At 39.0% G+C, this 118846-nt stretch overlaps 1 protein-coding gene, 1 non-coding gene and 1 pseudogene across 4 annotated transcripts; 2 read left to right on the top strand and 1 right to left on the bottom strand.

Moving 5' to 3' along the window:
* Positions 1-25773: 25773 nt before the first annotated feature.
* Positions 25774-32235, bottom strand: LOC136792342 (E3 SUMO-protein ligase KIAA1586-like; annotated as a pseudogene).
* LIMA1 (LIM domain and actin binding 1) lies at positions 31431-116108 on the top strand. Of its 3 annotated transcripts, none has more exons than XM_059082769.2 (11): positions 31431-31608; positions 61524-61665; positions 73137-73182; positions 82423-82887; positions 94250-94334; positions 95802-95950; positions 98593-98700; positions 103034-103091; positions 104615-104724; positions 112110-112243; positions 113771-116108. In XM_059082769.2, the coding sequence occupies exons 2-11, from the start codon at positions 61547-61549 to the stop codon at positions 114774-114776; spliced, it is 2280 nt and encodes a 759-aa protein (XP_058938752.1). In that variant the 5' UTR covers positions 31431-31608; positions 61524-61546; the 3' UTR covers positions 114777-116108. The 3 variants fall into 3 exon arrangements, with proteins under 3 accessions (XP_058938752.1, XP_066865367.1, XP_066865369.1); XM_067009266.1 differs by having other exon boundaries at positions 31459-31608; positions 104612-104724; XM_067009268.1 differs by lacking the exons at positions 31431-31608; positions 61524-61665; positions 73137-73182 and adding an exon at positions 98159-98180 and having other exon boundaries at positions 82258-82887.
* TRNAG-GCC (transfer RNA glycine (anticodon GCC)) lies at positions 72677-72749 on the top strand. Its single transcript has one exon. It is a non-coding gene; the product is annotated as a tRNA-Gly (tRNA).
* Positions 116109-118846: the final 2738 nt, after the last annotated feature.

The raw sequence follows: 118846 nt of genomic DNA, 5'->3' as shown, positions 1-118846 counted from the left end.
GTTTAGAAATGCTTCCAGTTACTCTGAATTACTTTCATCTTGGGTTTACCAGAAGATCTATGATTCTTTTTTTTTTTAATTTGTTTTTTATTGAAGTAAAGTTGAAGAGAAGATCTATGATTCTTAAAGTGGTAGATGGCAGGTTTATGTACATTGTGTTGCCATGGTAGCCTTGCAGCTGGAGTGACCTGGTGAAAGATTCTAGTCCTGACTTTTTAAAATTGCAAATATCAGTCTGCCATTCTTGGCCTTTGTGTTTGAGGTTACCAACTTACTATTTGGGGGATTTAAAAAAAAGTTATTTTTTTATTGTAGAATTTTTTCCCCTTTTTTTAATAGTTGCTTTACGATATTGTGTTAGCTTACATGGAGAATTTTTTTAACCTAAAATTACAAGATGCCAAACTAAGACCTATGATAGAAAAAGCTATCATTAATTATAGGAACAATCTATGTCATTTATTCAACAAGTATTTATTGAATGTGTACAGGCCTTGTGGCAGGCCTTGTTCTAGGTGCCAGGGATACAGTAGTGAATAAAACAAAGTACACTGTTCTCATGAAATTTACATTTTTGAGGACTGAATTCATTTGAAAACTAAGCACTGGAACAACAAGGTGCAAAAGAAAGACATCCAGTATATAGGCAGAAATTTTCATTTCAAAGCTTATCTTAGAATTGTTGAAAAATATTCTGCTCTATAGCTGTCTTTACTTTTCTCTTTCCAGAATGAATATTCCTACCCCTTTAAATATGTTTTTACATGTAAACACTTTCATCCACTTGAGAACTTTAAATAACATGTTTCTGGTCATTCTCCAGTTCCCTTATGACTTTTTTCCTTTGTTATATTTAAATTAAAATAAATAAATTGCACATTCACCTGGTACAATATATTTTTCTTTTGATACAATATTTAAAAAATATAAATGGTAGAGTAAAAAGCCTCCTTAATAGTCCTATTCTTAGCCACTAGGCCCCTCCCCCAGGGCTACTAATGTATTCCACCCAGAAATATTTTCTGCATATGCAGAAAAGTATATATCCTCTTTTATCCCTCTCTTTACAAATTTTAAAGTTACAATGTTTGATTTTTTTTATAACTAGTTAGAATTTAGGTATTAATATATAGAGGCTACTCATCCATTTTATAGTTTCATAGTATTCCAAAGTCTAGATTTACCAGAATTTACTTAACCTCTGATGAACATTTATGTTGTTTTCAATATTTTGCATTATAAAAAATGTATTTCAATGAACAATCTTGTATATACATATGTATACATATATGTTCATTCCTAGAAGTAGAATTTCTAGATCAAGGGTAAGCATTTTGTAATTGTGATAGATTTTTGTCAAACTATTCTCCAAAGAGGTTGTAACAATTTATATATTGGTCAGCATTATAAAAGAGTACTTCCCCACATCAAGACTAACATGAAATATTATCAGTTTTGTGGTTCATTGCCACAAAGATGTCACAGAAAAAGAAAACTACAGGCCAATATCACTGATGAACAAAGATGCAAAAATCCTCAACAAAATACGAGCAAACAGAATCCAACAGCACCTTAAAAGGATCATACACCATGATCAAGTGGGATTTATCCCAGGAATGCAAGAATTCTTCAATATATGCAAATCAATCAATGTCATACACCACAGTAACAAACTGAAGGATAAAAACCATATGATAATCTCCATACATGCAGAAAAAGCTTTCGACAAAATTCAACAACCATTTATGATAAAAACTCTCCAGAAAGTAGGCATAGAGGGAACTTTCCACAACATAATAAAGGCCATATATGACTAACCTAGAGCCAACATCATTCTCAATGGTGAAAAACTGAAAGCATTTCCACTAAGATCAGGAAAAAGACAAGGCTGCCCACTTTCACCACTATTATTCAACATAGTTTTGAAAGTTTTAGCCACAGCAATCAGAGAAGAAAGAGAAACAAAAGGAATCCAAATTGGAAAAGAAGAAGTAGAACTGTCACTGTTTGCAGATGACATGATACTATACATACAGAATCCTAAAGATGCTACCAGAAAACTACGAGAGCTAATCAATGAATTTGGTAAAGTAGCAGGATACAAAATTAATGCACAGAAATCTCTTGCATTCCTATACACTAATGACGAAAAATCTGAAAGATAAATTAAGGAAACACTCCCATTTACCGTTGCAACAAAAAGAATAAAATACCTAGGAATAAGCTACCTAAGAAGACAAAAGACCTGTATGCAGAAAACTATAAGACACTGATCAAAGAAATTAAAGATGATACAAACAGATGGAGAGATATACCATGTTCTTGGACTGCAAGAATCAACATTGTGAAAATGACTATACTACCCAAAGCAATCTACAGATTTAAGGCAATCCCTATCAAACTACCACTGGCATTTTTCACAGAACTAGAACAAAAAATTTCACAATTTGTATGGAAACACAAAAGACCCCAAATAGCCAAAGCAATCTTGAGAAAGAAAAATGGACCTGGAGGAATCAGGCTCCTGGACTTCAGACTATACTACAAAGCTACAGTAATCAAGACAGTATGGTACTGGCACAAAAACAGAAATATAGATCAATGGAACAGGATAGAAAGCCCAGAGATAAACCCACGCACATATGGTAACCTTACTTTTGATAAAGGAGGCAAGAATATACAATGGAGAAAAGACAGCCTCTTCAATAAGTGGTGCTGGGAATATTGGAAAGCTACATGTAAAAGAATGAACTTAGAACACTCCCTAACACCATACACTAAGATAAACTCAAAATGGATTAAAGACCTCAATGTAAGGCCCGACACTATAAAACTCTTAGAGGAAAACATAGGCAGAACACTCTATGACATAAATCACAGCAAGATCCTTTTTGACCCACCTCCTAGAGAAATGGAAATAAAAACAAAAATGAACAAATGGGACCTAATGAAACTTAAAAGCTTTTGCACGGTAAAGGAAACCATAAACAAGTTGAAAAGACAACCCTCAGAATGGGAGAAAATATTTGCAAACAAAGCAACTTACAAAGGATTAATTTCCAAAATATACAAGCAGCTCATGCAGCTCAATATCAGAAAAACAAACAACCTAATCCAAAAATGCACAGAAGACCTAAATAGACATTTCTCCAAAGAAGATATACAGATGGCCAACAAACACATGAAAGGATGCTCAACATCACTAATTATTAGAGAAATGCAAATCAAAACTACAATGAGGTATCACCTCACACCAGTCAGAATGGCCATCATCAAAAAATCTACAAACAATAAAAGCTGGAGTGGGTGTGGAGAAAAGAGAACCCTCTTGCACTGTTGGTGGGAATGTAAATTGATACAGCCACTATGGAAAACAGTATGGAGGTTCCTTACAAAACTAAAAACAGAACTACCATATGACCCAACAATCCCACTACTGGGCACATACCCTGAGAAAACCATAATTCATAAAGAGTATGTACCACAATGTTCATTGCAGCACTATTTACAATAGCCAGGACATGGTAGCAACCTTAGTGTCCATCGACAGATGAATGGATAAAGAAGATGTGGCACATATATACAATGGAATATTACTCAGCCATAAAAAGAAATGAAATTGAGTTATGTGTAGTGAGGTAGATGGACCTAGAGTCTGTCATACGAGTGAAGTTAAGTCAGAAAGAGAAAAACAAATACTGTATGCTAACACATATATATGGAATCTGAAAAGAAAAAGAATGGTTCTGAAGAACCTAGCAGCAGGCCAGGAATAAAGATGCAGACATAGAGAATGGACTTGAGGACACGGGGAAGGGAAAGGGTAAGCTGGGACGAAGTGAGAGAGTGGCATTGACATATATACACTACCAAATGTAAAACAGATAGCTAGTGGGAAGCGGCTGCATAGCACAGGGAGATCAGCTCAGTGCTTTGCAACCACCTAGAGGGTTGGAATAGGGAGTGTGGGAAGAAGATGCAAGAGGGCGGGGATACGGGGATATATGTATACATATAGCTGCTTTACTTTGTTATACAGCAGAAACTAACACAACATTGTAAAGCAGTTATACTCTGATAAAGATGTTGAAAAAAAGAAAAAAAGAGAGAATGAGCCAGATAACAGATGGCAAGAGGAAAAGAAGACTGAATAATTCTGTGACAGGCAATAAGCAAGATTAGAAAATCACAGATGCCACAAAGAGATCAAGAAGTTCAGTGACATATAGGGCTATCTGATATACACTGTGAGGCTATTCTTGTGCTGTGCGTAAAATTTCCTTTGAAAGATATAAAAAATGATATCAGAAAGTTGTTCATTTTTTCTACAATATTTACAACAATTTCATCTACTTTTGAAAAATGATTGTAGGATATAAACTGTCTGCTAAGACTAAAATAAAAATTACAATATAGCAATATCATACTCTATGAATGTACTTAGGGAATTTTTTGTCTGCTTGCTTATTTGTTATTTGTTGTTTTTTAAAATTAAGATGAGCTATCAAAGAATGAAAGATGTAAAATTACTCCTAAATAAGTCTGCTTAGAAAATAACATCAACAACTGTTGCTTTGACTCAAAATTATGTTAGTGAATATTTCCTGGGAAAGAATTAATGGAGATGTAGGAATTACTGTTTGTTTTGTTTTGCTTTGCTTTAAGTAAGCATAATATAATTCAGTATCCCATTTTATATCAAATAATAATTGACAAAGATCATCAAAATAAATAAATAAAGTGAAACAAATTGGAGAAGTAATCATATTTTTAAAAATTCCCACAACTGATACTAAATACAGAAAGAAAGAAAAAAAAATCCTACAATCTCCAGTTTACATGCACGTTGGGAAAAATACAGTAGGGATCATCTGGAATCCCCACAAGTGTATCTGTGCTCACAGAATCTGTTTGAAAGAGTAAGGGAACATGGAGGGTCTTAGTGTTGATAGAACCCAGTAACATCAACGATTCACGTCCAGGAGGAAATCACCCAAACCTTAGTGGGAACAGCTGAGATGTGGCCTGAAAATTGGCAAAGCAGCACTGGCAAGAGAAGTAAAAACATAGGGCTCGAAAAATTCATAGGAACAAAGGTGGCAGTCTTGAGAAGTGCTGCTTTAAGGATAAAGAGGCACTTTGGAAAGAAAGTCATGCTCTTTGGAGACAGCAGTCTGTGGTAATTGGAAGAAAGAAAAATAGTTAGTGGTAATAAGTAATGCACTGAAAAAAAGAATAGGAGAGTCAGAAGTCTGACTACAAAAACAAAACAAAACAAAACAAAACAAAACACCAAAAAAAAAACCCCTCGCACACATAATTAAGAAAACTGCTCTTCACTATAGCAACAGAAGAGGGAGCACTTGAGCTGAAAAACCAGGAAAGGCACTCAAACCCCTCTCCATTCTCTCCGAAAGATCCATCTGTAAAAGCTGACCCAGAAAAATCCAACATATTCAAACATGAATAACAGTAACCAGAAAAAAAAAATCAGTATCCATACAAACTTACTGTAAGAAAAAAACAAAAACAGAAATGAGTCACAAGTTTTGACAGATGAAAGTATACCAGAAAAAAATGCTGTCCTAAAACAGAAACTAAGACTAAACTACAAGACACAAGTGTAGTGGATCCTGTGGTGTGCTCCCCAGATACTCACTTTAGGACTGACACCATAATACCCCCAAGTTGCTGGAATGCTGGAAGCTGAGTCCTTCTCTGAGTACTTCCTTTAGCCAAAGAAAACTCCCTCACCCCAGGTCTAACCCTCTCCCCAGGGTCCACCTGTCTCCAATGACAAGATGAACAGGCCCTTGCCTCAAGGAGGAACATGCTGAAGGGCCATTCCAACTTCAAAGCTCTTCATGATATGGGCTAAGACCTTTGTTGTGACTGGTCATCTTCAGTGATGTGCTGGAGCTGGCTCTTACTGGCTTGTGAGAGCCAATTAACATTTTTAGGAATTTTGCAAGCAGGTTGTTAACCATAGCCATTACTAAAACAAATTATATAAAACAAAATTAAATAAATTATATTCAAAACCAAGGTAATGAATACTCAATACTCATTACTTCCTAATTATTTTACTACATTTACTATTATCTATGCTCCTGTTATATCTATTGTATCTGTATGGGTGCTACTATGCAGATCCATGTTCAGTGACTCATGTTGGTAGCTTAAAATTGGCCATGATGGAAGTATTTACATTCTGGAAATGCTGCAGATCAGGGCTTCCCGCACCCCCCCCCCCCCCCCCCGCCTTCCCACTCACCTTGAGAACTGGTTGTTAAACCTTCACCAGCATACCACTAATTGCAGCTCAGCTCCTCCTACTGTCCAATACTCCTTCCTTAACATTGTCACAAGTGTTGATCCCAAAGGTACTCTCCAGTAAACTTCATGTATACAAATCTCTGTCTCAGAGTCTATGTCCCAGGAAATGCAACCTAAAACAACAAAAAAGAGTAACTAGGAATAAATATATCATTTAGGACACAGAGGATGGAAATAAGAATGGTGAAACAAAGAGATTATATATATAGCTATATATCTAAGACTAAAACAAAGGTGGGAATAAGAATAGTATATAAATTTTATATGCTCTGACAATATAGTCATAACCAAAAAAAAATGAGAGATGCCGGAGAGAGAAAAGAGTAGAATAATCTCACTGATTGTCTAAAAATTTAAAAGTGGGAGTTAAAGAATGTCATTTAAAGCCAACTACTGAATATTAGAAACCATAACATATTTAGGAGAACAAAAATAAACATTAAGTAACATTATTAACTAAAATTGGATGGTGGAGGGCACACAGGAAAGAGAAGGTGGTTTCAAGTTCGTTCGTTATTGTTCCAAGCAGGAAACTAACAGTCAATGTGTAAAGAAAAATAGGACCAAGGTATTATATGAGTACTGGTATAAAGGAAATCATTAGAACAAAAAATACAAATTTTCCTAAATATCAAGAGAAAAACATACAAATAAAGCAAAGAGCAAAGAAAACCAAACAGTTTTCTGGAAGACCATAAATTGTTTTGAATTTATAAAGATGACGTAATTGAGATCAAACATAGCAGTTGTGTGTGTGTGTGTGTATATACACACATATATACATATGGGCTTATACACACATATATATGGGCTTAAATCACTTATAAGAAGAAAAAGATTTTCAGATTGACTCACCAAATAGAACCTAATTCTGGGCTGATATAAGAGAGCCTAAAAGAATGAACAAAGAGGGACTTCCCTGGTGGTGAAGTGGTTAAGAATCCACGTGCCAATGCAGGGGACATGGGTTCGAGCCCTGGTTGGGGAGGATCCCACATGACATGGAGCAACTAAGACTGTGCTCCACAACTACTGAGCCTGTGCTCTAGATCCTGCGATCCACAACTACTGAGTCCATGTGCCGCAACTACTGAAGGCCGTGAGCCTAGAGCCCGTGCTCCACAAGAAGAGAAGCCACCGCAGTGAGAAGCCCGCGCACCACAATGAAGAGTAGCCCCTGCTCGCCACAATCAGAGAAAGCCCGCACGCAGCAACGAAGACCCAACACAGCCAAAAATAAATAAATAAATTTATAAAAGAAGAAAAAAAGAATAAACAAAGATGTACTGGGTAAAGGCAAATTTTAAAAAGCAAGGATTATAATCTTAATGCCAGACAAGGTAACATTCAAGCAAAAAAGCATCAAATGAGAAAAAGAAGGACACTTCATAGTGCTAAAAGCTACAATTCACTATGAAGATATAATAGTCACAAATATCTATGCAACAAATAATACAGCAACAATTTTTGTAAAGTAGCAACTACAGGAGATTTGGAGAAATAGACAGAAAAATGCTAATAATGCTAATGATGACTTTAATGCCTATCTCTCAGTCCAAGAAAGTCCAAAGAAATAATAACAAAAAAGTAAGAATTTAGGAGAACTAAAAACAATGTTGGTTGGCTTATCTATAAGACAGATAAAAGGTTTATCAAAACTTTTCCTACAAAATATTACATGATGGTATGTCAGTTCTCTATTGCTGAATAACAAAGTACCTCCAAAATTTAGTGGCTTAAAACAACACACATATGTTATCTCACAATTTTTGTGGGTCGGGAGTTCAGAAGCAGTATAGCTAGCTGGTTCTGGATCAAGGTCTCTCATGAGGTTGCAGTCAAGATGTTGCCTGGGGCTGCAGTCATCTGAAGGCCTGACTAGGGCTGGAGGACCTGCTTTCAAATTGCCTCACTCAGTAGCTGTTGGCTGAAGTCATATGGATCTCTCCACAGAGCCTCTTGGGGATACTTAGGACATGGTAGCTGGCTTCTCCCAGAACCAATGATCCAAGAGAGACAGAAAGGATGAAGCCACAATGCCATTTTATGACCTAGTCTCAAAAATACCACACTGTCATTTCTGCCACATTCTATTCATTAGAAGCAAGTCCCTAAGTACTATCCATGTTCAGGGGAGGAGCCCTACATTTTGAAGGGTGGAATATCAAAGAAATTGTGAATTATGTTTTAAAACCACCACAGATGGTATACCAAAAGTAAAAATTTGGATTGTTTTTCTATTAAAATAAAAAATTGTTCTTTGAATATATAGTCTGCTGTCAATGCCTAGATCATGGAAATGTCTTAAATCATGAAAATACTGTGCACAAGAACTTGCTAACTTTTGAGTCTTGCATTCACAGTAGTCATCCAATAGGCATAGGAAAGAAAGAAAGGAAAGATTAAAAGGTTATGCAAGAAAAACACAGAAACTATGTTTGGTCAGCATGACTCACTAATGGGAAGCTCCATTATCTGACTTGTTTGGAAGACAAATACCTTTTAAGGATAGTGCAATTTAATAGTTTGGACCTGGTCCTGTGTGAGTTTAAAGGGCTTTGCCTTGATCAAGAGCCTCAAGCAGAGGACAAAATGAGAGGATAAGTATAAAGTCTTTCTTGTATACAAGTTGTGATTATCTCCAGTATCTACAACTAGGATAAAAGCTACTTATGAAGGACCATATCCTTTTTTTTTTTTTAATCTTTATTTATTTGGTTGTGAAGGTGAAGCTCGCAGGCTCCTTATTTGTGGCAGGCATGTGGGATCTAGCTCCCTGACCAGGGATCATACCTGGGCCCACTGCATTGGGAGTGCTGAGTCTTATCCACTGTGCCACCAGAGAAGTTACTGAAGGACAATCTCTTTTCTCCCTTTCTTTTCTATCTAGTTTAGCTGTTCAACAAATGAGTAACCTAATAGAAATCAAGATAAAGAAATATGGTCAGTCTAAGTACTAATCTATAATTACAAGAGTGCTGAAACGAAAGCCCTGGCTTCCAATTCTGCTAGGTAAACAAGCTAATTGGAGTTCATAGCTCTAATTCATCTTCTACTTAAAAACTCTGGTTTACCAAAGATCCTGGCACTCATACTTAAAAAGCAAAATCAATCAAGTAACCCAAAACACAATTCTATACTTCTCTAATAAATCTAATGAAAATAATCTCCCAATGAAAGGAAATAAATTGAACACATCTGGGACTTCTTTTAGGGTAAAAAATCTGTAGATCACTATTTAGAACCAACTGCCAGAATTCAATTATCATGAACTTCATCACATTTAAGTGATTGGGATAAATAGTTTGCCTTCTAGATGAGGTCAGTTCCCATAAGGTTATGGCCTGGATGAGATTGCTGACCTTTTCTCACTCCTTGGGAAGGCATCATTACGTATTTATTCCAGCATGCTTTAATCATACAATATTCCTCAACACCCTCTTATCCAATGGACCAAGTTCTAGGGTGTTCCTTCAATGTTAGGATCTAGAAAATGTTAATAATATTTCTGACCATTACAATAACTAAAACTTTTAGTTCCTTTTATTCCACTTTTCCCAGTTTATTTACAAAGGTAGAATATTTTTAGGAGCAATTTAAGACACATATGATACAAGAGAATAACATGTTTGAGGTCTACTACACAGAGAGTATGATCTTAGGTAAGTCATCTAATCTCTTTGCTTCAATTTCCAATTTCTAAAGTGGCAACAGTAATATTCAATCTAAATCATCAGGTTACAATAAGCAATGAATGACAATTGGCTGAGTTAATTTTAACAAAATCTACAGAACTCAAATTGTATGTTTTAATGCAAGGGTTGGCAACCTATAACATGTGATCCAAATCTGGCCCATGGCCTATTTTGTATAGTTCACAAGCTAAAATAGTTTTTACATGTTTAAAGAACTTTAAAGGTAAAAGAAAAAGAGGAAGGAGGAGAAGTAACAGAGACTGTATTGGCCCACAGAGTCTAACATATTTACTAACTGGCCCTTTATAGAAATAGTTTGCTGACCCATGTGTTAGTGGATTCGGCTATCATGAAAACATTACTAGAAATAACATTTATTTTTATTTTTATTTTTATTTTTTGTTTTTTGGCCGCACTCTCTGCAGCATGCGGGATCTTAGTTCCAGACCAGGGATCGAACCTGTGCCCCCTGTAGTGGAAATGCAGAGTCCAAACCACTGGACCTCTAGGGAATTCCCTAGAAATAACATTTTTTGATAAATATAATAATCAAAATGTATATACTTCAAAGCCATATTATGGACAGGTAAGGGCAAAAGAAAAAGAATGCGGAAATTATATTTGAGATCATTCATTTAATAAATATTTGAATGCCTATACACCAATGTGCTAAGCACTGGTGATCAATTAGATAAATAATCCCTGCTTTCATGAATTGGAAGAAAGTAGTAAGGGAACAAATAAGCATTTACCATACGGTTTGATAAATGCAATAATAATGGGTAAATTTACAAGTTAATAAGGGATATTTTAGAAGGGATGCTTAATCTAAATTTGGTGTGTCAGAGGAAGTTTTCCAGAGGAATGACTCCTAGGATGGGACTGAAGGAGAAAGAAGATTTAATCAAGTGAAATAGGGTAAGAAAAAGTATTCCAAGTTCAAGAGAATGTCATGAGAAGATCCAGAGGCCAGATACAGTATTGAACTTAAAGAACTAAAGAAGGTCAGAAGAGCTGGGACCTACCCTGCAGGGAAGTGAGAGTGAAGGTAGAGAACTAAGAGATGAGGCTAAAGATATAAGCAGGCATCAGGCCATGTTGAGGGTTTTAGATTTTATACTGAGGATAATGAGGAGCCATGAATGGAATTTAAGCTGAGGAGGAACAATAAAATTTTCATTTTAGAGCACATACTCTATTGGTACAGAGAATGGACTGGGGAGGACAAGACAGAGGACAAGACATAGGGAAACTGGCTAATGAAGTTGTGCATGCCATGATCTAGGTGAGAGATGGAATGTACTGGTACCAATTGGTACCAGGTGGGATGTACGTACCAATTATTGAGTTACCGTCTTTCAGCTCCAAATCCTTCTAGTCTCTGCTTTGTAGTGCTGTTTATATTAGAACTTTACTGAACCTGGAATTTATTTTGATGTGAATACGATAGTATTTCCTATTTTTCCATATGAATAGTCAATTATCCCAACACTCTTTATTGACCACCTCATCAGCCAGTGATCTGAAATGTCATCTTTAATCATATATCAAATTAATCCTTATAGGTAGGAATCTGTTATTAGGCCCTATGTTCTGTTTCATTGATTTACCAATCTTACCAATAATACCATATTGTATATTAACTACTATAACTTTTAGAATCAGCTTATCAAGTTCCTAGAAAAATACTGTTGGGATTTTGATTGGATTGCATTGATTTATAGATAAATTTTGAAAAATGAGTATCTTTTAAAAAAATATTTATTTCTGGCTGCCCCGGGTCTTCGTTGCAGCACTCGGGATCTTCGTTGCTGCATTCGGGATCTTTAGTTGTGGCATGTGGGCTTCTTACTTGCAGCATGCATGCAGGATCTAGTTCCTTGACCAGGGATGGAACCCGGGTCCCCTGCATTGGGAGCATGGATTCTTACCCACTGGATCACCAGGGAAGTCCCAAAAATGAGTATCTTTTTGACATTGAGTCCTCCTACACATGAACATGGGATATTTCTCTATTCATTTATAGCTTCTTTAATGTTTTCAATAAAATTTAAAATTTCTCCTCATATCTAATATATATTTTGTTAGATTTATTCCTATCTCTTATTTCTTTTCCTTGACTTATGGGACTAAGGACAATCTAGGACTTTCTATAAACTACTCATTAGAGGTGGCATATAGTAGATATCCTTACCTTGTTCCTGGTTTTAGAGAGAATTATTGTAACATTTTAATGTTGGAAATGATTTTCAAGGCTAGATTCAATTTACTAATAATTTAGAATTTTTATAAGATTGGCCTTTTTCTTTCTCTCCTTGTCTTGTTTTGGTATCAAGGCTATCATGGTCTTATGGAAAGAGTTGGAGGGTATTTCTACTTTTTCTATTTCTTGAAATGTTTACATAAGATTTAAATGATCTAGTTTTTGAAAATCTGGAAGAATACCTATCTAGGTCAGATGCTTTAACTATAGACTGAATTTCTTCAATGATGCTTTCAGCAGCATATACCAGAATATCCATGTAGCAATAGCTTAAACATAAAGACCTTTACTTATTTCTTCTAACAAGAACTCTTTCCAGAAAAGAGTGTTTAATGACTGAGCGTCTGCGTGACATTGTAACAGAAAGTGTAAAAAAGTCTGTATATATATCTGAGCAGGCTCAAATCTATGCATGAAAAAAAGGAGCAGAGAAAAGAATGAGTTTTTGGAAATCAACCAATTAGTGAACTATTATTTGATAGGTGTTATAGTCTAAGTTAAATGTATGTACATATTTATGAATATATCTTATATATAGAATCAGAGGAAGAGCTCTGCATATTTTTATGCTTGAGATAAATCCAATGCACTATACAATAGAATTTCTGTACATGCCAGAAAACAGAATTAGGGCCTTTGAATTCTAATCTTAGCTTGCCTTCATTGTGACTTAAGTATGAAGTCCAAATCTTGTACTTTTTATATTCTCAAGGTCTAATACAGTGAGCAAACAATACAGAAAGTCTAATCTTCATTTAGTTCATTAGAATTGGAATAGTGATACAGACATAACAGTAAGTTAGTGTAATCAGTCTAACTGATTGAGAGTGTTTTGAGTTTGGGCAGATATTCTCAAAATAAAAATTGATAATTTTTCTGCAATATCCCCAAAAAAGTACATTAAGATATCTGCACACACAATTGAGGATCTGTTGTTTCCTAATAGGGATATGGAGGTCTTCACAATAAATAGCTGAGGCATTTTGAAAAGTTTTTTCCTGCCTTTAGAAATGAAATTAATTGTGAAAGGGCAGGTGTGTGGGGAAGCAGGGAAGAGGAACCAGAAGCAACTTAAATTAGGTAGTGCCACTGTCTCTTTCATAGGATAAAGGTGGGAGGAGATGACGAGGGCCAGAATCTGGTAATTTAAGGTAACAAACACTAATAATAAGTGTCTTTGAATTTAAAAGCTGAAGCAAGAGAGGACATAATTAAATTACATTAGGACAAAGAAGGATAGAGAAAGACTAAAAGGTGCTCTCAGGTCAGCTTTCCACTACAGCTGGGTACTGTTCTCGCAGAATTCCCTAGAGAGTCTTCTACCATCAAGTGACATTTGAGGTATTAAACATGTGAGATGGGATTGGACACCTTGAGCATATGATCCTTAAGGGGCTGACAGTGCACACTTCCTGCTGAACTAGTTTCTTATCCTAGAGTCTGATCCCTGAGCTCATCTGTTCTCCTGTTCCCCAGTAATTTTCAAACTTCTATCAGTCTGTTACCAAAAAAACAAGGAAGAATAAACAGATCAGCTTCTGATATGGGGTATACAATTTACCTCCAGAAAACTTCTCAACCTATATGAGGAAGGACTGGGAGAAGAGGGAAAGGGATTTGATATTTACTGAATGTGTAGTATATGCTAAGCAGAGTATTAGGTCATTTAATTTAATCCTCATGACAACAGTGTCAACCAAGTATTATTATTGCCAATGATGAAGCTGAGACTTAAAGAAGTTAGGAAACTTGCCCCCACCCCCAACTCATGTTAAGAAGTCAAAGAGATTAAATGCAAATGTATTCTGGTTCCAAAGCCTATGCTTATTTCACCAGACCAAGGGACCGTCCAAGTCAATTGTTAATGTTTGAGTGTTTCCTTCCCTCTTGGTAATGCATCATCTCCCTGGCTCTGGACTTTTCCACACAGAGTGACTTTTTTTTTTTAACAAAGTGACTTTTTACTGAAACAATTTACGACTCTTCAAACTAAGAATCTGACAAAAATCCAAAAGGTTTATGAAGTTCAGTAACATTAGTGTATATGTATTTAAAGTCCTAAAAGAGTGAAAGGAAGTACACTAATCCTGCCTACAATAAGTTTTTTTAAAAAGGAAAATAACTTCCTCCTTCATTTATTGGAACTGCTTGGAAGCAGAAGTCAGGAAATCCCCTTCCTTGATTTGTAGTATTTATGTTGCTACTACTCCCTAAGAACAGGTTTATTCTGCTTTATTCTTTGAAATTTTCAATATTTTTTCATTTTTTTCTTAACAGAACATAGTTTTGGTTATTTTAAAGATTTCCACATGACAAGAGTTTACTTTACTCTCTTTTATATATTCTGAGAAAATGAAGCTATAAGCAAACAAAAAATGCCTAATTACATCTATTACATAAAAAAATGTGTATTCCCTACAATAACTTACTATCCTAGGAATTACTTATGGGAAAATCCTTTAGTACACATATATATTTCCAGTTAGAGTAATAGGTGTTTGGGGAGAATGAAAAATTTTCACATGTATAGGATTCAGCCCTTTCTCATAATATCTAAGAATAACTTGAGAATACTTTCCACCAAAGTAAAATAAATTATTTTCATTACTAAAAGATTATCATAGACATACAGTTAAATGGAATATAATAGAATGTCCAAAAACAGACCAACACAAATATATTCATTTAATTTTCAACAAAAGGGCCAAAGTAATTGAATGGGGGAAAGGATAACCTTTTCAACAAATGGTGCTGGAACATCTAGATATCCATGTGGAAAAACCTTCACCCTTACCTCACACCATATACCAAAAAATTAACTTGAAATGAATCATAAAAGAATAGGTAAGAGATGAAACTATAAAATTTCTAAAACTACAAAACATAGACAAAAATCTTTGTGACCTTGGATTAGACAAAGATTTCTTAGATAGAATTCAAAAAGCATAAAGCCATAAAAGAAAAAAGCTGATAAACTGTACTTCATCAAAACTTAAAACTTCTGCTTTTTGTAGTATAGTCTGAAGTCAGAGACCATGATACCTCCAGCTCTGTGCTTGTCTGTCAAGATTGTTTTGAATTTTTCAGGTCTTTTGTGTTTCTATACAAATTTTTAAATTATTTTTTCTAGTTCTGTGAAAAATGCCATTGGTATTTTGACAGGGATTGTGCTGAATCTGTAGATTGCCTCAAGTAATATAGTCGTTTTAACAATATTAATTCTTCCAATCCAAGAACACAGTATATCTTTCCATCTGTTTGTGTCATCTGCAATTTCTTTCATCAGTGTCTTACAGTTTTCTTAGTCCAGGTCTTTTACCTCGTTAGGTAGGTTTATTCTAGCTATTTTATTCTTTTTGATGCAATTGTAAATGGAATTGTTTCCTTAATTTCTCCTTCTGATAGTTCGTTGTTACTGCATAGAAATGCAACAGATTTCTGTATATTAATTTTGTATTCTGCAGCTTTACCAAATTCGTTGGTGAACTCTAGTAGTTTTTTGGTGGCGTCTTTAGGATTTTCTATGTATAGTATCATGTTGTCTGCAAACAGTGACAGTTTTATTTCTTCCTTTCCAGTTTGAATTCCTTTTATTTCTTTTTGTCTGGGAATATACAATGGAAAAAAGACAGTCTCTTCAATAGGTGATGCTGGAAAAACTGGACAGGTACAAGTAAAAGAATGAAATTAGAACATTTTCTCAAACCATATACAAAAATAAATTAAAAATGGATTAAAGACCTAAACGTTAAGACCAGGAATTATAAAACTTCTGGAAGAAAACATAGGCAGAACACTCTTTGGCATAAATCACAACAATATTTTTTTGGATCTATCTCCTAAGGCAAAGGAAACAGGAGCAAAAATAAACAAATGGGACCTAATTAAACTTAAAAGCTTTTGCACAGCAAAGGAAACCATCAGCAAAACGAAAAGACAACCTACTGAATGGGAGAAACTATTTGTAAATGATATGACTGATAAGGGGATAATGTCTAAAATATATAAACAGCTTATACAATTCAACATCAAAAAAAGAAACCAACTTGATCCAAAAATGGGCAGGAGGCCTGAATACACATTTTTCCAAAGAAGACATACAGATGAACAATAGCACATGAAAAGATGCTCAACATCAATAATCATCAGAGAAATGCAAATCAAAGCCACAATGAGATATAACCTCACACCTGTCAGAATGGCTATTATCAAAAAGACCACAAATAACAAACGTTGGTGAGGATGTAGAGAAAAGGGAACCCTTTTGCACTGTTGGTGGGAATGTAAATTGGTACAGCCACTGTGGAAAACAGTATGGAGGTGCCTCAAAAAACTAAAAATAGAACTACCATATTATCCAGCAATTCCCCTTCTGTGTATACATCCAAAGAAAACAAAAACACTAATTTGAAAAGATACATGCACCCCAACATTCACAGCAGCATTATTTACAATAACTAAGATATGGAAGCAAACTAAGTGTCCTTTAACAGATGAACAGATAAAGAAGATGTAATGTGTGTGTGTGTGTGTGTGTGTGTGTATATATATATATATATATATATATATATATATAATAATGGAATACTACTCAGCCATAACAAAGAATGAAATTTCGTGATTTGCAACAACATGTATGGACTTGGAAGTTATTATGCTTAGTGAAATAAGCTCAGACCGAGAAAGACAAATACTTTATGTTACCGCTTATACGTGGAATCTAAAAAATAAAACAAACTAGAGAATATAACAAAAAAGAAACAGACTCAGAGAGAACAAACTAGCGGTTACCAGTGGGAAGAGGGAAGTGGAGAGGGGAAAGATAGGGGTAGGGGATTAAGAGCTAAAAACTACTATGTATAAAATAAATAAGCTACAAGGATATATTGTACAGCACAGGGAATATAGTCAATATTTTATAATAACTATAAATGGAGTATAACCTTTAAAAATCATGAATCACTATTTTATACACCTGCAACTTATATAATATTGTAAATCAACAATATTTCAATTAAAAAATAAAAGGTATGACAAGTAAAAAAAAAAAAGCCAAAAAGAAAAAAAATCTTCTGCTTTATGAAAGACACTTAAGAAAAATTAAGAAATAAGCCACAGTGGACTTCCCTGATGGTGCAGTGGTTAAGAATCCACCTGCCAGTGCAGGGGACACAGGTTCATTCCCTGGTCTGGGAAGATCCCACATGCCGCAGAGCAACTAAGTCCGTGCGCCACAACTACTGAGCCTGTGCTCTAGAGCCTGCGAGCCACAACTACTGAGCCCACGTGCCTAGAGCCTATGCTCTGCAACAAGAGAAACCACCGCAATGAGAAGCCCTCGCACTGCAATGAAGAGTGGCTCCTGCTCACAACAACTAGAGAAAGCACGCGGGCAGCAACGAAGACCTAACGCAGCCAAAAACAAATTAATTAATTAATTTTTTAAAAAAGAAAAAGAAATAAGCCACAGACTGGGAGAAAATACTTTCAAAACATGTATCTGATAAAAGACTGGTATCCAGAATATATAAATAATTTTTACAACTCAATAAGACAAATAATCCAATTAATAAATGGGCAAAAGATTTGAACAGATACTCCATCAACAAAGATATATGAAATGCAAATAAGCACATGAAAAGATTCACATCATTAGTTATTAGGGAAATGCAAATTAACCACGAGATTCCACTACACCCATTAGAATCACTATAATTAAAAAGACTAACAATACTAAGTGCAGCGGAGAATGGGGAGCAACTAGAACTCACACATTGCTGGTGGGAATGCAAAATATTACATTCACTTTGGAAAAGTCTGGCAGTTTTTTAAAAAGTTAAATGCACATTGCAATGCAACTCACTCCTAAGCAATCCTACTCCTGAGTATTTGCCCAAGAGAAATGAAAACAGATGTCAATATGAACTGGTATATAACTGGTATGTAAACATTCATAGCAGCTTTATTCATAATAGCCCCCAACTAGAAACAACTGAAATGTCCATCAACTGGTGAATCAATAAATTGTGATATATCCATACAATGGAATATACTACTTAGCAGTAAAAAGGAATGAACTACTGATACAACATGGATAATCTCAAAAGCATTGTGTTAAGTGAAAGAAGCCAGAGGTGGACACAAAAGACTATAAGCATTTATATGAAATTCTGGTGAAGTCAAAATTGCAATGACAGAAAACAGATTAGTGGTTGCCTGGGGCAGGGGTGAGAGACTGTGGGGGAGACTGATGGCAAAGGGGCACAGGGAACATTTGAGGGTGACAGAAATATTATATATCTGGATTGTCATGGTGGTTGCACTGCTGTACACATTTGTCAAAAACACAATGAAATGTACACTTAAAACTGATGAATTTTAATGTATGTAAAACATATCTCAATAAAGCTGATTTTTAAATAATGGTCCTCTTCCTGCATGAGAATCAGCGATTTAGATTAGACATAAGGGATTTCTGATCATGGGACATTACTGAAGATTTCCTTTCCTGGGACTTCCCTGGTGGCACAGTGGTTAAAAATCTGCCTGCCAATGCAGAGGACAGGGGTTCCATCCCTTGTCCAGGAAGATCCCACATGCCACAGAGCAACTAACTAAGCCCGTGCGTCACAACTACTGAGCCTGCGCTCTAGAGCCCCGGAGCCACAACTACTGAGCCTGCACGCCACAACTACTGAAGCCCGCGCACCTAGAGCCTGTGCTCCACGAGAAGCCACCTCAATGAGAAGCACATGCACCGCAACGAAGAGTAGCCCCCGCTCTCCACAACTAGAGAAAACCTGCGCGCAGCAACAAAGACCCAATGCAACCAAAAATAAATAAATTTATAAAGATTTCCTTTCCTTGACAATTTTTAAGAATGAAGATGAGAAGGCCATTGATTGAACTAGCATAGATTTTTTTTGAGGCAAGGAGTAAATGATACACTTATCTGTATACTGGGTTGGCAAAAAAGTGCCTTCAGTTTTCAAGTAAAAATGAAAGGCACATTTTTCATTTTCACCAAGAACTTTATTTTTTTTTTAATATTTATTTAGGCTGCACCGGGTCTTAGTTGCGGCACCTGGGATCTTTTAGTTGCGGCATGCGGGATCTTTAGTTGGGCATGCAAACTCTTAGTTGTGGCATGCATGCGGGATCTAGCTCCCCGACCAGGGATTGAACCCAGGCCCCCTACAGTGGAAGTGCAGAGTCTTAACCACTGGACCACCAGGGAAGTCCCTCACCAAGAACTTTGTTGAACAACGTATTCACCCTTTTGTTTCACTACCTTCTGCCATTTTTCAGGCAACTTCATAATTCCATCTTCCCAAAACTTTTTATCTTTTTGAGCAAAGAGAACTGTACCAGGTGTCGTTTACAGTCTTCCAGGGAATTGAAATTTTTTCCATTAAGAGAATTTTATAAAGACCGAAATAAATGGAATTCCGAAGGTGCAATGTCTGGTGAATAGGGTGGATGAATCAGAACTTCCCAGCCAAGCTGTAACCGTTTTTGCCTGGTAATCAAAGAAACACGCGGTTTTGCATTATCCTGATGGAATATTACGTGTTTTCTGTTGACTAATTCCAGACGCTTTTCGTCAAGGGCTGTTTTCAGTTGGTCTAATTGGGAGCAGCTCTTGTTGGAATTAATTGTTCAGTTTTCCAGAAGGAGCTCATAATAGAGGACTCCCTTCCAATCCCACCATATACACAACATCACCTTCTTTGAATAAAGACAGGCCTTTGGTGTAGTTGGTGGTGGTTCATTTCACTTGCCCCACGATCTCTTCCGTTCCACATTATTGTACAGTATCCACTTGTCATCGCCCGTCACAATTTGTTTTAAAAATGGAACATTTTCATTACATTTCAGTTGAGAATCGCATGCGGAAATACGGTCAAGAAGGTTTTTTTCGCTTATGTGGAACCCAAACATCAAAGCGATATCCAAGTTGGCGCAAATGATTTTCAATGCTTTGATTTGGATATTCTGAGTATGTCAGCTATCTTCAGCATGGTTTAAAGTTGACTGTTCTCAATTAATGTCTCGATTTGATCGCTATCAACTTAAACTGGTCCACTCGACCGTGGAGCATCATCTAGCGAGAAATCTCCAGCACAGAACTTTCAAACCACTTTTGACATGTTCGATCAGTCACAGCACCTTCTCCATACACTGCACAAACCTTTTTCTTGCATTTCAGTTGCATTTTTACCTTTCTTGAAATAATAAAGCATAATATGCCAAAAATATTGCTTTTTTCTTCCATCTTCAATGTTAAAATAGCTCCACAAAAATTCACCAATTTTGATACTTTTTTTTTAATGCACGCCGATATGACAGCTGTCATAATACAATCTAACAAAATTGTTTCGAATGAAGTTAAAGACAACTAAGTGCTACTAGAGCCATCTTATGGAAAAAATTGAATAAACTCTTTGGCGAAACCAATATTATATGTGATATATATATGATCTATTACACATTAAATTGTAGATATTTATCTGATTCTAAAAGTATTTAGATAAGAACCACTATATTTCTTAACTTAAATCTTCATCCTTCTTTTAAGATTTAGAAAAAAAAATACTCTTGAGAGTTTAATTTTTTCATTCAGTTATCAAAATGATTCCTTATGGGCCTACCCAAAAAGGCAAATTTATATAATACTTTAAATATATAAAGCTTTTAAGTTCAATTAAATCATAGTGTATCTTATGACTACAAACTCTTTTTACATTGTTTTTTAAGTTTTTTTCCCCTGATTTTTCTCTATACCTAATTTAAAATAATAGTTATTCCTGGAAAACAATGTGTAACATATTAAGATCTCTGTTGTTTCTTACTCTATACATTCTCCTAAGGCAATCTCATCTTCTCAGGGTACTTCATTACCATCTGTATACTGATAATTTTGACCTATATAGCTCAGAAACAGATCCAAGGTTTTCTGAGGCCTAAAGCTTACACAATTGGGAAATTAAAAAATTAAGTTCACACAACTTAAGAAAATTAATATAGCTCTTCAAATATAGAATTCTTAGCGCCTGTCTCAGAGCCTTGCTTGAAAGGAGACTTTACAAAAGAGACCTGGAGTAACTTCATCAGCTTCACAGCAAATCTGCCTCTGCTATAGCTGTATCTTACAGCCAGATATTTCTCTTAGCGACTATTGAGCTATCCTCTAGTTGCCTACTGGATATCTCTCCTTTTAAGTCCCCCATTAATTTTTTAAATTAATTTTTATTGGAGTATAGTTGCTTTACAATGTTGTGTTCCTCCGTTAAAATTAACAGGCCCACAGTTGAACTTGGTTTCTCCTTTCTACTCTTCCCCTACTACCATAAGGAACTTGACAGTTTTCCTGCATTCTCTCCAGATCAGGAAATAGCACCAGCATTCATGCAGTTGCATAAGTTACCTCCATATCCAAGCAAACCATCAAGTCTTGACAATTCATCTTCCAAATAATCTGACATTCACATCTCTCTCGTTCATTTACTTTTCTCCAACTCCAATCCCAATCTAGTTCAGGTCATCAACTTCTCTTACCTAGATTATTCCAACAGTCACCTAATGGGTCTCCTAGCCTCCAGTTTTGCCACCTTCTAAACTGTTCTTCATGTTGCAACCAATACGCATCTGATCATATCATTCCCTGGGCTCAAATACTTTACTGTACAAACTTCAATATGCCTAAGAAATTACTTGGCATTGTTGTTAAAAAAACCAAACAAATACAGATTTGGAAACTTTACCCTAGTGATTTTAAATTTTTATTATTTTTATGACTACTACTTCCTGTACCCTAGGGTTAAGTTATATTGAAAATTTCCCTTTTTAAAGAAAGCATACCCCAACTATGCTTTGTTCTCCCCGGTTGATCCCATCCAATCTATCCATCCTTCCAGTGAACCAATCAAACACACACAATCCTCTGCCTTGCTAATTCTTATTTACCATTCAGTTTAGATATAAATTCCACTAGGAAGACTTTTGAGTCCCAAACCTTTCTAAGGGCGATAACAGCCTCCTATATTTTTCCCAATCACATACTTATCTAAAGTATTCTATTAATTTATTTACTAACCCTAACCCACTGATTCACTGTCTTGTTCTCCAGTGAATTCCCCAGTGCTTGGCACTGTACCTAGCATATTATAGGCACTCAATAAATATTTATTGAATGAAAACATGAATGACTTTTACTCAGAAGAAATTGAATGAAGTTAAGGGAAACAAGATAAAGATTGTATTTATGCAATGGAAAATACGTACACCAATGCACAAGTGCCAGGGGGACCTATAGAAAAATAACCACATCAAATGAACTACGAGGAAAATGAACAAAGGATTTGAATAAGCAATTCACAGCAAAGAAATTCAAATGGCTAATAAGCATGAAAAAACATTAATTCTTGTTATCAATTAGACAAGTACAAATTAAACCAATGATACTGTCATTCCATACCCACCAAACTGGCAAAGATTTAAGTCTGATAATACCAACTTTTGGCAAGGATGTAAAGAAATGAGATCTCACACTATAGATGGAAGGATAAACTGGAGGCATATACCTAGCAATTCTAGCATATAAGTACAAGGATGTCCTTTTAACGTTGTTTATAAAGTGAAAAAATGGAAATAATGTAAATATCCAGCAGTGATATGTTTCAACGGAATACTTCAAAGCATTTAAAAATGAATTAGTTACACATATGAATATGGATAGTCCCTCACAATAAAGAATAAATAATTAATGTCAATGGTGCAAATGTTGAGAAATCAGGAGTGAAGAAACAAAGGACCCAATACAGGAGAAAAGCAAAGGCTCATGGTATAACCATCATTTGATGATCCCAAACTGCTAACTCTTTTCCCAATAAATTTCTTTTCACTAAATTTGATCCATGACCTGCTACTGAAATATCATTTATCACCTCATACAAATTCATTAAAATGAAGCTTTTTCAGCTTTAGCACTATTGATTGCAATAGTGGTTTTTTTTTTTTTTTTAGCTTTTTGAATAGTTGCAGGGATTGTAAAATTGTTTAATTCTACATTATTATCTACAAATCCCTGAAAACTTCATGTTTAAAATTTCACTTAAATAATACAATTTCCCCTCACCAGCGATCCATGGTGAAGTTAGTTCCTCACAAGGCCAAGGAGATGGTTCTAATAAATCAAAATAATTCAAAATGCTTTGTTTCTAATAAAAGACATAAATTCATTACTTTTTAGTAACACATTTCTAGGCAGAGCTTCAAATTTATTTTTATTAAATGGAATGTCTTGGGACTTCCCTGGCAGTCCAGTGGTTAAGGCTCTGTGCTTCCAGTGCAGGGGGTGTGGCTTCAATTCCTGCTGGGGGAACTAGGATCCCACAGGCCATGAAGCGCAGCAAAAAAAAAAAAAAAAAAGTTGAAAAAAACAAATGGAATGTCTTTAAACTTATCTGACTTAAATCTCTGACATGAGATTCATGCTTTTAATACCAATTTTAAATTTTCTAAAGCTTTTATGATGCATTTTTAAAAACTTTCTGAATAGCAGTTGATCTTCATTGTAATACAATTGAAAGTAATGAAAAATCTCAAAGAATATCAATCATTAAAACAAGGGCTTGGGCTTCCCTGGTGGTGCAGTGCTTAAGAATTCACCTGCTAATGCAGGGGACACAGGTTCAAGCCCTGGTCTGGGAAGATCCCACATGCCATGGAGCAACTAAGACCGTGCACTACAACTACTGAGCCTGTGCTCTAGAGCCTGCGAGCCACAACTATTGAGCTCACGTGCCACAACTACTGAAGCCTGTGCGCCTAGAGTCTGTGCTCCGCAACAAAAGCCACCACAATGAGAAGTCCACACGCTGGAACGAAGAGTAGCCCTGCTCGCCGCAACTAGAGAAAGCCCACACACAGCAACGAAGACCCAATGCAGCCAAAAATAAATTTTAAAAAAACAAGGTCTTGTCATTTCTCCAAAGAAGACATACAGATGGCCAAGAGGTGCATGAAAATCTGCTCAACATCACTAATTATTAGAGAAATGCAAATCAAAACTACAATGAGGTATCACCTCACACCAGTTAGAATGGGCATCATCAGAAAATCTACAAACAACAAATGTTGGAGAGAGTGTGGAGAAAAGGGAACCCTCTTGCACTGTTGGTGGGAATGTAAATTGATACAGCCACTATGAAGAACAGTATGGAGGTTCCTTAAAAAACTAAAAATAGAATCACCATATGATCCAGCAATCCCACTACTGGGCATATACCCAGAGAAAACCATAATTCAAAAAGACACATGCACCCCAATTTACAATAGCCAGATCATGGAAGCAACCTAAATGCCCATCGACAGATGAATGGATAAAGAAGATGTGGCACATATATACAATGGAATATTACTCAGCCATAAAAAGAAATGAAATTGAGTTATTTGTAGTGAGTTGGATGGACCTAGAGTCTGTCATACAGACTGAAGTAAGTCAGAAAGAGAAAAACTAATATCGTTTATTAATGCATATATGTGGAACCTAGAAAAATGGTACAGATGAACCGGCTTGCAGGGCAGAAATAGAGACACAGATGTAGAGAACAAACGTATGGACACCAAGGGGGGAAGTGGCAGGGGTGGTGGTGGTGGTGGTGGGATGAATTGGGAGATTGGGATTGACATGTATACAGTAATATGTATAAAACATAACTAATAAGAACCTGCTGTATAAAAATAAATAAAATAAAATTCAAAAAATAAAAATAAAAGACACATGCACCTCACTGTTCATTGCAACACTATTTACAATAGCCAGGTCATGGAAGCAACCTAAATGTCCATCAACAGGCAAATGGATAAAGAAGATGTGGTACATATATACAATGGAATATTACTCAGCCATAAAAAGGAACAAAATTGGGTCATTTGTAGAGACGTGGATGGACCTAGACTGTCATACAGAGTGAAGTCAGAAAGAGAAAAACAAATATCGTATATTAACACATATATGTGGAATCTAGAGAAATGGTACAGATGAACCAGTCTGCAAGGCAGAGAGAGAGAGACAGATGTAGAGAACAAACGTATAGACACCAATGGGGGAAAGTGGGGGGTGGTGGGGATGGTGGTGTGATGAACTGGGAAATTGGGATTGATATGTATACACTAATAAGTATAAAATAGATAACAAATAAGAACCTGCTGTATAAAAAAAATAATAAAATTCAAACAAAAATAAAACAAACAAGGTCTTGTAAGAAATTAATCTTAGCTAATCTCTTTGCCAAACCAGAATAAAAAGAATGAGAAAAATGCATATATGATGAAGTATATGCCTGACATAGAGCAGTGGCAGTTTGTAAACTACATGCCACCCATCTCAATCTCAGTACTAGATTTTTTAAAAATTGTAGCTGATTTACAATGTGGTGTTATAGACCAGCTTTAATAATCTCAATTTCAAGTTCTTTAGCTACAGTTTCCAATCAATTTTATTTTTGTTAGATTGGTGATAAATAGAATAAATTTTATCCAGAATATTTTTAAACGATTGACTTCTATTTCAGATACTGAATTGCAACTGATGACTTAGTGCCAAATAATGGCTTCAGGAAAATTTTCTAACAAATTTGCAGCTATTCCAGACTTCCTTTCCACTATTGTACAAGCACCATTAGAACAAAATGCAATTAAGTTTGCTTTCAAATATTATCAAGGCCACAATCATTTAGACAATAATGTATTAGAAATACACTCTGTTGTGGCTGACACAAGCAACAAATACCATTGCCAATACAGAAATTGATTCAACTGTGCACTGGAGATAAATCACTAGGTTCTTTTCTTCAAACATGTAGATGCCTGATCGATTATAGTACCTATCTGGCATTCTTTTCTATAATATTCTTAAATATCTTCGTATAATTTCTTTTGCAATATGGTCTGCTGTTCTTGTTGCATGTAAACAATTGTCTGTGTCTATTCCATTTTCTTCTTTCAACTTTATTGCTGCCCTCACTATCAGATAAAGGCCTACTATGTTTTACTAAACTGTGGAGAGTATTAAAAACATCTATGACAGTATCAATATTTTTATCATTTAGTTTATACACTAAATTGGAAATTGAGTCATTAGTTGATTCTTTTAACAAATCTTGAATTTTAGTACAGTCTTTAGGAAAATCATATTCCCTATTTTTTTTTTTTTCCAGAAAAGTGTGCCTAGTAGTTTTATTAGTACCATTTGGGGTTACTCCATATGCCCTCCATTCCTTGGACATATGAACATGCTTTTCTGCTCTCCCTCCCTAATGCTGAAATACCAAACAATCCTTACATACTAGTTTATATTCTTTAATTTCAAACAATTTGTACTGCTCTGAAAACATAAACACTTGTCTTTTCATTCCAACAATCTGGAAGCACAAGGTTATCTACTTCCTTTGCTAACCATGATGGTGTTTCTTCAATGACTAGTTGTTCAACAACTTTGAAATTTTTTTCCATTAGCTTAGGTATCCCACAATTTTCACTCCTATCATTTTCTGTGTCTGTTTTAAACTTCATCAGATTTAAAAAACTTAATAAGTCACTCTGTTACTCTGGCATTTTAGGGATCTGAATCTGAAAAATAATTTTAAGTTAGTAAAATTCACAATACTACTTGGGGGTTAACAAAATTTTTTAAAATAATTTTAATATGATTTTAGAAATAGCATAAATTTTATTTTTTAATTAAAAATTTTTTACTACATTATAATTAGCTAAACCAATATTTTGTACCCTGCTTATAAATGTAGAGCTGGGTAAAAATAAGTCACAGATGGTATTCTTACCTTTTGGTATTAATTTTTTTAATGCAAACTTCTAAGAATATGCTAATATTTGGTTTCATCTAAAAGATTTAGAGAGTGATATTTTGTTTCCACTATTTTAGAAATAATAGGTATGCATCTGTTTTTATATATATTATATACCTATGTCATATACATTAGTGTATATAAAAATGTGTATATATAAATTTGCATATATATGCCTGTTTTACATCAATTTTTTTTTTTAACCTTTTGACCCTCTTCACCCATTTGTTCCCCATTCCTTCCTCTGGCAACCATTAATCTGCTCTCTGTATCTATGAACTTGTTTTTTCGTTTTTTTTTTCTGAAAGGTCCACATGTAAGAGAGATCATACAGTATTTGTCTTTTTCTGTATTATTTCACTTAGCATAATGCCCTCAAGTTCAATCCATCTTTTCACAAATGGCAAGATGTCATTCTTTCTCATGGCTGCATAATATTCCATTGCATATATACCACATTTTCTTTATCCATCCATCCATTGATAGACACCTAGGCTGTTTCCGTATCTTGGTTTTTGTAAATAATGCTGCAATAAACATGGGGGTGCATACGTCTTTTTGAGTGTTTTCATTTTCTTTGGATAAATACTCCAAAGTAGAAGTGCTGTAATATACAGTAAGTCTATTTTTAATTTTTTGAGGAATCTTCATACTGTTTTCCACAGTGGCTGCATCAATTTACATTCCCACCAGCAGTGTACAAGGGTTCCCTTTTCTCCACATCCTCACCAACACGTTATTTCTTGTCTTTTTGATAACAGACATTCTGAAAGGTGTGAGCTTTTGATATCTCATTGTGGTTTTGATTTGCACTTCCCTGATGATTAACGCTGTTGAGCATATTTTCATGTACCTGTTTACCTTCTGTATGTCTTCTATTGAAAAATGTCTATTCAAATCTTCTACCATTTTTTAATTGGATTTTTTCTTTGCTATTGAGTTGTACGAGTTGTATCTTTATAGACTGGATATTACCTCCTTATCAGATATGCATTATCTCCCATTCAATAGGTTGCCTTTTCATTTTGTTGATGGTCTCCTTTGCTGTGAAGAAGCTTTTTAGGATGATATAGTCCCACTTATTTTTGCTTTTGGTGTCAGATTCAAAAAAATCATCACCAGACCTATGTCAAGGAGCTTACTGCCTGTATTTTTCCTTCTAGTAGTTTTATGGTTTCAGGTTTTACATTCCAGTCTTTAACCCCTTTGAGTTAATTTTTGTTTATGGTGTAAGACAGCTTCCCCAACACCATTTATTGAAGAGACTATCCTTTCCCCATTACATATTCTTGGTAACTTTGTCATATGTTAATTGACCATATATGCATGGGTTTATTTCTGGGCTTTCTATTCTGTTCCACTGATCTATGCATCTGTTTTTAGGCCAATGCCTACTGTTTTAATTACAATAGCTTTATAATATAAAGTCAGGGAGTGTGATGCCTTCAGCTTTGTTCTTCTTTCTCAAGACTGCTTTGGCCATTCAGGTTTTTGTTTTGTTTGATTCCATTCAAATTTTGGATTATTTCTATTCCTTTCAAAAATGCCATTGGGATTTTGATAACAATTGCACTGAATCTGTAGATTGTTTTGGGTTGTATGGACATTTTAACAATTGATTCTTCCAATCCATGAGCATGGAATATCTTTCCATTTATCTGTGTCTTCTTCCATTTCTTTCATTAATGTCTTATAGTTTTCAATATATAGGTTTTTCACCTTCCTCATTAAATTTATTCCTAAGTATTTTATTCTTTTTGATGCAGTTGTAAATGGGATTGTTTTCTTCGTTTCTCTTTCTGATAGTTCATTGCTACTGTATAGAAACACAACAGACTTTGTGTTTTAATGGAGTCTTTAGCATGAATTTTAAAGTAAAATACTAACTGTGCTTTTCGGTGTATACCTATACCTTCAGTGTGACTTGCTATTTCTTGAATACCTACTATCAGTTTTAATTCTTTTTCCAACAATATCTCACAAAATTAGACTATGAATAAATTCTTGATTATGTTCTACAGTAAGACCCTACTGTAATAGTATAACAATTAATCCTAAAAAGAAAAAATTCTTTTTTTTTTTTTTTTTTTTTTTTTTGTGGTATGCGGGCCTCACCGTTGTGGCCTCTCCCGTTCCGGAGCACAGGCTCCGGACGCTCAGGCTCAGCGGCCATGGCTCACGGGCCCAGCCGCTCCGCGGCATGTGGGATCCTCCCAGACCGGGGCACGAACCCGTGTCCCCTGCATCGGCAGGCAGACTCTCAACCACTGCGCCACCAGGGAAGCCCAAAAAATTCTTGATTATGATTTGATTCAGCAAAAAAAGATGCTCACATCACTGCCAAAGAAGTGTAGTTTGGACTTGGATGCTGACTGATATTTTTGTTTAATTAAGTAGTAAGAAAAAAGCAAAACAGTTAACTTCACTGTTGGAGCTTCATTCATATGTCAATGACGTGAGCAACTTCTTTACTGAATCGGATAACAGTTTTTGAATACTAGAACAATACTTTAACCTTTTGTACTACTCACAACGTCAAGGCCACAGATGTGCATTATTAATATTTTCTCCACTAGCCTACTGCCTGTTTTTATAAATACAGCTTTATTAGAACACAGCCATGCCCACTTTTAATGTAAGAGTTGAGCAGTTGTGACAAAGACCATATGTACTGGAAGGCCTTAAATATTTACTAATCGGCTGTTTACAGAAAAAATTGCAAACACTTGGTCTAGAAAATCAACAATACAATAAACCAAGCCCTGATTTGTATCATTTGCCAATTTCCACGGTGTAAATACTCCTACTGCAGCCAATTTCATGCTACATATGTGACAAACATACAAACATGAACAGAGTTGGGCAGAAACACATACAACATAATAAGTATTTCCATCCTACAGATACCATAGACAACCTAAGGGGTAATTAGTAAAATGAAGTTTAAAAAAGTGACATTTTGAGTATTTATTACCTGTTTTTAACATATTTGTTAATTTATATAATTTGATTTTAATAGTGGTTATGCTTAACAACTAGCTCATAAAATCCCCCCCCAAAACAGCAATCAGCCTTGCAAACTGGTAAAAGCCAACTGTGGTATACTACTAGCTCTATTTTCAAGAGGCCAGGAGAGCAAGAAGTAATTTGCCTGACAAATGGCTGAGTCAAGATTCAAATCTAGGTCCAAATTTCTGACCCCCGGTTCGGCTTCTTAATCTTCTTAGCAGAGAATAAGGGCTTTTATTGGCTTGTTTAAAAAAAAAAAATGGGGAGTGATATATACTAGGGGAACTCCACAGGTAACAGAATGCATTTTCTGCAGTACCATCCTATATATTTGCCAGGAGTCTCTAACAAAACTGGCAGGCAGCACGGGAATATGAGTCTTGACGCTTGATACCTATTCCGAATACCCAGTCTGGGCTGGGTATCTGAAGGTATAAGAAAACGACTGATTGGTCTATCCATCATCTGCTGTTGGAAATTTATTAGAAATCTTCGTTAACTGCTTTAGGAAGTGTAAATACAGGTGTTTACTACCACGAGCCCCGCATAGTGCTTATCGACCTACATGAATTCTGAAAAGCTTAAGAAAACTTGTGGTTTGAAACCTTACTACACGTGGGGCGCAGGAAAAGGAAAGGATATTCTCGAAGGGCCCTCATGCAGCCACACGTACCTGGGGCAAAATGTGCGGGCAGGATGGCAAGTGCTAGGCCTCTCGTACTCTAAACCTTTAGAGCACAGCTCTAAATGAAGGAATGATAATGCCTAGAGCTGCTGGAGAACTTGGAGATCTGCCCTTGTCCAACCCCTTCATTTACATGAAGAAACTGCTCTACTGAGGTGAGGCGACTTGAACTTCAAGCGGTGGAGCCAGGATGAATTTATAGCTCTTTCCACTACACCCCACAACCTCCTCTAGAACACCCTCCCTGCACAGAACTTACCCCAAAAGCACCAGGAACCTGGTTGGTGACTGGCCTACACTTGAACCTAGAACAAACCTCCTAGTCGCTCTTGAGTCGAACTGTGAAAGCTCTGAGTCAGCATGTTAAAGCCAAAGTACAGAAGCACACAACTCTAGGTCGTAAAACTGCGTGGAACCCTCAAAGAACAAAGACCGAGACACGGTCCCTAGAAAACGCAGCCACGCCCCTCACCACGCCGACGCGGCACCGCAGAGCAACGCGAGCAGCCGTGAGGAGGAGCACGCAGCCGGCGGCGCGCACGCTCACCCCGAGGCCGCGCGGGAGACGGTCTGACGTGCGCGCCCCCGCGCCGGTGGGCGGGGTCTGGGGCGGGGCTCTGAGCCGGACCGGGGCGGGGCCGCAGGGAGCTGTAGGTGTTGCAGCTGGGTCGCGACAGGTGCGCAAGGCAAAGCGCCAGGGACCCGTAGCAGGGCTGGTAGCAGCGCAGAGAAAAGACCGCTGTTAGCCAGGTAAGGGCCTTCTTTCTCCACATCCTCCACAGCCGGAGAGTGCGCGGAGACCTCGAATTCCCTCCACACCCTCTTTCTCCCGCGACTTTTGGGGGTGGGGGGAACACAAGGAGCGTGAACCCCTCCCCCTCGAGAAAGGGAGTGGAGGAGCTGCTGATCCTTTGCTCTTTCCTCACTTCTGGGTACTGCGCTGGGGTTGGAGTAATTATGTAGAGCGGAGCCTTTGCTGCCTGAGGGCGGGAACTGATAGGACGCCCTCCTCTTCCAACAGGAACACTCCTTTCTAACTATATATAACAATATATACTTTTTTGGTGTGGTGGAGGAAAGTGGCAGTTCATCAAAATTCAAAATAGTCTCCCAGGGAAATATTCTAATGATTCAACTGCTCTTTTCCATTCTCCATTTTTAGCCATTTTTTCCCTCTTCGATTTTTCTCCCCTTCCATTCAGCCTTTTGAGATATATTGATAATATAGCAGTTCTTACAGCTGGATGTGTCACCCCAGAATCGCTATCGTGTACATATCGCTGGCACCTGTCAATACGTGGGTGTTAATATAAGGTAACTGTACACCCCTGGCTACACCTACTAAGCCTGAAGCTGTAGGTGCTGGGAGCTAACCATCTGGCACCCTTCCTTACCTCCTTACTAGTGCTTGCAATCCTGGTGAGAGATATTTGAAATACTATTATCTTTCACCTAATTCCAGCTTTCAGAAGTCTGCCTAATCCAGATGGTTCTATTGACATGACTTTTCAAGTTAGTCAAAGATACTTAGGGAGTTATCAGCCTTTAAGACAGTGACCCTTTAAAATGGGAGGGGTCTTCTTTTGCATTAGGTGTTCTTTCTTTTGCTCTTGATTTAAGTGGTTAAATGGAATACTTTTCATTTTCATAGTTATTAATACTATTCACAAATAACTATTTTAGAAACCATGAAATAACACTTTCTTCTGAGGTCTGATGTAGGCACAAAAGAAGATGACCCTCAATGAGCATTTCCTAAGCTCCTGTGGAGTTATAGCCTGGATGAAGGATGATCATGTTTTAGGTAGACCTTCAAAAACGAGTGTGTGCATATGTATTTCTTTGTTTTGCATTGATAGAACAACACATAACGTGGTACTAGGTAATCACTTTAAGAACTCATTTCATTTTGGGGGGCAAAACATTTATTGAGTGCCTCTTGTATTATCAGTCCTGTGGATTCAAAGTTCTAAATATTCTTACTCTAAAATAGCTTAAAATCAAATGGGTTAGGCAGGTCAATAGATACAACTTAGAGTATTAGTGAGGCCAGTGCTATACTAGAGATCAACCCAGAGTGCTGTAGGAGCGTAGACAATGCAGTTTAAAAAAAATTCCCTCTTCTGCTTTTCCTTGAACACAAAACAAAATAAACAACAACAATAACAAAAACCTTTGAGCAATAGTGAGTGATCCTCTTCAGTCCATGTATTTGTGTCAGTCATATTCCTTACCTTATGTTCTGTCAACATTATGGCCTTTTGATAATGGGATTAGGACTTGTCATTAATTCTATGTAATTCAGTAAATAGTTTGTGGAGCTATTTTCACAGTTCTGAATTGGGCCTAGAAGTGTTGTTATCATGTAGTCCCTGAACTCTAGAGCCTCTGGAAAGAGAATAATATATTGGCAACATTAGCAAAGCAGTGCCATTTTGTAACTTTGTTTAGCTTGGTACATTCAAGTTTTGTTCCAGATTCTGGTTAAAGGTAGGCCAAATTTTAACCACCTAATAATTCTAAGAAAAGAAAGCTTCAGAAGTGAAAACAATTCAATTAACAGCACATCTTGATGACAGAGGATACTTTTTCTTGCTAAGGTACCCTCAAAATGTCTTTTTCTTTCTTTCTTTCTCTTTCTTTTTTTTTTTTTTTTTTTTGGAGCAGGGGACAGGGTGCAGGAGGAAAGGGTCAAAAATGTTTGAGGATTCTGTGCAGAGTTTTAATGATCTGAAGTCTGTGGTAGTCTGCAGTGTTCTTCATAAACTGCAGGCATGTAGTAACTGCCTACAGTGTGCCAGTGTTCTAGTATATAGAGGATGAACATGCCACAGTCCCTTCTATATGGTTATGTTTTTCATTTTTAAAATAGATATTAAAAAAAATAGTTCTGATGAACCTTGGGGCAGGACAGGAATAATGACGGAGACGTAGAGAATGGACTTGAGGACACGGGGAGTGGGAAGGGTAAGCTGGGACAAAGTGAGAGAGTGGCATGGACATATATACACTACCAAATGTAAAACAGACAGCTAGTGGGAAGCAGCTGCATAGCACAGGGAGATCAGCTTGGTGCTTTGTGACCACCTAGAGGGGTGGGATGGGGAGGGTTGGAGGGAGGCACAAGAAGGAGCGGATATGGGGATATATGTGTACATACAGCTGATTCACTTTGTTATACAGCAGAAACTAACACAACATTGTAAAGCAATTATACTCCAACAAAGATGTTAAAAAAAATAAAATAGAGATTTTGAGTTAATAATACAGATGATGGTTGTTTCATTTGGCAATGAGCCATGGTACTTGAACACATTTCTTACCTCCTTTGACATTGTTTCTCTCTGTTCACGCTCTAGGAAAGTGGTCCCACCAGGAATTTTTTGAAAGACAGTAGGTATTTGCATGTATTTTGTGTATCTACAATGATTTTGTTGTTTACTTACGTTTTCAAGTACAAATTTTAATTATTGTTCCTCTTAGAGTTTCAAATATCTGGATTTCCTCTGATATTTTTCTTTCTTTTTTTAAATATAAATTTATTTATTTATTTTATTTTTTTGGTTGCATTGGGTCTTCATTACTGCACACGGGCTTTCTCTAGTTGTGGCGAGCAAAGTCTACTCTTCATTGCGTTGCACGGACTTCTCATTGCAGTGGCTTCTCTTGTTGCAGAGCATGGGCTCTAGGCGCACGGGCTTCAGTAGTTGTGGCTTGAGGCTCTAGAGTGCAGGTTCAGTAGTTGTGGCTCACGGGCTTAATTGCTCTGTGACATGTGGGATCTTCCCGGACTAGGGCTCAAACCTGTGTCCCCTGCATTGGCAGGTGGATTCTTAACCACTGCGCCACCAGGGAAGTCCCTCCTCTGGTATTTTTCAACATTTAGAGCTTCTGTATCAGAAAGGTTCATCAAAGACATATATATAACACAGACACAAAAGAATGTTGAGAGTGTGGGAGATCATTAGACATCTTTGCCATAAAAGGCCACCTAACCACAAATTGGGAAAATTTGTCATTATTTATGTTGACAGCAAAACTAGTTTTCAGGCATTCTAAATTCCATACACTCATAAATAGGTGACTTTCACTGAGATTGGAATTGTACTCTTTCTGCAGATGGGAAAAAGTGTGCCTTGGTTCTTAAGTCAGGCATTTCCATAAGAAAAGACTTTTTTTTAAGGTTGGTATGGTCTTTCACTGTATGTTTTTTGATAGGAAGTTAAAGTACTTTATTTTGGATTGTGTACAGTAACCTCCAGGTGATGTTAAATTACTTAACACAGACTCTTCAAGGTTCTTTAGTAACAAATGAGTGGTTGTAAGTTGAGTAGTTTCTACTTAATCGTTGTGGAATTGAGATTCTATGGTAAATGGTACTCTTGGTGGGCCATACTGATTTGTTTTTTGTGTGGCTGGAGGGAAAGTCCTTGAGACTCAGTCAAGTTATTGTGCTAATGCAGACCTCTTTTCATAAACAGGACGAGGTTTGACCCAACAAGAAATCCATTATTTAGCATGTCAGATGATTTCTTTATATTTGAAAATGTTTCTAGAAACTTCACATGTCCAGTCATAAGAAGTTAACATGGGGAATTCCTTGGCTCCACACTCTCACTGCCGAGGGAGGGCTCAGGTTCAATCCCTGTTGGGGGAACTAAGATCCCACAAGCCGTGCAGCATGCCCCCCCCCCAAAAAAAAAGTTAACATTGATACTATGAAAATTTACATTATTTTTATTTTTAAAGAATTTCTTTAATACTGCTCTGAAACTAAGAACTTGCATGTTTAGGGGAAAATAGATAACAGCTTTTTTGTACTTCTGGTAAGTGTGGAGCTGTTTTTTTCCCTTATTTATCCTATAATGGAGCTCACTAAATGGAAAGTTTTTTTTTTTTTTTTTTGTGGTACGCGGGCCTCTCACTGTTGTGGCGTCTCCCATTGCGGAGCACAGGCTCCGGACACGCAGGCTCAGCGGCCATGGCTCACAGGCCCAGCCACTCCGCGGCATGTGGGATCTTCCCGGACCAGGGCACGAACCCGCGTCCCCTGCATCGGCAGGTGGATTCTCAACCACTGCGCCAGCAGGGAAGCCCCTACTAAATGGAAACTTTACAGTCAGTCCCTCAAACATGCTTTTTCTTGTACATCAAAGTATTGCCAATTTTTGTTTCATTACCCATAGATTAGTCATCCCGATATGCTTTTACTTGGTTTTAGATTTCCACAACCTTTTTCCCCCATAAACTGAAGCTTAAGCAAATAATTTAAGCACAGGACTTCTTTTCCTCACAGTCAATTTTATTGAACAGGTAATATTTGCTCAGATTTGGTTTCCACCACCAGCACTAGAGGAAACCGATCTGTCCATGCGTAGTACCCAGTGATTTCCCTCTAATGGCCCTGTCACTGTCCTCCTCCTCATCACTTGACAACATTTGACCAAGTGGACAACTTTTCTGTCCACTTTCATGTGGCTTTCTTGATGTGACTACCTGGTTCTCCATCTAACCATTTCCTTCCATGCTCCTTCACTAATTAACAGTCTTTTTGCCCCTTAAATGTGTGTGTTTGCCATGGTCCTGTCCAGCATCCTTTTCTCCTTATACTCTCTCCCCAAGCAATCTAATCTATTTCCATGACTTCAACTGACACCTGAATGTGAGTGATTTACAAATTAATCATCTTTAAAACCTCTTTTCATATTATATATATAATTCTTGTTTTATTTTCACATATACAAACATCCATACATATTTTGAAAATAAGAATTATATATGCTAGTTACAGAAAACCTGGGAAAAAAAATAAATTATGAAGGAGACAAAATAGTCCATAATCTGTTCTGCAGAGAAGTACTATTTGCTGTATTTCCTTTCAGTCTATTTTTTTTTTTTCCTTTGATACACACAAACACACTCACATAAACACACAGGTAATTGGGTTCATTTTATTACAGTAGATAGAGTTTTGTTTCTGCTTTTCCACTTTACATTATGCCATGATTTTCCATGGCATGAAAATTATTTGAAAACAATTTTAATGGATGTTTAATATCCTATTGTATTGATGTTGCAAAATTTAACTGTGTACTTGGGTGTTTTGATTTTTACACCATTATTAATAAGTGAAAAACCTGAGAACAAATTTATGCATAAATCTTTGTACAAATCACTCATTATTTCCTTAGGTTAGATTCCCAGAAGTTTAATTACTGGGTCAAGGGGCATGAAAATTAAAAAGTGCTGCTGTCAAATTGTGTTTTCATAATGACTAGACTAATATTCTCACCTATAGTGATTGTGAGGGCCTCTTAGTGCATCCTTCGTTAACACTGAATCTTATTTTTTTATCTTTACTAATTTGATAAGCAAAAGTGATTTAATTTGTATTTCTCTAATTACTAGTGAGAGTGAACATTTTTCATACCTTCATTTCCATTTCTGTGAATTGTCTTTTGGTTAATCTGTTCCCATTTTTAAATGTCTTAATATTTTAATTATATTTTTTATTTGTTTGTTTGGAGTTCTCTCATTTATTTGGGGCTTTGGGGGAGGGAAGGGTTTTATTAGGCCAAACTGAATGAGTGGGGTGATTAAAGTGGAAAGTGTATAGAAGTTGACATTATGGTGTTTTACATGTCCATTATTTTGAGAATCCAGAGCTTGTGATGGATGGAGCAGCACTGCAAAATGGAAAGGGTGCTGGCTTAAGAGTCAGGATTCCCAACTTAGCATTGGGAACCAACCACTTAGGTGATCTTGGGCAAGTCATTCATCTTCTCTAAGCCTCATTTGTAAAATGAGAGGGTTGGCCTATTGATCCCCAAATCCATACAACCTATGTATCAAAAGGATGACTTATGAACCACTGCTCGCTAGACATTGTGAAATTATTTTGTGTCCCATCCCTAACCCGGCACGCATTTTAAATAGATAGAGCCAAGGAAAGACTGGACGCAATAAAGGCAGTTTCCCTAGGGGTATCAAGGCTTAGTGGAGCTTGGGGGCAATTTAATGTATTTGTACCCTCAAGACAATAGAAGTTACAACAATCGGTATTTTTAGGCACTCCTGTAGATTGACACTTGATTACCTGGTAAAGTACATGGAAAGAGCCCTGCTAATCTATGCCACAAAGTCCGATCATCTCTAGTGCATATAAAGCAAGTCTCTTTATGACAAGATGTTTAAGCTACCAAGCCAAGTTATTTAATAACTTCCACTATTCCATACGGAAGCTATTCTTAGTGTTTTTTTCTTTGTGATTTGTATAAGCTCTTCGGTTTTTTGTTTGTTTGTCGTTAACTCTTAGTTCCGTAACCAGGGATTGAACCCGGCCCTGGCAGTGGAAGCGCTGAGTCCTAACCACTGGACCGCCAGGGAATTCCCATATAAGCTCTTCGTTTTAAGAATATTAATTCTTTGTTCTATGGTCAAATGTTTAGTTATTTTAATTTCATACGTGGTATATTATTTCTTATCTATAGATCTCCTTCTTTGGGATTTCTCTGTTGCTTTTATGTTCAGAAGTCTTTTGCCATCCAGAGATGGGTTAAGTATTCACTTCAATTTCCTTCTAAATTTTATGGTTTTACTTTTTTATATTCTTTAATTTGTCTTGGATTTACTTTGGAGTACCTAACCAGTATGTTTAGTGCCTTTGCATATCTTCTGAGCCCAGATCCATATTTCCAACACCTGGTAGACCATATGAACGGTCCCTCTGCACCAGGCACCTGCGTCCACCTAATTTCCCTCAGGACAAGGCTAGAAGTTGTGTTGAACACTTCCGTCCTTCTCTCCTCCCACATTTAATCACCAGCTTTGGTTGATATTATCCCAACAGTGATAATGGCTCTTTCGTCAGTCTTCTAATTCAGCTCCCCCTTTTTTGTTAGAGTCCTTGAGCAATCCTTAGAGTTGGCTTCAGTTTTTCCCTTTCAGTCCAGACTTGTCATAAAAAAATAGAACACTGATTTTCGAAGTATGGTTTCCTGATTATCTGTCTCAGAATCACCTGGGGTGTTTGTTTAAAAAGGAGATTCTTAGGTCCCACCTAGACTTACAAATCAATGTATCTGGAGGGATGGGGCATGGGAATCTGCAGTTTTAACAACTACCTGAAGAGATTCTTTTACATACTTAAGAGGAACCAAAGCCCAAGTAAATCAAGTCTAAATTTCTCTGCATGCCATTCAAGAACCCAACTCCCACACCCTGACAGCCTATTTTTCCAGGCTTATCTCTCACATCACTACCCACCCACCTGGCACTGTAGCCATACAATGATTCACGGTTTCCTGGACCCACCCTGTCCTTTCCTGCCTCTGTGCCTTTGCTCATGCAGTTCCCACAGCCTCAGACTCGCCCCTTCCCCCCCACTGCTTAAATCCTTTTTCCTTAAGAGCTCAAATAAAATGAAGCCTTTTCTAAAGTCTTCTATTTGAATCAGTGGCTCCCTCCCCAGCCTTCAGTTGGCACTTTATTTTTACTTCATTTTTTACCATAGTGCTGTCACTATTTATGAATTATTGCTTCCTTAATAGATTGTAAACCTTCTAAGTGTGAGAACCTTGCCTCTCCTTTTCATTTTGCAACCATTATACATGTAATAAGCAATTAAATACTCATAGAATATATTAAATATATCTCATCTTGCAAAAACTATTGTCTAACAATGTTTGACTTCACATCACACTGAGAATAAAATTAAAATCTTCTACCATTCCTTGTAAATCCTATTTAAACTGGCTCTGTCATCATTTCATACTTCTTACTCACTCCCTAGCCATATTATTCCTGCCTCAGGGCCTTTGCATTTGCTATTTCCTTTGCCAGGAAAACTCTCCCTTCTCTTCTCTTCACCTGGATGGCTGCCTGTCTCCTCCCCATCATTCAGGTTTCACCTCAAATGTCATTCACTCAAAGAGGCCTTCCCTGGCCAGTATCTAAAGTATCTGCCCCCTTTCCTACCACCACTCCAGTTACTCTCTTTGTATTTCCTTCACAGTACTAATCACAGTGTTTAATTGTCTAGCTTCCCCAGTGGAATGGAAGCTTCATGAGAGCAGAGACCTTGTCTGGCACTTTTAGTGTTATATCTTGAGCAAATAGAGCATTGCTTGACACATGGTAAGTGCTCAAATATTTGTTGAATGAATGAATGAGCCTTGAAGAGAGACTTCTCCTTTTAACAAGTCTTGTTTTGGTTTGCAATCCAAAGTTTTGTTGTGTTTTTTTTTTTTTTTTTTTAATGGACAACAGCTTGAGATAGTTCCATCAGGGTTCAAATCAGGTAGCAGTCTCTGAGGATTTCTGAAGGTAGCAGGACAAAGGTTTGGATACTGTGATAGGCAGGATTCAGTTCCACCTGAGTGCAGGTTTTCCAAGATGTTCCCAGGATCCAGGCCACTATTTTACTACCACTGTCAGCATCTGCTTTCAGAGTTATTACTGCTGGCCAATACTAACTAGTCTATTAGCTCTCATTACCTTTTTAAAAGCAAGTATAGCAAAACTAGAACCAACTGACTAGAATTTTCAAACAACCAGAAATTTTACTCTGCTTTCCTTCTCTAGGAGAAAAATAAGAAAGTTACCTAGAATCCTCAAGGAAAGATGAAATTATTTTCGTTATACTTACATGCCCTGAAACAGGACAGTGTATTGATTAGAGAAGTTTTTAGCAACAGTCTTAATTAACCAAGGGGTTAGCCAAACCAGACAATGTTAAGTAATCAGTTCTAATTTTTTTCCAATTTCTCCTCATTGGGTGGAATAATTTTTAATCCCGTTAATTTTTTTCCTTAAAACTAGCTTGAAATTTTATTAAAAATTATAATAGTTTTTATAGCAATTTATACTTTTCAAAGTAGTTATACTTTTATTTTCTCACTTAATCCTCATAACCATCCCTTGTGAATTATTATGTTTTTGAGATAAAGAAACTGAGACCTACACAAAGAAGCTGATTGACTTTCCCATGGCGAATAAAGGACCACTACTCAATAAATGCCTCTCAATGGCTTTTAAAAAGCAGCACCGTAATTTGATGTAATTTTAGAAGGTAAACATTAAAATGTAATTAAATCATTAACATTAATATGTATGTAACCAGTCCTTAAGAAATATGATGCATAGCATTGGTTCACATAAATAGCAAAATTTTATCATTTCTGTGACTGTGTGATTTGGTAATTCTTTATGTGACCAGCCTCGGCTGTGCTTGTCCTTGATTAAAGCATTGTTCTGGGTTAGCTTCTCAGATTTTTACAGAAAGGAAAGATTAGAGAACTTGCCTAGAGAAGAGTCACTTTTCAGTAAACCCGTTTTAATTCTCCTACTTGAAGGGATTGGTTAAATTGATCTGAACTGGCTTTTAAGATTGAGCAAGTCCTGAAAAAAATACATCATCTAAAATTTCAGATAAGAAGAATGGAAGCCAGGCTCTTCCTGGAAATGGCCAGGAGTGAAACTAAGAAGCCCTGTATTTGGAGAAAACTTGATTAATTATTAAGGACAAAGGACTGGTATAAGGAGGTTATATCTTTAACAGATGCAGCCTTCTTAAATAAGTGTATATATTTCTTCTGCTTTGACATTGCAAAGAAGACTCTTTAATTAGCCACTTTGTCTTAATTAGCATGTAATTTTCAAGACCTGGGAGTATGTAGTTCATAGGCAGACCCTCAATTATGCAGGTGGGCCTTTGTCAAGATATGTGGGAACTGAGAACTAGGATAATACTGTTTTTCATTCATATAACAGATATTTATTGAGCTCCTGCAGTGTACCAGGAACTGATATTTGATGCATCTGATGTTCAAGTATGAAATGGTACAAAGGTTAAAGAAGAAACAGGAATTCAGAGTAGATCCATGTTTTGTGTAATGGCCTCAGTCAACTCTAAATTTCTATATTCTTTTTCCAATTAACTGTACTTTTCTCTAATTTTCACTTTAAATTTGAAGTTATTGACATCATTATCTGTGGGGGCTTTATTTTTGTTTTGTGTTGGGGTTTTTTTGTTTGTTTTGGTTTTTTTTTTTTACTTACTTGGAGAGATTTTCCTTGCTATGTGTGAAAAAATATTGGAAAAAAACCTCACTGCATTGGACTATGTTTGTCCTTACAGTGAGTTAATTATCAACTGGGAGGAAGGGGGAAGAAGAACCTAGTGAATAAGTAACACATTAGATTTGAGACAAGAGATAGAATTAAAATTGGATTCGATCTGGTAATTCCTTAATTTAAAGAAAAAAAAGATTAGCAAGGTTCTTGGTTGGTTCTTCATGACCTAAAAATTTTAGACTGAAGTCAGTTTGTAAAGGCCATAATTGGGGGTTACTCTTTAAACTGTCTAAATAAGCTTTGTGAAGATTACCACAATTATGTAAAAAGCTAATGTGGGTTTCAAAAGTACAAGAAGACGGGCTTCCCTGGTGGCGCAGTGGTTGAGAATCCGCCTGCCGATGCAGGGGTCACGGGTTCGTGCCCTGGTCCGGGAAGATCCCACATGCCGCGGAGCAACTAAGCCCGTGAGCCATGGCCGCTAGGCCTGCGCGTCCGGAGCCTGTGCTCCGCAACGGGAGAGGCCACAACAGTGAGAGGCCCGCATACCACAAAAAAAAAAAAAAAAAAAAAAAAAAAAAAAAGTACAAGAAGATATTCAAGTGAATGAATAAAGTAATAGAAGCATGTAAGAAAATGATAATTAATAATTATATCATCTTCAACTTAGAGTTTTTACAGAGGTGTTGAGAACACCTAAAATTTGGCCCTTTCAAGGTATAATTTGACAGAGGTTTAGACTTTTTGGTGCAGAGAAATGGCGTCAGGGTTTTGAGCAGCTGTAGTTTTTCTGGTTGTAACTACCAGTTTCTCAGAGACAACATCAGAGATGCTCTTTTTTTAAAATTGCTGATTTAACAAAAATAAGTAGACCATGAAGTACAGTGTGCATTGGAACTATATCTCTGGTTTATCCTTTGTGCTTGAGATCATTTTGTTTCCATCCCAGCCTTCTAAAAAATGAGTAAGAGCTAGGATTTATTTAACCTCTCTGGGCCTCAGTTTCTTCATCTGTAAAGTGGGACAATACTATTCTGAGTGTGTTACTATGAGGATTAATAAATTTATATTTGCAAAATAATTAAAACAATATCTAGTACATGGTAAATGTTCAGTGAATGTTATTGTTATTACCACCACTACTGTCAATATTTATTAAGCAGTTATTATTATTATTATTATTATTATTTTTGCGGTATGTGGGCCTCTCACTGGTGTGGCCTCTCCCGTTGCAGAGCACAGGCTCCGGACGCGCAGGCTCAGCGGCCATGGCTCACGGGCCTAGCCGCTCCGCGGCATGTGGGATCTTCCCAGACCGGGGCACGAACCCGTGTCCCCTGCATCGGCAGGCGGACTCTCAATCACTGTGCTGCCAGGGAAGCCCTTTAAGCACTTATTTTAGCACTAAGCTAAAAGAACATCTTAGAGATGATGAAACTAAGGCTTAGAGTGATTTTCCTAATTTTACTTAATAGATAAGTGGTTGGGAATTCCTGGCAGTCCAGTGGTTAGGACTTGGTGCTTTCACTGCCAGTGGGCCCGGGTTCAATTCCTGGTTGGGGAACTAAGATCCCGCAAGCTGGGTGGTGTGGCCAAAAAATAAATAAATAAATAGATAAGCGGTAGACTCAAGATGTGGACCTGAGCTGAAAGAAACTGGGGCAGAATTGACTTACAGGTGGAACAGGCTGGGGTATGTGGCCCAGCCATTTCCGTTTCTAGTTTTGAGACACTTTGAGACTGGCCCAGACCACCCCCAGATACAGGGAGGATGTGATTTTCAGTAAATCATCAGAGCACGGACATTAGGGTCTGTCAGACTTTTTCAAATCCTGGCTCTGCCACTTACTAGCTGTGTTACTTTGAGCAAGTTATTTAACCTTTCTGAGCCTCTTCCTCTGAAAGACGAGAATAGTATTTATTTCATGGTATCATTAAGGATTAAGTGAATAAGATCAAATGGAATGAATGTCTTTGCATATAACTGATCCCTATGCTAAGGTGGCTCTAACTTTTACCTGATTCTGACACAGTCATCTAGGTGGTGGGTGATTAGGGTCTATGTCTGCCTCCCTGCTCTGGCCTAATGACCCCAGGATCAAGCCAAAACTGCACTCCCAAAGCTGTTTTTTCATTGGAATCATAGGGGACTCTTTTCAGAAAAATTAGACGTGTTTGGACTCCACATGAGAGATTCAGATTCCAAAGATGATCTTGATATTCAGAGCACCCTTCCCCACACAAGACTAAGCCTTAGACTGGCTAGTTGAGGGTAGCAGCTGAAGCATAACCACAGAGAGTGATCTTAATGCCTGGATTGTCACATAGTGTCAGTCAGGCTTCTCACAGGGTTATGCTGTGCTGGGAATATTGATGAGCAATCAAGGGGTGGGTGCCCTACAGAAGAGAACTCTACAGAAACGAAGATCTCATCTGTATAGTGAAGCAACATTTCTATTTGGAAAGAATATTAATGAGATCTGGATAGGAATCAGACACCAGGAAAGACAGCTGCTGTGAGAGGCAATTTGAATTGTACAAGGAGTTACACATGATATTCAGAAGGTCCTTGTGCAAATTTAAAAAGTAATTAAGTTGTAGAGATAATAAACAATTTATAAATGACCTTTTAAAAATAAATGTAGTTTCAAAAAGTAAGTGTATTAAGTGGCCAAAATACATTTAAAAATATGCTCAACCTTCCTTATGATTAAAGGAATAAAAACTAAAACAATAATGTACCATTTTTCACATATCTAGCAGATTGGAAAAAATAAAAGTGATTAATAATGCTCAGTATGGGACTTCCCTGGTGGTCCACTGGTTAAGACTTTGCCTTCCAGTGCAGGGGGTGGGCGTTCAATCCCTGGTGGGAGAGCCAAGATCCCACATGCCTTGCGGCTGAAAAGCCAAAACATAAAACAGAAACAATATTGTAACAAATTCAATAAAGACTTTAAAAAATGGTACACATAAAAAAAAAACTTAAAAAAAATAATGTTCAACATTGACAAGGATGTAGAGAATAAGCTTTCTCATATAGCTAATGGTTCAAATATACATTGATGCAAAATTATATATAAATTGATGCAACTTTTTTTGAGGAACATTTGGAAATGTCTATTAAAAATTTTAATACATAGGTCTTTTGAACCTATGAAATGCTGTTTTAGGAAGTTACACCGTAGATGAACACCTAAAAGTAGGCAATAGTAGAAGCATGTTCACTGCAGTCTTGTTCTTAAAAATGAAGAACCTAAAACAACATAAATGTTCATTGACACGGGCCTCATTAAATAAGTCATAAACTGTTGCAGAGTGAAATAGTATGTGGTACTGAAAGGTTGAGGTAGATCTGATGTGTACATCTTAATGTGGGAAGATGTCCAAGAAGAAATAATTACTGAAAAGCACATCAACATAAAACCATTACAGTTTTTAAAAATTTGTGTTTACGTGTGACGTGTGTTAACTTCTCTGTGCCTCAGTTTCTCATTTGTAAGATAGGCATAGTGATAATAGTTTCCTCATGAGCTGTTGTGAAGATAAAATGAGATAATGTGTACTGAATGCTTAGAACAGTGACTGACACATAGTACTATGTGTTTGCTGTTATTAACATGTATAGGCAATATCAGAAAATCTTTACTCCAAACTGTGACAGAGGTTACCTTTGGGAAGTAGAATTGGCTTGGGAGAAGGGGTGGACAAGAGCAGGTAGAGACTTCTGTTTTGTATATGGTATATTTCCACCTAATTGTTTATGATGAGCAGGCTCATCCCTTGACCAGTCACCCTGACCAAGGAAGCTAGACAGTGAAGAAAATGGTAGCTTGAAGTGTTTGTTGAGACCAGCGGAGGAGGCGTTCCCCAAAAGGAAGGAGGAGGGTGAAGGAGGGTGGCAGTGTGGGGAAATGGGAGGGACGCTGATGGATTACACCTTGGCTGCTGGAACTATTTTTGAAAAGTACTGACCTAATTAAAGAAAAAAAATTTGATTGCACGTTCCAACATTTATATATGGACTTATCCTTTTTGCAGTTTAGTTACGTTTATACTAAAAAAGTGAATAATGTTTAATTTGACTTTTTAAAAAATTTTATTTAGTTAGTTAGTTATTTTTATTTTTGGCTGCGTTGGCTCTTCGTTGCTGCGTGTGGGCTTTCTCTAGTTGCAGTGAGAGGGCTACTCTTCATCGCACTGCCTGAGCTTCTCATTGCGGTGGCTTCTCTTGCTGCAGAGCATGGGCTCTAGGCACTCGGGCTGAGTAGCTGTGGCTCACGTGCTCTAGAGCACGGGCTCAGTAGTTGTGGCGCACGGGCTTAGTTGCTCCGTGGCATGTGTGATCTTCCCAGACCAGGGCTCGAACCCGTGTCCCCTGCATTGGCAGGTGGAATCTTAACCACTTCGCCACCAGGGAAGCCCCTAATTTGACTTTTTAAACTTTTTATTTTATATTGGAGTATAGTTGATTAACAGTGTTATGTTAGTTTCAGGTGTACAGCAAAGTTAGTTTCAGGTGATACATATACATGTATCTGTTCTTTTTCAAATTCTTTTCCCATTTAGGTTGTTAAATAAAATCTGGTATGTATTTTACACTTATGGAACATCTCAATACAAACTAGTCACATTTCAAGTGCTCAATAGACTTTTTTTTGTTTTTTGGCCACGACATGAGGCTTGTGGCATCTTAGTTCCTGGACCAGGGATCAAACCCATGCCCCTTGCAGTGTAAGCACAGTCCTAACCACTGGACAGCCAGGGAATTCCCCGAATTTGACTTCTGAATAGAAACTACAAGAAGTAATTGCTCAAAGTGCCCAAAACAAACATTTGAGAAGAGATGGGTAGTAGCTTTTCTAATAATTATGAAATTAAAATTTCAGTGTTTTAAAGAGACCACTAATTTCTTTCCATTATACAATATTATAAAGAGAGTAATTTTTGCACTAAAAAAAGTCAAACAGCTGAAGCAAAAATTACATTTATGAATTATTTTTTATCAGAGTCTAATGACATAGGCCTTGTTAAGACAATGTGACACGTAAACTAAGCCCAAATATGTATCCTGTTAATGAAGCCTCTGGAATAATGTTTATTGAATGTGTCTTAGACACAGAGGCATAAGGAGACTGACAAGATCGGGCTGTGACCTCAAGCTGTGTGCTAGGCATGGTATACATTTATTATCTCCTTTTATGTTTAGAACAACCCTGTAGGGTAGGTTATCTTCCTCATTTTACATAGAAGAAAAGGGTAGTACAGAGGTCACCATGCATCTGGTTAGCACTGGAATCAGAATTGGAGTCAGTCGGTGTTTCCATGATAACTTACTGCCCTGCCTCCAAATAACTATTGTGGGAGGATGGGTGAAGTGAGCCCTGTATGGGGGTACACTGAGAATTCTCAGGGACCTCAGTGATATCTATCATCTACTCTAGTGACTTTCAAACTATAATTTTTTAAAATAACATTTTTATTGAAACATAATTCATGTAACATACAATTTACCTATTTAAAGTGTACAATTCAATGGTTTGTGGTATATTAACAGAGTTGTGCAGCTATCACCACAATCCATTTTACAACATTTTCATCACTTCCTGGAAAAACCCCATAACCATTAGCAGTCAGCCCTTCTCCCCCACCCCCAAGTGGTAGGCCACCACTACTCTACTTTCTGTAGATTTGCCTCTTCTAGACATCTTCTATAAATGGAATCATACAATATGTACTCTATTGTGACTGGTTTCTTTCACTTGGTATAATTTTTTCAAGGTTCATCCATGCTGTAGCATGTATCAGTACTTCCTTTTCATGGCTGAATAATATACCTTCATATGGATAAACCACATTTTGTTTATCTGTTCATCAGTTGACGAACATTGGGAATGTTTCCACTTTCAGAAACATTCGTGGACAAGTTTATATGTGGATATGTGTTTTCATTTCTCTTGGAGATACACACACATACATACATACATACATACATACATACATACTTAGGAGTGGAATTGTGGAATTGCTAGGTCATACAATAATTATGTATTTAACCTTTTGAGGAACTGCCAACTCTTTTCCAAAGCAACTGCACCATTTTAGATCCCCATCAGCAGTGTATGAGGGTTTCAGTTTGTCTACATCCTTGCTGACACTTGTCAAACTATAATTTTTTTTTAACCACGTGCCACAGTGAGAACTATTTTACATTCTTACTCAGTTTATACACATACAAACTGAAACAAAAGCTTTATAAAAGAATATTTACCTCTACTTTGTGTGATGCACTCTAAGATTTTCTGTTTCATTCCATTTTTCATTAACTTAAACAAACAATCATGCTGGTTCTGACCCACTAAAATTGATTTCATGACTCATTAATTGTGACCTGCAGTTAGAAAAACTAGGTTATTTTAACCCCTTCATTTTACACAAGAGGAAATTGAGGTCTTGAGAGATGACTTGTTAAGCAGATGATAGTGTTAATTAGTGGTAGATTAAATAAAGATTAGAGCTCAAGCCTGTTGGCTTCTTGCTTTAACTTTAACATCTCAATAAATTTTAGTTACCCTCATATTCAGCAGATAAAAATAAATTGGAATTTCTATTCAGATACCATATTTTTAGCCATGTATATTTTTCTCAAGCATTGTTTTAATTTCAGCAACAAACCAATCTAGAGAAAAAAGAGTAAAAAGAATTCAACTTTGGGAAGTCCCCAGTGGTCCAGTGATTAGGACTCAGTGCTTTCACTGCGGTGGGCCTGAGTTTGATCCCTGGTCGGGGAACTGAGATCCCACAAGCCTTGAGGCATGGCAAATAAATAAATAAATAAGCTGTTAAAAAAAATCTTCAGAAAAAAAAAAGAACTCAATTTTATTATCATGAGTTATTGGTCTGCACAATATTTACTTATTTATTTATTTATTTTGGCTGTGCCAGGTCCCAGTTGTAGCACGTGGGATCTTAGTTGCGGCATGCATGTGGGATCTAGTTCCCTGACCAAGGATGGAACCCGGGCCCCCAGGATGGATCCCGGGCCCCCTGCATTGGGAGCGCAGAGTCTTACCCACTGGACCACCAGGGGAGTCCCTGCACAGTAATTTTGTGCCATCTGGGCAGGGAAGTTCTAGATGAACCTAGATAATGGGCAACAAATTTATCAGTTCAGTGACCCAGGTTCATTTTGTCCAAACCTCAGTTAACCTTTGAAGGGCAGCCATTTTTCTTACACTGCCAAATTTGAATGACAATGTAAAATTTGAAATGAACAATATAAAAACATTTTATGCTGCTGTTTTTCCATTTTTCTTGGAATACGTATAGATCTTAGACCTTTTTATTTCAATGTTTCCAGCATATGATGGGGAGAGACTTCCAACACTAGAATCACCTCAAGGTTCTTGTTAATATGTGGTCTTCCTAGACCCTACTCCAGACCTAATGACAGAATTGTGGCATGGGACCTGGAAATCTGTATTATAAACAAGCTTCCTGGGTGCTTCTTATGAACATTTGAGTGTGTGACCTACTGAATTACATCTCCCCCCTCTTTATTTCTCATCTTAGATCTCTTTTAGTTTCTAGAATTACTATTTAGCTTTATTACCTGAAGAGCCAGTTATTTGTAAGAAATAGCATTTGTAAGAAAATACCTGAAATATTTCAACAGAGAGAGTGAACTAAAACAATCTGTATAAATAAGGTTACGTTGTATTCTGAGTTTAATGCTAGAGACCATTTTTTTCAGTGGCTATATCATCTGGTTTCCCATTATTTGGAATGATTTATCTCGGAATAAACAAACATAACCCACTGTTTTGTTTCACTTTCTTTCCCCCCAAAGTACTAGTTTATAAAAATAGGTGAATCCAACAAATGATTTCAGATACCTGGTAAACCTCCCTTCATTTAACAAATACTTGAGTACCCACCCATGTGCCAGGCACTATTCTGAGAGTGAAAATACAATGTGATCAAAAAAATACAATGTGGGGCTTCCCTGGTGGCGCAGTGGTTGAGAGTCCGCCTGCCGCTGCAGGGGACACGGGTTCGTGCCCCGGTCTGGGAAGATCCCACATGCCGCAGAGCGGCTGGGCCCGTGAGCCATGGCCACTGAGCCTGCACGTCTGGAGCCTGTGCTCCGCAATGGGAGAGGCCGCAACAGTGAGAGGCCCGCGTACCACAAAACAAAAACAAACAAACAAACAAAATACAATGTGATCAATGTTGGGGTAGGTATAGTCCTTTGGAAACTTAAGAGGAGCCTCTTAGCCCAGTCTTTGGGGTTAGGGAAAGCATCTGGAGGAAAGTGTCATCTAAGCTGGGACCTATATCATAAGGCCAGGGAGGGTCTGAAGTATTTTCAGACAGAGGGAGCAACATGTACAGAGGAAGGCCCAGGCTCTTAGCCCCTATGCCATTCTTTCTTCACTATGTGTCACATGTTAGGCATTTTTGATGAGCTAAGGTTAATGATGGTATACTCTTCAGAGAGGTGAATCAAGTGCCTGTGGTCAATGCAATTAGAAAGAGGCACAGTGAGACCCTGGAAGTCCTCTTTTTGACTTCAGACCTTGTACACATTTTTTTACCGTTATACTGTCTTTCATGCTGTGTTATTTATTTTATATAAGCAAAAATTCATATGCCAGCTGATCTTTGGAGAGAAATTATCTATGGTTAAGTAAACTTAATTTGAAGGGTAATGGTAAAAGGATGCTACATATGATTTAGGCTGTATTATGTTGTGTATTTATGTGACACATGAAGCTATCCATCATGCAGTGGAAAGTCAGGAAGGTTAGTGCTTATGATACAGCTTTGGGAATCATTTGGTGTAAGTGACCTTTGATGACTTCAGCATAGGTGAGCTTACCCAGAGAGAGGAGAGATACTAACCCTTGAGTAATGCCTAGGAACAGGGGTGAGTGGAGAGTGAGGCAGAGAGGATTCCATGAGAAAATTGTGAATGGTTTAAAAGATAGGAAAGGAAGCAGGAGAGTTCCATTTAAGAAAAAACAAGGGGAAATACAATTTCAAAAATGAGGGATTAATCAACAACTCAAATGTCAACAGAGAGTGATAAAAACTGAGACATGGTCCTTGGATTTGATAGTAAGAGGTCTTCAGCAGAATAATTTCAGCAGGATGGTGGGAGTAGAAGCTGCACCCAAGTGGGATGAATAGAAGATGAGGAAGTGGAAACAATGAGGACCCGGAAGCTAAGATTCTAAAGATGGGAGCAAGGTGAGATGGTAGTTTGAGGGGGGAAAGGGCTTAAGAGAAAAAAGGATTATTTCTTTAATCCATATATACAAATTTCCACCCCCCCCCCCCCCCCCCCCAGAAATGTGAGCATGTTTTTAGGGCAAAGTCAGAGGTGGAGGTAAAGTTAGGGCCTGGGGAAGATAGAAGAGTCAGTATTGTGACACATATTTTTCTCCTGACATAGGCCAGGTAGGGGGAATGATTATATCTGAGTGTACTTTCTTCTTTTATCTCTGGAATAGTAACATGTGAATTGCTTAGGGTGAATATTTGTAAGTGCCTAGTGAAGATTGCTCTGATTCTTTGGTGAGCAGTTTCCAGTGAAATTGCTTCTCAGTTTTACAACTTCTTTTTTCATTACTTTTGCCCTGGATCTTAGTGTTTTTCTGTTTTGTTTTGTTTCGGGTTTTTGTTTTGGCCACGCCATGCAGCTTGAGGGCCTACCAGGAGTTGAATCCCGGCCCTCAGCAGTGAGAGCGTGGACTCCTAACCACTGGACCGCCAGGGAATTCCCTCTTAGTGTTTTTTTTTTGTTTATAATACTTAAAAAAAAAATAATGTCTATTTATTTATTTATTGGCTGAGTTAGGTCTTCGTTGCTGCACGCAGGCTTTCTCTAGTTGCGGCGAGCAGGGGCTACTCTTCCTTGCGGTGCATGGGCTTCTCATTGCGGTGGCTCCTCTTGTTGTGGAGCGCCGGCGCGCAGGCTTCAGCAGTTGTGGCACGTGGGCCCAGTAGTTGTGGCGCGCGGGCTCAGTAGTTGTGGCACACGGGCTTAGTTGCTCCACGGCATGTGGGGTCTTCCCAGACCAGGGCTCAAACCCATGTCCCCTGCATTGGCAGGTGGATTCTTAACCATTGCATCACCAGGGAAGCCCTCCCTCTTAGTGTTTTTAAGAACAAAATATTCTTATAGAGGAGATAAGAAAGAGGCAAATGTTATTGAAGTGACTCTGTCCTGATGCAAATATCTATATCCTTGCTGACTGTGGGAATTTGGTCATTGTTATAATTTCCCTATTGTCTAGGATATATGTTTCTACAGAGACCTGGCTGAAGCTCTTCCAAGAACAGTAGCAATGATTATTCTAACATGCTATAGACTTGTATGTCACCATGTTGCTGAATAATAGAGTAGTGAGCCTTTTATGTATAGTATTTGAAGTTATTTAGTGGTTCCATTTTCTTTTTTCATATCATTTGAGTTTATCTCAGAGTTTGAATAAACTGAAATTACTGACTAATTCACAGTTCTGAAAAATGGTATTTACCATCTCAACTTGCCTTAGGACTATATAATGGCAGTCATTTTTTGTACTAATAGTGTTTTGGATAAAATTTAAACCTTCATGCAGTTTTATTCAAGACATATTTATAGAGTTCCTGCTATTTAAAAAAGCAATATACTAGATACTAGGAGGGCAAGAAGCAAAGTAGATCTGTCCTCTCACCTCAAGAATCTTTCTATCGAATATGATTTATATAATTATTATAAGGCAGAGGAAGTGACCTATGCTGATTGGGATAAGGCTAGGGCAGTTCAGGAAAGGGTTCTTTGAGGAGGTAGTCTTTTCACTTGAGTCTTGAAAGGTGAATATATTGAGGAAGGGATAACAGTCTAAGTGTAAAGAAAAAATATATGGTGTATCGAGGGAGTAGAAACTGGCAATGGCATCATTTTGGAGATTCTAGATCTCTCTCCACATTCTATGAAATTAGGCTTCTCACCCTCAGAGAAAGAAGTTACAAATAAATAAAAGGGAATACTAGAATGAATTTTGTGATGCTAGATTGGAGTCAGAAGTATCACTATGAATTTATAGTTTAAAAATATATATGTATATATTTATAAATTTATATATAAATATAAATATATATAGGTAGATATAGAGATAAATATAGAAATATAGATGCATATATATATATGGGTTAATATACATATATATATTCCTAGTTCTGTCCCCTGAGAGCCTAGAAGCAGTGACATCTCAGTAGCAATGAGTACACCTAATGTCCAGATCTTGGTTCTCCAATAAAAGGAACCAGACTTCCTTGGAGAAGTGGTTGATTCCAGAGCTGGGGCAGGGCAAGCACAAGATGAATCTGGAGCATCTTACAGAGTTAGAAAGTGAGGAAGTGCTTAAAAAAAAAAAAAAAATTTGTGGCATCTTGACACCAGAGCCAAGCTGAAACAGCTCCAAATGGCCAAGGTAGAATAATCTATGCAACAAAATAACATAACCCAGGGAATAAAATAATCCAGGAATTATCATAACCCAGAGAATAAAATAAATATCCATGAGTCTACACTAGTGTAAATAAATGATTGAATAAATAAATGAGGGAGAAAGGATAATTCCTCCTTATAGGATAATTCTTCCTTATATAATAATTCCAGTTGATAAATGTAGAAGGAATGAGGGCAATAGAAAATCACCATTGGAACACCACAGTATGGGACTTCCCTGGTGGTCTGGTAGTTAAGACTCCGTGCTTCCACTGAAGGGGGCGCAGGTTCGATCCCTGGTCGGGGAACTAAGGGATATAAAGGGAAGAAAATAGTCACTTTACAGTGGAGAAACATGGCAGGTACCACCTTAACCAAGTGATCAAGGTTAACATCATCAGTAATAAGATATCAAAATCATGTATCTTCTGATATGATGCACTGAGGAGGCACATCAGCTCTGTAGTATTCTTCCCCAGATTCTGTAACCTCAAACTGATCTGAGAAAACATCATATTTTTTTAAAAAACAAACTTTTTTTTGAGCATTGAGAGATGTTCCAGGCTTATCTTGTTCTGTTTCATCTCTTTTTAAAAATTTAATTAATTAATTTGTCTCTGTTGGGTCTTGGTTGCGGCATGCAGGATCTTTTGTTGTGGCATGCAGGATCTTTTGTTGTGGCGCACGGGCTTAGTTGCCCCCACCGGCGTGTGAGATCTTAGTTCCCCAAACAGGGATCGAACCTGAGTTCAACTGGAAGGCATACTCTTAACCTCTGGACCACCAGGGAAGTCCCCATCTCTTTCTTTTTTTTTTTTTTTTTTTCCTTTTTTTTTTTTTTGCGGTACGCGGGCCTCCCACTGTTGTGGCCTCTCCAGTTGCAGAGCACAGGCTCCGGATGCGCAGGCTCAGCGACCATGGCTCACGGGCCCAGCCGCGCCGCGGCATGTGGGATCTTCCCGGACCGGGGCACGAACCCGCGTCCCCTGCATCGGCAGGCGGCCTCTCAACCACTGCACTACCAGGGAAGCCCCATCTCTTTCTTTTTAATTGAAGTATAGTTGATTTATAATGTTGTGTTAGTTTCAGGTGTGCAGCAAAGTGATTCAGTTATACATTTACATATAATATCGATTCTTCTTCAGATTCTTTTCCCTTATAGATTATTATTAGATACTGAGGATAGTTCCCTGTCCAGGCTTATCTTGTATTTGCCCTTCCCCAGCTCTGTATCAACCACTTCTCCAAGGAACCCGGGTTCTTTTTATTGGAGAAACCAAGAAACCCAAATTAGGGGCAGTCTACATAATATCTGCCAGTACTCTTCAAAGTGTCAAGGCCATTCAAGGCAAGGAAAAACAGAAGAACTGTCAGAGATTGGAGGAGCCTTAAGGAGGCACGACAACTAAGTGCAGTATAGGGTCCTAGAATAGAAAAAGGACATTAATGAAAAAACTGGTAAAATTTGAATATAGTTTATAGTTTATTTGGTAGTACTGTACTAATGTTAATTTCTTAATTTTGATAATTGTACTGTGGTAATATAAGATAAAGCTAGGTGAAAATTATATGGAAACTTCTTACTATCTTTGCAACTCCTGTAACTCCCGTGTAAATCTAAAATTACTTCAACATCAGGACTTCCCTGGCAGTCCAGTGGTTAAAACTCTGCGCTTCTACTGCCAGGGACTAGGGCTCCATCCCTGGTCAGGGAACTAAGATCCCACATGCCTCACAGCCCGGGTGAATTTAGTCACTATTTTTTTGTACAAAAATATACCCTTAGAGATAAATGTAGTTTATATTCTAAAAAAACATTATGTGGGAACACATTTCATGTTGCTTTTGCTTACAATTTCCCTTTGCACCTTGAAGTTTTTTAGATTGTTTTTTTCTTTTAATTATGTCTACAATCTATTTCTAAAAGGTAACATTTTTTCTTAACAAGTAAGTTTGTACTTTGTTCTCTATTTTGAGGTTATATTCAAGCAACTATGCCTCTTGCACAAGCAACCATCTCAGGACCAAAAAAAAAAAAAAGAGAGAGAGCAAGAAAGATATGACTGAGATTGGATTTTTTTTTTAAATTGGGGTATCGTTGCTTTACAATGTTGTGTTAGTTTCTGCTGTACAACGAAGTTAATCAGCTATATGTATACATATATCCCCTCCCTCTTGGGCCTGCCTCCCACCCTACCCCCATCCCACCCATCTAAGTCACCACAGAGCACCGAGCTGAGCTCCCTGTGCTACTGTACAGCAGGTTGCCACTAGCTGTCTATTTTACACGTGGTAGTGTGTATATGTCTCTCCCATGAGATTGGATTTTTAAGAACAGGATTTTATTAGTGGCAGCTCATTTGCTTTTGTCCCACCCTTGTTTCTGGGAGACAATTCGTTTGGTTAGGTAAAGCTGTAGATGAATTTATTAGAGCTGGTTTCCCAAGCAGCTCCAGGCCTCACCCTAAGCAATCTCTTGAGGAAGCAGATACCTGGGGCCAAATTTCCCAGTGTGTCATTGCCCAACCCTTTATTTTCAAGGACCTTTGTTCAGAGATCTTTATATCCAGGCTATAGCTCACCCAAAGGGGTTTAGCTGATCCACCTCAAGCTACCTGGTGTGATAAAAGAACTTTGAACTGGGAATAGCTCTGGCTCTCATCCTGACTAGCTGGTGAGTTTGGGAGAGTTATTGGGTGTTTATGTGGTGTAATTCCCTTACTGTAAAAAGGGGGATTTGATTACTTGATTTCTAAGCTTCTCTCGATGTAAAAATCTGCCATATGTATCTGAAACTGAAGGCATCTTCCTCTTAGCAAATAGTTCCCCTTTCTATGTATCTCATTATTACTTGCTGTACCACTGTCCCAGTCTCTGAGGCTAGCTTAATCTTAGAGTTATTTTTGTTATATCTGTTTCCTTTAACTCTTGCACAAAGTTCCACCGATCCAGCAGTTCTTCCTTCACAGTTGAAGTTTGGGTTTTGGAGTCTGAACACTGGATTCTGCCTGGGCCATATGACCTTAGGCAAATTATTCAACTTCAATAAACCACAGTTGGCTTTTTTGTTTGTTTGTTTGTGTTTGTTTTTTAATGGAAATAGTCTATCTACAGGAGTGTTGTAAGAATTAGAGTTAATAAGTGACCGATAAGATAAGTGATAGCTGCCTTCATTGTTTGTATATGACAATGCAATGGATTGGATCTTAAAGTCCACTGGGCCTCTGGAAAAAATATTCAAGGATATTGTAGCCCAAACCGAATACATTCTTCTGGAAGAGTTTTTTTAGGTGTTGTACATGCCCTTTTCACTCTTAACAGGATTTCTAGGATTAAGGAGGTTGTCCTAAAGTCTGAGAATGGAACTGTCATCTGAGACAGAGTGGGTGAGCTGGGGGGAGATATCACACATTTAATGCAAGCCCAGAAAGCTGAGATATTCATGATGGGAGACTATTTCAAGCAGGCCCAAGGTAACTTTAAGTTTCTCTGAAATTCTTTTCAGAGAAACTTAAAGTTACTTCTGATGCTAAACTTAAAGTTACCTCTGATGCTAACCATTCTGGGAAGATACTTGCCACCACACTCTTACCGAAAGATCATTTGTGTGGGTTGCAGCTAGGTGAGTGCAGAGATTTTGCTGCCCGGTTTTCGACCTTGGCTAAAGGTGATGGTCTTAATCATTACTCATACTCGTAGTGGAAAGAAAATTGACTTTGGAATCAGACAGAATATGGATTTGAATTCCAGCTCTGCTACTTTATGGCTAAGTAATTATTGTGAAGTTATTTAATATCTCTGAACCTCAGTTTCTTCATCATAAATGTAAGCTAATAAAACCAATCTTTTAAAGTGGTTGTGAGGATTGAGATGTGTGCTTGCGTAACTAGATGTTTTTAGATGTTTTAAAATGTTCCTTTCCTTCTAAGAGTCTGATTTTTAACCTTTCAACTCCCTGCTGTGTATCACTAGGACTTTTCTTGCTGACATGTAGATCTCAACCATCTGTAAAGCACAGCTCCTCATTCCCCCTCTTCTTCCTCTATTTACTCTCTGTTAGTGGCATCAACAACCTTTTAATGGTTCAAGTTCTATGATGCCACCTTTGATTCCTTCTCTCACCCTAATTCCGTTTTATTCTAAGAACTCTCAATTCTTTCTTCCCACTTTTCCATTCCCACCTATGCTAATTTAAACCTTGATTACCTTTCACTTAAGACAGTTTTAGGATCTCCTTGGCTAGTAAATAAGACTCCAATCTTTTCCTGTCTTATCAGGTTACACACTGCTGCAGAATCAGCTTTTATTTTTTAAATATTTATTTTATTTATTTATTTTATTTATTTGGTTGTGCTGGGTCTTGGTTGGGGCAGGTGTGCTCCTTAGTTGTGGGAGCTATGCTCCTTAGTTGTGGCAGGTGTGCTCCTTAGTTGCAGCTCGCTGGCTCCTTAGTTGTGGCATGCATGTGGGATCTAGTTCCCTCACCAGGGATCGAACCCAGGCCCCCTACGTTGGGAGCACAGTCTTAACCACTGCACCACCAGGGAAGTCCCAGGATCAACTTTTAAAACATGGCTTTTGGGCTTCCCTGGTGGCACAGTGGTTGAGAGTCCGCCTGCCGCTGCAGGGGACACGGGTTCGTGCCCCGGTCCGGGAAGATCCCACATGCCGCCGAGCGTCTGGGCCCGTGAGCCATGGCCACTGAGCCTGCTCCGCTACAGGAGAGGCCACAACAATGAGAGGCCCGCGTATTGGAAAACAAACAAACAAACAAACAAAAAACATGGCTTTTATTATGTTACTTGCTTTTTCAGAAACTCCCAGTGTTCCACCATTGAGACTGGGTAATCCACTACAGAGCTCTTTTCTTACAGATGTGGATATTGAGGCTCAGGGAAATCTTTTTTTTCATTTGCCGTAAAGGTCACACTTGTGCTAGGGAATGACTCATGACAACTAGACCTCATCTCTGCTCACCCACAGGCTAGTTCTTTCTGCTATTGGAATATGGTCCAGATTCCTTAGCGTGGTTTTCTTTGTTGTTGTTTTGGCCGTGCTGCTTGGCTTGTGGAATCTTAGTTCCCCAACCAAGGATTGAACCCAGGCCCATGGCAGTGAAAGCACTGAGTCCTAACCACTGGACCACCGGGGAATCCTATTAGCATGGTTTTCAAGGCTGTTCCCAGTATGTCTTCATTCTGTCTTTCCCTAGTTTAACTTCTCTTGCATCTAGAGTCTAACTCCATTAAAGTATCTTTTGTTGTTTCAGCTCCCTAGCAGTGTAATGCTGTTTCCCCTATCTGAGATGCACTTTCTGCCTCCTGCCCTCACTTGATGAAATTCTGCCAGTTTTGTAAGTCCCAAGTCTTCCCTTCTCTCCCACCATGCCAGGAAATCAAGTCCTATACTCCAAGACTATGCATTGCCTCTAACTGCATTCTGTCTTGTGCTATCAGTAATTGTGTGCATTAGAAAGCCTGGCACATTATATACACAATTTGGAAGTAGTTACTCAGTAACCTGGTTACAGAGTCTATCAAAAATCATGTAGTGTGTCTCACCTTTGTATGTTTCACAGCGTGGCTAATCACATTGCTAAGAAATAACAGTATATGCTTCTATGAAGATGTGGTCAGGGTGTTGAGCCACCTCATTCCTTGAGTATAAAGTGTGGTTATCCTAGCCTTATACCAAGATAGTTGTTCTGACTGACCTTGGCTTTCTGGCGGAGAGTAATCAAAATCACAAAATTGGACTTGGGAATTAAAATTCTTTTTCTTTATCACATTCAGTCCCTCAAATAATTAATGCTTTTCCTTTTTTAATGAACAAGTATGAGAACATATATTCTGTATTTTTTTTTGATCCAGAATTGATCCCTTTAGAACTGACAACATTTATACCTGTACTTACATTGGAAGCATAATTGTACCAAATAATGTCTAAAAGTGTTGTTCAGTATTTCGTGGACTTGGCTTAAAGGGTCATTATTGTGGTTATACATAATTACGTTTAGCTGAATAAACAGCTGTGTTATTTTCTTGTTAGAGAAAGGCCTGTCAAGGTCTGGTAGGTCTGTCAGTTACAAACTGGAAAGCAGATATACAAATGTCATATATTATTTGATACACGCAGGTTTATTTCAAAGAACATGTATAGAATTAAGGTTATTTTATCCAGGGAGAAGGGATAATACAAAAAACTAACATTTATTGCTTACTTATTCTATGTCAGGGTCTTTTTTTCTTTATCTTATTTATTCCTCATGAAGATACCATGAAGTAAGTACTGTTGTTAGGCATGAAAAATCTAAGTTTTAGGGAAGGACACACAGCTTTTTTTTTTTTTTTTTTTTTTAATGGTTCACGGGCCTCTCACTGTTGTGGCCTCTCCCGTTGCGGAGCACAGGCTCCGGACGCGCAGGCCCAGCGGCCATGGCTCATGGGCCCAGCTGCTCCGCGGCATGTGGGATCTTCCTGGACGGGTCACGAACCCGTGTCCCCTGCATCGGCAAGCGGACTCTCAACCACTGAGCCACCAGGGAATCCCGACACACAGCTTTAAGTAATGGGGCCAACACTCCCTTTTAGTTCATGTGTCTCTTTTTTTTTTTTTTTTTTTTTTTGCGGTATGCGGGCCTCTCACTGTTGTGGCCTCTCCCGTTGCGGAGCACAGGCTCCGGACGCACAGGCTCAGCGGCCATGGCTCACGGGCTCAGTTGCTCCGCGGCATGTGGGATCTTCCCGGACCAGGGCACGAACCCGTGTCTCCTGCATCGGCAGGCGGATTCTCAACCACTGCGCCACCAGGGAAGCCCTAGTTCATGTGTCTCTTGACACCAGAGCTCCTTACCATAAGGGGGTTCAACGTTGTCTTACAACATGGGGATTTAAACAAACGAACAAAACCAACAAAACTAATGTTATTTTCAAACAGGGCTTTAGTGGGGAGAACAGGTACTACAAATGGGAAAGTAGTGTAGTCTTTTGGGGTCACTTATCACTTACTTTGCATGACAGGACTTTTAGTGTGAAATGGTAGCCCACATTGCTTGGTTAAGCACATTGTGTGTTCTGCTGTTGTCAAGGCTGTTGGAAGCAGTGCCTGATGAACTATGTGTTCCACCAGATAAGTTATGCTCTGTGGTTGTCAGGAGAGCTGCAAGTAGCACTTTAATTTATATTGTTCAATCTTCAAATAAGGAAACTATTGACTCATTTCTAATCTCACCCTCCACCAAAGGTTGGAACTCCTTTGATAATTACTGGGGCAAAAACAAATAATCCAGTTAATGGATACGGTCTAGGTGATGTCAAGGGCATGGCTTTATGTATTCTTTGACTTGGCTTTATGTATTCTTTGACTTGAAGCCAATACTAATTTATTATACTTAAAATGTTCTTCATACTACTATAATATGCCTAGTATTTTAAGTATATTATCTCCTTAAAACCCACATCAAAAACCCTGTAGGGGTAGGTATTCTTATTTTACAGTGAGGCAACTAAAACTGAAAAGGTTATATAATTTGTTCAAGGTTACAAAATTTTGATTTCATTTGAAGTCTACCTTGCCTTAAAGCCCATGCTCTTTGTTTTATTCTATGCTGTATCCACAGCTCTCTCCCCAGCACCACGTGGTCATTGCTACAGAACCTGGGGAGAGAGGGCAGCCAAAAAAACTTGGATGTAGGTAGAACCTAATTTGGACCTGACTCTACAGAGATACCAATTGTACTTCCCCTGGGATGTAACTCAGAAGAGTGGGACATTTCACTCCAAATGTGACTTTGGAACAGGCTTAAGTTCAGGGAAAGGCCAATCACTGTTTGCACAGTGGGGTCAGTCATAAAATGATGGAAACTGAAAGGGACCTTAGAGATTACCTGATCTAACCTTCTCATTTTACAGGAAACTACAACCCAAATTCAATCATCTGACCAAGGTTACAGTTTTTGAGAGAACTGTTAGAGGACTACAGTCTGCTGCTCCAGGGCTCTCTGCTCTCTCACTTAACATCACACTGCTGCCAGTCCTTGGATGCTGGAGAATCCTCTTCTGTGTCTGATATTCTGACTTTCTTTGTCACATAGGTATTTCAGTATCTGTAGACAAGATGGAATCAACTCCATTTAATAGACGGCAATGGACTTCACTATCATTGAGAGTTACGGCCAAAGAACTTTCTCTTGTCAACAAGAACAAGTCATCGGCTATTGTAGAAATATTCTCCAAGTAAGTGCTGATCCTGGTCCAAAAGGACCGTCTGTCTTCAGCAAACATTGCCACCTGTCAGGGAGATTGGTAAAGGAAGTACATGGTGTAAAATGGATTTTCTGAGCACCTTCTGGATTTTAAGTACCACGCAAGGCCCTGTGGAGAAGGAAGATGATAATAATCAGGAGACACATTCTCTGTACTTGACTTTTTGTTCATTTGGGGAAAGAAAGAGTTATAAACACAAAAGATAATTATAAAACACATTAGTAATTAAGCAAAATGTCAGCAAGTCCAGAATGAACAGGAGTAAGGACTAGATATAAAATAAGAGAGAGAGAGTGCTCACCATGGGCAGAAGCTAGTCAGGAAGGCTTTCTGGTTGAGATGAATTTTGAGGTAAGTTTTTAGTTGAAGGGAGTATTAGGTGCACTCTATACCTGCATTGTCCATTGTCCATTGTCTATACCTGCAGCCACTACATATGTGGCTACTTAAATTTAAATTAATTAAAATTAAAAACATTTAAAATTCAGTTCTTCAGCTGCACTAGCCACATTTCAAGTGCCAATGGCTACATGTAGCTGGTGGCTACCATACTGGACATCACAGAGACATTTCACCATTGCATAAGGTTCTGTTGAACAGTGCAAACTATGTAGGCAGACTACAGCCTACTGGCTGCCTGTTTTAGTAAATAAAGGTTTATTAAAACATAGCCATGTCCTTTTGTGTATTGCCCATGGCTGCTTTCATGTAGCAGAGTTGCAGCAGCAGAGTTGCAACAGAGACCATGTGGCCCTCAAAGTCTAAAATATTTACTATCTGGCTCTTTAAGAAAAAGTTTGCTGACCCCTTCTCTGGACCACGAGTTTTTTGGTACGTGGGCCCCTTTCCTGCGTATTTTATATCCCTAGTGTGTAGCATGGTGATTGGAACATAGTAGGCACTCAACAAATGTTGAGGGAATGGTATAAGTTAATAATATACCAGAGATGGTAAGCACATTAACTTCACTCAAATAGAGATGCCATAGAGCTTAGGGCAGAGCTTACCTCCCTAGTAGACTTTGTTAATTACTAGGAAGCTATGATACATTTAAGAGAAGAAAGATGGTAAAGATTTGAAGAAAATGATTCTGGAGCTATATCTAGAATACAGCTAAATACCAGTAGGAAGTTTCTGTAATCTGCACTGTCACCTTTTCTTCAGTGACAAATCCATCAATCACCTGCTCTGTGGAAAACACTGCCCTTCCATCCTGTTGACCATGGTTATCACTTAAGGTGGCATGGAGGTGGGGTGAGACTGCATAGCTCTTTTACCTTCTACGTTATGCTTTTTACATTGCTGTAATTTTTATGTCAAATGTATTATTCTTATCAAAAAAAGAAAATCAATAAAGCTATTTCAGAAAAAAGGGATCAAGCTCTGGAAAGCTATTAAGACTTAATTGCTGACCTCAAGGAATGTAATACTGTAGTTCAGTACAGTTTGTATAGTAGAGGAAGTCCCCAAACTTCCTTCATCTTAAGAATCACATGAGATACCTGTTAATAATATGGTATTCCAGGGAGTTCCCTGGTGGCCTAATGGTTAGGATTCGGGCTTTCACTGCTATGGCCCGGGTTCAATCCCTGGTTGGGGAACTGAGATCCCACCAGCCAAGTGGTGTGGCCAAAAAAAAAAAGGGTGGGGGAGAATAATATGGTGTTCCAGTTATTGCTACACAGGAAAAAAAATCTTCAAAATTTAGTGGCTTGCAATAATGACAATACTTATTTTACTGTGAATCTCCAGTTTGGGCAGGGCTTGCCTCTGTTCCCCTCACCATCCCCAGTATCTCGGAACTGGGGGCCACAGTCATCTAAAGGCTTACTCACAAGTCAGGCAGTTGATGCTGGCAGTCGTCTGGGATCTCAGCTGCAGCCATGATCAGAACACCTACATATGGCTTTTCCATGTGTCTGCTTGGCTGGGTTCCAAGGGCAAGCATCCAGAGAGGGAGGGAAGGAGGGAAGAAAGAAGGAAGAGAGTCAGGGCCAGGGGTTGTGTAGCCTTTTATGACCTAGCCTCAGAAGTTATACAGTATCACTTTTTCCACATTCTCTTCATTAGCACCAAGTCACTAAAGCTGGCTCATATTCAGAGGGAGGGGAATTTGACTCTACCTTTTGGTAAGAGAAATTTCAGAGATTTGGGGGAACATGTTTTAAAACCATCCTAAATGGCTTCTCAGACTCCTCCCTTAAAGATTCTGATTCGATGTGTCTGGGATGGGACCCAGGAATTTGTGTTTTTAACAAGTATCCTAGTGATTTTTACCTTCAGGGAAGTTTAAGAAGCACTGGTAATGGAAGAGAGGGACTTATGAACTCAAAGCCGTGAACTTAAACGTAAAGCAGAACAAATAAGGTTTATTTGTTCAAGTAAAGGCTTTGAACATGAATAAAGGGAATAGGAAAGCAAGGAGTCAGTCGAGCATGGAGAAATACAGAAGGGAGAAGCGACTGGAATAGTTCAGTTAGGGCCAGATGCTGGAAGGCCTTGAGTGCCATGCTAAGTTTAGGATTTAGTTAGATAAACAACAGAAACAGTGGAAAGTTTTTATGATCAGGCTTGTACTTAGTGCCCCCCCCCCCTTTTTTTTTTCGGCTGTGGCGTGCAGGATCTTAGTTCCCTGACCAGGGATCAAACCAGTGTCCCCTGCAATGGAAGTGTGGAGTCTTAACCACTGAACTGCTAGGGAAGTCTGTATCAGGCTTGTATTTAGAAAGATGCTTCTGGAAACAATGTAAAAGGTATATTGGAAAGGTGACAGATTGATAGCATGGAGACAAATTCTGAAGCTCTCTGAGAACCCAAGTGAAATCTGTTGAGGGTGGGGGCAGGAGGAGTGGAAAGGAAGGGAAGGATTTGAGACAGTGTTGAGTTGTGATTAATGGGACTTGGAAACTCCCTGTTCTGCAGAGAAACTTCTCCACATTCTTACCCTTTTCACCCTCCCTAGCCCCACCTCTCTTACACTGAACTTGGCTTTCCCTCGCCAGGCATTCTGTTTCTGAGTAGCGCTTGCTCTTTCAACACATGCTTCCCAGAAATATTCTGGGGCCAGGAGTCAGGGGTGCTACATCTCCGCTACTGTTTCCCATCCATTGTTTGTTTTTTTTTTTTGCCTTGTTCTGAGGTTGTAAATCTGTGCTTTGAGCTCACATCTAATCATAGTATTCTTATGCTCCCCTTCAGGACAGTGGTGTGCCAGGCTCCTTGCCTTCATTGGGGACACTAGCTTCCAGCTTCATTTTCTCCTCAGTGTTTCTCAATGGGGGTGCTATTAGCATTTTGGATTAGGCAGATCTTCCTTGTGCAGGATGTTCATCTTCTTGCCTTCCTCCAAATGCTAGTAGTACCCCATGATATTGTGGCAACCAAAAAAAAGTAGGGGAGAGACCCCAATAAGATTCTCACACACTTCCAAATGTCCCGGCCAGTAGTGCCCCCAGTGTAGAATCACTGGCCCACATAAATGACCTGATACTTTGGACTCATCGTTTCTTATTTATTTATTGGCCACGCCACACGGCTCGCGGGGTCTTAGTTTCCTGACCAGGGACTGAACTCAGGCCCTGGCAGTAAAAGCACTGAGTCCTACTCACTGGCCCCCCAGGGAATTCCTATGGACGCGTCATTTCTTGATCTTCCCTACTTCTTCAGCCTGCACATTGTCTCCCATGCCACCGCATCTAGTCCCAACCTTTTTATCACCCAGAATCCATCTCTGAAATGTGCATCTGGAAAACCAACTCTCTGATTAGAGCCTCCTTTTCTACTTGTTCCACTTTCTTATTCCCACTGACCCTGCTCTTTGGCCAAACCGGGACACCCACGCCATGGATGTCAGCCCCCTTCCTGGCTTCACTTCCTTCCCTGCCTAACTCAGTCAGTCACCTCAGTGAAACTCTCACCCCTTCCTCAGTTCCCATCCCACTGTTTTATTCTGTCATTGTCCATTCCAGCCAATTCTCAAGATACAGGATTTGGGTCCTGTAGTAGCACTGATGAGAGGAAGGTGGAAAAAGCTGCTCATTTTAGGGGCTTCTTAATCTTGCAGAGAGAAGGTGCAAAGGGACCTTAAGAGGCCACCTTCTCATAGAATAGTAGGGTGACTGTCTTTTCTCCACAAAGGTTATAAAGGCAAATGGCAATTATGCAAAACTGTAAATCCTGAAGCCATTAATCAGAATCAATATGCCAGGTACTACACTAGACTCTTGATGGAAATCAGTACTATTTCTAATCCTAATAAAAACTATATGAGGGAGGGACTTCCCTGGTGGCCCAGTGGTTAAGACTCCGCACTTCCACCGCAGGAGCCTCGGGCTCAATCCCTGGTTGGGGAACTAAGATCCCACATGCTGCATGGTATGGCCAACAAAGGAAAACAAAACAAAACAAAAAAACTAAGTGAGGAAGGGACATTATCCCTGTTTTATAGTTGAGAACACTGAGGGGTAGAGAATAACCTGCCCAAGTTGATATTTTGATTTTGTTCTGTCTAGTATTTTTCTTCTGATGCATAGGTCCTACTATTGAACTGGTTTTGAAGGATGAATAGAATTTTATTTGGTAGGCCAGGATGACGGTGATGACATTGCAGAGGAAGGGGAGTGATAGGAGGTAAGACACAGAAATGGGACAGGACATGATGTGCACTTAAGACAGTGAAAACCAGAGAATCGGCCTGGATTCCTTCTCCAGGTTTCGTACTTGGCGGAGACGTATTGCCGACACTGCTTAAGGCTTTGAGGATTCACACACAGTAGGTTCCCAAAGCAGATTGCAGGACTGTTTTCCACAAAACATACATTAATTTTTACTTCTAACACAACTGACCTGATTTTCTCTTACTTTGAAACGATCTCTATTATGGGGTTTGGAATTAATAAATCCTATACAAGCCTAGTTAAGAGACTGTAGGAAACCTTGGGAGGTTTGTGACCAGAGACTAATATAAAAATGGTATTTGGAAAAAAAAAAAAAAAAAAGAAAAAAAAAAAGGTATTTGGAGGAAGCTTAATCTGGCTGCTGTTTGTAAGATTAGCTGGGCTTTACTTTCTAACTGTTGATAATGTTTTACATGGATATATACATAAGAGTGATTTTTCTAGCACCACAGCTTGTGTCTATGAGTGATTTATAACTCCAGACTTATTTCTTTTACTAAACCTCTATACTATATAAGGCATTAAATTTGAGTAAGGAGGATGCTCTTGAACAGTCAGTTTGAACAGCTAGCTTTGGTTTCCCTCACAAATGACTGCAGCATAGTATAATCCTTTGCTTGATTAAAGTTTGACTTTTTTGGTAGAATTCGATTTCTTTGCAGAAGGTTCCTCTTTGACTCATGTATTTTTGGAGTTGAAGGGAATCTAGCCCAGTGGTTTTCAAACTATCTTAATTGAGTTCTTCAGAGGAACCTCAGGGGCCAGTTCTGGGAAGACGGGAAGATCTAAAGGGCTGAGCCTGTGACCTCCCACCCCAGCGGTCCTGCTTTGATCCCTTTTATATGTGAGGTTCTAAGTTATCATTTGAAAAGAGGATTCTTCAACAAAAACGAACTACTGATCTGGCTAACCTTTGTCCCATTCCTCTGACAAATAAGGAACTTGTGGTCCAGCAATTATGACTAAAGATCACATCCCAAGTTAGTGGCAGAGCTTAATCCAGGACACTTAATGCCTCCACCACCGTGCCTGCCCTCCTATCACTGCTCCTCCCACTCTTGTTATAACTTTACCCATTCCACAGTCCCAAGAAAGAGCAGGGTTTATATTTAGTTTTCTGTGACCGTTCTTCGTTCATTAAGAAAAAATTTGACCCTCAGATCTCCCTGGTTAACTTCTTTGCTTCTCTGTAACATTTTGGTGGTGAAATTATTCCAGAAGAAAATACATTTCCTAAAACTTGGGAGTTTCTTTTTTCCTTTTTTGGCTCAGTGAGACCTTTGCTCTATTTGAAGGCATACAAGCAAGAATCATGGCTCAGGAACTCTGTTTTCTGGTCTTAGAAAAGGTTGAGACACTGTTAGTACTCCACAGATAATTTTAGCATCCTCCATCAGCTGCCTGCCTCACAGCTGAGCATTAAGGAGCAGTTGCAAGATTAAATTCTGTGTGTGAAGAGGAGACTGGAGGTATTTTTTTCCCTCAGATTTGGATCTTTAAAATGCCTTCACTTCTCCCCCTATCCAGTGACCTTCACATTTTTTGTCAGAATAATGCTAGTTGCTCCGAGCGTCTTTGAGGAAAGTCTAAGGCCTGGATCCTGATTTAACACTTAATTCCAAAGTATTGTACCTCAACGTCTCTTAGCATTCTGAGAGTCAAAATGTAAAAGTACCAAGGACCTAACTTGGAAGAAAGCAGTGGTGTGGAACCTTTCCACACCACTAGTAGTGGTGTGTACCTACTATTTAGCAAGTACTTCATTACAAATAAAGGGTGGTGATATTTGAGTGGGAGTTTCAAAAAATTCAAGACAACCATTGGTGTATACACCTGTATATTACAGATGCCTCAGTGCTAAAAGGGTAGGACTAAAGATGGAAACTATTTTGATCTTTCTTCAAATATACGTTTCTGTTAAGCCAGTAAAGGGAAGGGAAGCTCTGAGCTTATTTATCCAACTAATCACAGTGTAAATTGTTCTCCTTGCCTTGGAGAACAATTGGCTAAGAATAAAGCTGTCTGCTGATTGGCTCCAGCTTTCATATATTGTATTATTGCTGTAATATACTGTAGATGATTACCCAAGGGGTGTGGAAACATAAGTTCAAGGCCAGTTCTAAGTTCCTTTCTAGCTATAATCCACTGTGTTTCTGCATTTCCATTTTTAGGGACTCTTAGACAGATACAGTAGTACAAGTGGGGAAAAAATATATGTACAGGGCCATTCACCAAAGCACTATTTGTAATGATGGATAACTGGAAATAATCCAAATGCCCATTTAAAGGACTATGGGTTAATAAATTATATTTATAACGGAAGAGTATTGCCAGGGTTACCAAAGACTTCTGTGTTGCTAAATCAAGGAGATGTTTGTTAGCCTTTGTCTTAGATGACCCCTTGCCACTTCTTCCCACATTTTTTCTTGTCTTGGCTTCTCTGGGAGTCTCTTGGTTTTCCTGTTACCTCCATCTGTTCCGTCTCATTCTCTGTAATCGCCTTTTCTTCATATTCTGACTGCTAAATGTTAGAGCCTCCAGGGCTGAGTTCTGAGCTTTTTCTTGCACTACACACTCTTCGTAGATGATATCATATACTTTCACGGCTTTAGTATCATCTGTGGACAGACAAGTCCTAAATTTATATTGTTAGCTCAGATATCTCTTTCAAGCTCTAGACACATGTATCTAATCACTGCCACCACCAAGTGGATGGTTTAGTCAACACGGCTAACACTGAACTCTTCGTCTTCCCCATCCCCAACTTTGCTCCTCCTTCCATTGACTCATCTGCTGGAAACCTGGGAGTCATTCTTGACTTCGTCTTCCTCATTACCAATCCTGTTGATTCTGAAATATACCTCAAATCTATTCATTTTATCTCTAGTGCCACCATCTTGGACCAAGCCAGCATCTTCTCTCACTATTGCTACCTCCATTCTCAGCCTCCTCTAGTCCATTCTCCACACAGCATCCACTGCTCTTTTAAAAACATGGCTTGGGTCAGTAACCATTCATTGTACCTAAGATTACATTCAAAATCCTTAGCATAGCCTGCAAAGCCCTTGCCTCCCATCATCATCTCCTGACCTCTGCCTTTATCTCAAAGTGCTTCAGCAACATTGGAGTTCTTTGTATATCTTATACACATGAGACACTGTCTTGCCTTGGGGACTTTGTGTGTGCTCTTCTGTGCCTGGAATGCTTTCCTTGCTTTGTTTTGCTTCGCTGACTCCTTCTGAACAAACTTCAGGTCTCAGCCTAAAGGTCACTTCCTCAGCAAGGCTTTCCTTCACACACACACAAACACACACACACACACACGCACACACGCAGGCACGCACGCACATATACACACCCCACCCACCACCTTCTCAATTTGGTTCCTTTGTTAGGTCGTTTAATAATACTCTGTCCTTTTTCTTTGAAGGATTTACACTATATATGTGTTTGTATGTATGTGTATATGTATATATTTGTGTGTGTGCATCTGTGTGCATGTACGTGTTTAATATTTAAGCTGTAAGCTGCCTGAGAGCAGGAACTATGTCTCTTTTGGTTATTTCTTTCACTCCTTTTTCTCTAGTGCTTCCAACATATTTCTTTTTTTTTTTGGCCTCGTGGCATGGCTTGTGGGATCTTAGTTCCCCAACCAGAGATTGAACCCGGGCCCACTGGCAATGAAAGGGCCAAGTCCTAACCACTGGACCACCAGATAATTCCCTAGAACATATTTCTTGAGCAATATTTGTTATTTTTTTAAAATTTGGTATATTTTGGATGTTAATCTCTTATCGGATATATGATTTGCAAATATTTTCTGCCATTGCATGGGTTGCCTTTTCACTCTGTTGATGGTGTCCTTTGGTTCACAGATTTTGCTGAAATCCAAATTATCTATTTTTTCTTTTGTTGCCTGTGATTTTGGTGTCATTTCAAGAAATCATTGCCAAATTCAATATCATAAAGTTTTGCCCTTGTTTTCTTCTAAGAGTTTTATAGTTTTAACTTTTATACTTAGGTCTTTTTTTCGCATGTGGATATCTAGTTTTTCCAACATCATTTATTGAAAATACTGTCTTTTCCCCATTAGATGGTCTTCACATTCTTGTTGAAATCCTTTGACCATACATTTGAGGGTTTATTTCTGGGCTCTCTATTCTATTCCATTGATCTACATGTCTGTCTTTATGCCAGTGTCACACTGGGTTGTATTTTTTAAATTTTGGTAATATGTACATGACATATAATATACCATTTTAACCATTTTTAAGTATACATTTCAGTGGCATTAAGTACATTCACATTGTTGTGCAACCATTACCACCGTACTTTTGTTCTTTATATAGTTGCATAGTATTCCATTGCATGAATACATTATAATTTATTTACCAGTCCTCTGTTAATGGACATTCAGGTTGTTTTCAGTTATTTGCCATCACATTTAATGCTATGACAAAAAATCTAATGTAAAAGTCATTTTTGCTTGTGTGAGTATACCTATAAGATAAAATTGATGAATCGTAACATTTGTGCTTTTGTAATTTTGTAATTCTTGTAAATTGACAAAATGCCTTCCATAGAGGTTTTATTAATTTACCCTCAGTATGTTAGCTTTTTTTTTTTTTAATCTTTTTCTACTTGATGGATAAAAAATGTTCTTAGTGTTGTTTGAATTTTTATTTTGAGGCTGAACATTCTTATTTTTTGTTTAAGAGTCATTTGATATTTTCTGTGAACTGTATGTTTATGGTCATGCCCATTTTTCTATTAAGTTGTTTATCAGTTTCTTATTGATTTGTAAGAGTTCTTTGTATTTTAGGGAAATCAGCCTTTTGTGTGTAATGTAAGTTTCAAATATCTTTCTAGCTTGTCATTTGATTTATAGCAGTTCTAATCCCATTTTCTTCCATAACCTGTGGTCAATGAAATCCCAGAAAATTTTGGAAGTCCTTTCACACTACCCTATAAGAAAGTTCTGCTCAGTTTCAGAGTATTACCCAGCCTGGTGAATGAGACACTGATATCTGATTACTGTTAAAATTTAAACAATAATAAGACTGGAAGAGACCTTAGAATTCCTCTCAAATACACTTAATTTCATCAGTGAGGCCCAAGTAAATGAAGTGATATAACCCAGGTTACATAGCAGGTAAGCAGTGGTGCCAGATCTAGGACTTTCCTCTGGCTTCCATTTTGGATGAGGTTGTTCTATTTAACACACACAATAAGGAATTTCTGAGCTTGTGAAGGTATTTGTGAGTTGAACGTTGGTTTTGGTAGAGGAATGGGCCCTTTCCCATACTGCTCTTTACCTTTTTGTCTCATCTCCTTTTCCTTGCCCAAATGCCTTGTTAATTCTGAAATTCTACCTTAAGGCAGGAACAAATGGCCCATTGAATGTGCCCTTTTCTAGGGTTGGGTTGGTGAGTTCTAGGCATGCAGGCCCAAGGAAGGCACACGGTGGGGATTCTCCACGTGACGGTGCTGGCTTCAGTGCTTGACTCAGAGGCTCTGAGGAAGCCAGGTTAAGATGGTTCTTAGTGGTTTGGAGATTTGCTGTAACCTGGACCTCCCAAGCCTTCTTTGTCTTCAAATGGAGAAAACCTGATCCCCCCGTGAAAAGCCCTGGGCCTTCAGTTGTTTCTCAGGGATCTTCTGAGCAAGTAATAAAAATTATAAAATAAAATGATGAAAGTAATAATAAAATTAAAATAATAAAATTATATAAGCCTTTTTATCAACTCTAAGATGCCACTGACTGTAGGCTGGCCATTATTTTATGCATCACTAAGGAAAAAATACTGCTAATTAAAAGGACCAACGCTTGTTTAGCATAGAAACTTTTCTCACGTATCACTCTTATGCATAAGTTGTAAAAAGTAAAACAGTTTTTCTTTAAATGGCAAATCATAGTGTAATCTCTCTAAAGACATTTAAGTGGCATTTAAAACATGTATAGTATCATCAGATACATTTAACTGAGCAAAAGCAACAGTACCAACAGCATAGACTAAGTTCACACACATAGAGGCAGTGTGACTACCTCTTGATCATTTGGCCGACAGGAATTGTAAGATTTCAGAGTCATGAATGAGGGGGAAATGTGCAACCTAGGATTAATGCAATGCTATATCCTTTGACTAATTCCAGAGCATTTTTATGCACGTGATCTTGTTTAATCTTCCAGCTTTATAGTACATCATTTTCTAGATAAGGAAACCGAGGCTGAGAGAGGTTGACTTTCCCGAGATCACAGTGAATAAGTGATGAAACTGGGACTTTAAAACTCTAGGCTTGGAACTTCCCTGGTGGTCCAGTGGTTAAGACTCTGTGCTGCCAATGCAGGGGGCCTGGGTTCGATCCCTGGTCAGGGAACTAGATCCCACATGCCACAACTAAAGATTTGGCAGGCCCCAACCAAGACCCAGTGCAGCCAAATAAATAAATAAATAAAATAAATAAATAAATAAATAAATATTAAAAAACAGAAGAAAGCCCCAGGCTTTCTGTTCTATACTTTTTTTTTTTTTTTTTTTAAACCAGCATTTGACCTCATTGTCTTGGATCTTTGTCTTAGAGTGGATGACTGCAACAGTGCAGGAAGTGAGGGCTGCTCTGATTCTCTGCTTCTTCTGATAGAGTTGATTAAAGATAATCCCTGGCAGAGATAGGTGTGCAGAAGTGGTTTTCTTGAAAGTTTGGAAGAGTAAAAATATAAGTTTAATTTGAGGACATTCTCTTTTTTCCCCCTCTTCTCTGAAGGTACCAGAAAGCAGCTGAAGAAGCAAACATGGAAAAGAGGAGAAGTGTAAGTATTCGGAAGCCCCGGGACACGTGGAACTTCGCAGGCAGAGCCCACGTGGCTCAGCCACCTGCAGCCTCTGCAGGGCGTGGGCTCTGAGTCAGCTGAGCCGGGCATTTGTGCCAGCTGGTCTGACTGGTGAATCATTTGCTCAGAACTTGGCTCAGGTGCAGAGAATCTTATTTATTCCCTGAGGTTCTCCTTTTGAGCCACTTTTTTCTTTCCTGAGTTAAGGATAGAAAGCCAAATACTTTGCTTGTGGTTATAAAATGACTTACTGCTTCTGCTCAAATTAGGCTACAGGGCTTCCCAGGCTGTTTCCTTTTTTCCAAATCAAACAACCAGAATGTTTCTCTGCATTTAAATGGTAGCAGCTGTGCAGCTGTTGTCATTCCCCCTGGGTTCTTTGTTTAAATCAAACCTCTTGACCCAGTCTAGTTAGCAAGTTTCTTAGCTGCAGGATCCACCTAGGGTGAAAACCTCAGAACCAGCTCTGAGCTCATACCCATTTGTACTCTCCCGCTGGCTAACTTCCAGCTGGACTGGATAGTGTTTTTCTTTTGAGATCTTACTTGATTTAATGGTATGAGGAAAAAAAACCTCACATATTTGGGCAAGAATTCTTTAATTTGGCTGGCATTACAAAAACATCCTCCTGGCAGCTTTCAGTACCTAACCTATTTAAATTAGAACATAACATGCCCCTGTCACTTTGTTTTCTCTAAGGAGGCAATGCTGACGGGTCTTTGACTTAATTTTCCTGTAATTCGAGAATGGATCCCCTGTGGTGCACTGTAAGAAAACTTACCATCATTTCACTCAACTGCTGTTTTCTTTTCTTTCCTCCTTCTCTCTCTTGCTTGTTATTTTTCCCCTTTCTCTTTTCTTCCTTCTTTTTTTCCTTTCACTTATTCAATTAGCAAGTATTCATAGAGCACCCACTATATGCCAAGCACTGCTTTAGGCACTAATACAGACTACATCTCTGCCACCATGGAGTTTATATTCTGGTGGGAGAGGCAGACAATAAAGATGTGTCAGGTATGAAACAACATGAAGCAGGTAAGAAGGATGAGTATAGTGGTCAAAGAGAGATTTGAGCAGAGATCTGAAGACATGAGCTAGGGAGAAAAATAATCCAGGCAGAAGATAAGAGCACATGCAAATGCCTCAAGGCAAGAACATTCTAAGTGTATTTGAGGAATAGGGAGAGAAATGTCATGTAGGGCCATTGTGAGGGCCTGGACCTTAACTCTGATCGAATGGGGGCCTTTGGAGGGTTTGTGTGCAAAGGAGTAATGTGATCTGACTAAAATTTTTAAAAGAGGAGGAAGAGACTAGAGGAACAATGGCAGAAGCATGAAGACAAATTACGAGACAATTGCAGTGATTTAGGCAAAAGATGATAATGGATCAGACTGGAATAGTAGCTGTATAGGTGATAAGAAGTGGCAGGATTTATAGTGAAGGTAGAGAAAAAGAATGGCAACAATGCTTTTGGCCCAAACACCAGGAAAAATGCCATTGAGATGGGGAAGATGGCAGTAAAAGCAGGTTTAGGGAAGGGGAAATATTTATTAGAAGCTCAGTTTTTGGACATGTTAAATGTAAAATTCTTTATTAAGACATCCAAGTGGAGAGGTCAAATAGGAACCTGGATGTACAAATCTGGAATTGGAAGAGATCCAGGCTGGAGATGAAATGTGTGTCTATCAAAGTATCAGTGGTTTGTAAAGACAAGAGATGCGTGAGATCACCTGGGGAGTGAGTACAGCTGGAAAAGAGGTCTGAGTACTGAGCTCAGGGGCACCTTGTTGCTTAAAGGTTGGAGATAGAAGGAGGAACCAGCAAAGGAGACTGAGAGGAAGCAGCTGGTGAGATAGCAGTGGAAATAAGAGAACGGAGTGCCAGATGTTCAGTGAAGAAAGTGTTTCTAAAAGACATGTTATCAACAGAGTCAAACACACAGATAGGCTGAGAACTGACCATCAGATTTGGCAATATGAAGGTAATTGGTCACTTTGTGCTATTTGAGAGTGATGGGATAAAGGCCTGATTGGACTAGGTCCAAGACAGTAGGATGACAAAAGTTGATACCACAAGTATGGATGAACATTTATGGAGCATCTTTTATGTGCCAGGTGCTGAAGGCACAAAGAGGAATAAGATGTGGTCCCTGCCTTCAAGGAACTGCTTAGAGTTTGGAAAGTAGAATTTATAATCCCAGTGTTATAAGTACCATATTAAGAAAGATTCAAGGTGCTGGGGAAGAATTTAGGAGGGACTCATAACCTGGACTATGACATGTCAAGGAAGACTTCCCAGAAGAAGTAGTGCCTGACTGAGCCTGAAGGATGACTGGGAATTAGCTAAGCAAAGGTGGCAAAGGAGTAGCAGAGGAAGCAGCATGTGCACAGCATGGAGGCATAAGAGAACAGGCACATTGGACAGTTGAAAAGATAATTGTCCCATTCACCAAGATGGATAATTCAGGAAAAGAAACAGATTAAAGAGTGAGGAGTGAACAGAGGAGAGGCGAGACTTCAGCTTTAGACAAGGATGAATTTAAAATGTCTATAGGATTTCTACGTAGAACTGAGAGGTAAGGAGAGATATCTGGCTCGAGTTAATAGGGCATGAATCATCAACAGACAGCTGGTGGGTGAAACCAGAAGGAGGACATCATCTATAGAAAAATACATAAAGTGGGTAAAGAAGATAACCTAAGGCAGAACCTTGAGAGACCCCACCAATCCTCAGGGAGGGACTGAGGAAGAGAATCCTATAAAAAAAAAACAACTGAAGAGTGGCCAGAGAAATGGGAAGAAATCTAGGAAAAAGGAATGTCACAGAAACCATGGAAGGAAGAAATTTTGTTAAAGGGGGGAGTGGTCAGTAACACCAGATGCTATAGAGAAATCAAATAAAATAAAACAGAAGTGCCCCTTGCAATTGGCAGTTAAAAGGTAAAAGGGTGTGAACAGGAAATTAAAGAAGAAACAATAAATATACAAAAAATAAATATAAATATTTATAATAATATAAATATAATTTATATATATATATTTATATATATATAAATATATATATATAAACATAGAAAAGTAGTCCGGAAGAAAAGACATCAGGATATATATATATATATATATATATATATATATATAAATTTATATATATATAAATTTATATATATAAATATATATTTATAATAAATATAAAGCAACTGTGAGATATAAATGGTAACCTAAACAGCTGGCAGATTTTTTTGATCGATAATATTCGGCATGTGAGGAATATTCTCATCCACTGTTAGTGAAAAGTCAATTAGGCAATGCCTATTAAAATATTAAATATGTTTAGTACGCATTGATCCTGCAATTCTACTTCTAGGACTGATCATTGAGAGAAACTCACTAGTGAAATAAAATAAAAGTAAAAGGATATTTATTGCAGGATTCTTTGTAATACTTAAACATTTGAAATAATGCAAATATCCATCGGTGGGGTAGTAGTAAATTATGGTACCTACATCCATCATAGTAATATATCATATATAATTTTAAAAAGTTGATTATTTTATTTTTGGCTGTGTTGGGTCTTCGTTGCTGTGCATGGGCTTTCTCTAGTTGTGATGAGCGGGCCTACTCTTTGTTGCGGCACGCAGGCTTCTCATTGCGGTGGCTTCTTTTGTTGCAGAGCGTGGTCTCTAGCCACGTGGGCTCAGTAGTTGCAGCATGCGGGCTCAGTAATTGTGGCTAGCGGGCTGTAGAGCACAGGCTCAGTACTTGTGGCACACAGGCTTAATTACTCCAATGGCATGTGGGATCTTCCCAGACCAGGGCTCGAACCTGTGTCCCCTGCATTGGCAGGTGGATTCTTAACCACTGTGCCACCAGGGAAGTCCTCATATATGTTATATGTGATATTATACTATGTGGTTAAGATTTTGTGTAACATGGAAAGGTCTCAAAAGCACATGAATGATTAAAGCAAGGTGCAGAATAGTAACTATAGTATGATTTTGTAGAAGAACATTACATATAGTGTATAAAAATAAGGGAAAAATTGAGAGCATGTGCACCAAACTGTTGGCAGTGGGTATCTTGGTTGGGAGGAGTGGGGGAGTCAAATAGGGAAAATTAAAGCATATATTCAAGGCAAATATACATTCCTATATTGACTATGACTTCCCCCCCAATAAGTTTTGGGTTTTTAAAATTTATTTATTTTATTTTTGGCTGCGTTGGGTCTTCGTTGCTGCACGCGGGCTTTCTCTAGTTGCAGCAAGTGGGGGCTACTCTTTGTTGTGGTGCACGGGCTTCTCATTGTGGTGACTCCTCTTGTTGCAGAGCATGGGCTCTAGGCACACGGGCTTCAGTAGTTGCAGCATGCTGGCTCAGTAGTTGTGGCGCACGGGCTTAGTTTCTCCACGGCATGTGGGATCTTCCCGGACCAGGGCTCGAACCCGTGTCCCCTGCATTGGCAGGCGGATTCTTAACCACTGCGCCACTGGGGAAGCCCTCCCCACCACCAATAAGTTTTTTAAATTACTTTTGTAATTGAGAAAAGTAATGTTAAAAATAAGATAATGAAATGAAAAATGTGAAGAAGTAATTGGTGATCCTGATTGGTGCTACTTCAGAAGTGTTTTGGTAGTAGAATTAGAGGGAATGGAAAGTAGTCAAGTGGAAATAGCAACTACACAAGACTGTGCTTTCAAGACCCTTAACTGTGAAATATGGGAGACAGCAATAGCTGGAAGAAGACAACGTTGAAGGATGGTTCTTTTTTTTAACAAATTTTTTATTTCAAAATAATTTTGGATTTACAGTAGAGTTATTAAGATAGTACAGAGAGCTCCCATACACCTCCACCTAGCCTCCCCTAATGTTAACATCTTCTATAACTGTGGTACATTTATAAAACCCGAGAAATTAACATCGGTACAGTGCTATCAGCTAAACCACAGACTTTATTCAAATCTTACCAGTTTTTCCATTAATGACAGACAGTTGCTTTTAAGATCCACCAGACTTGTAAGAGACCTAATTTGTCTCCTGAAGAATAGGGAGAAATGTACATATAAATTTATAGAGGTGACTCTCCAGGTGAAAGAGTACTCACCTGAATACTCCAGGTGAAAGAATATTCATGGAAAGCAAGGTAGAGAAACATTCAGGAGCAAGGGGGTAAATTTGTTCCTTTAGCAAATACTAGGATCAGGTTACATGATAGCTTGGATTCCCAGAGATTCAGCCCTCCTTTTCTCTTCCTCTTCCACTTGCATCTAGGACACAGAAACACAGACCATTAATACCACCATCAGTTATATTTGCAGGTTCCTTTTAAGCATGGGATATGCCACTTCTTGAAATCTGTGCTGTTTGGGCATTCATCTCCATAATGACTGGCGACCACTTTTCTGAGAAGCTCTTAGCCTAGGAATTTATTGCCTTCCTTGGAGGCTGTACATCCAGGTAGTCCGTGTTTCTAGCCCCACTGCTATATCTTACCAAATAGCCTCCTGCTTTTAAGATAAAGATTCCCCTGCCAAGATTTCAACATTAAAGCTCATTTGACCCAGCCTCTTCATTTTGTGGGTGGAATAACAGACCCAAAGAAAGGAAGGGACTTATCTAAGGCCCTTTCCAAGTTGAATGCTCCTGCAGAAAGGACACTGCGTTGCATCTCCTGAGTGTGTCTGATCCGGATTTAGGCAGCCAGTTATGGTCCAGAGGCCATGTCTGCAGAGATTCTCAGCCTCGCTGGATAGGATGAGCAGCATGCTAGATGTCACCTTGAGAAAGGTGGATGTGGTAGTCCAGCAACCAATGGGGCCCTTGAAAACTTGTACCCTCCTTGACTTCCCACTGCCTTATTCTAGGAAAATACTTGGGAAAAAGTTAAAACCCTGACACAAATGACATCAACAAAAATTTCACCTTATTTGGTAGCCCCCCACCCTGCCCAGCCCTATTCTGAAACAGTAGACACTGTAGAGAGAGTAGAAAGAACAGTAAGTGACTATAACCCAAGTGCAGTATTTGAGAGATGACTGGCTACTGCGGTTGATCACTGTTGTGAGTTATGGCTGGGGAGTGGGGAGGGCCACTCATTTAATAATAGTCACCGCTACTGGTCAAATACTACATTATGTGCTTTAATATAATCTCATTTATTCTCCACAGTAGCCCTGTATGGAAGTTTGCAGAAATTAAGAAACTTGCCCAGGGTCATTTGGCTGGATGGAGCTGGATTATATAAGTAATGCATGTTCCTTGTAGGAAATACAGATACTATACATAAAATAGATAAGCAACAGGGATTTCCTGTATAACACAGGGAATTACATTCAGTGTCTTGTAATAACCTATAATGGAATATAATCTGAAAAAAAATCACTGAATCACTTTGCTGTTCACCTGAAACTAGCACAATATTGTGAATCAACTATACTTCAATTAAAAATTAATTTAAAAGAAAATACAGATAAAGAAAGAGAAGAAAATGTAAGTGGCCCATAATCCACTATCCAATGATAAACCAGGCTATCTCAGTCCAGTACTCTTTTCATTGTGTTGCCCGTTCTGCTTTCAGCTCTAGCTTTTGTTCTATGCCTTCTTCCTTCTCTTTCTTCCCCAGAAAGACTGTAGCCACTGCTTCTGCCCCATCTTTGCTTGCCTCAAGCTCTAAAGGCCTGGAAAGCTGGCATGACCTGGGTGGTGCTGCCAGGAGTGATGGCAAGTTCTGGGGCCTTTAATGCTGTCAGACCTTACAGCAGTACCCCTCCCCTACTTATCCCCACCCCAGCACATTCACGCCTCTGTTAAAATGCCCCGCTAAGGGATGTCCTCCACCCAGGTCCTTATTTGGGACATTGCTGGTACTCCGTCACACAAATCCCTCTCTTCCAGGTCATCACAAGTAAAGTAGAGATGACAACTTTCAAGCTGTTTACAAGTTAACATCAAAATTATTTGATATTCCATATGAAGACGATACATAATTTTATTTTTGTGTTCATTTTTATTATACAATGAAAGCACATTTATACTAAAAAGAAAAAGAAGAAGAAAATGCAAATGCCCGCGGCAACCTGTTAACATCCTGATGTCTTTTCTTCCAGACTACTTTTCTATGTTTATATTTAGAAACATATATGTGTATTATAAAATAGGATCATGCTGTCTTTTTTTTTTTTTTTTTTTAATATTTGGCCGCGGCTTGCGGGACCTTAGTTCCCCTACCAGGGATTGAATCCAGGCCCAGGCCCACAGCAGTGAAAGCTCCAAGTCCTAACACTGGACTGCCAGAAAATTCCCCATGCTGTGTTTTTTTTTTACTTTCCTTTTAATTTTATTATTATTTGTTTTAATTTTTGGCTGCGTTGGGTCTTTGTTGCTGCGTGCGGCCTTTTTCTGGTTGCAGCAAGCGGGGGCTACTCTTCTTTGCGGTGCGCAGGCTTCTCATTGTGGTGGCTTCTCGTTGCGGAGCATGGGCTCTAGGAGCGCTGGCTTCAGTAGTTACAGCACGCAGGCTCAGTAGTTGTGGTGCGTGGAATGAGTTGCTCCACCGCATGTGGGATCTTCCAGGACCAGGGATTGAACCCGTGTCCCCTGCATTGGCAGGTGGATTCTTAACCACTGCGCCACCAGAGAAGTCCCCCATGATGTCTTATAATTAGCTTTATTCACTCAAAAGTATCTTATGAGCATCTTTGCATGTCAATAAATATACTTTGATCACATGATATGTCTCTGAGAAAAGTAGTGTCCAGTTACCAAGGCAAAATGCCACTTTGATTCTCAGGGCTCCTGTTTAGGCAGGGCAGAGCAGGTGAAGTTGGAGACCCAGATGACTCATCCATTGCGTCTCAGGAGGGTGCACAGAGCCAAGAGTACTTCTGGCAGCTAAGGTAGCACCAACTTTTAAATTTTCTTTTTTCCAACAAGAAAACTTTTCTTGCTGCTTAAATTTCTGGTCCATACATGCTTCCCCCAATGAAACGTCTTGTCAGCTAAGATTTAAACACAAATATCAAGCAGTTGTTCTTCTGTAACTTTCTTTTTTCCATGCCTTGGTGCTACTTGATGAAGTGGCTCTCAGAGTGTATTCAGAAGAGTAATAGGGTGAGAGACTTAATTCCCAATATAGCTGCTAATCCTGTTTAATTCCTCAGAGTCTTTCAGTCCTAGGTGGTTTGTCCTTTCTTAGTTGAAAGACTGGTGAGCCACAGACTACAGGAATGGCGGGCAAGAAGGTACTGGAGTTTGTGCTTTGTTGGGAAGGTGCTGCTGCTTAATTTATTTAGGAGTGCTTTCAGAGTCTGGGACATTGAATTTTACTTCACCCAGCATGTCTCCTCTATTATTGCAGAACGTTGACACTTTCCAGGTTGTTTTCAATCTGTCTTATACGTACAAATTAATTCCAGTTTGACCCACTCGAAAGAGAACTGTCTTAGATGTGTAAATGTGTGTCCTTCCATCAAGAGAGGGGGTGGTTAGTAGTGTTTCATATGAAGCCTGGGTATTTGTCAACCAAAGGATCTGGAAAATAGTGAATTTTCTGAAAACTGAGGATTTATACATGGACAAACATGTAGAGAAGTACAGGGGGAGAAAAGGATTAGGTTCTTATGTAAAAATAAAATTTGACTGTTCATGTAAATTATGTCGGATATGATGATATATACATGTAAAAGTCTGGTGGCTGTTTTAAATTTCCACAAAGAGTTTCAATTCTTGATGCTACTGTCCACAATTATTGGTATTGTGAAGTTTAAGCTATACTGCATCTTTGTCTCATTTAGAAGAAAAAAACCCAGCCAGGATGTAATTTTGTGGCACGTAATGATGAACTTTTTTTAGTGCATATTTACAGGGTTTAAAGTAACTGGTATTTTGGTTTTTCTCTCTGTTTTCCCCATTAATCTCTGGATAAAAATCCCTTGTCTCCAATGTAACTATCATTAGATCTGGGCTCTCCTTTCTTCTCATTTTGTCCTTATAAGGCTATCCTGTTTTATCACTTCCTGCTTTAGCTCCTGACTTTTTCTCTCTTCCCCTCTCCCTCTCTTGCGGTGGATGCTTTCTCCATGTGGCAGGGCTGTAACTGTTCACAGCTGTCTGAAACGCCAGTGGACCAGGAGCAGCTTGGAGTTTTAACTTTCATTTTACAAAGAACAGCATGTTTGAATGTTTCAGCAGGCAAGTTATAACTGGCATTCACTTTTTGTTCTTCTAGAACACTGAAAATCTCCCCCAGCACTTTAGAAGGGGGAACCTGACCGTGTTAAAGAAGAAGTGGGAGAACCCAGTGCTGGGAGCAGACTCTCTCCCAGACTCCGTGCGAAACAGCAGCACCGAGGTCAGGCATAGAGGCGACCCTCCTCCCGCTGAAGTGGCAAACAGCTCTGCCTCTGGGGTCGAGGGTGACCAAGAGGAACGAGTCCACCCCAGACCTAGAATCAAATCGCCTCCTGAAGCTCTTATTCAGTATCCGTACCCCCGCATCGAGGACAGTGAGCATCTTAAAGACCACTCAGCAGAAAGTAAAAAAATGGAAAATTGTCTGGGAGAATCCAGGCATGAAGTAGGAAAACCCGAAATAAGTGAAAATACAGAAGCTGCAAACAAAATAGAGAAATACAATGTTCCGCTGAACAGGCTTAAGATGATGTTTGAGAAAGGTGAACCGACTCAAACCAAGGTAAGGATTGGGTGGGTTTAAAACTTGAAAAAGCCAATTCAAGTAGCTAAACAAAGCTGTTTTTCTAGTCGAGACGGTTTGTGTAATGGCGAGTATGTGCTCAGTATGTCTTTTGATTCAAGTTAGATGAGTAGTTAATAAAAAGTCTCAAATGAATTATTTACAGAGATGCTAAGATTTGTGAGTGTGACCCAATTTCACATGAAATCACGTGGACACTGTGATTCAGGTCGATATCGAGAAATGAAGAGTTTGATGCTGACTGGGTTTTGTGTTTTTGTACGCTTGCCCTTTTAATTTGCCTTCCTGTGCCTTTTGTCATTTGTAGCTTTAGGGGGGTGGAATTACTGCTGAATCTCTCTCTGCCTGGACACAGCTGCAGGCTGAGTGTTAAGGCCAGAGTTTAACATTAAGACTGAGGCTTAGTTGTCTCCTTGCTAGCCGAATCCTTTCTCTTCTCAACTTCCTCATCTGTGCCTTCCAACAAATGTTTTCTATCAGCTAAAATCCTATCCCAGGAAAAATCAATGAAGATAGCCAGACAAGCCGTAGCCTTCAGGAGTTTTGACTTGCAAATGCCGAGGGTTGCATTTTCCTACAACTGCTAATGAAACTTGATCCTTCATGTGGAGTGCAGACCAGGTCCCCAGAGGGAATTACTTAACTAGAAAATGAGTTACATATGCTGGTGACTTATAACACAATCCAGGGGCGGCAGAGCTGGTAAATTTTTCCAGTTTTCTCATACTTTCCTGCATATCTGGCTTTGTACATGGGGTTGGTTTGTTACAACAGTCATTATAATGAAATAAACAGATCTGATGGGGAGCAAAGCCTCATTTACTCTAGATTCCATTTAGATGGGAAAGCAGATTTTTTTCAGCTAAGTGTTGGCCCACATTTCTACATTTGTGAAGTAATGGTATGAAGCATTTCTTCTGAGGTAAAAATTAGATAACTTATCCTAGAATCCTCCTTTATGTTTGGTGTGATGTAGCCATCTCATCTTGTATCTTGCAGTGCCTGTTGCTTTTCTACCTGGAAAAGTTCTTTAGTGTTTGGTGATCATCTGTTTGAGGATGTATCAGTAGAAAGAATTTTTAAAGATTTGCAAAGCTAGAACCCTTTTCTCTGCATGAGTTTTTTACTCTGTTTTAACACTGAAACCAGTTGGCAAGAGATGTAACCACAAAGCATTTTATGACTTTTCTTAAACTCTCATCCCTCTCAATTTCGAGCCCTCTAGGCTTGCCAATTCCCTCTTTCCCCTTTATGGTCTTAATTAAAAAAAAAAAAAAAAATTTAAATGGGAAGAAGAATTTTAAATGGAAGGAAAAAATGTCAGAAATCCTAAATAGAGAGGAAGGGGCTTTGTTGTGAGTCAAAGCACCATTGTAAGTCTCCTCCTCTCAGACCCTGTTAGGGGCAGGATGGCTGATGTCATGGCAGCACACACAATGTAGATTCAGTGCAAAAGGCTGGTACATGTCAAAACTGGCCCAAGGTAGGAAATGATTGGGACTGCAGCAAACAAAATGCTGATTATGTGTAAGGATCTGGTGAGAGACTTTTTTCTCATAAATGTCTAGTGAAAATGGGTCAGAACAAGCCTGTCTCTTTGTGGCTGGTCAAAGCAGAGAAAAAAATTCTCATATAAAGAAAGATCCTACCAGATCAGACTGGCACTCAGCCTGATTGCTAATGGTGTAGGAAGATGGAGGGGTTCTAAGATTGACCTGGGCTTTTTTTTTGGGTGGAGGTGCTTTTTAAACTTCCTGATTAAATAGTCATCTCTCATTTAATGGACTGCTTAGGGAATGTAAAACACAACTGCCCTTGGTTTTATAGCTGCTTCTAAATAAGCATCATTACCCATGTTGGAAACAGTCTAGATTACTTTAAAAATGTTTCTCTAGTATTTCAATAAAACTGTTTAAAAAAAAGTTTTGTCTACCTTAGTTTAATGAATAACTAATCAGTTTGAAACTAGGTTATGGTTATTGTTATCATAGTTTCAGCTTTAATATGGATAAGGCTTTAATCAGGAAGTTACATAATTGGATCTATGGAAGGAAGCTCTGAGAAATATGGTAGAGACACTAGCAGTCCTTTTAGGAGCAAGAGTATACAAGTAAGAATGATTACCTCAGACCTAAAAATTTAGTACTTCTGTGAGACAAATGCATATATTAGGTTCAAATCATGTGAATCTTTGTCTCCATAATAGAATTTTAAAGAACTGGACTAAATCTCAACTAACTAGCTGAGCGGGTCAGGGAGAACATAGATAATGGAAATGCATTATCTAAATCTTTTTAATCTCCTAAATCTTTTTATCAGAGTTATTTACAGGAGGCCAAGTTAATTGGCTTGAGTTCTACTTTTCTTAGTCTCTCTTGCTCCCTTTTGTCTGAGATGGTTTCTGTTCTTCGCTTTTCTTCCTGATCTCTTCTCTGCAGTCCTGTTTTTTTTCTCCCTGCCTGTGTAGTCTCATCTCTTTCCAGGACTCCAAGAGATGGATCCCCAAACTAGATTCTAATCTTGAATTCTTAACCCAAGCTTCAGCCCCAATTTTGTGGTTGCCTGCCAGATCACACATCTCTTTGTGACTATCCCTTAAGCACTCAAATTCAAGAAGGCTAAAAAAGAATCCATTATCTTTCCAACCGAAACCTGCTCTACCCCTGGTGTCCCTTAGCGCATCACCATTCACCACATCTTCTGGTCTGTAAAGCTTGGGATCGGTTCTTCTTTGTGCCTGCCTCTTCTCGGTCAGTCACTTATTAAGCCATCTACATAAGTCTACACATCTCTCAAGTATGGGCCATTCTCTCCAAGAGGTCCCACATCTACTTCTATGGTTTAGCCTTATTACATCTTGCCTTGTGGTATTGATGCAACCTTTCTTATTAGCCTCTCATTTTTTTCTTCCTTTCCATCCTCCACACTGTTGCTATTTATTTTTCTCAACATAGTTGTAAATTATGTTATTCCCTTGATCAGGAACTTTGGACATCTCAGAATTAATCCATATTTAATATTTGGGTCTTCTACAGTCTGAGCTCAACCTACCTTTCCAGTCTCATAGCTAATCTTATACTCAAACCCTGGATTACTCCTCATTTTAAATTAGTCATATCTTTCCCCTAATTTCTACCTCTTGAAATCTTACTCCTCAAGGTCTTTGAAGACTGTGAGACCTTACCTCAGTTTTTTCCCAGATGAAATTACCTTCACCCTCCTGACCCTCCTGTAGAATTTTCTTTTTGCTTCTCTTTGGCCACTTATATCATGCTTTCTTTAATAGTCATGTATGAATTTGTATACTCCCCAGTCTATAATTCTTTCAAAGTAATGATGCTTTTATCTCCCAGTAGTCAGCACAATGACTTACTTGGCTCTTAGTGTTTATTTAATAAAAAGAAAAGAAGCTTAGAACTCAAATAACTTACAAATAATGAGAACTGATTAAAGGCTGTTCCTCACTTATCCTCTACCTTTGGTGAATAGATAGGTTATTCTGGTTAGACGTTTTAGTTGAACATGATACTTCTAATTCCTATGAGCAAATGAGTAGTGGATGGATTAATGTAACCTATAACTTATGAGGAAAAAGAAGCCCCCCTCCCACCCCCCAGTGACATACATTGAATGTGGCTTAGCATCCCTAGCTCCATGTGTATGTTGATCTGGGTTTTAGGTAGCCAGAGTAACTATTCTGGGCATTCTTTTATGAGAAAGCTGATCAAGCAGTTATAACCAATATTCAGTTATCATCATGTTGACATTTGAATACATAATCTTCAAAGGCCTTGATGCAGTTATTCAAATCACCAAACAATGTAGGGACAGTCTCCTTAAGTCTCAATTCTTTCTGTTTGGTTCCTAACTTATTTGGTTCACGCAAATCCTTGGAAAGGAGAATAAAGACCAAATATTTGGAAGGTGTATTTCTACCTTCATAACCTACGTAAAGTATTGTCTTTTGCTTGGGTCAGGATTAAACCTATATATATATATATATATATATATATATATATATATATACACACACACACACCACATCTTTTTTTTTTTTTTTTTTTTTTTGTGATATGCGGGCCTCTCACTGTTGTGGCCTCTCCCGTTGCGAAGCACAGGCTCCGGACGCGCAGGCTCAGCGGCCATGGCTCACGGGACCAGCCGCTCCGCGGCATGTGGGATCTTCCCGGACCGGGGCACGAACCCGTGTCCCCTGCATCAGCAGGCGGATTCTCAACCGCTGCGCCACCAGGGAAGCCCCACACCACATCTTTTTTATCCATTCATCTGTCGATGAACTCTTACGTTCTCAGTGTTATTTTGACCTCTCTATAGCGGTACATTTCTTGTAAAGACCTCCTACTCGTATAAATTAAGTTTTATTTACCTTAGTTAATAACTCTGAGTAAACCTTTGGTCTTTTGTGGTAAGACAATAATGGATCCAGGTATAAAGATGCCAGTCAGGGAATCCTGATCTTTCTGTTTGTTGCCCTAAGTGGCTGTCTTTGATATGTCAGTTAGAGACCAGTAATCTCTTTTCTGCTTATTTTCATGCCAGTTAACTACTTACTGGTTTCTATCCGGTTCCATTAAAATAAAATATGTTGAAAAGTAATATCAGAGACTGGAATATTCTCTAAGCATTGGTTGGCTACAGTAGAGTTTGTAGGGGCCAGAAAGACATCATTTGCCCCACAAAATCACCTTTTCTTTCTGCTATTGGACTCACTCCTGGATTAAACAACATAGGTGTGTATACAGATGAATTTGTTAGTCATTTCCTTTAGCCTTCTAATTCATTAAAGAGTTACAATGAGTGAGAAATCCCTATCAAGATCGTTGACATAGGGGCTTCCCTGGTGGCGCAGTGGTTGAGAGTCCGCCTGCCGATGCAGGGCACGCGGGTTCGTGCCACGGTCCGAGAAGATCCCACATGCCGCGGAGCGGCTGGGCCCGTGAGCCATGGCCGCTGAGCCTGCGCGTCCGGAGCCTGTGCTCCGCAACGGGAGAGGCCACAACAGTGAGAGCACCCGTTGACATAAATCCTAGAACTATAAGTGATTGTAAAAGGTTATTTAATTCAGCGCATTGTTTACAGAATATTAAAATCCCTATTTTACAGATGGAAACAGCTGACGTCAGAGAAATTAACTGATATGCCCGATGTCATGTGGCTAATTAATATCAGAACAAGAACTGAAATTGTGTAGTACCCCTTCTACCATAAACACTATCTTCATGGATATTATAATAGCTATTTATTAGATAAAAACGTCTGGCCTTACATATTTTTGAAATCTAAGGAAACCAGGAAATAATTAAAACATATTAATAGCTGTCTTCTCAAAGACTTTAGCTTTCTATCTGTCCTCTTCCTACGTTTTATAGTCTTTTTACTGAATAAAAAACATCAGGGCAATGAAGAGAAGTACACTGGAATGCAAGAGATTTGTCCTAAAACTCTTGAGTTAGAAGCTTGTGAGTTTGGGAGGTTTGTTTTTCTTATATAAATTAGTCATCTGAACAATCACACACGCGTGTGCGCACGCACGCACACACACACACACACACATATACAACACGGTAAACCAGAAAAAGCCAAGTAAACCTGGAAAAAAGAGTAACCTTTACCAGTTGTGCACAATGATATCCTTATCGTTGCATAACTAGATTTTACATGGTTTTAGGTACTGTTTGCTCACTGTTTTGTGTGCTTTATCTTTGGTTTGGTCTTTTTTATATAGACCTTCCTTTGTATCTTCCTAGTTCATGTAGTTATCCTTTTATGGCAATATGTTACTTCATTATACTTTTTAATCATTCCGCAGTAATTAGATTCTCTTCCAGCCTAATAAAAAAGCTCTAAGCATCTTGGCAGAAACATTTTATTTTTAGTTATGGGGGGGGCTATATTACTGAATGATGTTACTATGGTCAAAAGATATAATTCTATAACACTGCTAGCACAATCTAAGGACATATTTAATTCCCCAGCAGTTCCTCATCAGCATTTGGTTTTATCATTCTTATCTATTTATATTAATTTAAAAATATGAAATATTACCTCTCCTTCCTTTCTTTTCTTCCTAATTGTAAGAGTAAAACATAATTTTTATTTTAAACATAATTTTTATAGAACACTTAGAAATACAAAATATGGGAGTTCCCTGGTGGTCTAGTGGTTAGGATTCAGGGTTTTCCCTGACATGCACAGGTTCAGTCTGGTTGGGTGCCACACAGTGCAACCCAAAAAAAAAAAAATATATATATATATACACACACACATATATATATATTTATACATATATGTATATATGTTTATACATATGTGTGTGTATTTTATATATATATATAAAATACACACACATATATATATGCAGAGAGAGAGAAATCCCCCTGCCTGGAGATAAGTGCTCCTTCTGTGTGTATTTTGTACTTAAATGAGCTGTACTTTTTCTGCGAGGGTCCCTGGAGAAGGAAATGTTTCTCTCTCAGTATTTTGAGAAATTAAGGCCAGATTTTATCTATACCATATGATCTCCATGCATAGTTCAGCAAAGTCCCATTTTTCCCTAAAAGTCATCCTTCCTCCACGTTTGACTTTGGAGGGATGAGAGAGTCTGAAGGAAGGTCAAAGTTGAAAGGTTGAAGGAAATGGCTTTCAGTAAATTAAAGTGTTGAGAATCGACTTTTAAAGAGAATTTTTCCTGAAAATAGGGGTACACAGGACAGGAAATCCTGCGTTTTACTTGACATTTGGGACCTAACTTACTTTATTTCTTAAAGAAAACTTTGCAGAGAAAAGAAATTCTGCAGACTACTGGCTAAAAGCCCCAGACTCTTATTTTCTTACCGGTAAATGTTGATGCATTTGGTTTATGGAGTCAATGAAAATATATAAGGGGTGGTCACACTAATGAGAGTTGCTGCAGTCAGCTGACAGGAAGGAGGACTTGTGGGGTGGGGTGAGGCCAAGCCTTAGGAAATTCCAGAAAGTCTTAAAGTGTCTTATCTTTTCTCTCTTCTCTTAACAGATTATGATGATTAAGGCTGCCCCAGGCATCTGAATAAAAAAGATTGAAATGTAATAAAAATGTGTTACAGAAGAGTATTTCAGTATCAGAATTCCTGGTGTTTGGTTTTTCTTTTCTTTTCTTTTCTTTTTGTGCTCCTCTACTTTCCTTGAGAAATATTAGAGGAAACCCCACCTTCTTCCTGAACCTCAGATTACCACTTGTAAAATGAGGATCAAAAATTAATAGTAGGGGGCTTCCCTGGTGGCATAGTGGTTGAGAGTCTGCCTGCCGATACAGGGGACACGGGTTCGTGCCCCAGTCCGGGAAGATCCCATAGGCCGCGGAGCCTGCGCGTCCGGAGCCTGTGCTCCTCAACGGGAAAGGCCACAACAGTGAGAGGCCCGCGTAGCGCAAAAAAAAAAAAAAAAATTTAATAGTAAATGAATTTGAGATCTTGGGGTTTTGGTGGTTTTTTTTTTTTTTTTAAATATAGTTGCTTTACAATATTGTGTTCATTTCAGGTGTTTCATTACAGGGATCTTGTCATTCTTTATATTTGAGTGGTTTGGAGGTGGAAAGGTATTAAAAGAAATGCATAGTGCTTCACCCGGGAGCTCATTAAAAGCCATCTCATCTCCGAGCTGTATTCCTCCTCAGAACAAGTGTCAGCATAGCTTTGATTTCCAGAGACTTTTTTCTATTTTTCTCTAAGACCAAATGACTTTGCAGATTCACTGTTTTAATAGTTGAAAGAAAATAATTCAGAGTATTGAACCCTCATGAATTTTTGGGAGGGGGATAAATGGCTCTTTATTTAACCCAAAGATTTAACTAAAAAGCTAGTGAAGATGGGAATTTTATGCATCTAAAACCAAAGAACCGTGCAGGGCATGTGTTCTGATTCTAAATGGTCTTTCTCTCAATAACACCAGTGTAGGAACTTCAAGCACAAACAGAAAACTAAACTCCTAGCAGGTTGCAACATGTAACACATACTCATGGAATTATGCTTGAACTTTACCTTTTGACAGAATGTAAATATTTGAAATATTGCTCCAGTGTTAAGACTGCAGAACCCATTCCCTTTTGGTTTAAAAAAAGAAAAAAAAGTATATTTCCAGGCTTTCTCCCTTTTTGAGCCCTGAAAATTTTAGTTTTTATAATGATCATTTTACAGTGCAGCAGCATTTGGAATAAATCTTTGGAATTTCCTTTAACTATCTGCAAATGAGAAATGTTTTAAAAACAGAAAAATGTGGATGGAGGGTATTCTGCCAAACTTATCTTTTCACTTTGGCTGATGATCTTCATTTCCAAGTGGTAGGCTGCTCCCAGAGCAAGAATGTGTTGCATCATAGGAGTCATGTGGATGTGACTGATGTTGGTGCAGCTGACCTGAGTATGATGTGGCAAGGTTAGAGTTGCTACAGCGTCTTTTAGGTTTTTTTTGTAAATAGAGTCAACCAATAATGTAAATAGCAAAGATGACTGGAGATGCAGTACATTAAATATATATTGAATTTGCTAGAAACAGTATTCTTTTTTTTTTTTTTTTGGCGGTAAGCAGGCTTCTCACTGTTGTGGCCTCTCCCGTTGTGGAGCACAGGCTCCGGACGCGCAGGCGCAGCGGCCATAGCTCACGGGCCAAGCCGCTCCGCGGCATGTGGGATCCTCCCGGACCGGGGCATGAACCCGTGTCCCCTGCGTCGGCAGGTGGATTTTCAACCACTGCGCCACCAGGGAAGTCCAAAACTATTCCTTTTGGTAGGGTACAAGCAAACCAAATCCTTGGCTCTGATTTCTGAAGTGGCATATTTTCTATCTCCAAGGAGAGAGAGAGAGGGCTGGGGCGCGCGGGGGGGGTGGTGGTGGTGGTGGGGAGGCCTTGAAAAAGGGATAGTTCACAGTCTTAATCTTTATTGTTGGTTGATTAGTCCATTGAACTTAAAGGTTTAATAATTATTTATTAATGTTGAATTCAAAAGGGAGCTAAATGTTTTACTCTTGTCTCCTGTCATACTGGATTTCAGACATCTTTTCCACGTTATCTGGAAATAAACGGAGATTTCAGTGATAGGATCTGCTTGAAGGCTCTCATTGCAAACTGAATAAACATGACATACTGTCTGTGTATTATGTCTGGGAACATCCTGTGATACTTACTAAGTGGCTTTCTTGAGTTACTTTTCTAGTCGTAAAATTAGAATTTGGAACTTTCATTAGAGATCTACCCTAAATTTGAGAGATACAAATATAGTAATTTACGGGAATCACTTTTTTATTAAATAAATCTGTACCTTCCACTTTTCTATTTAAAAAACAAAAATAGGACTTTCCTGATAGCACCGTGGTTAGGAATCCACCTGCCAATGCAGAAGACACTGGTTCAAGCCCTGGTCTGGGAAGATCCCACATGCCGCGGAGCAACTAAGTCTGTGTGCCACACCTACTGAGCCTGAGCTCTAGAGCCCGTGAGCCATAACTACTGAGCCCACGTGCCACAACTACTGAAGCCCACGTACCTAGAGCCTGTGCTCAGCAACAAGAGAAGCCATTGCAATGAGAAGCCCGCGTACCACAACCAAGAGTACCCCCCGCTTGCCACAACTAGAGAAAGCCCGCACGCAGCAACGAAGACCCAACACAGCCAAAAATTAATTAATTAATTAATTAAAAAAATAAAAGCATGGTCTCTGCCCTCAGTAAACTAAGATTCCAGTCCAGTATAGGGGTGCACAACAATTTGATAAGCATTGTAATGGAAGTGTGACCAGGTCCTTGAGAACAGAGAAAGGGCTACTTAGGTTTATGGAAGAGAGGTAGGGCAGATGCAGAGGGACTGTTGCTTAGCTTACACTGAGTCTTGAAGGAACAGGCACTGTTAGACAGTAGAAGGATAAAAGAGTAACCCAGGTAGAGGGAACTCATTTACAATATCATGGACCTCCCAGTGGTTTGCTTTTCCTGGAGGGTAAGCGATGAGGAAGAGAATACCTAGAGAGGGTAGGAAGGGACCAGATCTAGAACTGGTCTTTTGTGACGTACTAAGCACTTTAGATTTAATTCAAGGAGTGATTAGGAATCCTTAAAGAATTTTGAACAAGAGAGTAACATAGACTTTTTTAAAATTAATTTATTTTTGGCTGCATTGGGTTTTTGTTGCTATGAGCGGGCTTTCTCTAGTTGCGGCAAGCGGGAGCTACTCTTCATTGCAGTGCACAGGTTTCTCATTGCGGTGGCTTCTCTTCTTGCGGAGCACGGGCTCTAGGCACGTGGGCTTCAGTAGTTGTGGCACGCAGGCTCCAAAGCAGAGGCTCAGCAGTTGTGGTGCATGGGCTTAGTTGTTCCATGGCATGTGGGATCTTCCCGGACCAGGGCTTGAACCTGTGTCCCCTGCATTGGCAGGCGGATCTTAACCACTGTGCACCTGGGAAGTCAAGTAACATACATTTATATTTGGGGATAATTTTTTTGTTTTACTTGGGATAATGGCAACATCATAGAGCCTTGATTGGAAGGCGGAAGAACCAATTAGAAAGGTAATGCAAGGACTTCCCTGGTGGTGCAATGGTTAAGAATCCACCTGCCAACATAGGGGACACGGGTTCGATCCCTGGTCTGGGAAGATCCCACATGCCGCGGAGCAACTAAGCCCACGTGTCACAACAACTGAGCCTGCGGTCTAGAGCCCGTGAGCCACAACTACTGAAGCCCGCGCACCTAGAGCCTGTGCTTCTCAACGAGAAGCCACTGCAATGAGAAGCCCATGCACGGCAATGAAGAGTAGCCCTGCTCACCACAAGTAGAGAAAGCCCGTGTGCAGCAACAAAGACCCAACACAACCAAAAAATAAATAAATAAATGTTCCTTTTAACAAAAAAAAAAAAAGAAAAGAAAAAAAGAAAGGTATTGCAGTAGTCCAGGGAAAAGCTGATGAAGACATGAACCAGGCAGCAACAGCAGGGATAAAATGGGATGGAGAAGGCCAACAGAAGAGACATCACTTTCATCTGGGACATGAGGATTCTGCTCCAATGACTGTTAAATTCTGAGGCTTTCTAGTTAAGGTGGTTAGGCAGTGATATTTCGCAGAAAGCATTACCTATATAGAGTTACTTATTTTGCCCTGGGCATCTGTGAATATGTAGTGCTGATATTTATAATACTAAAAACACACTCTGTTGTATATAAAAACTAACATAAGATCTAATCTCTATTGGATTTTATTTATAAAGGGGATTTGCAGGCCTTCTTTTTGAACATTGCATCAAGATTTCCCATCCTCACTGCAAAGCTTATTGCTGGGTTTTGTTTTCCAAACAGATTCTTCGGGCCCAAAGCCGAAGTGCAGGTGGAAGAAAGATCTCTGAAAACAGCTATTCTCTGGATGACTTGGAAATAGGCCCAGGTAAGCAGAGAGTTCCATGTGTGGGAAGTTTTCTAGGAAGTACTCATTAGTAACAATACCTTTTGACCCTCAAAGCTGATGCTTTTAAAGAAGAGTGGTACAAATGAAAAGAAAGGCTGCTAGATACAAGCCATTCCCAAATCGCATTGCTTTTTCCAAATAGCTTCTCTGTATTTTTAATCCAGCTTTATCAACGGTAACCTGTGTTAACCAAAGGGTAACTTTGCAGGACTATAAGGGAAATACTGTTACTGACAGTTTTGGCTCCATGTCATCTGGGGCTTGAGGGCTCCCATGGATGGAAATTATCCCCTGTCAAGATTGGTTATCCTGTATTACTGATGCTAACATAACACCTTGAGAGCAGAATTACTATGTTTTAAAGGGGGCATATACAAGCACTTCACAAAAGAAAATAAAATCAATTAATATAGGAAAACCATCAGCATCCTAGGAATCAAAAGAAATGCAAATTAAAATGGCATTGCCATCTAATTTTTTCACATGTTAAATGAAAAAAATTTTAAAGTATATAACACTCAGTGATGGTAAGGGTTCTCCTTTCAGTGTTGGGAAAGTGAGTGAATGTTACCTTATAAGTGACAGTTATAATCCTGATTTCCTTCTTTGTATTCTTTTTTAAAAATTAATTAATTAGGGCTTCCCTGGTGGCGCAGTGGTTAAGAATCCGCCTGCCAATGCAGGGGACATGGGATCAAGCCCTGGTCCGGGAAGATCCCACGTGCCGCGGAGCAACTAAGCCCATGCGCCACAGCTACTGAGCCTGCACTCTAGAGCTCGCGAGCCACAACTACTGAAGCCCACATGCCTAGAGCCCGTGCTCTGCAACAAGAGAAGTCTGTGCAACACAACAAAGAGTAGCCCCTGCTCGCTGCAACTAGAGAAAGCCCACACGCAGCAACGAAGACCCAACGCAGCCAATGAATGAATGAATGAATAAATAAATAAATAATAAATTCTTCTTTAAAATTAATTAATTAATGAATTATATTTATTTTCTGGCTGCATTGGGTCTTCGTCCTTGCATGGGCTTTCTCTAGTTGGGGTGAGCAGGGGCTACTGTTCATTGCAATGTGTGGGCTTCTCATTGCTTTGGGTTCTCTTGTTGCGGAGCACAGGCTCTAGGCGCGTGGGCTTCAGTAGTTGTGGCATGTGGGCTCAGTAGTTGCGGCTCACAGGCTCTAGAGTGCAGGCTCCGTAGTTGTGGTGCACAGGCTTAGTTTCTTCACAGCATGTGGGATCTTCCCAGACCAGGGCTTGAACCCGTGTCCCCTGCATTGGCAGGCAGATTCTTAACCACTGCACCACCAGGGAAGTCCCCCTTCTTTGTATTCTTAATAGGAGAGGTTGATTATATTAGATTACAATAGCCCAAAATTTAGAATCTTGAAATCATTCATCTCGCATTTTGTCTTCTAATAAAGCACGTTGTTTGCACGCTTGCAGGTCAGTTGTCACCTTCAGCATTCAACTCAGAGAAAAGCGAGAGTAGGCGAAATCTGGAGTTCCCACGCCTGTCGGAAACCTCCATAAAGGATCGAATGGCCAAGTACCAGGCAGCTGTGTCCAAACAAAGCAGTTCCACCAACTATACAGTATGTGTTCAGCATCATTCATTCGTTCAGTCGTCCAGCAAATGGTCCCAGCACGGGAACTAAAAGTGTCTCCCAGACCCTGACCTGTGAGCCTTGGCTCCTTACTGGTCCCCAGCCATTCTATCTTCACATAAATCCTACCCTAGCTTCATTTATAATCCTTACCATGTTCTTATCCTGACTTTGCTTTCCTAGACCTCATTCCCACCGCGCTCATTTTTTTGTGTGATGTTACCATCCAGTAATGTCATTGAGAATTTTCCTGTCTCTTTTACTTAATCTTGTTGTTGTTAAAGAAGTATTGATAGTATTTTATTAGTTTTAACATATACACTTATTTTTGTTTTTGAGAGAAGAAAGGGAGAGTACTGGAGAGAAATGTTGAATATATTCAACATTAATGTGGGATGGGGTGTTTTTTGCAGTTTTTATTGATATATAATTCACCTGACATAAAAATCACCATTTTTAAATATGCAATTCAGTGATTTTTAATATATTCACAAGATTGTGCAATCATCACCACTGTCTAATTCCAGAAATCTTCCATCACCCCAAAAAGAAACCCATACCTGTGCAGTGATTCCCAATTCCCCACTTCCCTCATCCCCTGGCAACCCCTAATCTACTTTCTGTCTTTATGGATTTTCCTATTCTGGACATTTCATGTAAATGAAATCATATAATATAGGGTCTACTTAATCTTTACTACTTATGATGTAATAATTTTCTAAACAGAATAGTGGATAGGAAAAAGGGGGAGAAATGACAGGAAGGTGACATACTCGGTAAGCATAAACATGTCATATTCTAAGTAGAATGGAGGGTCTTTCCACTTTATACTTTCCTAGGCTTAACTGGCAGGAGGACACGACCGAACTGTATTTGAAGTTGCCTTTTAAATGCCATTTATTCATAAGTACACACACGTACATACACATGTACACATACATATATATCTTTCAAACAGTTGTTCCGTCTAAGATTTCAAATGACAAATTATTAATCTCTTGATTGTTATTTTTTAATGAAATTGGAAGAACAGTATTGACTTTTGTTTGGCAGGCTGAGCTAGTGCCTGTTAGAAATCACAATGTGTATTCCAGGAGCTGAGCCTTCTTTCCCCCACCTTATGAAGTACGCATTTTCCAATAGTATTTATTAGTGGACTAAGTCTCTAGGCAGTGAGTAATCTCATCTTGATTTTTCAGTATCGATTTAAGAAGAGATATTGTGTGTAAATCAGTAGCGAAGTGGAACATCACAGGCTTTTTATTCACTGGGAGTGTGAAAAATAAGCAAATTTAGACTTCTCTTAAAAGGCAGGTCAGGAGATACAGCAAACAGATGATCTGTGGAGCTTAATTCCCTCTGTTACAGGATTTTGCTGCTTCTCAGTGCCCTCCTGCTATAAACATTCTTACTAGGTGACTCCCTAAGTGGAAAAACCTGTTCAGTGACTTTGTTTTTTAACTCCTAAATAAGAGTTTCTGCATTATGGTTCGCCTGCTTTGTAAATTTTAAGAGTTGAGAAGTCTTAAGGAATTCTTGTAAAAAGCACATTTTATCTCATTCCCAAAGAATTTCTCAGGGCTCTTACAGAGCATGATTGTAGCAAGGCGCACTGTCTCAGGCAGTGATTCCGGAGGCTGGGCTTTGAGATGGGGTAAGGAATGAGTTTCAGGCTCTTGTACTGTTGGTTTCTGTAGTGCTGGCTGCCAGCTCCTCCTCATAGACGCACCTCCAGAGCTGTAGGCCTCAACCTGGAATTCCACACCTGAGTCAGTCAGTCGTACTCACACTCCCTTCATTGGTCTTGTGGCCATAAATCGCTCTTTTTCTCCCCATGCCTAGAGAACAGAAAGGTACTAGGTAACTGGCAGACTAAAGGCAGGAAATGTCCGTATTCATCTATCTCTGTACTGATTATGGATCTAGTAATAAAGTCAATTTTAGTATTTTGCCCCAAGTGTTCTTTGCAAGGAAAACAAATATGTTTATACTTAACTCCTTCTGACTCCTTATGCCTGTTTTTTTATGTTGAAGCTCTATTATGAGAAGTAGAATAAGGTATGTCTTTAGTATACTGAATGAATTTTATGCTAAAAACGTGTCTTTGAAAGTCTCACGAAGAAAGGCTGTTTTATGGTATCATTAAGTATAATTTCATTTTTTATATGTATACATCATTGCTGTCTCTCTTTCCAGGCCGGGCACTTATATATATATGGTCAGTATATTTTCTTAATTATTGGCACTTGGCATCTCCTTTCCCCTGCTCCAGAATGGTCTTTTCTGGTAAAACTCACCAGCTTTGCATTCCCACAAGCTCTGCTGCTAGAAGAGTGAATCACGAGAACATTGTATGCAGGGGGTGGTCTGTGTGTTTGTGTCTGTATTCTAATGAGCATCCAGTTTTAGACTAGCTGTATAAATATTTAACTGTGAGGTATGTGTCCACAAAGCTGCTTTTGTCATTTCACAAGTCATTGGGTTTTGTTTGTGAGAGTTAGGGGGTTGATTTGACTTAAAGCCTCTTAAAATAATTACTTTTTTAACATTCCAAGTTTATTTAATAGATGTGCTATGAAGAGAATCGTGAGACTTTTTTTTTTAATTCACAGACTATTTTTATTTTGTAGAATGAGTTGAGAGCTAGTGGTGGTGAAATCAAAACTCATAAATTGGAGCAAAAGGAGAATGTGCCCCCAGGTCCTGAGGTCTGCATCGCCCATCAGGATGGAGAAAAGGTGGGTTGGAAAGTCTGATGTCCATTTGCCAGGGAAGCATGTGTTCTAAATTAGTTGCTTAAAATTAGAAACAACTCTAACTCTAAGCTGTAGAGTGTCTGGGAATTTGGTAACAGCTGCCAGGACAGATTGTCTTTTTTGGAGGTCACATAATTTTGGTTGGGGAGCTCTGTAACTTATAGCTGACCAAATAATGAACCTTCATTGGAAAATTCTTTTGCTCAGCAAATGGTCAGAGGACGTAGAGCTTAAGTAATTTTTAAAAATCTGTTTTGAATAGAGATATCATCTTCAAAGTTATTTGTATATTATTAATTTAACACATTTTATGCAAGAAAATGTCATTCTTTCATTTTAAAAGCTAGGCACTATGCTAAGCACAGGCAATGCTGAGCTTAGCAACTAAATGTGAACAAACCATTCTACATGGTCTTTACCTGCAAGGAAGCTAGCAGAGTAGGAGGGAGATGAGTGTAGGTTGACTATTGTAAAACAGTGTAACAAGTGCCTTGAAAGGGCTATGAGGGGCCATGGAAGCTTGGACTAAGGACCCTTAACCTGACTTCCTCAAGAAGGTGATATCTGGGACTTCCCTGGTGGCACAGTGGTTAAGAATCCGCCTGCCAATGCAGGGAACGCTGGTCCAGGAAGATCCCACATGCTGTGGGGAAACTAAGCCCATGTGTCACAACTACTGAGCCTGTGCTCTAGAGCTCACGAGCCACAACTACTGAGCCCCCGCATGCCACAACTATTGAAGCCTGCGTGCCTAGAGCCTGTGCTATGCAACAAGAGAAGCCACTGCTGTGAGAAGCCCATGCACCGCAACGAAGAGAAGCCCCTGCACACCACAGCTAGAGAAAGCCCACATGCAACAACAAAGACCCAATGCAGCCAAAAATAAATAAATAAATGTAAAAAAAAAGAAGGTGATATCTGAGCCAAGTCTTGAAGGATGTGTGGAAATAGGCCAAGTGCATAAGGGGAAAGTTGAGTAAAGAAAGAGAAGGGTATTCCAGGCAGACGCAACAGAGGTTTGGAAACCAGAGAACCCAACCAAGGTGACTTGGCTGGAGCATGAAGTACCTGTAGGCAATGGTAAGAGACAGGTGGAGGGAGAGGGCCAGGGTGGGTCTTGAAAAACCCTTAAGAGTATGATTGTAAGCCTGTGTCGGAGGAAAGCCATGGGAAGGTTTTAAGCAAATCAGATTTTATACATTTATGGTTAGATGGATGGCTTAGTTGGATTAAGTAACAATATATATGTCAGGTGAATTTATCATTTTCTCTGCCAATCCATTACCCAGTTTCATTGGTCTTTCCATCAATATGATAATCAAACGTTAAGTTAGATGAGGAGAAAGAGCTTTCAAGTCTATTACAGTGACTAATAGGAGTATAGTCATTGTTTCTGTTACACATATTAACAGCCTTGAGGCCATTCTACAAAAGGTGAGGAGATAATTAAAATGGGTTAAGAGCAATAGTTCTCAAACTTATTTGATTATAACAGACTTTAAAACAGATATATTGACAGCATACCAACAGGAACTCATGAGATATACTACACACTTGGACCAAAGTAGGCACACCGAAAAATAGTCTCAGATTAATGGCTACAATATTTGACTCAAAGAATAGAACAGGAAAAAAGTTAGGAACATTAAATCGCTTTATTTTACGAAACCATATCACAAATGTATTTTGAGATAATAAGACAAACTATGTGGCAGTAATGTGTTTCATAATCATAAAATAATCAAATTATGTACATCCTTGAAACAGTGGGCTCAGGCATTATTTCCATGTCACATGTCATGTATCAAGTGAGTTCTCTCATTAGACTGCCTGGTTTTCCCATTTTTTAAGTGGGAGATTATGTCTTATGTATAAGTGATATGTTTGGAATTTTTCTTATATACTGTAAAAAAGACACTTAAGAGAAAAAAATATTCCCAGCATTGAAATCCTCCTGTCTGTCCTTGGAGCATAATTTGAGAAATGATCACCCGGAAAAATCATGCTTGGATTGTCCCTATATCTAATTTCATGTTTCCTTCTTTTTTTTTTCTTTGCGGTATGTGGGCCTCTCACTGTTGTGGCCTCTCCCGTTGCGGAGCACAGGCTCCAGACGCGCAGGCTCAGCGGCCATGGCTCATGGGCCCAGCCGCTCCGCGGCATGTGGGATCTTCCCAGACCGGGGCACGAACCCGTGTCGCCTGCATCGGCAGGCGGACTCTCAACCACTGCGCCACCAGGGAAGCCCCATGTTTCCTTCTTGATTGTCTTCGTATTGATTTGAACCTGGAACTCTGAGCTGAATTGGAGGATCATAACATTTTAATTATAGCCTAAAAGGGTATCATTGCAGCTGAATCACAAATTGGGAAGTGGGTGGGGAAGAGAGGAGATAAAGATAGTACGTAGTCTTCAAGTGTATACTGTAGGTTCATGAACCCTTGGCTGCCTTAAAATTCATAAAATTTTTCAGAGCTTCAGCTAACCTTTTGGCTGTTTGCCTAGCTTTTGTTAACCGATACCTAAGAACTATTTGAACTTCAGTTTGTTACAAAAGGACATTAATGCCAGGGTAAACTTGCCTGAAATAGAATATTTTGTCAAGGTATTGTTCTTCCCTTTCTCCTCTTGTGAATGAATTTGTGCTTTTCTTTAATGAAATGTTTGAGCAAAATCTCACATGCTCTTTCCTGGCTATTCCTGCAGTGAAGTCATCTGGTTGGGCGTGTGCAATGATGTCATGATTGGCATTAAGTTTACCCTGCAGGTTCAAGGTGACTAAATTGGAGGTGAAAGAAGGACATCCTGGGATGGGTGCACCTCCTAATTTAGCAAGAATTGAAGAGCTTTTTATGGCCATGCAGAAGTTTCAGAAAGTTTATTTCGTATTATTAAATGAAATAACGCATGAAAAGTGGTCATTCCAATACCTGGAACATAGTAAGCATTTAATAAATGTTAACTGTTATTATACTGGTTTGTTTTATACCATGTCAGAACTCCTGTAATGAACACAGAATAAAGGGAAAAAAATGACCACGCTGCAGTCAGCCAACAACTTAATCTCCATTGTAAATTTTTTCAGTACATTAGTCATCCTGATATAAACACTCAGCATCACCCATAAAATCCCTAACATCTGAATGAAAGAATATTCACGAGGGGTGCACATTGGGTCACCTCTTGACCCTTCATGATTTTTTTTGGGGGGGGGCTTCCTTCCTCATAACCTCACTAGAAGTTCTCTGCATTTCTTTCTTTTTTTTTTTCTAATATTATTTATTTATTATTTATTTGGCTGCATTGAGTCTTAGTTGAAGCACGTGGGATCTTTGTTGCAGTATGTGGAGTCTTTCCGTTGCAGTGCGTGGGCTTCTTTAGTTGCGGTGCACAGGCTCTAGAGCACGCACGCTCTAGAATTGGGGCACACGGGCTTAGTTGCCCCACGCCATGTGGGATCTTAGTTCCCTGACTAGGGATCGAACCGGCATCCCCTGCATCAGAAGGCAGATTCTTAATCACTGGACCACCAGGGAAGTCCCGACCCTTTATGATTTTGAGTGTGGAGGAGGATACCAGAAAGGCCTAGGGGCCAGTAGAAAGGAGAGAGAGCTGGTAGAAAGTACTTTTATTTAAATTTGATGCTAAATGGGGAAAATAATCAACTATACATAAGATTTGCCATCTTGTTAAACACTGCCGTTTTGAGACCAGAACTAAAAAGGGAAACTAACCTTGAAGATAATACGAAAGGTTGGTTTTAGATAAATTTGTTTTATAGCTATGAGAAGGTCTTCTGTACCAGCAAGCTTGTTTCAGCAGAATGCATTTGTTTAGGAAATAAGGAGTTGGGAAAATAAAAGAATAGTTCCTATATGTAAAGACTTTATCTTGCCTTGGAGTGAGTTATAGTTATAGGAGTTGTGGTTTGTGGTGAGGAGCTTTGCTCTCCCTGATAGAGGGTTTTGTTTTGTACCCTCCCCATTCCCCCTTTTTTTTTGAGAGTACAAAGATATGGTTTAGAACTTCTTTTATAAAGGAAGATAATGTACACTTTTGGCAGTTGCTTGCAGTCTGTTATTTGAGTTACTCTGTAATTGAGAGGCATGTTAATATCCTCGTAAAAGACATTTTGCTGCCTCTTGTTTAAATGCTCAGCTGTTTTGGGGGCCATTATTTCCCCCAGGCAGCCAGTGACTGACTGGAGTCAGCAGGTTTTAATGGCATTAATAGCAGTTTGCTCTTTTATTTTTAATGTGATTCTTAATCCACACCCCCCCAACCCCCACCCCGCACCCTGCCTTTCTTTTTCTAGGTTTCTGCACCTGAGAATAGCGTGGCAGCCCGTTCCACCCCTGCTGAGGATGATTCCCGTAAGCTTTCATTCTTAGGTCTGGAGGAAGAGGGTCTTGTTCTCTAGCCCCTGTTTGGTTGGCGGGGGTGGTCCCCAGTTCTGTCAGTGCTGAGAATGTGTAACGTATTAAACCCAGTAGTGTAGCTGATCAGATCTTTCACTTGGTTTTAAGGCCTGATGCTTGAGTACCCTTCACACATCCCATGCCTAAGAGAGAAGTTAAATTCAATGAAATATGATTAACTTGTGGCCAGCTGAATACTTTTGATGCTTCTCTTATTGAACTTATCCTGTCTTTTGTACCAAACCTTTTCAGGCTTAATGCTATAAAAACTATAATTTTGAAGTTTCATTTTAATAGAAGGTTGGCCAAGAAGGACTTTATTCATTTACAGGAGTAAAGAATTGGTATTTGAGAAACCTTTAAAAAATATCTTTTTCTTATTTATCTAAATATGTACTATAATCCTCCCTCTGGCTAGATTCTAGACATTTTCCTGTGGGTGCTGAATTTGATCACCTTTTCATCCTATTTTGGAATCATTTTGAGCCTCTCTTCTCCCAAAGACAAAAACCTTTGTTTTTTAATTTACTATGTCCACTTTTGATTCTGATGTTGAGTGTACTATTTTTAAAATATATATATGGATTTCTAGCTTCTCCTCAGGTTAATTAGTTTACTAGACATTGAAAACTCAGCAAGAAGTTGAAGTATCAGCTAAACAGATCTCTGGTAAACCCTGCCTTAACATTTTAGAAACTTGCTGCTTGAATCCAAGAACATTCCTTTTGCAGTCATTTTGCTTGGACTGGAAATTTTTCTGAGTTTTGACTAGGTTTGCAAAACATTTTTTTGAAAAATAAGCCTTAATCTTTCAGTACTTTGTTGACATAACTCTAGATTTTAGGGATTCTTTTATGGTTCCTTAGCAACTGTGTGAATGACTTCTCTGTGCCTCTTCTGAATTTTCCATAAAACAAATATATTGGCAGGAAATTAACTTATGCAGGTGACACGTCAATGACTGTGAAAAAACTTTGTGGAGTCTTTTTCCATAATCTTCATCCATGGATGTTTGCTATAGGGCTGACCAAAAAGATGGTGTCAAATTATACACACTCATATACATGAGCATGTCTTATGAAATTTCTCCCCTCACATTCCCCCATTTTCCCAAGTTCAGTTGAAACACCCCAGAAGGAGTTGTTGGGATTGCTAACTACCAAAAAGCCATCAAAGTCTATAAACGGCCTTAAAAAATGACAAATGCTATAGGGCAGAAGTTTCCTTATGTAGGGTGGTTTGGATTCCCGCTGCATGTGGCAAAGGGTGAGAAAGCCTCTGAGTTGACCCCCCAACTTGTGAGAGAACAGAGAACGTAAAAGCGTAGTTTTTAGCATTAGAGTAATGCTTTTCTTCAACAGAAAAGCTATGTTTTTCCTGGTGTTGAAAGGACCTGTCCTTAGTGGAGATGCCTAAAATTTGCTTTGGGGAGGAACCTTTTCATACTATAAAATGTCTTCCTTTTGTAACTCAAGCAGGTAACTCCCAGGTTAAGAGTGAGTTCCAGCAGCCTGTGCATCCCAAGCCACTAAGTCCAGATGCCAGAGCCTCCGGCCTTTCTGAAGGTTCTCCTCCCAAAGCAGTGAAGGTATGATGACAGTTTCTCTTGGAGCCTTGTAGACATTGGTTTACTAGTAGAGCTCATTGCATCTTCTATCTTTATGTTCATTATAACCTGTTTTTGCTTTCCTGGGGATGAAAATGCCAAATAAGGGCACGCTTGAGCCAGTCACTTTCCCTGGAAATCTTGCTGCTTTTGCTCAGGTGTTTGAGCCAGGAGTGGGAAGCCTCACTGATACCGCTCCAGTCTGAAATGGAAAGCTCTTGAAAGAAAACCCAAAGTTAAAGAAGATAACCTGACTTTTTTTCTTGTTAAGTTTAAATTCATAAATCTATGAATGGGTAAAAACCTATAAAAAGAGCAATATGAAAAATCTGTTAAAATCAGCCCATTGGATGGGAATGTGCAGTGTTAAAGATTTAGTGGCTCCCTGGTCTGAGGAACTTGACCATAACATGATTGGTGGTCAGTGTGTTTAAAGAAAGAATGTCTGCATTCCAGTGGGCGTTGGCCAGTCCATTTGCTATAAAAATGGCCATTCAAATAACACTTATACTAGGTTATAATATTAGATGTTAAGGAATGTCCAAAATGTTTGTACCCTAGGAAAATTTTACTAGGCTACTCAATCTGTGGTCTCCTTTCATTCACTAATTTTTAAAAGCAGTATTTTCCCTTTCTATGAACAAGTAAATATTCCCATAAAAATAAACAAAGATTTTTTTAAAAATCCAACACCTGTTTTAGGCTGCTCACCTAACTTGTTTTAATTGAATGCTTTGCTAATGCAGTGCTGATTTACCCACTTGGTTAATAACAAGCATATCTTATACTTCTTTAGTGTCTTCCTCTTCTGGTGCTCTCTTAAGTAGCTGGGTTTTGTTTCAAAGGTTTTAACATTTGAGAGAAACTCAATAGGTAGAATTAGTTTTAAGGTGGTTTGTACTGCCTCAACCTCATGCACGCATCTGCCATGTTTCTGTCGCACAACTGTAGGCATGATTGATCTCTTGAAAGTTCTAATGCACAGAAAGGATGGAGATACTCTGTAATGACCTAGATGGGAAAAGAATCTTAAAAAGAGTGGATATATGTATATGTATAACTGATTCACTTTGCTGTACAGCAGAAACTAACACAACATTGTAAATCAACTATACTCCAATAAAAATTAATTTTTAAAAAAAGAAAGGATGGAGGTAAGACATAGGTGAGGGTTTGGAACAAAGAGAGGAAAGGGGAGAATACAGGAAAGGGGAGGTCGGGGAAGAAGGTAAACATGAAAATTTTAAAGGAAGCAGAGATGTAAGAGGGGAGTAAGGTTTATTGAAAGGAACAAAAAGTGAAGAAAGTAGCAAGAGAAAGCAAGTAAATGAGGGAGAAAGAACTGAGCTGCATGATGGAATCTGCACATGTACTTAACATGACCCTCTCTTCTGGCCTCGAAGTTCTGCTCATGCTGGCATCAGCACTTTTTTTTTTTCCAGTATCTGAAGTCCAACAAAGTAGCAAATGCCACGGGGTTAATTTCCTCTCCAACAGCAACCCTGCGCAGATGTGAGTCCTTGGGTTGTGGTTCTGGACGAAGAACAGCTAACAAAGCTGACTTGGCCATGGATTCTGTGTGACTGAGGGACTAGGGAAATTCTGTGGCTGATCTAAGAACTAAAATCTGTTCTCAAGTATATTTGAATTCTCCATCCAGTCTTGCTTCCCTCCCTCTACTGCTGGGCCAGATCTCCTGGTCCTGGGTTGGACCTTTGGGACTCCTCCTGATTCATACTCCAGTGTCTGAGCTGATGAGCAGTGTGCGAAGGAATGCACCTCACTTAGGTCTTCCTGGCACACCAGGGAGAGGAGATGGAGGGAAAGCTCCCTCTGCACCTGCCCCAGATTCATGCCTGCCTTTTTGGCTCTGGTCACTCAGCAGTAGAATACAGACAAGCCTGCTTGCACCAGACATACACCTCAGGTTTTGAACATTGTATAAAGACTGGGGTAAACTGGCCTCACTGCCTATGTTTGCCCATGGTCCAAAGCTCAAATGGTTATGGTGTACAGAACTCGGGGTGGTACCCAATCACATCTCCACTTTATTTACAGGCCATTTATTTTCTCTTCCCCAAAGTTACTCTTTACATTCTGCAGGCAAGTATATAGATACTTTAGTGTTTATAGGAAGACCTGCTGGCATATCTGGTCTTATGGCTATAGACCATGCAACAGAAGTTGTTTCTCCAGTCTGGGAAATCACATACAGCTAAGAATAAACTTGTTCACTCAGAATAGATTTGTGGGTCCCACACATCCTGGTAAAACTGCTCCTTGGTGCCTGTCTGTTATTGAAAACAGGACATCTAAGGTAAAGACTCAATTCATTTCAAATTTTAGCTTAATAAAGTAAAAATACAGAAAACCAAAAAATACCCCATAAATGATACTGGTCTTTAAAAGTAAGGATTTTATCTATTTTGAACACTGACCAGATAATTCAGTTGATGAGACTTGGCACTAATGAAGTTGATGTTGCAGGTTCCTTCTCAAAACAGATGTTCTGGGTCTAGAGCTCGTGGGCCCTGTCAGAAGGATCAGACCCAGAGGTCTCTTAAGCTTTATGTCCTCCCATTGAAATAAGTTACTCCCTAAATGTTTCTGGGGGGAGGATAAAGAAGGAGATGTGACTGGCCCTGGGAACACCTCCTGGTCTAGGATAGCCCTATCCCAGATTCCTAGGCTGGTCCTGCTGATGGATGTGTAGAGAAAACACGGCAGCCTGCATGAGAGGCTGTACCCTCTGTGCCCTGTCCCTTCCTCCATGGACAGGGTAGGAGGTTTTATGCTATTTTGCAAATCTACCAGAATTATGCTAGAAGGGCATCTAGAATCTTTTCTCCCTACCTACATCATTACTGCTTTCTCAGAGCACTAACCTTTCCTCTACATGTAGAGCGATCTGTTTAAGGTGTGAATATCTCCAAAATGCTTTCATAAAGAGTTTCACAGAAAGCTAGGGGAAGGGTTAAAGCTGTTCAGAGCCAGCCCAACCATTTACGATACGGTGAAGAATTTCAATTTAATTACCCAGATATTTTGTACAAATTGGAAGGAGAATATGAAATGCTTTTTTATAGTGTTCTATCTGAGGAATGGAGGCCTGACAGCAATACAGATTTTTTCTTTTGATTTCACTGTGTCTAAAGGCTAATTAGCTTCACCATTTATGGGCAGCTGCTACCTGCTCCCCTCCCACACACAGACGTGTACCCCAACTGGAGCCTTCATTAGACTAAAAAAATATATATGAGACAAGAGAGTGAAAGAATGTAAATGAAGTCATAAAAATTTATTGTAAAAAAGCTTTAAGTAGATGCTGATCTGCAGGCCTGTAACATCCCTCAGATGGGAAAGACATGACAGTGTTTAGGGACATAAATTATTTATATATTATCTCACTCATTCCTGAATATCCTGAAGATATTATCTGCATATTTTAATTTGAAACAAAGTGAAGACTGTCATTTGTTCAAAATGCTGTGCTGAAATTATGTTCATTTGGGTTAGTTAGCATCTGCTCCCTTCCCAAAAGGGTTTCCTTTAGTTATGGAAATTTATTCCAGGACAATTGAGAAAATACTCTATTGGTTTATGAGTCGGGTTCTGAGGTTTTTTTTTTTTTTTTTTTTTTTTTTTTTTTTGCGGTACGCGGGCCTCTCACTGTTGTGGCCTCTCTCGTTGCGGAGCCACAGGCTCTGGACGCGCAGGCTCGGCGGCCATGGCTCACGGGCCCAGCAGCTCCGCGGCATGTGGGATCCTCCCAGACCAGGGCACGAACCCGTGTCCCCTGCATCGGCAGGCGGACTCTCAACCACTGCACCACCAGGGAAGCCCGGGAATTCTGAGTTTTAATCTTAATTCTTTTATTGACTGTGCAAACTTCTATAAGGCATCTGCTATCCTGGTACCTTAGTTTCTACATTTGAAAAATGGTGAGGGAGGGGAGATGAAAAAACATCTTACTAACTGAAAAAATATATTGGAAAGATAAAAAATGTCTGACATTCTAATATTGGCAGTGTTTTAAAGGTGGCTGTGCAAGTTGAGGCATGCCATGATGGCCTGGTCGGGATGTGGGCCAGGCCTACCATAACGGTAGAGGTTTGGGCACTGACTGTGCTTCCTGCTGTCGGAATAGACATGGGGGTGATTACAGAAAAGTGGCTGAGAGCCCAGGACAGAGGAAATAAAGGGAATGCACAGCCACAGCCACTCTGACTTGGCATATTACCATGTTGGGCTCCTCTTGTCTTTATGATGCTATAAGGGCTCTTGGGCAGCTGCCGCATCAATCTTCATTAAATAATATTGAAAAGGGTGTATGTAAAAAAGGAAGAGGAATAATGGGAATCTGGTAGGTCTGGCGAGGTAGAACCTTGTGGTTAGTCAGATATTTGAGCTAACAGTCCATTAATTTGATGTTAAGGAGAGGAATGCCTTTTCACTTGTGGGTGAAGGCTCCATTCAAGAGGGAGCCACGGGGAGGGTGGGGCGGGTCAGGTGTGGGAGGTAGAAAGACACTGAAGAATTGTTAATGAGACACTCCTTGGGTGAAGGCTATAAAAGCTCTCTCTTCTGAGCTGCTACTTTGATGTAGCCTCAGGTAGATGTGAGTGAGGCTGATTTTGCCACGATTAGCAGAGTTACTTGAAAAAGAAAGAAAATGTGGGCTTATTCTTGGATGAGTCTGTAACTGAGTTTCAGCTCAGCTGCAGAAAAAAGCCCTCCAGGGCACACCAAATGCTGTGTATTCATTGAAGGTTCCTGTTTGTCTCTTCCAGCTTCTGCTTCCTGCTCCCGGTACCTAATTTCTGCTCCTGCCTTCCACTTTCCTCCTAATGTGAGCTCAACTTGCAGCTTTCTCTCAGGTTTTCCTTTCTGTTCACTGGGCTGCACCCTTCTCCTACCGTGTGTTGTGTGTGTGTGTGTGTGTGTAAAACAGAGGCAGGCTCTATAGGCTTCCAGTCCCCTTTAGCAGAATAATACCCATTTCCTCCCCTACCATGGGAAATTTCTGTCTCCTGCTCTGTCTTTAGCGACCAGAATGAGCACTTATTCTCCTAAGCATTATAAATACAACATTCATCCTGCAACTGAAAAAGATTTTCAATCTGATAAATAAATACATTAGTCCTATTACTTTTACATTGTCTGAATTGTGATTTGTACAGCTGCTCTCCAGTGACTCCAGTTGTACTATTATACCCAAATTTTATTCTGCCTTTTAATGTATTTCCTGCTTGCTAGACAAGGACCTAGTCCTTTTAGAGAAACCTAATTAAATTATGCAAGGACATCTCCACTTAGGTCCTATCTTGTTAGATGTGTCCATCCACGTAAGAAAAAAACAATTTCGGAATTCCTTGGCGGTCCCGTGGTTAGGACTCCAAACTCTCACTGCTGAGGGCCTGGGTTCAAACTCACAAGCCATGAGGTGCAGCCAAAGGAAAAAAAAAAAGCAAGAGAGAGAAAGAAAAAACAAGTCTACAGTGAGGTCCTACTGCATAGCACAGGGAACTATGCTCAATATCCCGTAATAAACCATAATGGAAAAGAATATGAAAAAGACTATATATATGTAAAACTGAATCACTTTGCTATACACCAGAAACCAACATAACATTGTAAATCAACTATACTTCAATAAAATAAATTTTAAAAAAAAGAAAAAATTCTGAGCTCCAAATAATGCCCTAATATCTGCCAGCAGCATTCAGTACAATAACATTTGATCATATTTAAGTTCCTCCCTTATGCTTGGTAAACTTAAATTGTGCTGTGGTCTTTGATTCTTTAAGTTTTTCTTTTAGACTCTAACCCTAGGAATGGAGGGGCTGCTGTTAACACTCAGCCCTCCTCCTTCATTTTAAAATTCTTTGGTGCTATTCGGGAGCACTAATTTTATTAAACTCCCTTTTATAGATATTAACCTTTACTTCCATTTTATGCCCATTTTTTACTCTCATTTTCTGTCCAAATCTACTTGGAAAACCATTCCTATTTTTGCTTTACTTCTAATGAATCATGGGGCAAGTGAACCAGCAGTCTGAATTTTTTTATGGGTCTATTTTTGGATTTTTTAATCAAAATTCTGTCTTACCCATAAGCTGGTTTATCTTAGGCTTACCTTAACCATTTGGGCCCTGGGCTTTGGGACTAAATTGTATTATTTACCACCATACTGGTCTTGGTGGCAGAGGCCACCAAGGTGCCTGAAAGAGCTTCCAGGCCACCTTAACTAAAGCCGCTTCTGCATTTACTGGTTGAGCTGTTTCTGTTGGGACAAGTCAAGAGTCACACACACCTAGGGACTTCTTATACCCACCCCTAGTGGCCATGTAACTATTTCTTATCATGTAAAAACTTATGGTTTTGCAATTCTAGCTTTCATCAGTGCTAATACAACCTACTTTATGTAGTTTAGGACTGAGCAACAGCTGTGCTCACCCCGCCCCTATTCCACACTTTACAAATAGTTCATGAATCCCTGTTATGACTCACCCCCCTACCCAGTACATTAGTTTTATTCTCCATTTGGTGTTTTAAAAAGATTATAGAACCTATAGCTTTATTGGGCTGTGCTTTCTTCTGAAATCCTAATAAAATAGTTTGTCTCTTTTAAAATGTTCCATTTATGTGTCAATTTTGCTTTATTTAAAAATGTTATGTCTAGTGGATTGAGCAAGTCAAGGTTATACGCAGAGGGGACTGAGAGATGCTTTATCAAAGTGTCTTTTCCGAATATTAAAAAAAATGTCTCTGTGTATAACTGAGTCACTTTGCTGTACAGCAGAGATGGGCACAACATGGTAAATCAACTCGACTTCAATAAAATAAATACATAAATAAAAAGATTTTTAAAGTCTTTTCCTACTTCCCAAAGCCAAATGCTTTCTCTCCTTGAAAGTTACCCCCTTCAGAATCTGGTCTTTAAAAAGTCTGTTCTCCTTCTTATTTGGCACTTGGATCAAACCATCAAACTTTTTTCTTCTGTATGTGATGACATTTTCTCCTCATTTCCTGTGCGCGGAATCATTTTGTGTGTACTTGTGTGTGTGTGTGTGTGTGTGTGTGTGTTGGTTTGTCTAAGCCTTTCTCTGCAGTCCAGCCCTAGTTCCACCCATCCTCAGTGGCTGCTGCACTTACGGCAGCCAGACAATCTGGGTAAGGAATTCAGGAGAGCCTCTTGGCTTTAGAGAGTCAACCAATAGAATTGCAGTAGGCTTAGTGTTCCTCTGAGAATTGACAGACCAGGTAAGGGAGCCCTTAGATAACAAAGTAAATCCCGGGGCCCACTTCAGCAGAGTACTAACTCATCGCTGCCTTTGCTAGCTAAAGTTGTCCTTTTCTTTTCCTAGAAGTTTCAGGCACCTGCAAGAGAGACCTGCGTGGAATGTCAGAAAACAGTCTACTCAATGGAGCGTCTCTTGGCCAACAAGCAGGTGTTTCACATCAGCTGCTTCCGTTGTTCCTATTGCAACAACAAACTGAGGTAAGCCAGACCAAAACAAGCCATCTCTCTGTGTGGTTGGACCTCCAGAGGGAGTCTGGTTTTTAGAACACTGGTACTAAAATCTGTGATGCTAATAGTATGTGCTGTTGAGGGTCTCTGAAGAAAGTAAAAAGTACCATTTAATGACAGGCATTTTATATCAAATGATAATGGTGTTTAGAACTTCTTGGTACTCTCACATGTTAATTTACGTGTTAGGACCGAAGCTTAAATCATGTAAGTTGCAGGTAACTGCCCCTGTGACCTAATTTAGTAGAATGTTTTCCCTTGGTATCATAGAATCATTCAGTTAAGAAATCGCAAGAGGATACTTGTTGCAGCCCTTGAAATTATCCCAAACACTATATAAATGGTAAAAATAGCAATAATAATAGATCCTGAAGGGCATATATTTTTCTGTATATTGCTTCATTTTATTTTCTGAGAAAATAATTATGTATCATTTCTTCCAAGTTACTCAAAGTATGGATATAAATGTGGCAAATTGGAGAAATATTCCGTATTAACTCATTTTAACCATAGAACCTTGGAGGAGGAAGTAACCAGGATGTCATTTCCTCCAGCCTTCCTTCCAGAGCAAGCACCCTTTCCAGCATACTGTTGAAAGATGTCCTGGCACCTGCGTGGCACTTCTGTGGGGGTTAATACCCCACTACAGCTAGTTCCAGTGTTAGCGCTAGCTTGAAAACTTTCCCTTCTGTTGAGCCAAAATGTGCCTCTGTAACTTCCACACAGTGGTTCTTTTTCTGCCCACTGTATTTTTTTCTCCAGAGCACATTTTTCTAAATTTTTGAATTTTTATATTTCTTCTGTGGAAATGCTGTTGTTTTTATACCCCCCTTTAAAATGTGTTACCCTGCGAGAGACACCAGATGTCCTAAAGGCCTGTCCAGCACTCTTGTTAGGGTAGACCAACTTCTGGCTACTGCTTACCGTTCTCCTATTAACCATAGCCTTCCTTTATTTAGTCACTGACGTCTACTCAGTGCCAAGTGTTGGCAGAGCATTATACCCATTCCTGTAAAAACATGCTTTTATTTTATTATTTTTTTTCATGCTTTTAAATTATAACACAAATGGGAAACTAGGAGGGAAAAGATGCAACTTTTTACAAAGGAATATCATTAAAAGTAGTTGTAAGTTAGAAATACTTAGGAAATATATGAATGATCAGAGCTAGGTGGGACTACCTAGGGAAGACTTCCTGGAAGAAGTAACTTTTTCAACAGTTTTGACAGAGGGGAGTGAAATCACTTGAAAATGGGAGCACGTACCAGGTGGAAGAATGTCTTGTGAAGGTTCAGACCTAGAATTGAGCATGTTTTTTATAAGGGTAATAAAACAAATGTGCTTAAAAGGACATCCTCAGTGACTGATGTGCTTTTAAAGGTATTTTTCTCACTTAGCATCTTCTGAAAATACTGGAGTTGCCAGGTTTCAGCCTACTGGTGTAAATAAGAGTATACAGATTTGTTAACTTTATGCTCTTTTTTTTAAAAACAACAGTCTAGGAACATATGCCTCTTTACATGGGAGAATCTATTGCAAGCCTCACTTCAATCAACTCTTTAAATCTAAAGGCAACTATGATGAAGGCTTTGGACACAGACCACACAAGGATCTGTGGGCAAGCAAAAATGAAAATGAAGAAACATTGGAGAGACCAGCCCAGCTTCCAAATGCAGGGGAGACGCCTCAGAGCCCGGGGGTAGAAGATGCCCCCATCGCTAAGGTTGGTGTGCTGACTGCAAGTATGGAAGCCAAGGCCTCGTCTCCGCTGGAGAAAGAAGACAAACCAGCTGAAACCAAGAAGTTGAGGATTGCCTGGCCGCCCCCTACTGAACTTGGCAGTTCAGGAAGTGCCTTGGAGGAAGGGATCAAAGTATCGAAGCCTAAATGGCCTCCTGAGGATGAAATCAGCAAGCCTGAAGCTCCTGAGGATGTAGATCTGGATCTGAAGAAGCTAAGACGAACTTCTTCACTGAAGGAGAGAAGCCGCCCATTCACTGTAGCAGCTTCATTTCGAACCTCTTCAGTCAAGAGCCCCAAAACCTTGTCCCCATCTATCAGGAAAGGCTGGAGCATGTCAGAGCAGAGTGAGGAGTTTGGAGGAGGTGTAGTAGCAGAAAGGAAACAAATGGAAAATGCCAACGCCTCAGAGAAGAATGAGAGTGTGGAAAAAACAACCTGGCCAAACAAGGGATCTCAAGGAGAGGAGGAAGGAAGAAGTAAGGAAGTTCACAGTTTTGAGATGGGGAGTGAAAATCTTATAGAAAATGGTGCAAACTTAGATGAAGGTGATAGAAACCTTCCCACACAGCAGTCTTCACTAGAACCCAAGTCTAAAAATTGGTCTAGCTTTGCAGACAACACCTCCACTAAAGAATTCACTACTCAGAATCAGAAATCCCAGGATGTGGGATTCTGGGAGGGAGAAGTAGTCAAAGAGCTCTCTGTGGAGGAACAGATAAAGAGAAATCGGTACTATGATGAGGATGAAGATGAGGAATAACAAATTGCAATGATGCTGGGCCTTAAATTTATGTTAGTGTTAGTGAGCCACTGCCCTTTATCAAAGTGATGCACAAAACAGCTCTCTTAGCATGAGCTGTAATTTATGTGGAAGTAACTTTGGAAAAGAGTTCTTGCTTCAAAAAAATCCCATACTGTGCAGCTTAAGTGAACCAATTCTAAATGCTAGATAAGATTACTTAAATCCTGTCTTTTAGCAATGATGATATACACAACTACTTTAAGGTCTTCTGGGGGTTGGGAGTGTGTATGTGTGTGTGGGGGGGCGATATTCCAACAGATATGGTCCTGCTTCCACTGTACTCCCAAAAGACAGTATGAAAATGGAGAGATGATTAGTAGTACATTGTTACACTAAAAATTCAATTGTGGAATTAGGAAACATGCAGAAGGGATTTAGGGGCCTAAGCATTGTGACTGAATGCACTTTAGTATAAAGGGCACAGTTTGTATATTTTTACATGAATACCAATTTATTGTTTAGTATTCCTCTGTTAAGAGATCAAATATTTAGTCTTTTTAAAAAATTTTGGGTTAATTTTCTTACTCTGATATATATAGGGAATTTACTGCTTGCTCTGATATATATGGGGAATTTATTGCATCCTGCTTTCTAAACCACATCCTGAACTGGATTATTGAGATACAGCATAACCATCTTTTTGGAGCACCTTTTGAGCACCCTTAGTGCTTGGAGAGATTCATTGTGTCCCAAATAAGCTATGGTATTTGCCAATGAGTTTGACTACACCCCCAAGTGATTGCTTTCTTCTCTGGTGGTATCTGTGCTTCTCATAATTTACTGTAAGCTGCAATATTTTTATAAGATCTTTTGTATTGCTGTTTGCCATGTTGCATATTAGAGCAAAGTGATGAGTTTAAAGGAGGAATAACAGAAAAAAAAATGCCTTAAACCACTTGAGCGCAGATCCCCAAACCCTATATTCTACTTCTGATATCCCCTTTCTGGGACACTAGTTTTTTAATACTTATAAGCTCTGAAATGTATTGATTTTTATGGCAGACAGTATTCCTAGGGTGCAATTAAACCAGTTATAGGCTTTTTTTGGGAGATGGTTTTCTAGTATTAAGGTTTTGGAACAATATAAACTTGAGTACAGTTGTTGTACATAATTGATATTCCAAATTGTATGTTGGGGGAGAGAGGTGTTTTAAGGTATAGGCTTTTCTTTATACTGCATTTTTAGAGATTTAGCTCTGATATTTTTTAGAGATGTAAAATATTCTGCTTTCTTACAGTCTTGCGTACTCTGAAACATTTTTATTCAATAAAGCTTTTAATTTACACTTGAACTTTTCAATGTTCCTTTTCCATTATTATTTTACATTGTTACAGTCTCTCAGGACCTGCTTTTACCGTAGCAGTTTGGGTAGAAAAGGCAGATGGGTCTGATGGGTATCAAGTGAAGAGACATGCAATGTATACTTCTTACCACTAGGTGGTGGTGTTGGGCTGATCTTAGGCTTTCATCCTCCTAGAAAACATTTTTCTTGAAAATTGAAAGCAACTTGGCAAGAGAATTATTGTGTACATTCAAAATGAGCTGTTTGTTTTACCAATTCAAAATGCAGTGGTGATTTTTTATTGTTAATTGTATTCCACATTTAATAATTTACCTTACAAGTATACCTAAATGCTAAATGGAATTTCCAAATGCCTCTGCTGAAAATGGACTTGTTTTCTACCCTGGGCAGAGGCATAGTTAGTTGTTTGATTTCCTTGCTTGCAGAGGCAACTGTCCCAATTAAGGTACCTTTTTTAATGGGAGTGTAGATTTCCTTGGAGATAGAAACGCTTTTTGAGTCATCTGTTAACATTTTCCAGGGTCACTGTGTGTTCCAGTGTCTTGCCTGGTCTTCTAAGTGCATGTCCAGGTACTACTGTCTGCTCTTGACCCCAACACAGGCTGAAGTCATTTAGAAAGCCCTGTTCACTGAACAGTTAATCCAGAAGTTCCTGCTGACATTTATAAAATATCCAATCTTGGCTTGAGTTTAGCTACCTTTACTCTGTGACTCATGGCTTGCTGCTCTAACCCATCCACATTGTACTCCCTATATCTACTAACCTTACACAAAAAGTCTGAGTGCCTATGGCTGGCATTAATGGGTATCAGTTGAGTATGTCACCATATATCAGGTACTTGGGGGCTGAGATTACCCTTGGAAGAACTCCTTTCTGTGCCTTTCAAGGGCTAAGATAGACATAGGTACAGACAGTAGAGACAAGAATTAGCTCCATAATCAATATAAAAGGATATTCTTATCAAGAGAATGACCAGATAACACTAAACATTCTTAAAAAACAAAAGAACCTACAGCCAAATAAAAAGTGCTTATCATTTATTCTCTCAGCTCTCTAAATGAAGGCAACCTGTTGGACTATGTCAATGTTGACAATAGGATGATGTGAATTTTTCTGTTGATAAAGTAGGAAAAGGGGCCAGCTTGGGACTTGAGATGGTTAAGGAGACTCTGTCCATGACTGCTAGAGGGGCCAACTTAGTTCTTTTACCAGCTTGCTGGTCAGATCACTCCTGGCCAAAGTGAAACCTGTACTAAATTTGCTTTCATTATGTATTTTGTCAGCAATATGTTTTCTAACAGTCAAGAGGTTGAGAAACGGTACATATGTGTTTTTCTGGGAATAGATCTTGAGACGAAGATCATTGTGTGTTGGCCTCTGCGTGCTAAGTTAGCGTGTTCTTTGTTCCTTGGGGCTCTGCTTTGAATTCCCATGGAATCAGAGAGAATTTACTTCTTTTATTTATTTATTTATTTATTTTGGCCACATCACTCAGCATGTGGGATCTTAGTTCCCCAACCAGGGATCGAATCCATGCCCCCTGCAGTGGGGGCATGGAGTCTTAACCACTGGACCACCAGGGAAGTCCTGTGAGTTTACTTCTTTTAAAACGTATATTGGGGCTTCCCTGGTGGCGCAGTGGTTGAGAGTCTGCCTGCCGATGCAGGGACACGGGTTCGAGCCCTGGTCCGGGAGGATCCCACATGCCGCGGAGCGGCTGGCCCGTGAGCCATGGCCGGTGAGCCTGCGCGTCCGGAGGCTGTGCTCCGCAATGGGAGAGGCCCGCGTACCGCAAAAACAAACAAAAACAACAAAAAAACCAAACGTATCTTGAATATAGGGTAGTTACCATTAAGCTATTTCTGGGTTTGGACGAAAATGGCTTCAGGCAGTGTGGTTCTCAGACCAGCAGCAGTGGCATGACCTCTGAGTTTGTTAGAAATGAGAAATGCACATTCATGGGCCAACCCTGAACCTCCTGAATCAGAATCTCTTTGGATGGAGTCGAGAAAACTTTTAGCAAACTCTCCATGTGGGAGATGAGAGAAGCTAATGTCTGAGCTGTGGCACACTGAGGTTTGAGAACCCCTGAACTAAAGCAGACCTTCTAGTCTACTCTTTAAGGTGGCTCCTGTTTTTTTCTCTTCTTTCTCTCCCTTTGAAACTCTGTATCTTCTGCTGCAAGCATGGCTACTAGTATAAAGATACTCAATCTGTCCTTGGACAAGATTAGTTGTTTAATCTTTTTTCAGATCATTCTAGGTAGCCTGTGATAATTAACCTTGTAGTCAGGTTTGAACGGTTGGCACCCAGGGTTCAGCGTTCTCCAGAGGTTGAGGGACAATTTAGAATTCAATGTTTTGAAGGTTTCTTGTCTATGGCTCCCCTCCCTGTTTATGTAGATCTACAAAAGAGTTCAATGTTCAGTGTGGAAATCTAAAATTAAGGAGTTTTATAGGATAAAGCCTTAGGGTTCTGGAATCTAAAGACTTTCTAGTTCAGAAGCTCAGCTCTACCACTTGTTTATATAGCCTCGGGCAAGCTGCTCTATGGACCTCAGTTAAATAACTCATCCATAAAACAGTAAATACCTACTTCATAGAATGAGGAAGTTAAATAATGTGTGTAACTTGTTCAGTGCAGTACCTGGCATATAGTAAACCTCATTAAACATTGGCCATCATCTACTTTTCTTTTTCCTTTATATTTTCCTTTGGATATCT

The sequence above is a fragment of the Kogia breviceps genome, chromosome 12 (assembly GCF_026419965.1).
Source record: "Kogia breviceps isolate mKogBre1 chromosome 12, mKogBre1 haplotype 1, whole genome shotgun sequence".
Taxonomy (NCBI): Eukaryota; Metazoa; Chordata; class Mammalia; order Artiodactyla; family Physeteridae; genus Kogia; species Kogia breviceps.
This window is presented reverse-complemented; position numbering and strand designations above follow the sequence as displayed.

Bases quoted from the DNA above. Each gene is read 5' to 3' on its own strand.
- LIMA1 (XM_067009266.1), top strand. From the start codon at position 61,547: ATGGAATCAACTCCATTTAATAGACGGCAATGGACTTCACTATCATTG. The intron at 95,951-98,592 runs GTATGTGTTCAG...TTTATTTTGTAG, and splicing joins GCAGTTCCACCAACTATACA to AATGAGTTGAGAGCTAGTGG. The intron at 112,244-113,770 runs GTAAGCCAGACC...TAAAAACAACAG, and splicing joins TATTGCAACAACAAACTGAG to TCTAGGAACATATGCCTCTT.